This window comes from Hemitrygon akajei, chromosome 11, assembly GCF_048418815.1.
Source record: "Hemitrygon akajei chromosome 11, sHemAka1.3, whole genome shotgun sequence".
Lineage (NCBI taxonomy): Eukaryota > Metazoa > Chordata > Chondrichthyes > Myliobatiformes > Dasyatidae > Hemitrygon > Hemitrygon akajei.
In genome coordinates, this window is record NC_133134.1 from 18,194,033 (window position 1) to 18,331,290 (window position 137,258).

The 137,258-nt window shown below is 40.4% G+C and overlaps 4 protein-coding genes and 1 long non-coding RNA gene across 12 annotated transcripts; 3 read left to right on the forward strand and 2 right to left on the reverse strand.

Annotated features, from left to right (window-relative positions):
- The first annotated feature begins 29,316 nt into the window (after positions 1 to 29,316).
- igfals (insulin-like growth factor binding protein, acid labile subunit) lies at positions 29,317 to 34,441 on the forward strand. Its single transcript, XM_073060299.1, has 2 exons — positions 29,317 to 29,462; positions 31,995 to 34,441. The coding sequence occupies exons 1-2, from the start codon at positions 29,447 to 29,449 to the stop codon at positions 33,806 to 33,808; spliced, it is 1,830 nt and encodes a 609-aa protein (XP_072916400.1). The 5' UTR covers positions 29,317 to 29,446; the 3' UTR covers positions 33,809 to 34,441.
- A 1,838-nt stretch (positions 34,442 to 36,279) lies between these two features.
- Positions 36,280 to 66,015, reverse strand: nubp2 (nucleotide binding protein 2 (MinD homolog, E. coli)). 2 transcript variants are annotated; one of them, XM_073060310.1, is made up of 7 exons: positions 65,915 to 66,015; positions 52,773 to 52,885; positions 47,969 to 48,167; positions 44,908 to 45,062; positions 42,763 to 42,873; positions 41,930 to 41,999; positions 36,280 to 38,840 (listed from the first exon to the last, which is right to left on the reverse strand). In XM_073060310.1, exons 3-7 carry the CDS (start codon positions 48,120 to 48,122, stop codon positions 38,686 to 38,688), a joined length of 645 nt encoding a protein of 214 aa, XP_072916411.1. In that variant the 5' UTR covers positions 48,123 to 48,167; positions 52,773 to 52,885; positions 65,915 to 66,015; the 3' UTR covers positions 36,280 to 38,685. The 2 variants fall into 2 exon arrangements, with proteins under 2 accessions (XP_072916411.1, XP_072916409.1); XM_073060308.1 differs by lacking the exon at positions 65,915 to 66,015 and adding an exon at positions 65,371 to 65,483.
- Positions 65,657 to 81,411, forward strand: LOC140735353 (SPRY domain-containing SOCS box protein 3-like). Of its 4 annotated transcripts, XM_073060307.1 has the most exons (8): positions 65,694 to 65,771; positions 67,101 to 67,237; positions 73,185 to 73,332; positions 74,413 to 74,587; positions 76,439 to 76,626; positions 78,265 to 78,367; positions 79,900 to 80,025; positions 80,787 to 81,411. In XM_073060307.1, the coding sequence occupies exons 3-8, from the start codon at positions 73,207 to 73,209 to the stop codon at positions 81,134 to 81,136; spliced, it is 1,068 nt and encodes a 355-aa protein (XP_072916408.1). In that variant the 5' UTR covers positions 65,694 to 65,771; positions 67,101 to 67,237; positions 73,185 to 73,206; the 3' UTR covers positions 81,137 to 81,411. The 4 variants fall into 4 exon arrangements, with proteins under 4 accessions (XP_072916406.1, XP_072916407.1, XP_072916408.1 ...); XM_073060305.1 differs by lacking the exon at positions 67,101 to 67,237 and having other exon boundaries at positions 65,657 to 65,771; XM_073060306.1 differs by lacking the exon at positions 67,101 to 67,237 and having other exon boundaries at positions 65,672 to 65,813.
- Positions 81,412 to 85,190: 3,779 nt separating this feature from the next.
- Positions 85,191 to 101,101, reverse strand: LOC140735352 (probable crossover junction endonuclease EME2). 4 transcript variants are annotated; one of them, XM_073060300.1, is made up of 8 exons: positions 100,523 to 101,101; positions 98,291 to 98,439; positions 96,224 to 96,316; positions 94,090 to 94,214; positions 92,590 to 92,707; positions 91,978 to 92,093; positions 91,053 to 91,242; positions 85,191 to 87,665 (listed from the first exon to the last, which is right to left on the reverse strand). In XM_073060300.1, exons 1-8 carry the CDS (start codon positions 100,899 to 100,901, stop codon positions 87,495 to 87,497), a joined length of 1,341 nt encoding a protein of 446 aa, XP_072916401.1. In that variant the 5' UTR covers positions 100,902 to 101,101; the 3' UTR covers positions 85,191 to 87,494. The 4 variants fall into 4 exon arrangements, with proteins under 4 accessions (XP_072916401.1, XP_072916403.1, XP_072916402.1 ...); XM_073060301.1 differs by lacking the exon at positions 85,191 to 87,665 and adding an exon at positions 90,059 to 90,892; XM_073060302.1 differs by lacking the exon at positions 91,053 to 91,242.
- A 14,003-nt stretch (positions 101,102 to 115,104) lies between these two features.
- Positions 115,105 to 116,990, forward strand: LOC140735074 (uncharacterized). Its single transcript, XR_012100679.1, has 2 exons — positions 115,105 to 115,259; positions 116,661 to 116,990. It is a non-coding gene; the product is annotated as an uncharacterized lncRNA (long non-coding RNA).
- Positions 116,991 to 137,258: the final 20,268 nt, after the last annotated feature.

Sequence of the window (137,258 nt, forward strand, 5' to 3'; positions counted from 1 at the left end):
ATTGAGCCTGTAGAGAAATTAGCATTTCCATGGAGCATTGTGATTTTTAGTTTCACTTCAATTTCTGACAAAGCATCAAGGAACTGAAGGAATTTTATTTGTTTCCTTTCACAATCAAGGAACATAAACATCAGGTCCTGAGCTTCAACAATCCACATTCTCAGACTGTGACCAAATGTAATTTTGCAAAGTTTGGAATTGTCATTTCAACAGAATCTTAAAAATTGAGATGCTTAACCACAACATTTTGAGTTCTATAAATAAAGAGCTTGCTAACTTCTGTCTGTTGTTCGCAGGGATCTCTAGACCCCAAAAGTAGATGTCACCAGAATGGGATTTAATGGTCTCTACCAAGTATCCACAGCAGAGGGCTCCATCGGGACTTTTACAACAAGTATGAATGGAAAGGAAGCACAGATGTCAAGCTGAAATATGGACATGCCAGTGGTGACTCCAATGCTTTAGGATAACTAATAAAGGTCTGAACATTCTTGGATGTCTTTACATGATTGCTAATTCTTCTGAACTGTTCAGTAAATGTACACACATGTAAATGCTGGTAAGCAATACATGCTTGTGCAGCAAATCTGTCCCGTGCAGTTATGTGTTGTTCCTCAGTCCAATCACTACGCCCCCAAAGGAGAAAGAATAATGGACTGAAGTTTGCCAACTCAAGCAAAGTGAAATTTCTCTCTGATCCCTGAAGCTGGTCAAGGCAAGTTCTAGAAGATCACTTGAGTTACATCGTCAAATACTCCAACATTCTCTTACACACTGATCACTTAGCCAATGCCAGGATTGTATTCTCTGACATTTGCGTGTTTGAAGTATCTCACATCACTGTCGTTCTCCTTTTCTGCACCTTGTGGCACATCGGGGGGGGGGGGGGGGGGGATGGAGGTGGCGTCTAACACACAGAACTGAAAAAAGCTACAGAAAGTTGTAAATTTAGTCAGCTCCATCATGGGTGCCTGCCTCCGTAGTATCCAAGACATCTTCAAGGAGCGGTGTCTCAGAAAGGTGAAGTCAATTAGCAAGGACACACATCACCCAGGACATGGTCTCTTCTCATTGTTACCATCAGGAATGAGGTACAGATGCCCAAACACACACACTCAGTGATTCAGGAACAGCTTCTTCCCCTCTGCCATCCGATTCCTAAATGGACATTGAAACCATGAACACTACCTCATAGTTGCACTTCTTAGTTGCTGTTGTAATGTGGAGTTTTCTTTCACCTTCCTGTCAGCTTGAACCAGTCTGGCCATTCTCCTCTAACCCCTCTCATTCACAAAGCATTTTCACCCACAGAACTGACACTCACTGGATTTTTGTTTTTGTTTTTCTCACCATTCTCTGTAAACTCTAGAGACTGCTGTGCACGAAAACATCAGGAGATTAGCAGTTTCTAAGATACTCAAACCACCCCATCTGGCACCAACGGTCAAAGTCACTTAGATCACATTTCTTCCCCATTCTGACACGTTGAACTTTGAGGTGGATGGGCTACAGCAGCAGAAGACCACAAGCATACACTCAGTGGCAACTTTATCAGGTTCAGGAGGTAGCTAATAATGTGGCCACTGTGTGTATGTGGATGTAATGGGAGCAAAATTACTGCAGATGCAGGAAATTCTAATCTGATACCAGAAATTATTTAGAGAGGGAGATAGAGTGTGAAATAGGCCCTTCTGGCCCAACGAGCCGCACTGCCCAACAACCCACCAATTTAACCCCAGCCTAATCACAGGACAATTTACTATGACCACTACATATTTGGTTTGTGGGAGGAAAGCGGAGCACCTGGTGGAAACCCACGCGGTCAAGGGGATGACCTACAAACCCCTTACAGACAGTGACGGGAATCGAACCCAGGTTACTGGTGCTGTAAAGCACTACCCTGACCGCTATGCTACCGTGCCTAATGATGGAAGCACTGAGCAGGATGAACAGCAAATCTATATTTTGGTCCCAGAACTGAACTATCAGAGCTTAAAATAAATGGGAATGTTGCCGACAGGAAAGAAGACCTATGATAGGATGCAGGCCGAGGTTGTCAAGGTAACAATTAGTTTACAGCTAATTACAAATTGGAGAAAGAAAAGGGACAAATTAAAGCTTAAAGGTGCAGCCGCATCTCTGAAGAGAGCTCAAGGGAATTGATGCCTGAAATTCTTAAATCAATATTAAGTCCAGTATTATGGCACCATGGTAACATAGTGGTTAGCGCAATGCTATTATAGCTCAGTGCATTGGAGTTCAGAGTTCGATTCAGACGCCGTTCGTCAGAAGCTTGTACAACCTTCCCGTGAGCGCAGGACTCCCCTTGGTGCTCCGGTTTCCACCCACATTTCAAAGTTGTACTAATTAGTAAGTTAATTGGTCATTGTAAATTGTCCGCTGATTAGGCTAGAGGTGCTGTGCGTTCATAGTTGCACTTCTTAGTTGCTGTTGTAATGTGCGATTTTCTTTCTCCTTCCTGTCAGCTTGAACCAGTCTGGCCGTTCTCCTTTGACCTCTCTCATTCACAAGGCCTTTTCACCCACAGAACTGACACTCACTGAATCAGAATCAGAATCCTTTATTATCTCCAAGTATGAGGACACATACAGGGAATTTGATGCCGGTTTCCCTGAGCTCTCTCTGTACAGAATTAAAAGCAAACAAAAACAATAGTGCAAATAATCATAAATTATATACAATGAGGTCCCCCTCATTGAATGTACAGGTGGACTTGATTTATAATAGACTAAAATTCAAGTGTTCATAAGACTGATGGCATACGGAAAGAAACTGTTCTTGTACCTATTTGTCCTGGCATACAGTGATCTAAAGCGCCTACCAGAAGGAAGGAGTTGGAACAGGTGATGTCCAGGGTGTGATGGGTCTACAATAATGCTGCTTGCTCGCTTCCTGACTCTAGATGCATATACGTCCTGGATCGAGGGCAGCTTCACACCAATAATCCTTTCCGCAGCCCTGACGGTTCTTTGGAGTCTATTCTTGTCTTGTTTGGTAGCTGATCCAAACCAGAGAGTGATGGATGAACAGAGAACAGACTGGATTATTCCTGAATAGAATTGAATCAGCAGCTCCTGAGGCAGGTTGTACTTCCTGAGTTGACGTAGGAAATACAACCTCTGCTGAGCCTTTTTGATAAGAGTGTCCGTGTTGGGTGTCCACTTCAGGTCCTGGGAGATAGTGACACCCAGAAATCTGAAGGTCTCCACAGCAGACACAATACTGTTGAGTATAGTGAGTGGGGGGAGTATTGGGGGGCTCCTCCCGAAGTCCACTGTCATCTCCACAGTCTTGAGCGTATTTAGCTCCAGATTGTTCTGACCACACCAGAGGGCCAGCCGTTCCACCTCCTGTCTGTATGCAGACTCATCACCGTCTCGGATAAGGCCAATGACAGTTGTGTCATCTGCAAACTTCAGGAGTTTAACGGATGGATCCTGTGAGGTGCAGTCATTAGTGTAAAGGGAGAAGAGCAGTGGGGAGAGCACACATCCCTGGGGGGCACTGGTACTGATTGTCCGGGTGCTAGAGATGATGCTCCCCAGCCTCATTTGCTGCACCCTGTCAGTCAGGAAGCTTGTGATCCACTGACAGATGGCGGGGGAGACAGTAAGCTGGGTGAGTTTGGAGTGGAGGATTTCTGGGACGATGGTATTAAACGCCGAGCTGAAGTCAACAAACAGGACCCTCACAGAAGTTCCTTTTTGTTTTTTTTTTGTTTTCCTCACCATTCTCTGTAAACTCTAGGGACTGCTGTGCACAGAAACATCAAGAGATCAACAGTTTCTGAGATACCCAAACCACCCCATCTGGCACCAACAATCATTCCACGGTCAAAGTCACTTAGATAACATTTCTTCCGCATTTTGATGTTGGGTCTGAACAGCAACTGAATCTCTTGACCATGTCAGCATGCTTTTATATATAATGAAATGCTCCCACATGGTTGGCTGATTAAATATTTGCATTAACAAGCAGGTGTATAGGGGTACTTAATAAAGTGGCCACTGAGTGCATTCTTTCCGTGCGGCAACATGCCCATTGTCTCATTTATTTTAAGTTCTGATAGTTCAGTCCTTGGCCCAGACTGTTGTCTATGTTTCTCTCCTCACCACGGATGCTGTCCAGCCTGCGAGGTGCTTCCAGCATTTCTGGTATTTGTTTGGAATTTCCTGCATCTGCTGTTTTTCAGCCCATTTTATCTACTTAAGATGATAGCTATTTTAATCAACCCAACATTCGCACAGGTCAGGAACCTATGAACAGTGCACCAACACCTTGTCCCAAGTCATTAAAGATTGTGTGGACTACTGCCAAGATTCACCAGTGATGGTGTTCATGTAGGATCTGATTCACTATCAGATTTAGAGGACTGTCTTTACAGGCATTAACTCTGCTGGACACCTACCATAGCAATCAGTATTCGGACTACCAACCTTCACAGCATTTGATAATGATTTCTGTAAATAAGTTGGGATAACCAGAGTTGTATTAATTCTCTGGAATTCAGAAAGTTAAGAGTGATTACATCAACATTAACAAAAAAAATGAAACAGCAGATGAGCGAAATTCTCACCATGGGTCGAGGGGCTTGAGATTCAATAGAATTTCAAAATGAGGTGAGGAATTCATTCAACAACACACACAAAATGCTGGTAGAACACAGCAGGCCAGGCAGCATCTATAGGGAGAAGCGCTGTCGACATTTCGGGCCGAGACCCTTCATCAGGACTAACCGAAAGGAAAGATAGTAAGAGATTTGAAAGTAGTGGGGGGAGGGGGAAATGAGAAATGATAGGAGAACACCGGAGGAGGTGGGATGAAGCTAAGAGCTGGAAAGGTGATTGGCGAAAGTGATAAGATTTAAACTTCTTCAGTGTAGGCATCACTGGCAGAGGCTTCGCAGTAGTGAATTTAAAGAGCAAACACAAGGAAATCTGCAGATGCTGGAAATTCAAACAACAACACACACAAAATGCTGGTGGAACACAGCAGGCCAGGCAGCATCTATAGGGAGAAGCGCTGTCGACGTTTTGGGCCGAGACCCTTCGTCAGGACTAACCGAAAGGAAAGATAGTAAGAGATTTGAAAGTAGTGGGGGGAGGGGGAAATGAATTTATTATACACTTGTGGGTTACGGTAAGCTTGAAACATTTCAACAAATGGCTTTTGATATGGGCCAGCTGTAAATCTTAAATCTGCAGTTGACAGCTTATTGTCAACTGAAGTAAGCAGAGTTAGGACACAGTTCAGGCATTATATCAATTAAGGGCATAATGTGCAATTCCTAATAATAATCAAATGCTTGCAATGAATTATATGGATGTCATATACATGCTTGATAAGACTATAAGACACAGGAGCAGAATTAGACTATTTGGCCCATCAAGTCTGCAACACCATTTGATAATGGCTAATTTGTTATCCCTCTCAGCCCCATTCTCCTGCCTTCTTCCATAACCTTTGATGTCCTTACTAACCACAAATCTATCAACCTACTCAATATTTCCAATGACTTGGCCTCCACAACTGTCTGTGTCAATGGATTTCACAGTTTCACCTTCCTTTAGTTAAAGAAATTCCTCTACATCTCTACTCTAAAGGGTCATCCTTCTATTCTAAGGCTGGTCCTAGACTCTGTCACTACTGGAAACATTCTCACCACATCCACTCTATCAGAGACTTTCAATATTTGATAGGTTTCAATGAGATCTCCCCCCTACCCCCATTTCCTCTAAATTCCAGAATAAAATATGGAATTGGATAAAAGAGCAACAATCGCAAAAATCCCACCACTGGTGGATGTCAGTATTCACACGTTAACTAACATTTGAAAGCCCCTGGGAAGTTTAAAAGTTCTAGACACTCCTGTGTCTAGTGTCACTTTATGACAATCAATCTCTGTACCCTATGTAATCTAGCTTATGTATTTATATTTATAGCTTTTTTATTGTTGTGTTCATTGTCTTATTGTGCAGCACTGGATCTGAAGTAACAATTACTCTGTTCTCCTTTACACTTGTGTACCGGAAATGACATCAAAAAATCTTGAATCTTGAATCTAGATAGGGAAGAAGGAAAACTTTTACCCTCTCAGTCAAGAAAGGATTTAAGCCAAGGTCCTTGAGGTGAACTAATGTGCTAGCTCTTGGAAACAACCAATACCTAGGGCACAGTTCATCAAAAGTAAGTTAATAAATTAAACAAAGTAAAATCAGGTCAATTAATTACCTCTCCTATTTAAAATAAATCACTTGTCGGTTCCAAAGTTTTAAAACAGTGCAAATCTTGCCCTGTTATTTCTGGACCTTGCAAAATGGTGCCAGTGAACCACGCTGACATTCTGCAGACTACATACAATACTTCTAAATATACCTCTTTTGAATTACTCTCACTGCAATCTGCAGCAGGTAATTTCCCTTTAAGCGATGCACTTTTTAATGATACAAGTCTCATTTGTACACATTAAATAAATCAGGACATCAAACAATGGCAAACAGAGGGAACAGCAAATAGAGCAAACATGAAGAAATCTGCAGATGCTGGAAATTCAAACAACAACACACACAAAATGCTGGTGGAACACAGCAGGCCAGGCAGCATCTATAGGGAGAAGCGCTGTCAACGTTTCGGGCCAAGACCCTTCGTCAGGACTAACCGAAAGGAAAGATAGTAAGAGATTTGAAATAAAGAAAGAAGTTACTCCGCCACCTCCAACGGGATCCCACTACCAAACACATTTTTCCCTCCCCCCCCTCTTTCTGCTTTTCGCAGGGATCGCTCCCTACGCGACTCCCTTGTCCACTTGTCCCCCCCATCCCTTCCCACCAATCTCCCTCCTGGCACTTATCCTTGTAAACGGAACAAGTGCTACACCTGCCCTTACACTTCCTCCCTCACCACCATTCAGGGCCCCAGACAGTCCTTCCAGGTGAGGCGACACTTCACCCGTGAGTCAGCTGGTGTGGTATACTGCGTCCGGTGCTCCCGGTGTGGCCTTTTATATATTGGTGAGACCCGACGCAGACTGGGAGACCGTTTCGCTGAACACCTACGCTCGGTCCGCCAGAGAAAGCAGGATCTCCCAGTGGCCACACATTTTAATTCCACGTCCCATTCCCATTCTGATATGTCTATCCATGGCCTCCTCTATTGTCAAAATGAATCCAAAGTCAGGTTGGAAAAACAACACCTTATATACCGGCTGGGTAGCCTCCAACCTGATGGCATGAACATTGACTTCTCTAACTTCTGTTAATGCCCCTCCTCCCCTTCTTACCCCATCCCTGACATATTTAGTTGTTTGCCTGTTCTCCATCTCCCTCTGGTGCTCCCCCCCTTTCTTTCTCCCGAGGCCTCCCGTCCCATGATCCTTTCCCTTCTCCAGCTCTGTATCACTTTCGCCAATCACCTTTCCAGCTCTTAGCTTCATCCCACCCCCTCCGGTCTTCTCCTATCATTTCGCATTTCCCCCTCCCCCCACTACTTTCAAATCTCTTACTATCTTTCCTTTCGGTTAGTCCTGACGAAGGGTCTCGGCCCAAAACGTTGACAGCACTTCTCCCTATCGATGCTGCCTGGACTGCTGTGTTCCACCAGCATTTTGTGTGTGTTGTTGAACAGCAAATAGAGTTTATATTATCAGTTCCAGGAAAATAGATTTCATCCATTACCCTTCAAGTTCCATATTCAAAAATAACGCAAAATTCTTGGAAGAACCTTCATTAACCCTTTGGTGCTGCAGACCGAAAGGGGTCAACAAATATGAGTGGAAAAAAAAGATAAGAACGATGGATCTGTGTGACTGGCTTGCCAAATGAGTCCCACACAAGCTCTGGTATTGCTTCACACAACCCAGGCAGACACTGGGTGGAATCCAATCTCAATCAAGACAAGGGTGGGATGTTTCCCTGTACTGAAAAGCAGCAAATGAGTACGGCTACTGGCTGCTGATGACTATAGAGTGATTGCTGCTAAAAAGCATTCAAAGTTGATAACAAATTTTGGAAAGTGCACAAGATGGGTAAAAGTCCTCCACTATTACACCAGCGTAGTATTCATCTTGGAACATTTCAATTGGGTAGGTTGCGTAATGGGCAATTGTCACTGTACCTACTTTATCAAAGTTCAGTTTCATCAATTACGCATGTTGACTTTGGAAAAGGACAGAATCAAGTCAACTTTCTTTGTAATTCAATCATGGGACTGCACAGCTAATATTTAGCATCCGTTTCCAATTACGCCCTGAACTAAGAGATTGCAAGGCCATTTTGGATAGCTATTAAGGGTCAACCATTGCTGCTTGCCTTTGGCACAGACGAACCTGAGAGGATAACTATGGATTCCTTGGATAATTAAGTCGGCCTACTATCAAAAAGATATCCTGTTTGGAATACACACAAAATGCTGGAGGAACTCACCAGATCAGGCAACATCTATGGAGAGGAATAAACAGTCAACTTCTTGGGCAGTGAGAATCTTACTGAGTTCCTCCTGCATTTTCTGTGTGCTTCTCCAGATTTCCAGCATCTCTTGTGTTTATGATTCCTTGCTTGGAAGATTGCTGCCATTTGAAATTCGTCTGGGTTACCAAATAGAAACAAGTAACTTTAGAAGCTGTAAACTCAAGTTTCATGGATCTCTACGTGTCAGCTTCCTCCAATGGCATAGGGGGTGCTGCCTTGCTACATTCCTGGAAACTATGGGATGGAGAAAGAGACTGTACAGGTTCCCAGATATAGCACAGAATGTGTCTGACCTGGTCCAGATAAATTTGGACCAGGCCTGCCACAAATTGGAAGAGGTCCACCTTACCTCCAGCCCCAATCTCTAGCAGCTGGTGCTGATTTGCCTAAACCTCAACTGCAGTCATACTTCCTGTACTCTAGAGACCCCCAGCAAGAAGCAAAAGATTCTATGACTATTTGAAGGGGACTCTCTTTGTGCTCTGTTAGCAGAGTGCTCCTGTGTGTTTGTGGAAAATGATTTGTCTTGCGGTGTCGCTCAGTTGTGCCTCGATGATTTGTTGGCATACCTATCTCTAACCTCTTGTTTTCTTCACTTCATGGGGAGTCTGCCACTCCTCTGCTTCTGCATCATGTTATTGCCAGCACTTACCATGGCTGAGTCTACCGTCCGCCGCGCCAGGGTTGTGTCGTTGCCGAAGCCCACTATGACAGAGTCTGCCTTCCTCCGCACCTGCATACAGTGCTGCAAGCACGCACCATTGACATTAATCCTTGTTATAGCTTTCAGGGAATTTCCTGATTAAATGTTGTTCGAGTGTTGAAGCCTGTGTGTGTGCCAGGTAAAGTTTCCCAATATCTTTCACCATTCCAGCAGCAATGATTCAAGAGTCAAAGGTAAACAGCACAGAAATGGACCCTTCAGTCCAACTCATCCAGGACAACGAAGTTGCCAACCTTAGCTAGTTCCATTTGCCTGCATTTGACCATCTCCCTCTAAACATTTTCTAGCAATGTATGTCTAAAAGTGTTTTAAGAGTTGTAATTGTACCTGCCTCTACCACTTCCTTATTTCACATGCCTACCATCCTCTCAGCTTACCCCTCAGGTCCCTTTTAAATCTGTCCCCTCTCACCGCTAGTTATAGATTTTTCTACCCTGGGAAGATGGCTATGTTCCACCTTATCTCTGGCTGTCATAATTTTATAAAGCTCTATAAGGTCACCCCTCAGCCACCTTCGCTCCAGAGAAAAAAGTCCCAGCCTACATAACAATGTTCCCTCTAAGGTGAGTGCATGTGTCCGCACACATCTTTTGCTACTAGCACACAAAGGAATTTAAACTGCCACAAAAGGTCATCATCCTCTACCTTGTCTGGACGTTAAGTATATTTCATCATCATACACAATCACATTTTCTTTTCCAGTTTCTGATGCGGATGGTGTTGACAACATGGAGTTTGTGATAATTTATCTGCAGATTTTAGAATTGGCTTACCGATACTGTTTTTATTATAAAGGTTATTGATTCTCTGTGTTGAACTCCAAAGAAACAAAAGGTGTGACGCACAAAAGAACTGCTTAATTAAACAGCAGAAATGGCTACACTGAAAGCTCATGAGGTCAGGAATGTGCAGCTACGAGAAATATTTATGTACAATACAGAAATTGGTGTTACCTGCATGTATCGTTGCGATGCAAAAGATGCAAGTGGGAAGAAGTGGAATGAAATTTGGAAACATGATTTTTTAAAGTGTCATTTAGCAAGCAAATCACATCCGGACGGTGTGCAAATGCTCTGGTGAGAAAATTCTTCATTACCCACTATAGGCCTATTTTGTGAGAGTGCAGATGAAAAAGAGCAAAAATGATTAATCCCAGAGGAGGTCAAAGTTCTCATTAAGAGTGTTTTGCCAGCTTTTAAAATGTATATATATATAAAATTCAGTGCACGCATGTTGTTGTCACTGGGCAAAAAATTGCACAGCACAAGATTTTTGTGCACACTGGTCATTACTAATTCGAGGGAACTTTGCTGCACAGTCCCTCTTTTCAACTCAAACTCTCCAGTCCCAGTAAAGTCTTGTGAATCTTTATTACACCCTCTCTAGCTTAGTCATATCCTTCCTCTAGTATGGTGACCAGAACTGCACACAATTGTACAGGTGCTATCTCACCAGTATCTTGTACAACTGTAACTCTTGTACTCAGTCCCCTACTCAATGTATGTAATCATGCCATAGGCCTTCTTCACCACCATGTCTACGTGTGTCAATACTTTCAAGGAATGATGTACTTGTGCCCAAGATATCTGTCATGCAACATTTCCTAAGGCCCTGTCATTCACTACATATACCCAGTTTTGCTGTAACTTCCCAAAATGCATCTCATTCAACTTGTACATCTGCCATTGCTTTGGTCATGTTCCAGTTAAGCTGGAGCCTTCTTCACTACCCAATTTTGATGTCACTCACAAATTTACTTATGCTATCTATGTTCTCATCCAAATATTTAATGTATATAACAAACTGTAGGTGACTCAGAACTGATCTCTGCAGCACAACATTGGTCACAGACCTTCAATCATCCAAGTAACCATCCATGACCATCCTTGGACTTCTCCCACAAAGTCAACCTTGTATCCAGTTGGCTAGCTCGCCTAAATCTCATGTGATCTGACCTTCTGGATCAGTCTACAATGCAAGACCTTGTCAAAGCCCTTGCTAAAGTCTACACACACCCTCCTGCCATCATGGATCTTCTTGGTCATCTCTTCAAAGCTCTCAATCAAACTTTTGGGACACCATTTCCCACACAGACTGCATCTAATCAGTCCTTGCCTTTCCCTCTAGTAACTTTCCCACCAGTGGTTTTTAGCTCACCAATAGTCCTCTGGCTCTTTGTTGCAGTCCTTATAATAACGACTACCCTCCAGTCTTCTAATAGCTCATCTGTGGTTAAGGAAGATACAAAAATCACTGCCAAGGCCCAGCTCTTAGCCGAATCCACCTCCGGCGGTGCTTTGTCTCCGTTGTTTACATTCCCCTTCTCTCATCTTGCCCCAACTATTATTTATTTTTCTGTTTCCTATCCCTCTTTGCCAGCCTCTATCTATCATTCACCTGCCAGTATTCCAACTCCACCCAGCTCACTTCCCCTATCCCGCACTACCTGCCTGTCATTTTACACCCCTCCTCAATCCACAAATCACCTCAGTTTCCTTTCTTGACAGTTCTCTTCTCCTCTCTGTGCTAGCTATCCTGTTTCTCCACTGTGACTCCTGTACAGCTCAGAACATCGACAATACCTTCATCCCAACAATACATACATAAAAACATAAGAAATAGGAGCAGGAGTAGGCCATCAAGCCTGCCCTGCTATTCAATAAGATCATGACTGATCTGTCTGTAAACTCAGCTCCATCTACATGCCTTTTCCCCATAACCCTTAATTCCCTTACTATGTAAAAACCTATCTAACTGTATCTTAAATATATTTAGAGAAGAAGCCTCAACTGCTTCCCTGGGCAGAGAATTCCACAGATTCATCACTCTCTGGGAAAAACAGTTTCTCTTCATCTCAGTCCTAAATCTTGTCCCCTGAATCTTGAGGCAATGTCCCTTAGTTCTAGTCTCACCTACCAATGGAAACAACTTTCCTACTTCTGTCTTATCAATCCCTTTCAAAATGTTGTATGTTTCTATAAGATCTATAGTCCCAGGTGACTCAACCTCTCCTCATAGGTTAACCCCTTCTTCCCTGGAATCAACCTGGTGAACCTCCTCTGCACTGCCTCCAAAGCCAGTATATCCTTCCTCAAGTACGGAGATCAGAACTGCACACAGTGCGCCAACATTCCATCTGCCTTCTTTATAACCTGTTGTACTTGCAAGCCAACTTTTTGTGATTCATGCATAAGCACTCCCAAGTCCCTCTGCACAACAGCATGCTGCAATCTTTCACCATTTAAATAATAATCTGCTCTTCTATTATTCCTTCTAAAGTGGATGATCTCGCATTTACCAACATCGTATTCCATCTGCCAGACCTTGGCCCACTCACTTAACCTATCTAGATCCCTCTGCAGACTCTCCACATCCTCTGTACAATTTGCTTTTCCACTCAGTTTAGTGTCATCAGCAAATTTTGATACACTACACTCCGTCCTCTCTTCTAAATCATCAATGTAAATGGTAAACAGCTGCGGGCCCAGCACCAACCCCTGCGGCACCCCACTCACCACTGACTGCCAACCGGAGAAACACCCATTTATACCAACTCACTGCCTCCTATTGGTTAACCAATCCACTATCCATGCCAATACACTTCCTCCGACTCCATACATCCCTATCTTATTTATAAGTCTCTTGTGCGGCATCTTATCGAACGCCTTCTGGAAATCCAAGTATACGACATCCACCTGTTCCCCTCTATCCACTGCACTCATTATGTCCTCAAAGAACTCCAGTAAGTTTGTCAAACAGGACCTGCCCTTTCTGCTGACTCACTGTGTATGTTTTATGTTCTATGTTCTTCCAACAGTTTGTTTGTTGCTCTGGATCCAACTTCCGCAATCTCTTGAGACCACCCACCCGCCGCCCCACCTAGCAATTTCTTTCCTTGTGTTCCATGACATCCTAGGACAGACTTGGCCAGGACCTTGTTCATAATGAAATGATAAATACCCATCTTATGTATCTTTTTTCAGGAGAACTTGGAGACACAAGAGGCTGCAGATGCCTCCAGCATATTGTTGCTAGGAATTCATAGTGCTCCCAAACAAGAGGCTCCTGTTAGAAGAGAGTTCACTTAAACTCTTCATGCCAATGCATTATGCAGACACGTAGGGGCTCTGTGGCTTGGCTGGTCAAAGGACCAGTCTTATAAATAGGAGATCCTGAGCTCAATTCCCAGCTGAATATTTCTGCCGGCACTGCAGTGTAGCAGTTGGTATAATGCTATTGCAGCACCAGCAACCTGGTATTCCAGTTTCATCGCACATTCCAAAGACGTACAGGTTAGTAGCTTAATTGGTCACATGGGTTCATTGGGCCAGAAGGGCCTGTTGCCGTGCTGCATCTCTAAATAAAATAATAAGCACTAGTAAGTGTTTTAAGGAGCAACTAGTGGTTTAGCAATTAGCTGGGCAGCCATTCATACTGCAGGCGTGACCTCTTTAACAAAGATAAAGGTCAACCAGCATATTCCAGCTCAAGAGTCCAGTTTGACCACTATTTCAGTGCCCAAATAACCAATATAAAATAGCTCCTAAAATTATCAAGAATATTAAACAGTAGAGGAAACACCTGCAAGAACAAGCCAAGGGCATCCTTGTAGTGTGAACTGAGCAGACCCTTTGCTCCACTCTCTTTACCCCCATGACTGCATGGCTAGGCACAGCTCCAACACCATCTATAAATTCACCAGTGACAACATGATTGTTGGCAGAATCTCAGATGGTGACAAGGAGGTGTACAGTGATGAGATAGAGCGGCTGGTTGAATGGTGTCACAATCACAACTTGCGCACTCAACATCAGCAAGACCAAAGAATTGATTGCGGGCCTCAGGAAGGGGAAGTCAAGAGAACACACGCCAATCCTCAATGAGGAGACAGCAGTGGAAAGGGTGAGCAGCTTCAAGTTCCAGGGCATCAACATCTCAGAGGATTTATCCTGAGTCCAATGCAATCATGAAGAAGGCTTGCCAATGGGTATATTTAATTAGGAGTTTGAGGAGATTTGGTATGTTACAAAAACTCTAACAAATTTCTACAGATTTACCATGACTGGCTGCATCATCACCTGGTGTGAAGGCTACTATCAGGGGGCAGGTACAGGATAATGAAGACCTACACTCAATGTTTTAGGCACAGCTTCACCCCTCCACACTCAGCTATTCCACTTTTACACAGTATATTTATTTTGTTTTCCTATTCTGCCAGAAAACAACAAATTTCACATCATATGTCAGTGATGATGAAGGCAATTCTAATTCTGAGGCATAACCTTCTGCAACATTGGGTCACTAGACCCAATTTCTTCTTTGTTGCTAATGATAACCTGGCACAATTTTGGCCACCACTTACACTCCTTCCCAATATTTAGGGATCAAAATTGAAAATGTTGGGCCCAGCCCCCACCCCCTCATCCGGAAACATTAACTTTTTCTTTTTCCATAGATGCAGGCTGACCGGCTCAGTGTTTCCTGCACTTCCCATTTTTGTTTTAGATTTACATCAGCTGCAGTCTTTTTGTTTCAGAATTTCAGGGGAGAGGCTGATAATATAACTCAAACTCTTCCCAACCTCCATAATTATTTTCACATCTGTTACTCAGGGTAAAGTGCTTATGTTTACAGAGGTAAATGCCATTACAGTTCAGTATGTCCTGATGTACAGAAACTTTATGGGGCATTTCACTAAACAATTCACAAGACTTTACAGAAGAATTTCTAGCCTATAATTCAGCCCCAGACCAACATAGAGAAGAAGGTTATGGGTGTCAAGTTTAAAACTTTCTCATAAGTCTGTTGAACATTTTATAAAACATAACATAACATATTTTTATTATACATGGTAAATTCTTCAATTTCCTAGTCCATCTTCCCTCATGCAGATTTAATTTAAATCTACTTTTTCTAGTTTCCCGAACCACTCGAGATGGGGTCAACTGGTTATTCATTTACAGAAATAACAACAGCACAGATCTTCAGCAACACACATAAAATGAGAGAGAAACTCAGATGGTCAGGCAGCATATTCTCATTGCATTGCAGCACAAGCTTAAGAGGATCAGTAATCTGTTCCTATTCCTGAAGTTAAGCAATCATCTTCAACTTGAACTGCTGCCAAATCTCTGAATGTACCCTGGCTGACGTGCTCTATATTGACTTTGTAGTTGCTTAATCAACCCTCAGTCAAAATTGCTGACTCTCCCCTGGTGCATTTAAATCATTTGTGCCGATGTTTTATTCTTAGTATGTTAATGTGTGCATCTGCATTGAATTTGGATAATGAATATTTATACGAAGTGGGATGAAATAAATACAAACTTCAATATATTTAAAGCATATTTAAAGTAAAGTGTGTAGGCACTTCAACCCTCTTTCAATCTTCCTGCCACTGCCTGTAAGGAGTTTGTATGTACTCCCTGTGACCATGTGTGTTCCCTCTGGGTGCACTGGTTTCTTCCCACAGTCCAAAGATGTACCATTTAGTAGTTTAATTAGTCATTGTAATTTGTCCTGTGATGAGGCTAGAAATAAATTAAATGTTGCTGGGCAGACAGCTCAAAGAGCTGGAAGGGCCTATTCCACACTGTAACTCCATAAATAAATAAATATCTTCTTTTTTACAATTAGAAAAATGCCTTTTATTTTTATTTCAAATTTTTGTGTTTCCTTTGCTTTCAACTAGCTTTATGAAAGTAATAAAATAACTGTATTTTTAAAGGCACAATAATCACAGCACACTTGTAGACCCCAGTCAGTTCGGATAGGAAACAACATCCCCTCCAGGATCTCCATCTGCACAGGTGCACCACAAAGCTGTCTGCTTAGCTCCCTGCTCTATTTCCTTTACTCTTATGGCTGTGTGGCTAAGCACAGCGTCAATGCCATGTTCAAGGTTGCTGGTGGCATCACCGTCATAGGCCGGATCAAAGGTGGTGACAAATCAGCATGCAGGAGGGAGAATGAAAATCTGGCTGAGTGGTGCCATAACAACAACCTCTTACTCAATGTCAACAACACCAAGGAGCTGATTATTGACTTCAGGAGGAAGAAAACAGAGGTGCTTGAGCCAATTCTCATTGGAGGATCAAAGGCAGAGAGGGTCAACAACTTTAAATTCATCTGTGTTATTATTTCAGAGGACTTGTCCTGGGCCCAGTACATAAGTGCAATTATGAAGAAATTCAACAGTGCCTCTTCTTCCTTAGAAGTTTACAAACATTCGGCATGACATCTAAAACTTAGACAAGCTTCTATAGATGTGTAATGGAGAGCATATTGACTGGCTGCATCACAGCCTGATATGAAAACACCCATGCCTTTTTATGGAAAATCTGATCAAAAGTAGTAGATAGGGCCCAGTCCATCCCAGATAAAGCCTTCCCCATCATTGAGCACATCTACAGGAAGCATTGTCACAGGAAAGCAGCATCCATCATCAGGGAACCCCACCACCCAGGACATGATCTCTTCTCACTGCTGCCATCAGGAAGAAGGTACAGGAGTCTCAGGACCCTCACCACCAGGTTTTACTCCTCAACCATCAGGCTCTTGACCCAAAGGGAATAACTTCACTCAACTTCACTTGCCCTATCATTGAAATGTTCCCACAAAATGTGGACTTGCTTTCAAGGACTCTTCATCTCATGCTCTCAATATTTATTGTTTATTTATTTATTATTATTATTTCTTTCTTTTTGTATTTGCAGTTTGTCTTTTGCTCCCTGGTTGAACACCTAAGTTGGTGCAGTCTTTCATTGATTCTATTATTGTTATTATTCTATTATGGCTTTATTGAGAATGCCCGCAAGAAAATGAATCTCGGCATTGTACATAGTGACATTATTGTACTTTGATATTCAGAATGTATTTCTACCAATGACATAGGTAGAAAAAGGGTGCCTCATTTTCTTGTCTACCTCCATCAAGTCACCCCTCACGTCCAGGGAACTTTTGTTGCATTCCTGTACAGGCAAGTATAAAATTTGTGAGGCAAGAGATAAGATCTCTGAAAATAAAAGGATGACTGGGAGCCTCGGAGATGTTTTACTTGATTAAAGTCCATTAGCAATAGATTTAAATATTATTTTTGAGGTAAAGCAGTGTAGGCATGTGATGAATGAACACAGAATAGAGAGGGTGTTGTGATGATGTCGCCAACTTATGTCTATTTAGTCCATGATTAATCTAACTTCTCCTTCCTACACAGCCTATAATCCTCCACTTGTCCTTTATGCATGTGCCTACCTAAGAGTCTGTTAAATGTCCCTAATGTATTTGCCTCTGCCAACACCCCTAGGCAGTGTGTTCCAGGCACTACCACTCTCTGTGTTAAAAAAGTTACCTCCACTAAAGTTCCCTTCACTCACTTTAAGTGGATGTCCTCGTGTAATAGTCATTGCTGCCCTGGGTAAGAAGCATTGGCTGTCTACCCTATTTATGCCTCTTATAATCTTATACTCTATCAAGTCACCTCCCAACCTATCAAGACACCATCCATCACTCTAAGGAGAAATGCCTTAGCTCACTCAGCCTCTCCTCATAAGATGTGTTCTCTAATCCAGACAGCATGCTCATATATCCTCAGCTCTAAAGTTTCCACATCCTATACTGAGGCAACCAGAACTGAACACAATACTCCCAAGTGTGGCCTGAGCAGAGATTTATAGAACTGTAACATTACCTCATAGATCTTGAACTCAATCCCCCAGCTAATATAGGCTAACGTGTCATATGTCTTCTTAACCACTCTATCAATTTGCGTGGCAATTTTGAGGGATCTATAGATTGGTGCCCCAATACCTCTCAGGAACCCTATACTCTGTATTCGAGCTCAATCTCCCATACTGTATCATTTCACACTTTTATGGACTGAATGTCTTCTGCCACTTTTTAACCCAGCTCCTATTGTAACTGCGTCTTTCTTAACTTCAACATGCTCCAGCACGTTAGCCTGTTCTACATTAACCTCACGTCACTGTTGAGTACTGAAGCAAAGTATTCATGAAGGATCTCCTCTACCTCCTCTAACTCCAGGCACACATTTTCCCCTTAATCCCTGAGCAGTTTTATCTTCACTTTAATTATCCTCCTATTCTTCACATACGTGTGAAATGCCTTGGGATTTTCCTTAATCCTATTCGCCAAGGCCTTCTCTTGTCCCCTTCTAGCTCACCTGAGTGCACTCTTAAGCTCCTTCCTGGCTGCCTTATAACTCTCAAAAGCCCCATTTGACCTTTGCTTCCAAAACCTTAAATAAGCTTCCTTCTTCCTCTTAACAAAATGTCGCACATCTTTTGTCAACCATGGTTTCTTCACCCAATCGTCCTTTCCCTGACTCAATGGGACAAATCTATCCAGAACCCCATGCATGTGCTCCCTAAACAGCCTCAGATGTTGTTGCAAGAATAAATAAAGGGTTATGTTAAGGTCTCCTGGATGTTTGAAAACTGTTAGAATCTGCAATGCGGAAAGAAATTTTAAATATTTACTCTTGCTGCCCATTGGAGTCAAAGTCTAAACTGTAGTGATACTTTAAATAGCTACCTGCCATTGTCAGCACATTTATGTTCAGTAGTTTAATCCATAAACAAAAAAGACATAATTTTTTCGATACGTGACCTTAGTTGGGGATACCCTTCCCTATTCTGGCATCGGAGATCAAATGTGCAAACCGATGATACACAGAGAGAGTGACCGAGACATGGATGAACAACGTAAGCAATTGTGTCTGCCTATAATTCATCTGACTGAAGTATTGTGAAGTTAACATAAATTCAAATTACAGTGGGTAGATTCAAAATGCCACATTCAAAACTGTATATATGTACTTATTTTTTTATTTAAACAATCAGCACAGTAACAAGCCATTTTGGCTCACGAACTCATGCCACCCAATTATACCCAAGTGACCAACTAACCTGAATGTCTTTGGAATGTGGGAGGAATCCAGATTATCCAGAAGAAACCCATGCAGCCACAAGGAGAGCATGCAAGCTCCTTACGGACAGCTGAAAGAAATAAATCAAGGTTTCTAGCATTATAAACTATTAGACTAACCATGAAGGTATTGTGTGGCCTGCCACTCGACTTCCACATGTACCTGCCCTCAGCAAATGCAGCTTTTATGCAGTACTGTTCAAAAATGTTAGGCACGTACGGCGTATATAGTTAGAGTACCTCAGACTTCTTCACAGCACTGCATTTGTCAACATGGAGCAGAGAGCGAGTTTGTAAATCTGGAAGGCGGAAAGGCTGTTGGGAATGGAGAGGGTGGAGTGCCACGGGAGGGGTGGGGGATAGGTGGCAGAGAAGGAGTGCCAGGGTCAGGGGGTGGAGTGTGTGCAGACACACCCAACCTTGAGACACCAGGTGAAGTAATTTGATTCTAAACATTTTGTTTATTGATCATTACAGAATGTCTTTCTGGTGCTTCCCGCTCCCTCCCCTCTCCTTTCCCCTTTTCCCAACCATGATTCCCCTCTCCCTGCCCCTTCCCACTCTCATTCAACAATACAGACCCATATCAGAATCAGTTTTATCATCACTCACATATGTCATGAAATTAGTTTTTTTTTATGTGTGACAGCAGTACCATGCAATAGATAAAGTTACAACAGTCAAGTGAAAATCTGCAGATGCTGGAGATCCAAGTAACACACACAACATTCTGGAGGAACTCAGCAGGCCCAGGCAGCATCTATGGAAAACAGTACAGTCGACATTTTGGGCCAAGACTCTTCATCAGTCCTTGGCCCAAAACGTTGACTATACTCGCTTTCATAGATGCTGCCTGGCCTGCTGAGTTCCTCCAGCATTTTGTGGAAGTTACTACAGTACTGTGCAAAAGTCTTAGGCACCCTAGCTATATATTATATCTATGCTCAAGACTTATTAGCACACTCCAGGCTGCAGGAGTACGTGCTGAGGGATTCACTGAATTTTGGCACAGCCACAGCAAGGGCTAGGTGGGAAAGAACCACAGTGTAGGGTTCTTCTGCTACTGAGTTGGGGGAGGAAAACCCTCAATTATTGTAATAGGATACCAGCCCAGAGGGCCATATGAGTGGCAACAGTGATATTGATGGATATGTAGGAATGTAATAGAACAGTACTGAAAGCATCGACCTTGAATGTAAGAATGAAAAAGCATTGCATGATTTATTATTGTAAATAACATTTGTTATGAATAACCAGATACCCACAGATTCCCTGAACTTTCAAGAGTTTATTCATCTCCACTTCAATTTCTTCAAATATTCCAGCCTCCAAAATGCTCCAAAGCGGAAGGTTCCAGAGATTAACTACCCTCTAGGAGAAGAAATTTCTACATACTCTAGTTTAGACGACCAAAGTCTTATTCTGAAACTATTTCCCTACATTCCCATTTATGAAAATATCTCAACATCTACACAAAGCATGACATCTTGGGATCCTCTCATGTTTCAATTAGGTCGCTGTTCTTTCTTCTAAATAACAAAGAATACAGACAGACTCTCTCAGCTGGATAATAATTCTCTCATTCCTGGAAGTATCCTGGTGAATCTCCTTTGGACTGGATGGAGTAGGGGGCCAAAAGTATGGCATCACCAACACTCTGTTCAATACATCCCTGTTTCCAAACTCCAGCTCCTATGCAATAAAAGCCAACATGTCTTTTGTCTTTTTTTAATACTTACTTCACAAGCCTGCTAACATTTTATGATTCAAGCATAAGATCCCTCCATTATTACCCTCATTTCAAATTCTCTTTCGATTTAGACAATAATCTGTTTTTGAATTCTTGGATGACTTCACATTTTCCCCACATTAAACACCACTTAGCAACTTTTCAACGACTTAAACAACTTTTCAACAGTACTGTGCAAATGTCTTAGGCATTTTGTTGCATGGATTCGGTGTGGATAATTTGGAATCCATACAATAATGAACAACAAAAGGCGGTTAAGGAGAAGATTGCTCAGGTGGAGTCTCAGTCGATGCCTAGGTGGGGAAAAGGCAGGACAACCAAAGACATATTTCACTGTGTGGCAAAAGAGATAGTAAATTAAAGTATAGAGAAAAAAAATCAGCATTTGTGAGGTGAGTGCTAAGCTACGTATGGGATGTTTGGAGGGCAAGGCAAAAAATTTCTAGGAGGAGCAGAGAGAGATATCTAAGGGCTGCTGCAAATATAAAACAGATTCAAAAATAGTTCAAAGTGAATTTATTATCAAAGTACATATACGTCATCATACACAAACCTGAGATTCATTTTCTTGCGGGCATACTCAATGAATCCATAATCGAATAATAACCATAATAGAATCAATGAAAAACCATACCCAACCTGGGCGTTCAACCAGTGTACAAATGACAACAAACTGTACAATTACAAAAACAGAAATAATAATAATAAATAAATTAGCAATAAATATCGAGAGCATGAGATGAAGAGTCCTTGAAGGTGAGTCCTTAGTTTGAGGGCACTTACCAGATCTGTTTGTGGAGGTACAGAACACGGCCAAGGTGCACTCAGTGGCCACTTTATTAGGTACACCTGTATACCTGCTTGTTAATACAAATATCCAATCAGCCAATCATGTGGCAGCAACTCAATGCATAAAATGATGCAGACATGGTCAAGAGGTTCTGTTGTTGTATGGACCAAACAGCAGAATGGAGAAGAAGTGTGATCTAAGTGACATTGACCATGGAATTTAATGTGGTTTGAGTATCTCGGAAACTGCTGATCTCCAGGGATTTTCACAATAGCCTCTAAAGTTTACAGAGAATGGGGTGATAAAACCAAAAAAAAACCATCCAGTGATCAGAACATCTGTGGAGGAAAATGCCTCGAGGTCAGAGGAGAGTGACCAGACCGGTTCAAGCTGACAGTAAGGTGATAGTAATAAAATAACCCCACGTTACAAGCGTGTACAGAAAAGCATAATTGAATGCAAAACAGGTTGAACCTTGAAAAGCATGAGCTACAGCAGCAGAAGACCATAAACATACAGGAGGAACCCAATAAGAGGTCTCTCAGTGTAGAAATGAACACTTTACATCAGCCTTTACTGAGAAAGAGCATGCTACTTGGATCTGAACAAAGGAAGTTGTACGTGATATATTCCTGGTTAAAAATTGATATTGATACTAAAGGATCAGCTCATTTAAATGGATAAATTATGTAGTCTATATGAGATACAGTTTAGGTTACTGAGAGAAGTAATAATTGAAATTGTGAAGTATTAACCATAATCTTCCAAACATCAATGGATGCAAGGCTGATGTTCAAGGGTGAAGTGCAAATACTTTTTTTTGAAAGAATGTAAGAATAAAGCCAACAACAAGCCAATCAGATTAACATTGGTGGCAGGGAATCTTCGACCCTTGATTAGGACTGGAAAGGAAGGGGGAAGAAGCCAAAAAGCCTTTTCCATTGATGCTACCTGAACTGCTGAGTTCCTTTAGCATTTTGTATGAGTTACTCCACGAGGAAGTTACGGTTGATGTAGTCTAGTAGTAGTGTGATCACTCAAGTCACGTATGATGTTCTCCTAAGGGGTTGTCAATTGGCTGGTCCTCTACCAGGGGTCTGGAAGCTTGAGGGTTCGGTCCAGTAACTTTGCTGTTCCTAGTAGTGAGCTGTTCTGGACCAAGATCTCAGTTGTTGTTCTCAGAATATTTTGGAGCCACTCTCCCAGTCCAGGTGTCACAGCTCCAAGTGCTCCTATCACCATTATTCTGGATTATTCTGGCTTTAATCTTCCCCATCCTTTCTATCTGCTCCTTCAAGCCCTGGTATTTCTCCAGCTTCTCATACTCTTTCTTCCTGATGGGATTGCCGCATCTATTACTATTGCTTTCTCCTTTCTCCTGTTTCTCCAGTACTACTATATCCGGTTGGTTGGCCAGTACCTGCTTATCAGTCTGTATTTGGAAGTCCCACCGGATCTTAGCTCTGTCATTCTTTTGTCAGTGCTCAGAGGGAGAGAACCAGGAACCTCCACTCTCTGGCCTGATGGACTTGGTCAGTTGGTGCTCAGAGGGAAAAGGACCAGCAGCCGGACAGAGTTTAGCAGGAACTTCGGAGGCCGACACCAGGAGCCATCTGGGCTCCACAGCACACAGATTCAGAGTTCAGGTCTCAGTGGTGATGGCCCAGTAGGATCTTGGGCTGAACCCCTTGCACTTATGCTACATCTGCCCACAAAAAAGTCCAGATGAGAGTGACTAATAAAGTGGCCACTGAGTGTATGTTTGTGGTCTTTTGCTACTGTAACCCATCCACCTCAGGGTTTGTCATGTTGTGCATTCAGAGGTGCTCTTCTGCAGACCACTGTTCTAACACGTGGCCATTTGAGTTACTGTCACCTTGAACCAGTCTGGCCATTCTCCTCTGATCTCTCGAATTAACAAGGCATTTCCACCCACAGAACTGCTGCTCACTGGGTGGTTTTTGTTTACCGCACTGTTCTCTGTAAACTCTGGAGACTGTTATGCATGAAAATCCCAGGAGTTCAGCAGCTTCTGAGATACTCAAACCACCCCATCTGGCACCAACAATCATTCCATGGTCAAAGTCACTGCGATCACATTTCTTCCCCATTCTGATATTTGGTCAGAACAACAACTGAACCTCTTGACCACATCTAGGAATAATGGTGCATAGTTCCCTGAAGGTGGAATCTCATGTGGATAGGGTGATGAAGAAAGCTTTTGGTATGCTGGCCTTTATAAATCAGAGCATTGAGTATAGGAGGTGGGATGTAATGTTAAAATTTGGAGTATTGTGTACAGTTCTGGTCACCGAATTATAGGAAAGATGTCAACGAAATAGAGAGAGTACAGAGAAGATTTATTAGAATGTTACCAGGGTTTCAGCACCTAAGTTACAGGGAAAGGTTGAACAAGTTAGGTCTTCAGTCTTTGGAGTGTAGAAGGTTGAGGGGGGACTTGATAGAGGTACTTAAAATTATGAGGGGGATAGATAGAGTTGACGTGGATAGGCTTTTTCCATTGAGAGTAGGGGAGATTCAAACAAGAGGACATGAGTTGAGAGTTAGGGGGCAAAACTTTAAGGGTAACACGAGAGGGAATTTCTTTACTCAGAGAGTGGTAGCTGTGTGGAACGAACTTCCAGTAGAAGTGGTAGAGGCAGGTTCGGTATTGTCATTTAAATTAAAATTGGATAGGTATATGGACAGGAAAGGAATGGAGGGTTATGGGCTGAGTGCGGGCCAGTGGGACTAGGTGAAAGTAAGCGTTCGGCATGGACTAGAAGGGCCAAGATGGGCTGTTTCCGTGCTGTAATTGTTATATGGTTATATCTGCATGCTTTCATGCGTTGAGTTGCTGCCTCTTGATTAACTGATTAGATATTTGCATTAATGAGCAGGTGCATGGGCATACCTAATAAAGTGGCCAGTGAGTGTATAGTCCAATCGCAGGCATTGTTCACACAGCTTTCATTCGAACATTAAAGAAAAGACACAAGCAATGTTTCATCTTCAATCAAGAGGTGACACAAGAACCAGTTATAAAATTATAGGAAAAACATTTAAATTTAAGAATAATTGTGCAAATGGTACCGTCATGTACCACGTTATCTCAATGATCTATCCAGCATTTTTTTCACATTTGCAGCCTTGACCATTATAGCAAGGTGTTTTCCTAACATTGATTGAACTTTATCACGCTATCACCAGAATATTATCAGGGCAGGAGTTCTTGCTAACGTCAGATGGTTAACCCAATCACAAATGCAAGCTTGAAAGAACTTGGCCTGAATCAGTAAAATGTTTTTGATTGAACAGATGTTACATAATTGTATTGAAGCAAAATCAAACTCACAACTATACAGCATGTTTCACCATGTCCAATTTAAAGCCATGAAGACTTTCTGTGCAAGGGTCAGTTTGTGTAACTGGTTCCACAGATTGGGGTGGCATGATAGCGTAGTGGTTAGCACAACACTTTACAGCACAGGTGACCCGGGATCAATTCCCACCGCTGCCTGCAAGGAGTTTGTACATTCTCCCCGTGACCGTGTGGGTTTCCTCCAGGTGCTCCTGTTTCCTCCCACGGTCCAAAGACAAACTGGTTAGTAGGTTAATTAGTTATTATAAATTGTCCCGTGATTAGGCTAGGATCAAATCAGAGGATTTCTGGGCTATGTGGCTCAAAGGGCTGGAAGGACCTATTCTGCACTGTATCTCAATAAATCTCAGTATAATAAAGAACAGCTGATTGATTTAAATTACAACATCTGAGGGTTAAATAATGGACTGGCACTTGTGCTTCTGTCCTTCTTTGTGTCTGTTATGTCCAGAAGTGACTTTGGTGTAACATTTCATCCAATGACCAAACCTCGGACAATGAAGTAGTCAGCCTATATTTGCCTTCAGTGGAATGGATTGAACTCACAATCTTCTGACAGACCGCAACTGACTTTGCCTTGACACTTGTACAAACTCTGAATCAAAATCAGAATCAAGTTTCTAATTACCAACGTGTCACAAAATTTCAAAGAGGAGAACAATCCACTCTTCAACATTATTGTCTGTGCAACAGATGGGGCACCATGGGTGACAGACCATTGGGGTTATTAATTTCTTTCATACTTTGTGGAATACGGTTTCAGTACAGTCACCCAACTTCTTCCGAAGCAACAAAATAGGCCACAAATTACTGAATGTGGGATTTGAGACTCCTTCTGAGTGACACTGAGCCTGATGTTGAGAAGCTGATAGCACTGCACCAAGCCCACCCATCTCATTGAAAGGTGAAAAGGCAACCAAGTAGTGAATACAAACAAGAGAAAATCTGCAGATGCTGGAATCCTAAGGAAAACAGACAAAATGCTGGAGGAACTTTTTTTTCCCCCCTTTATTTTGTTCCTATTGCTCTGAAGTTTATCAAAATGAAAGCAGTGATATAGAACTTTATTTCAAGACAAAGCCTTTTGTTCTGTTTTTCTTTTCAATCTTGAATAAGCATGAAATGGAAAATCATGCCAGTGCTTTACACATCATGCCTGTACAGATAGGTAATGAGGGCACCATATTACTTGCATTTAAAAACATACAGCAGGAATAATCTTATTAGATTATCCATTTTGTGGACAGTGAAGTAAAATATAAAACCCATAAATGTTTTACCTTCACTGGCTGGATAAAACTTAATTATGAAACTGTGTATGAACTTAATTGTGTTGTCCTTCCTTGGCATAGTTATTCTGTTATTTAACATGTTGGAAAGTTATTCTTCCAGTAGAAATGATTCCAATTAAATAAATGAAAGTTATTCAAAACTAAAGATGCCAAAATTACTTTTGAAGGTATTCACCGATTAACATTTCACTATAAATAAATCCAATAAACAACCTGTCTGAAACAGAAGGGTACAAATCAATTTTATATAAATGTAATCTAATTAAGATTAACTGTACTTCAGTCCTCCATGACCTGGATCAACACATTGACGTCATTTGGAGGCGTGTGCTTCAAGCACTCCATCAGGCAATGCCAGCACAGAGCCACCCACGTTGGAATGGCTGTGGACGAGGTGCCAGATGAAGATTGATCCAACCCTGGCTCCCAAATGGGCAGACTCATGTCTGCCCCTCCTGGGCCACATATCATGCCATACGATATAACAAATTGTACTCCACAGAGATGTTTTCCAAGGGTATGCGAAAAGACTCCTCTACATATTGACACAGGGAACTTGCCTGGACACATATAACATAGAACAGTACAACACTGGAACAGGCCTTTCGACCCACAATGATGTGCCAAACCAATTAAATTAGTAATCAAATGGCCATCTAATCCCCTCTGCCAACACAATGTCCATTTTGTTCTGTTTCCCTCACAATTCATGTGCCTATTAAACATTTCTTAGAAGTCCCTAATGCATCTACTATCTCACTGTTATAAGATTATTGAACAGCTCCCAGTATGAGAAAAGGGACTCTTGACCTCACAATCTACCTTGCTATGACTTGGCATCTTGCTGTCTTTTTACAAATTCCACCCTCTCCAAGCCCTTAATACTCTAGATGGTCTAGACAATATGAAGGAAATTAAAATCTCACACTAATACAACCCCATTATTCTTATAACTTTGAACAATTACTCTAAACACATACTCATCAAATTCCCTCAATCGTTGGGTGTACACTACAGCCCACAAGAGAGACCCATCGCTTCTTGCTTTTAAGTTCTATCCATATGCTCACTGAACGATCCCCCAAGAATGTCATCTCCAGGTACTGCTGTTACATCCTTTTTGTTATCAAAAAGGCTACACCCCTTCCTTGCTTACCTGTACCTCTGTAATTTGTGTAGCATCTGTATCCCTTATTCTGGAATACTGAGCTGTCAGTTCTGTCCTTCCATCAGCCATGTTTCTGTTATGGCTGTAACATCAAAGACCTGAAAGCCAATCCACTCCCTGAGTTCGTATCCCTTACCTGTTGAAATAAATACAGTTTAAAAGAGAATTCCTTTCCTTGCCTTTATGGTGTCCCCAGCTATTCTGATTACGAGACTTCCTCTCGCTAGGTATTGCTTTTTTTCATGACTTGCTTTGCGTGTGGAAAATCTTGCTTAATAAACCTTTTAGAGTTTTTTGTTGAAGAGGTAACCAAAAAGGGAGACGAGGGTAGGGCAGTTAATGTTGTCTACTTGGACTTCAACTCTGCTCTAAATCACATACAACCATGACTTGGGACTGTGTAAAAGTCTTAGGTGCATACAGGATATATATATATATCGGGTGCTGAAGACTTTTGCACAGTAATGTAGTAATTTTATGTATTGCACCGCACCGCGGCCGCAAAAATCGCAAATTTCATAACATATGTGAGTGATGGTAAACCCGATTCTGATACGGGTCTCTGTTGTGGACTGAGAGTGGAAAGGGGGCAGGGAGAAGGGAATCACAGTTGGGAAAAGGGGAAGAGAGAGGGGAGGGAGTGGGGAACACCAGAGGGACATTCTGTGATGATCAATAAACCAATTGCTTGGAATCAAATCACCTTGCCTGGTGTCTCGGGGTTGGGTGTGTCTGCACCTGTGCCATTCCATGCCCCGGCACTCTTTCTGCCACCTGTCTCACACCCCTCATGCAGCATTCCCAACATTCTTTGCTCCTGCCAGATTTACAAACTTGCTCTCCGCTCCATGTTGATAAATACAGTACAGTGCAAAATTCTCATGCACCCTAGCTATATATACGTGTCTAAGACTTTTGCACAGTACTGTATCATCATTTCTTCTTGGTCTGGTTAACTCTGAACTTCCATACCCAACAACACTTTGAGAGTATCTTCACCACCATTCCAAGGAGACAACTCACGATTACTTTCTCAAAAGCAATCAGGGATTGGTAATAATGCTGGCCTTCCCAATGACATCCAAAACACAAAAAAAAAATTTTAAATACTGCCAAAACTCAACCAGGTAGTGTCACATTTACCATTATTACAAATACCATTCAATATCAAAAGCCTGAAAGCACCTATCACCAGACTCCAATACAAATTTTATCCTGCAGTTGTAAGACCATTGAATGGTTCCCCCTGTATGATAAAATGGATTCATGAACTCATAATTTACCTCATCATGGCCTTGCATGTTATTGTCTGCCTGTGCGGCATGTTCGCTGTAAATATACTATTTGATGGCTCATACCACCTCAAAACACTGTTGTACGGATGGCATGTAAAATAGATTTTCATTGTTCTCAGCCCATAACAATAATAAGCCAGTTTTCCCAATTTTATCATTCAAGGGACACAAAATTGAAAGGTTGCATGATTAATTATTGAGAGCTGGCCAGACAGAGGTCTTATCAGATTTTTATTAACTGAATGTATCTGGCCTCAAGAAGAACATTGCTTTGGCAGCAGCATGTTTTATGGCAGCAAAGTAGCTAAATATTGCTACATGTGGATGCTTTAAGTAAATACTATTGATTCTTTCTTTACTGTGAACCAGATGTTTATTTTTCTGCTGACCTTATTTTGGCTCATTGCCATTCGGTCACTAACACAGTCCACTGATCAGTGACGGAGTTAAAATAATTATGTATTAAGAATGAGACATGTGGAACGTCATGCTGAATCAGCCTGTGGTCTGAAGTTATCTCATGAAAACTGAAGTTGTGCAGAGTAATCCTATTTTCCACCTACATTATCCAGTCTGGACACAAGACGATTCAGAAAACATACAGTAGGAACAAAATGAGCAAATCTGTGGGTAAGATGCTTATTGTGGTTTTGGGGAACTGGTGGGGAAGGTGGCTGGAGTTGAAAGTAGGGAGGGGTTTAGTCAATAGCATAGATTTCGGCATTGTGCACAAATTTTTCAGGACTATTTCTTCCCTGCTATGCACTGTTTCACAGTATTTGTCAAAGATAAAAATCCCACAGTTAGCAAGGCCTTGTGAACTATTGAAATGGCGAAGGAACAGTTAGAAAAATACTGTACTGATCACGGCTAAGAGAGACATTTCAGAGATATTTAGATTTTAGAAACTAGAAATCAACTTGAGTAAATGCAACATTTCTTTTCAAGGTGATGCCTTGGCATTTATCTGACACAAGTCCTCCTCCATAGTAAGTGCAATTAGATTAAAATTTAGAGACCACAGAGCAATGTTTTTGAAGTAATTTGGAGTATTTCATGCACATTTGCTTCTGTGGGGATTCTGCCAAGGTGTAATTAGAGACACTGCATCCCGACATTTGAAATCATTAAACACATCACTGGTGTGTTTAAGGCTACCAGTTGGTTCCTAACACATAAAATGTCACACGTTGCACTCACTGCTTCACTAACACGTAAATGCATTGATCATTCTACACCATCACCATTGCACAAGACAGCAATGAGATGAACGGCCTGTTAATGTTTTTCACTTCTAATAACTGTGTTTGATGCTGATGCCCAACACCCTGACTATAGAACAAAATCTTTAATAGACCATAAGGCATAGGAGAGAATTAGATCATTTGGCCTATCGAGTCAACGCTGGCATTCCATCTTGACTATTTTATTATCCCTCTCAAGCCCATTCTCCTGTCTTCTCCCTATAACCTTTGATGCCCTAATTACCTATCAATCACCTTAAATATATCCCATGACTTCCCCTCCCCAACCATCTGACAATGAATTCTATGAATTCACCACCCTCTGACTGAAAAAAATTCCTCATTTTTGTTCTAGAGGTGTCCTTCTATTCTGAGGCTGTCCCTCTAGTCCTAGAATCTCGCACTATTAAAAACATCCTCCGCACATCCACTGCATCTATGCCTTTCATTATTCAGTAAATTTCAATGTAATACTCCTTCATTCTTCTAAACTGTAGCAAGTACAGGCCCAGAGCCATTAAATGCTCCTCTTACATTAACCTTTTCATCCCTGCAATCATTCTTGCAAATTTCCTGTAGACCCTCTCCAATGCCAGCAGATCCTTTCTTAGATATGGGGCACAAAACTGATCATAATACTCTAAAGTGGTCTGACCACTGGCTTAAAAAGTCTCAGCATTACATCCTTGCTATTATATTGTAATCCCATGAAATGAATGCTATTATTGCATTTGCTTTTATTACCACTGACTCAACCTGCAAGTTAATTTTCAGGGAATTCTGCACTGGTACTCTCTAGTTCCTCTGCACTTCTGGTTACTAAGTGCTCCACGTTTAGAAAACATTCTATTCCTTTATTCCTCTGCCAATGTGCATAACCATTCACTTTCCTACTGTATTCCATCTGCCACTTTTTGCCCAGTCTCGTAAACTGACTAGGTCCTTCCGCAGATTCCCAGCTTAGTGTTCACCTAAACTGTTGTAGAAGGACCTCAGAGATTAAATTGGTATGTGTGGTGTGCCATTTATTTTTATTCCAATTGTTAAGGATGATCAAAACTGGCAAAGTTGATCACAATGATTCTGATAGGATAATTTCAGATTATTAATCTTAAATTAAGTTTGATTTTTTTCATATCAAAAGAATTATTCAGGATCTTTTAATAGGAAATGAACAAAACCAATGTGGCCTGAAATAAAAGTACCGTGATTTCCAACAGTGGAATAGAATCCACTCAAATCTTCCACTTCCACAAAAAAAACAGAACTGCTACTACAATCGCATAATAAAAGTTCATAGATTTTCATTTACACTGGGTGACCACTGTATTAGGTATAGAAGTAGAAACCTGGTGTGGTCTTCTGCTGCTGTACCCCATCCACTTCAAGGTTTGACATGATGTGCCCTTCTGCACACCAGTGTTGTATTGCAGAGTCACTTGGAACATATTTCTTCCCCATTCTGCTGTTTGGTTTGAACCTCTTGACCATGTCTGCATGTTTTTATGCATTGAGTTGCTGCCACACAATTGGCTGATTTTATCCTTGCATTGATAAGCAGGTGTACAGGTGTACCTAATAAAATGGCCACTGAGCATACTGCACATTCATGCATAAAAAACACATTTTTTTAAGGAATAAGCATCTTCGGTAGGAGAATCATCGCAAACCTATGAATTCATTTTATTGCCCAAAGGATAGGTCCCCGGAACATGTTGTCAAAAGGACAGGGCAAGTTGCAATCTGTTGTACCTTAGCTATAGAATAATACGCCGGTCTCCAGTAAATTTATTCTGCCCTGCTCCAAGCATTGCCATGATGATTATTATTTGTCTTATTTCAACCAAAGGAGCAGGAATATAGTATTACCCAAAATCAAATATTTTATGTTTTCTTACTGCATTTTGTTTTCTTTTAGAAACTTGCTTTGTTTTGCTTACTGTTTATCTGAGGTTCATTTCGCTGATGGGAACAAGCTCACAGCTACGACCAGATGGACAGACAGATAACAAAAATTTCACATGCCCTCACGTGTGCACATGCATTTTCGATGACTACACTGAAGAACTGAATGTCTACTGCAGCTCTCACAATCTTACCAGCATTCCTAACGATGTACCAACTAACGCCAAAACAGTTTGGTTTGACAGTAACAACTTCACAGTTCTTCCATCCTATGCTTTCAGAAATCTGTCAAATCTGGACTTCCTGAACCTTGAGAAAGGACAGATAGTTAGCATAGATCAACATGCTTTCTATGGTTTGAAGCAACTGGTCCACCTCCACTTGGAAAGGAACAATCTGAAACACCTGACACCAAATGTATTCCAGCACACTCCAGTTCTTGGCTCACTTAGTCTAAACAACAACAACTTCGGCAAAATTGAGGAAACATTATTTTCCAGCCTTTCCCATCTTTGGTACCTGAATCTGGGTTGGAATAATCTTGCAGTTTTGCCTACTGCAAGTTTTCACAATTTGTCTAAGTTAAGGGAGCTTATTTTAGCGGGAAATAGACTTATTTACCTGCAGCCACAACTATTTACCAGCTTGACAGAGCTGAAGGAACTTGATCTGTCTAGAAACCTGTTGAGAATTATTAAGAGGAACATCTTTGTGAATCTGCAAAAACTTCAGAAGCTCTATTTGAGTCATAATCAAATCAGCACCATCATGCCTGGAGCTTTCATGGGAATGAAGTCTCTCAGATGGTTAGACCTGTCTCACAATCGTATTACCATATTACATGAGGAGACATTTGCTGGACTCCTAAACCTCCATGTACTTCGAGTGCTCAACAATTCCATCACAGTATTAAAGCACAAGACCTTCAGAGAACTTCAGTTTCTAGAAGAGCTCCAATTTGGGTACAACAAAATCAGAAGTCTTCCTGAGAACATTTTTGAGGGCTTAGTCCAACTAGAAGTCCTCACTCTGAATAATAATCAAATACAGGAGATCAGACCCGGGGCATTTGCTGGTCTTTGTGATCTAGCCGTCCTTAATCTATCTAGCAACTTTTTAAAGGACTTATCAGAATACACCTTTAAGGGTCTTCCTAATCTTCACAGCTTGCATTTAGAAAATAATGTAGTCACAAGAATTCCACCCAACACATTTTCTGGACTGATTGGCCTTCGGCGACTTTTCTTGCAAAATAATCACATTTCAATCATCGAAAATCATAGCCTCAGTGACTTACGAGGGCTTTTGGAATTAGATTTCAGGTACAACAAACTCACAGAGCTATCTCCTCATGCCTTCACAGGAATATCAAATCTGGAATATCTTCTGTTAAAGTGCAATAAACTTGCAAAAATTCCTGACATCGCCTTTCAGCCTCTTCAGCAGCTCTCTTGGCTTGATTTATCAGAGAATTTTATTGAGTTTTTCTACAATCATACTTTTAAGCCACTGACCAGGTTAAAATATTTGAACCTCAAGAGCAATTCTTTACGGAATTTCCCAGATCAACTTTTAAAACAGTCATCAGAACTTGAACAATTATTGTTGAATGGTAATAGATGGCATTGCGACTGCTTGTTGAAGTCCCTCAGAGACTACTGTCTGGAGAACCCCCATGTTGTGCCACGTTACTTTGAATCAACAGTAGAAAGGGATGAAATTCATACAGTTGTGTATACATACAATAACATCACATGTGCAAGCCCACAAGCCATAGCTAGTACAGATCTGAGAGACATCAGCGAGGACCATTTTGTTAACTGCTAACATCAAGCGCAACATGAGATGTTGCCTACAATTATCACAGTCAAATTATTCAAATGGCTATATTGTGATTACTTCATCTTTTACAAGCACATATTATCTGCATTTGCAGTTATAACAATACATTAATCAGTTAATGGGGGCCTGACATTTCTGGCTAGTATAATCTGTTATTGATATAATATTTCCTTCAGGCTCAGAAAACATATGACTAAGCTTATTATAAACACAAGAGATTATGCACATTCTGGAATCCAGAGCAACATTCCCAAAATGCTGAAGGAACTCAGCAGATCAAGCAGCATCTATGGAAAGGAATAAACAGTCGATGTTTCAGGCCTAGACCCTTCATCAGGACTTAAGCTTATTATAGTTATGCAAATAATGCCCAGATGATTGAGCAGAAATAACAATAACTGCACTAACTTGAACATTAAGCAGCATAAAAGGTAGTAAAGTGTTTCAGTGTTCGGGGAAATTATTTTACTGGTTTGGTGAACCAGAAACAAATTGAAACTGATGGATGTCAGTAGGAATGCAATAAGAAAAATTAGCCACTTGGCAAATTATATATTTTACGAACAAAATGTTCTACCAAACCAAAATACTGAAAAATGTTGTAAATCTGAAATAAAAAGAGAGAAATTTACAAGTGCTAAGTGGGTCAAAGAGCATTTATGAAGATAAGGATGCAGTATTTCATGTTTGTGTCTTTCATCAGAATGGGTAAAGATTAAGAACTAGATTTGTTTTAAGATGTCAAGAAATGGGAAAAGAACAATAAAGTAGATCTGTGGTAGGGTGGGAAATTTAAACAAAAAAGCAACGATCAAAGAAACAAAAGATTGATCTAATGGAGACATAAATCTAAGTGTCAAAATTAGTGATATTTAAATGTTATTCAAAATTAAGCACACATCCCAGCGACACCCAGGACAAATTTTGGATTACGGTAGATTATTTCATAAAATTCAGAACAGTTTTAAGTCTACTCTTTCATTCGGACTTAAAAGTAAATTTTGACCTCATTACAAATTTAGACAACCTGTATCTTCTAACCTATCTATCCATGTACATCCCTAAATGTCTTTTAAACATGGTAATTGTTCCTAACTCTAGTTTCCACTGGCAGCTCATTCCAGATAACCATCACACTCGGAGTGTAAAACTTTCCCTTTGATCATTTTTTAAATGGTACCCCCCATCTTAAATCCATGTTCTTTTGTTTTGCACTTTCCTACCCTACAAAAGACAAACTTCATTGTAACGAATATATACCATTCTTAAACTCTCCCAGACTTTTTTTAAAGGCAAACCTTTACCTGCAATAGCCTATCCCAATCCACTCTTGTCTTACCTCAATTTAGGATTTTAATTTGTGGATAGTCCCATCTTTTTCCATAACTATTTTCAAACTAATAGAGAATTATGGTCACTGCTCTTTAGTTCTGCTTCAATAAAAAATTCTATTCTGCATATTCCTGACTTCCAACCCATCCCATTCCTCTTTTACCTGATCTTAAACAATTATTTGGCCTTTCTGATGAAAGTCATTAACTTGACTCCCATTCTTAGCTGATCTGATAGATTCAGACCTACATTATCTACATATACTCCCTAATCTAAGCATTTCTATCACTTCCTCTTTTTGAAAGTTGAGGTCTTAGAAATGTAGACATTTCAGTATATTTCTATAGCAATTTCAAAATTGTTTGAATACAGTTTTTCAATTTTCATCATTTTTATTCAATGAAACATGAGGTTAGTGATTTTTAATGCTAAATTAATGTTCTCTTCAATCCCACCACAGGCTTTAAAGGTATCTTTATTTCCTTCACTTGCAAGTACAACAGAGCAGATGCTGAAAATATTCCTTCAGATGAAACCTCAATTGTAGAAATCAAGCTTCACAATTCTAATCAGTTACTCAGGGAATACAATACCACAGCAATTACATCTTCACTTCAAATCCACCACTGATGGAGGAGTGAATGTAAAAGCTTGTATAACCACAAAATCACCGGATTATCATTGCAACCAATTTTGTTCATGAACAATCTTTAAGGAAAGTCGATTCCCATTCTTGGCCGATCTGACTGATATGTGGAGCCAGACTTGCACATCTGGAAGAACTGACATTATACACAATGTCAGTCCATATGTCTCAAATGAACAGCAGGCAAAATAATGTCTCTAATATCTTTATGTTATAGCACTGATGATACTGCATGCTTCATTTCAACAACTCATGATGCTGCTTCTTGTGAATTTAAAACACTTCAGAAATGATCAATGGTTTTTGTTTCCCCAATTATAGTACAGGTCGACCTTCACTAACCTGGCACCATTGGGACTGAGGAGTGCCCAATTAGTGAAAATGCAGAATTACATAAGGATCACATTAGGCAATAGTTAACCGCCTCATCATACCTTTAAAATATGAGTACAAGTTAGATAATAATGAAACAGAAACATTAAAGGAGTAGCAAGTGAAATTTTAATAAAGTAATATACTGTACAGGCACAGATAAAGGGTACAGGTAAATATACAGGAATTAACTTATACAGAAAAGTTGAGCACTTCCGCTTCTAAAGTGAGACGTTTAATATACCTTCAGGCAAAGTTACACGTCTGCAAGTGTGGGGTTGTCAGGATCATCAACATCTTCATCTTGAAAAATGAGTGAAGCATCAGGAACTGGTGCTGAAACTGGCACATTATACATCTGCTCGGGGCTTAATTTTTCCATCGGAGACTAACTTGGCGTCAACAAACTTTACTGCTGCTTCCTTGTCTGCTGAACGTTTTTCACCACACACTGCATGAAACTGTAAGCTGCTTGAACCGATAAAGCCAGCCTTCACTATAGTCACACTCATAATCTAGTCCTAGTTCTTCATTATACACTTTTGCTTGTTCCTTCACCATATCTCCAGATAGTTCAACACCTTCACTTACACAAAGATTAAACCACGTGATCAGCACTTTATCTAGTTCCAAAATTCTTCCGTCTTTCGTTGTTTTTCTTACGCACATCTGTTTCTTGGAGCCACTATCAGCAAAAAAAATGTAGCCGTTTTTCTTTCTGTTTCTTTATATCGTACACTGTGGAAGAGCCAATGTTGTAACACTCGCACAAGCTTTTCACTGTTACACCACTGTCCAGTTTTTTCAAGAGTTCAACCTTTAATGGATAGTGTGTGGTGTTTTCGCTTCACAGCATGAGGTGCATTTCCTTTGCACACTGAGGCCATTATAAATGCAGGAAAACAAGCAGGAATCGCCTGTCTGTGCTTACAAGAGCGCGCCAACACGTGAACAGATATAGCGCAACCAAAACAATGCACAGCAGATTGGTATGGTGGCCCAGGAAATTTGAAATTGCAGTTGCACGGAAAATTTGAAATCAGTGCCAGATTATCAAAGGAACCAGATTACAGGTAGTTGGATTAGTGAAGGTCAACTTAAATTCTTAAATTCAACTTAAATACAAATTAAATTCTATTTTCAAAACATGCCTTGTGAAAGTGAATTCCTCAGTAACATGTGGCATTCTTAATCGGATATATGCATATGGCAGTCTATAATATAACATACTACTTTTACATGCACTTCATTCAGATACAGGTCTTGAGTATGGAAAATATTAATTGCAACATTAGATTTGAGTTGAAAACTTATTGATTAGGAATCAACTAGAATATGTCTTTAATTCCTAAAGTTTATACTTAAACTCACCATATTGAAATAACTCAAGTTGCTGTGTGAACTAATGTCCTACAGGGTAAATTGGCTGTTAAAAAAATATTAGGCTAGTTCTGTTCAAGCAGATAAACCTCCTGAATCAAGCACACTTTGGGCAACACAGCTATACATAGCTCCTTAAGATAGCACTCAGAGCACAATGTCCGCCATTGCAGACACTCTTTACTAAAGGGCATCAGGTTACAGATCTTCAAGCACATTCACAAAATTAACAGGGTACAAAGAATTTATTTATTTTTTTTTACACATTTCAATAAGCACAAAGACAATACTGTTCCATATTTATAAAACATATTTCTGGAATAAATATTGACATCTTGTCACCATATCTCAGGAATGGGTATATTTAAAGCTTCTGTTCCCCAATCTCCTATTTCTGCTGTCCAAGATAAATATACAAAGAACAATCTTCTGCCCTTATTTTATTTTAGCTATGATTATGTTCCCTGGAAGTTAAGGATTGTGAGAAAATTTGATTTGAGCTTTTCAAGATATTAGAGGGCAATTGACACTGCCTACAGGGAAAAACTATCTCGTCACTTAGAAGTTGAGACGGCATCTAAAAATTAGAGGCAGCTCTTGCAAATGTTAGTATATACTTTACTTGTTTGTTTGTTTATTTATTGAGATACAGCACAAATAAGCCCTTCCAGCTCTCCGAGCCACACCGCCCAGCAATCCCCCAATTTAATCCTGGCCTAATCATGAGACAATTTACAAAGACCAATTAACCTACCGCCTGGTACGTCTTGGACTACACGAGGAAACCAGAATACCCAAAGGAAACCCATGTGGTCACAGGGAGAATGTACAAACTCCTTACAGGGAGCGGCAGGAATTGAACCCAGGTCACTGGTACTACATTGCATTGTGCTAACCACTACACTACTGTGCCATTCAAATGTTGTATAGTATAGAGGTATAAAACCCTCCTCCACAAATATTAGCTGCTTCTGGGTCAATCTGTAATTTTAAATGCAGTATTGATAGATTTTGGTGCATCTTTAATGATCAAGAGCTATTAAGTAAAAGAGTTAGCTCATGAGTCAGTGATAATTACACTTAATGGAGAAATAGGCTTGAGAGCCTAAATAACCCATTCCTCTTTCTATGGTCATGTATCATGTCCAGAGAATTCATTATCATTGCTTAAAATCTTCTCCACTATTTTATTAATGGCATCGAAGGTTGCACTCTTTGGAAAGGCTTGGATGAAATCTCTACCTTCTTCCAGACTTTGTGCCAGTTGAGGATCTAGAGGAACACATCCTGAGTAGAAGAAAATATATGCAATGATATTTCAAAATCGAAAATATAAAACTTACATATCAATGAATTCTATCCCTCAACAGAGTTTTAACTAAAGCAATCTTAACAGATATTTATAGTGACCACAAACATTACTGTTGTAAGTAAGAGGAGACAAAACCCCTTTAGGTTCAAAATTAAACTGAAAAATCATCTGCTGGAGGAACTCAACAGATTGAGCAGAATTTGCTGGGGGAGGGGGATTATTTTCCTTGTTAATCCACTGAGCTCCTTCAGCAAATTGTTTGTGGCTCCAGATTCCAGCATCTACAGTCTCGTGTCTCTTACAATTAGTGGATTTGAACTTGTGCATATCTGAATTTCTCCCTTTCCATACAAAATGCAGCCAGTCTTGGCACAAGTTGAGAGTAAATCTTTTATCAAAGTACATACAAGTTATCATAAACTACTCTGAGATTCTTCTTCTTGCAGGGATTCACAGAAAAAAGAATTCAATAGAATATTACAAAAAATAAACTGCATAAACAGACTGACAAACAACCAATGTGCAAAAGAAGACAAACTGCAAACTATAATAATATTGAGAACATGAGTTGTAAAGAACTCTTGAAAGTGAGTCTATGGGTCACAGAATCAGTTCACATTAGTGTTGAATTAGTGGTGAAGTTATCCACACCAGTTCAGGAGCCTGATGGTTGTAGGGTAATAATTGTTACCAAATCCAGTGGTGTAAGGCATCTGTACCTCCTGCCTGATGGTAGTAATGAGAATAGGGCTGGATGGTGTTTCCTTGGGACAACATATCCAAATATTTTTATACAGAATATTGTAAGGATAATACAGTACATTAAAAAATATTAGTTCACATAAATATAAAATGGGCATTACCCAGCTTTTCATTTCACTTCACTGGGCAGGAATGTTTCAGGTAGCTTTGTACCCTAACCTCCTACTCTTATGTTCTAAGCCCTTAAAATTTTTTAAATCAATATTACAAAATTTGGCACATCAAAAGGCAATCAACAATCAGAATGTATATTAATAATCTACTGAAACTTCCCCAGGGCATTACATGTACCTTCAAAAATATGGAAAAACTTCTAGCCTTGATTTTACTTGGATCCACTGACATTCACTACAAAAGCAAGCTGTGAACGCAGCGACACACCTCGCATAAAAGTCTGGTTAAAAGTTCAGACTATGCTCACAAGATGCAGAGCTCTTGCAACCCTGGTTAGATCCCGACCAGGGTTCTGACTGTGCAGCTTCGACACTCTCCCTGCCCCATGTCTGGGCAGCAGGGATTCAATTGCTGACCATATAGGAGAGAACAGGTTATAGGGGAATAAGCAGGTGAACTCAGACTGGTTGGTTTCCTTTGAGAGCCAACTAAGACTTAATCAGCCAAGAGGAAAAGTACTCAATTACAAAACTTACTCTCAAAGCCACGCCTTTAATCTCACTAAATCACAATCATACAGCACTACTGCACAGAAACAGGCCATTTGGCCCATCTAGTCCATGCCAAACTATTGATCCGCTCTGGCCCATTGATCTGCACCCAGACCAAAACCCTCCATATCCCTCCCATCCACGTACTATCCAAATTTCTCTTAAATATTGAAATCAAATCTGCATCCACCACTTTCGCTGGCACACTTTCACCATCCTGAGTGAAGACATTCACCATCATGTTCCCCTTAAACATTTCACTTTTCACCTTTAATCCATTATCTCTAGTTTTAGTTCTCACCCAACCACAGTGGAAAAAGCATGCTCGTATTCACCCTATCTATATCCCTCATATTTTTGTATACATCTATCAAACCTCCCCTTATTCATTAGTGAATAAAGTCCTATCCCAGCCAGCCATTTTACAGTATGAGAGTCCCAGTTGTTATGCCTGCAGCCCCCTCCTTTGTGAGAATCGCAAGATCACTATTGGGTTGGGTCAGGGGACCCAGGAAATGAGAAAGAGACGTGCAGAATGCCTCGTTCCCCGGCGATGTAAAACTACGGGACATGGCCATTGTCTCTTGGAGACACATTTGTGGATTGAAATACTATACTACGTGGACGCCCTCAGGCAAAGTGGGCTGGGTGAGAAAGAGATTGCATCACCCCAACCTGATTGACATCTTCGACCCTGTGAGTCAGGATAAAAGAGGGTCTGTAGGAACAGCCCCTTCAGATGCACCAGAAGAAACGCTAGCGATCCCGTAATAGCGGGAAGCCATTTGAAGGAGGCCACGTGCATTCAGTTCCGTTGCCTGGGACTGGTGGCTGGTACCACGGAAAACGGCTTTTAACTAACAACGGGGAAACCAACTCCCCCGACTCAACAGATTGGCATCATAAAAGACCTGGGCAATTTTAAACCGTCTCTCTTAAACCCAAAACGCTGCAGCTTGAACAAACTAATAGTGACTGTTATATTTTCATCGGACAATACATTATCCCCTAGACAACAATAGAGCTATTTCTTATTTATTATTATACCCGCACTTTTAGATTTAGTATTGACGACGTATATTATCTGTATGTTTGCATTAATCTTATTTTTGTGTCCCTTTATCAATAAATACTTTTAAAAAATAGTACCATCAGACTTCAACGGACCTCTCTATCTTTGCTGGTAAGTGACCCAGTTACGGGGTACGTAACAATGTCAATATGTGGAAAGGCAGTGACCTGCTAGCACAACCTTATGTTTCTTGAAACAGTCTGCAATCTCTCCACAAATTTGCTCCTCTAAGTCCTGTGGCTGTTAGAATCTGTAACGCAAGAGGTTCTGCAAACACTAGAAATCCAGTGTAACACACACAAAATGCTGGAGGAACTCAGTACGTCAGGCAGCATCTATGGAGAGGAATAAAGAGCTGACGTTTCGGACCAAGAAATCTCTCCATAGATGTTGTCTGACCTGCTGAGTTCCTTCAGCAGTTTCCTTGAATCTATCATTCATTAATTAATTATAAAATTATTAAAAAGCTTTTACTTGAACAATAATCAAGATAATTGGCTGATACTAATCAAATTCCAAAACTGACAGGTGATTTATGTCTCTAAAGTTCATTTCCAGATCTCACCTAGAAATGGAACTCCAGACTGCTCAGCAAGTGCTTCTCCACCTCCTCTGGAAAATACATTAGTGCATTCCTGAAAAATAATAATTTATCCAAGTCAAGAACCTGAACCAGATAAACAACGTACCTTCACAAGCCGTTAAACATGAATGAAATTATCAGCATGAGCCACCCCTGCATTGTGAAGTAAACAAACAATTTTGGTGTTTTCATAACATGAAAATCGAGAGGGTGACTTTCCAGTTTTCCAAGAAATATACTGTTTTGCTTCCTTCCATAAAACAATAGAAGGAAATCAACTGAATAGAGGAAATTTTCCACTTTTCTTGATGAAAGGTATCTTCAAACTATAATAAATGGTTACGAGCTTTAACTGAGCTTTTAAAATGTTGATCTTGGCCATAATTACCAAGCCGCAAACTCAGACCCTTAAAACAGATGATATATGTTAATTGCAATTCCTTCATGAATATATTAGAATGCAGTAATTTTAATTCCAAAAATGAGCTTCCACTTTAACTTAATATTCCAAGGCTTTATTTTGCACTCTGTAAAATGCTTAAAATACTACAGCTGCAAAAAAAATACTTTCTGTCTGGGAGAATTCTTACTGCACTATTAGTGGTTCAACCAACTTAATGGAAGTTCTGCTGCGGAGTACCAAAGATCTCTCTAAAGCAATGTCTGGCAGTAACCAATATCAGCAAAGAGAAGACCATGTGTGGCCATCTTTGTTTGTACCTTGCTGCTGACTGCAAAGTCCAGGGCATCATTATTCAACGAACACATCCACTGTAGCTTAATGAACCCACAGTTCAAAAAAAAGTCATACTCACCGAACAATTTGGGCAGACAAAGCCACTCATGTTCTCAATTATTCCAATGACAGGTAATCCAGTTTTCTTACAGAACGTCAATTCTCTTCTTACATCTCCTATAGATACTGCCTATTAATTGAAAAGAAACACTTAGATGGTGCATCCCGCCCAGTATTTAGGTAATATGTACTTGTTTTCAGATAAAATAAAACATCCCTTTTGATCAATATTTGTTATCAATGATCATAAATGAATGGACCACTTGCTAATATGGATTCGTCACTGTTCATTGAAAAAGACTTTTTTCATCCAATTAAATGAGCTAGAAGTTAAAGAAAAGACAGGAAATGATTATTTGGCACCAAGCTTTACATCTCCAAGTCTTCAACTTCCATGAGAGGGGACAAGGGTTTCACTGTTTTGAGATTCAGTCAAGACATGAACTCTAGAATGAAACATGTTAACATGAGTCTAATAGTAGGAGTTAAGAGTAGGGCACAACAGTTGCATAGCAGTTAGCACAAGACTATTACAATTCAGGGGATCGAAGTTCAGATATTCAATTTCAATGCTGTCTGCAAGGAGTTTGTATGTCTTCCCCGTAGGTTTCTTCAGGGTATTCTGGTTTCCTCCCATATTCCAAAGACGTACTAGTTAGTAGGTTAATTGGTCATTGTAAATTGCCCCGTGATTAGGTAAATAGGTGAGTTGCTGGGTGGTGTGGCTTACTGGGCCGGAAGGGCCTGTTCCACACTGTATCTCCAAATAAAATAAAATATGTCTTATTTAAAGCAGACAGGAAACTCCGGAGGAATACTAGTTAAATTGGAATTAGTGAAATATGGAAATAACGGGAAATACAGATAGGAAATAAAGAATCATCCAATCAATACCTTGTGCATTAGTTCTAAAGCAAATAAAAATATAAATTAACTTTTTAGAAGCATTTAGCAGTGCCAGTTCTGAATTCATTAACATTAAGAATAGAAATAAATTTGAATTGGAAAGCCCAGCCTCAATGTCAAGAGTAACAACTTTTAATGAAGGAGATCAGTCATAACTGAATATGCTCCAGACCAGGTCTTAGGGAAACTGAAAGGAATGAATCTCTCAATACTTGGTAGAATAACTTCACTTTCCACAGCTACTGGTGGGAAAAGCAAAACAGAAAATAAATGCTTTCTCTCAAATTACAATACCAGACAGGGGTGAAGCTGATTTTTGAAATGAAAGGTAGTTGTTAATCTAATACTTTTTATTTTATCAATTTGAAGTAACATCAGCCCTGTGGTCCTGTTGCAGTTACCACTAGTGGCACTAGAGGGCAGTGCCAACAAAATCTAAGACCAAGATCATACGGAGCACCATTGTGAATCCTATTTAATAAAAAAAACTTTACAACAATATCCAATAAATTCTTGACTTCTTTAACATCACATTCACTAATAAAGATTAAACATCAGTTGCATTATTCTACTTCCGTATACATTACAGGTTTCATTGCATGAAATAGAGGAAAACAAAACATAAAATCCCAGGAATAAAGGTATTTCTGAACCAAAAAAAACTTAAAACAAATAAGATATTTCATTACCATGGTTTTTTACCCCCCTGACAACAGTGGAAAAATAAATTGGATCCAGGGACTACAAATTTTTACTGTATCTGGAACATTGATTTTGGGCAGACACAAGTATCTCAGCTCCCAAAACTTACTCTGACCAATATATCAGCTGTATAATCTATCAATTCACAAATAGGCAAGATATCCAGAAATAAGACAATTGGTACAAAATGACCACAGAATCTGTGTCCATTACAGAGCACATTATGATCTGCACCATGAATTTAACTGCAAAGTTTTTCCTCAAGAAACATAATCCAAACATACATTCTACATTTTCAGAAGAATCCAAGGAACAGAATAGGGTCATTCAATAAGATCATGACTGATTACTTCCATTTTCTAGCCCAACCCTAGGAAGATTATGGCTCTCTTTGGGACAAAATACATAGTTCACAAGGACAGAATATATTTCTAGCTCTAGAGTAAAGAATGCAAGTACCTGATGCATGTAATAATTATTCTTCTGTTTTTAATTATCAGCATTAATTAGCCTGGCTTAATGGGGGAAACACCTTTAAATTCTTTAGAAAATGTACCTGAGGTGTCGTAACCAACAGAGCTCCATCAGGTTTATGTTGGCGAAGGGCCTCCACCACTGAGATGTGTTCATCAGAAGTTCCTGGAGGTGTGTCTACAATGAGATAGTCAAGCTCTCCCCATGCCACATCAGAGAGAAATTGCTTGATAAGAGCTAAAAGGAATAAACACATATAGTTAGTTTGTAAACGTGGAGAATGCTTAAAGCTTCAGTTTCATTTGAGTCTTATGTTCTATTCAGCATTAGTCTATAGAGTTGGTCATTTGAATGCACCCATCTCAATTTCATGTGATCTTGTTAATACAGCCTTACTAAAAAAAAACATAATTTCCGGTCTTTTGTGGGACTAAATTGAATCTACCCTTGAATGGGATTGTTTTATTGAGCACTTTCACTCCGTCTACAAAACACAGGATTTCCTGGTGATATAAACCTTGATTATTCCAATCCCCGTGCCCAATACAATATATATGTATGTGTGTATATATATGTATGTATATGTATGTGTGGCATCCTCTACTGCCATGATCAAGTCAATCTGGAGGAGAAGCACCTCTAACCTCCAACCTGATGGTATATTCATTGATTTCTCTAACTTCAGCTAATTTCTCTCCATCCCCTCTTTTTCATTCCCTATTCTGGTTCCGTCCTTACCTCGTCTCTTCTCTTCTCCTCACCTGCCTATCATCTCCCTCTGGTGCCTCACATCCTTCCCTTTCTCCTGCTGTCCACTCTCCTCTCACTTCAACCCCCCCCCCCCACCCCACTGTCTTATTCTGACTACTTTCTCCTTCCTGCCCAGTCCTGAAAAGGGGTCTCAGACCAAAACATCAACTCTTTATTCTTTTCCATAGACGCTGCCTGACCTGCTGAGTTCTTCCAGCACTTTGTGTGTGTTACTCTGGATTTCCAGCATCTGTAAAATGCTACAAAATTCTAGCTCAAGTGTATTCTCACACATGCTGCATGCTGGCATTCAAGGCCAAACATACCTCAAGGTTAATTGAAGGGGCAGGGGGCTTTATCTCTCTCCAAGAATAGTACATTGCTTCTGAAAGAGCCAGAATTAGCCTGTCACATTACTCTCAATACCTTGAGTATGGGGTCAAGTTTGGTGAATCAGTTAGGTTTTTTCGTATGTATTTGGCAGGATTCCACAAACAGAACTTGGTCAGGATTTATCAGTTAACTTCCCTTATTTTACATTTCTAAGCTGTTAGCTTTACAACTTTTTGTCCACACTGATAAGGGAAGCTGTCACTGTAAACCTATATTCAAGTGTAGTTAACTCCTTTTGCAAATAAACCATGTTAACAGGGAGTGCATGGAAGCACGTAACCAGAAGTTTTATGTGGATTTTACTCTTGCAAGACAATGAAGGATGCTTCTGCAGTTACTGCATCATTTTTTTGGTCTTCCACTCGTATTTCACATTTTCTTCCAACACTGGAGTCCATTTGCCCATTGGCTCTATATGAAATGAATCAGTAGGTGGGAGAGGGGGATGAAGTGAGGAGTTGTGTGGTGACAAGTGGAAAAGGTAAAGGGCTGAAGGAGGAGGAATCTGACAGGAAAGGAGAAGGGACCATGGGAAAAAGGGAAAAAGGGAAGGACATATACCAGAGGGAGGTGATAGGCAGGTGAGAAAAGGATTAAGAGGGGAGTATAAATGGAGAATGGAAAAAGAAAAAGTGGAAGGGAGGAGAAATTTATGTTCATGGCCTCAGTAATCCAATCAATCCCATTCCTCACTTACTTCCCTGCAATCTATTTCCACACATGCCCACTAACACCTCCCAATTCTCCTACGATCAGAAAGAAGATACAGAAGCTTGTAAGCATGTACCACCAGGCTTAAGGTCAGCTTCCATCCCAGTTATCAGACTACTGAACAAACCTCTTGATGTGACAGTCTACCTCGTAAAGATCTTGCACTTTATCATTTACCTGTACTACAATTTTTTGGGTAGCTTTTACACTTTATTCTGCTTTTTTTTTTACCTTATTCTAGCTCAATGATTTGATCAAAATAAACAGAATGCAAGACAAGATTTTCACTGCATCTTGGTAAACTAATAATAAACCAATATCATTCATATACATTAGGAGCAATTTACACAAGACAATTAATCATGAAATTCCGTCAGATGCTCTGAAATCACAAAGAAAACATGTAAATTGCACGCAGTCAGCACCAGAGGTCACAATCAAATTCAGGTCACAGGAGCTGCGAGACAGTTGCACATCACCTGCAGCCTCCCTGTGACACACAAGTTATATCAATGACATCGATAAAATACTTGCAAAATTTCATTGCAATGATTGGCTCTTCTCTGTATTTTTCATATTACAAGATGAAGAAATTTCTAAGGCCATAATAGCAAGCTGTTCACAATGTATGCTGTTACCAAATTGCAGCTGTTTTAAATTTGGCCAACACATTTATGTCTGTACAGAACACAAGAAGTACAAAGCGCTCTTCAACAAAATTTGTGGGCTGGCACACTTTTGTAAACTTTTGGCTCTCAGTCAGAGCACTAAAACATTATGAATGAATTCTCTATTTATTAATACAGACTGGATGCTCAAATGCTATGCTTGAAGTACAACTGGCTGAACATTCGTTTTAGCAGCCAACTTTGCTGAAAGGGAAATGTCAGTTTAAAAGGAAGCCTTTCAAGCTTCAAAGAAACTATTATAGCAAGTATCCCCCGCTTGAATTTTATTCCAGTCATTTCCTAATATCACTACATGGCATGACCAAAAGACAATTTCTCATCAAGAATGGCACTTTGCACTGATCGAAAAGGCGACCAAAATGCTGAAGGAAAGTTTGAACTAATAATAAATCACTTCTAAATTGGTTTCCTCCTACATTTCAAAGTCATGTGGGTTAGTAGGTTAATTGGTCACATGAGTGTTCTAGAGCAGCGCGAGCTTAGATGGACCAGAAGAGCTTGTTACTATGCGGTATATCTAAATAAATAGATAGATAGATCACTAATTACTGGGCCACAGAGCAGATTGTTCCAGTGTGCTGTGAAGTAATATGACATCACCTGTTTTCTTTGGCCCTCTCCATATCACAGCATCATCTGGACTCTCCAAGAGAAAGCCTATTGACATCAAGCACATTGTTTTATTGGTGTCTACGTAAACTGGAACCCATCCAGCATCACACTGGTGCACAGCGCTATTGAGAACATTCAGCATCCGGGGGATACTAGGACCACAAAGATCAATGTCCAGAACTCCAACCTAAAATAAAACAAAATCAACGAAAGTTAAATGAGCAGTTCAGAGAGCTTGGCGGTAGAGATTCATTAGACTAGAGGTTTCAGTCATAAATGAATACAAGCTTTTATCATTTGCATATAATAAAAGTAAAAGATCATATAGAGGTTTGCAAGATTTCAGATAAACCACTGGTTATCGATTAAGATCAGGCTCAGAATTATCACAAAAACAGTAAGTAACCTCTCTCTAACCACCCCTCTCCTCTCTTCCACCCCCAGAGAGCTTTAATGTAACATGTAATGTTTTAAAACACTGCAACTGAAAGAAAAGGAAGTCAATTGGTTAAGTCTTATATGAAAAATTAAAAGGTTCCAGTGCCATCCATCACTCTTTTACATTTCATTCTACTTTTCTTTGAATGTTTTAAACCATTATATTTTATGCTTCACTTTCAACCTCTGAAACAAACTCAACAAAAATAATTGTATCCAATCAGCCAATATAAATATAAATGATTTGGCATCAGTCATCTGATAGTATTTCATGTTAGCAAACTCTAGCATCCAGTTGGAATCCAGGAGCAGTAACTTGCCTTAAATGCCCGAATTCCCAACAGTGAGTTCCTTGTTTCAATAATATTGGTCATCGAATATCAGGTTTGCCTATGCCCTGGAAGACTGTTCAAGTACATTGGAAAGATAGTTTTGTGAATCAGCTGCCTTCCAAGTGGATACAGGTTAAAGCCAAAAAAAGAGCTGGAGTGGACCATTCTGACTATTTGAGAACATCCATCATTCAATGATAGTGGTTGGTCTTCTACCTCAAGTTAACCTTCTCAAATATGCCTATATTCCATACATATATCAGGAACAAGAGGATAACTAGAGAAAGTTGGAACCACTCAAGGATAACGGGGGAACATTTGCTTGGATGCAGAGCATGTGGGTGAGGTCATTAATGAATACAGACAGTCCCTGGGTTACTAACGAGTTCCGTTCCTGAGTCTGTCTTTAAGTCGGACCAAATACATCCGGTATTATTTAGCGTCAGTTAGTCAAACGTTTGTCTTAGTATATAGTATATATTTTACCTTTCTATGCATATAAAACACTCAAGAAATGTATGTATGCCAATAATTAAACCACTGTGTTGCTTAGTAATAACTGCAGCTTTCATCAGGGCAGGGCCTTTCACATGTTCCATTATTCTCACTTTATCCTTTAAAATTGTTCCGATCGTTGACCGACTGTAGCCTAACGCTTTTCCAATGACCGATGACATTTCACCTCTTTCCAAATGCTTTATTATTTCCACTTTATTTTCAATCGTGATCGTTTCCCGTCAATGGAACAGAAATACTGCGGGCAGCGGGTCTCGAGCTCCGCCGGGTCCTAAGGACCACCGCACTGAATTCCCCAGGTCCTAAAGTCCACCGCACTGAGACAGGTTAAATGGGACAAGTGGGGGCTGTGCTGGATTTGGTTATTTGATCCTCCACAATATTCCTCGTGGGAATTTAAACTGGAGGTGGCAGTGTTTTTTTTTTACGAGGTCGAGTTGCGAGCTCGACATCAACCCGGCATGGATGGAGAGCGCACTTGGGAGCGGTCTGTCACTGGATCGAACTTGGGAACCTCCGTTCTCAAGCCTGGCGCTGATCTCACTGCACCACCAGCTGACCAGAAAAGGGGGGGGGGGGGTTAGGATGAATCTTGCTGAGAAAAATTTAAGTCAAATACAAAGTTACACACTCAACACAGTGTCAACGGCAACGACTTAAAATGGCGGACGGCGTCGCGATCTAACTTAAAATGGCGGACGGCATTCTCCTTCCTCGGTTCGTAAATCGGACATTCGTAACTCAGGGACTACCTGTACTTTACATCAATATTTACCAAGGAGGAGGGAATGGTGGATAGGGAAATCTGTGCTAAATGTATTAATATGCTTGGGCATTTTGAAGTAAAGGAGGAGGTAGTATTGGGTCTCTTAAAGAGGTAGTAAAGGTAGTAAAGGGTCTCTTAAAGAGTTTCCAGGGCTAGATGGGATATACCCTAGATTCTCCCAAGCTACAGGTGAAGTCCTAGAGGACTGGCGAGCAGCTTACGTTGGTCAATCATTGAGAAAGGGAACCAGAGATGATCTTGAAAACTCACATCAGTGGTAGGGAAGTTACTGGAGAGAAGTTTTAGAGATAGAGTTTATGAGTACTTGGAAAATCAAGGCCTAATTAGGGAGAGCAAGAAGGGCTTTGTGCAGGTCAAATTGTATCTTATTAACTTGATTGAGCTTTTTGATGAGGTGACGCAGGTGATTGATGAAGGTAGAGTTGCGGATGCTGTCCACGTAAATTTTAGTAATGCGCTTGACAAGGTTCCTCATGGGAGGGTCATCCAGAAAATTAAGATGATGGGATCCATGGTGAATTGATCATTTGGATTCAGAACTGACGCCCATAGAAGACAGAGGGTAAAGATTGAAGGGACTTAATCTATTTGGAGGTCTATGATTGTGATGTTCCATAGGGATTTGTACTGGGACCTCTGCTGTTTGTGATCCATATCAATGATCTGAATGAAGATGTATAGTACATAGGTGGGTTAGTTAATTTGCAGGTGATACAAAGATTGGTGGTGTGTGGATAGCATAAATGACTGGCAAGGAATACTGATCAGTTACAGATACGTGTAGAGAAATAGTAGATGGAGTTTAACCTATTTGAAGGTTAATGTGAAGTGTTGCACCTTAATAGGCAGAATATAAAAAAACAGTAAACACAAAGTACACTGCAGATGCTATGGTCAAATCAACAAGTACAAAAGCTGGATGAACTCAGCAGGTCAGGCAGCATCCGTTGAAATGAGCAGTCAATGTTTCGGGCCGAGACCCTTCGTTAGGACTGAAGAAGGAGGGGGCATATCCATTCAGATATGTCCATACATGGCCTCCTCTACTGCCATGATAAGTCCAAACTCAGGTTGGAGGAGCAACACCTCATATACCGTCTGGGTAGTCTCCAGCCCCTTGGTATGAACACTGAATTCTCCAACTTCCGGTAATTCCCTCCCACTCCCTTCCACCATCCCACTTTCACTCTGCCTCCTCTTCTAGCTACCTATCACCTCTCTCATGATTCTGCCTTCTTCTACTACCCATAGTGCTTTCCCCTTACATTCCTTCTTCACCTCTCTGGCCTATCCCCTCCCCCACCCCTTGATCTTTCCTCTGATTGGTTTTCCACCCTCCCCCCACCTTCTTTATAGGGCCCCTGCCCTCTCCTTCTTCAGTCTTGACGAAGGTTCTCAGCCCGAAACATTGACTGCTCATTTCAACGGATGCTCTCAATCAGCTGAGTTCATCCAGCTTTTGTACGTGTTGATATAAAGAAACAGTGCTGATCAGTAGAGGGATCTTGAGATCCAAGTTTGTAGCTCCCCAAAAGTGGCTACACAGGTTGATGAGGTGGTTAAGAAGACATACGACATGCTTGTCTTTATTAGTTGAGGCATTACAAGTCAGGAAGCTATGTTGCAGTTTTATAAAACTCTGGTTATGCTATATCTGGAGTATTGCATACAGTTTTAGTCACTTCAGTGTAGGAAGAATGTCGAGGCTTTTTGAGAGGGTGCAGAAGAGGCTTACCAGGATGCTGTCTGGATTACAGGCCATGTTTTATAACAAGAAGTTGGACGGTTTCTCTGGAACTGCAGAGGCTGAGGGGAGATTGGATAGAGGTCCATATGATTATGAGAAGCACAGATTGAGCAGGCAGACAGTATCTTTTTTTCCCAGGATTGAAATGTCTAATATCAGAGAGCAATAAGGTGAGAGTAGGTAATTTCAAAGGAGATGAGAAGGACAAGTTTTTATTTTATATAGAGAGTGGTGGCTCCTTGGAATGCACTGCCTGGAGTGGTGGTAGAGGCCAATAGATTAAGGACTTTTAAGAGACTTTTAGATAGGCACATGAATTGTGTAGGCATAAGGGATTAGTTAAATTGGCTATTTGGATATTAACTTATTTGGTTCAGAACGACATTGTGGGCCAAATGGCCTCCTCCTGTGCTGTACTGTTCTGCAATCCAAAACTCTAATGAACATAGAGACTGGTGGATTGAAAAGTTAAGCAAGTGGAGTGTGTTACTGGCTCATTTTCTTCTCTCCACAAGAATGCCCTGATCTACTGGGCATTTCCCTCCAGCTCTACAATTCCCAGCTGTATGTCTAATTCTGGTGTTGCCACTCTCCATCCGCCCTCTTCTACCAATTCTTCGGTTCCTTTATGTTCTCTTTATCTAACAGCTCCTATAAGCATATGATCCAAGTTAATTTAAAACGTCTTATCTCAAGGAAACATTGGCTTTGCACCCTTTATCTTATCAATCCCTCTTCTACTCTGCACTTTAAAACCGACTTATTTTCTCTCCTTCCTGATTCTGGTCCGTGAACTGAAACTTCAACTGTTTCTCTTTCACCTACCAAGCATTTCCACCATTTTCTGTTTCAAATTTCCAGTATTTGCCATTTTATATTCCAATTTTCAGACAAGATTATGATTGTCCAGCATGGCTGAGTTTTCAGTAGAACATCATTACATTGCTTTTATTTTAATTTAAATCTCCTTACCTTTTTCCCTGCATTCCTCAGTGCCAGTGCTAACTCCGTTGTTATGGTACTTTTTCCTACTCCTCCTTTGCCAGACAGAACCAGCAGAATGTGATTAACAGATCCCAGGTTATCTTTGCGAAAAATTAAAGCACTTGATTAAATAAAGAATCAGGTCAAGACTTAGCCTAGTGCAAGATAAATGTGTGTACAGTAATTCCAGTAGTTTAGTAACATTTAGCCCCATTTGTAGTTCACCATTACGACACTAGAAGTATGTACAGTGCAATATTTAAGTAAGTAATCTCCCTCTCCTGGTGAGAACTTAAACAGGTTTACAGCCTAATAAATCAATTCAAATATTTTATGCAGAATCAAATATTTTATCTTTGCTGGATTGATATTCAATCTAGAATTTTGAGAAGCAAAATATAGTATGGGATTAGTGTAAGTATGTTGGTGTGTACCTGTTTCGATGCTGTATACCTCTACTTTTGAAAAATCTCAGGGCAGATCTGCCCATGCCCAGGCAATATTGTAGGTTTTTGTAAATAAAAAGGCAGAGGTGTTTTAAGTTTAAGGGAAAGAGTAATAACACCTTTATTGTCAAAACACATAACATAAAGCACAACAAAATCTTCACATAATTACGTCATCACATCAGACCAACCTCTTAAAGTGAACCCCAAATCAATGTTGATAGTTCTGAATTATGCATATGTTTTCACCCATTACATTACCCTACAATACACCCTATCCTCATAAGATGCGTCTTCAGACAATGCGGATTCACAGTTATGTGAGGAACCTATTTCTACCAACATCTCCTTATATGCATCCAAAGCCCAATTACGCGAGGAGCACTGCTTTCCCACCAATACAAGTCATGTGCGCACGCCTCACAGTCTCACTGTTGGGACGAGTAGCACCGCTTTCCCGCCAATACAAGTCAGGTGCGCACACCTCACAGTCTCACTCCCGCCAGTCTCTCATTGGTTTTGGCAAGGTGTGGATGTGCAATCTTGTCCTGACGAAGGGTCTCGGCCCGAAACGTCGACATCGCTTCTCCTTATAGATGCAGCTAGCCTGCTGTGTTCTACCAGCATTTTGTGTGTGTTGCTGTTTGAATTTCCAGCATCTGCAGATTTCCTCGTGTTTGCTCTTAAACTTTTGTTGGTTTTACCTATGGTGCAGTGATTTTGTGCTTGAAATATTTAATTATGCCTCCTAAGTGTCTGTTGTCATGTCCTGGGCCATCAGCTGAATGGCACAGAACCGCTTCAACACTTGAAAAAAAGTTGGAAATTATAAACAGCATGTCATCAGCTCTGGGACGCTACTGCTGGGAACAGAATCTTGCCTTTAAAGTTCTTTTGTTGCTTGACAATGCGCCAGCCCATCCTAAACATTTGGACAGCATTCATCCTAACAATGCGTTTCCTGCTGCCTAACACAACATCACTGATTCAACAACTCGACCAAGGTGTGATCCACATTCAAGGCTTTTTTTTACGGTGAACTATCTCTCAGATGAATCCCAGGAGTTCACCAACGGTGAGGGAATGGTGGAAGTCGGAACACTTGGCACAAATGGCAATGGACATGGACCCAAGTTTAGAACGGAGTCAGCACTTCAGTCGCTCCCGTCCGTCAACCCTTCTTCCCTACAAGCAAATTTATGCTGAAAAACAAAATGTTGCCAAGCAAACAACTTTCTTCAAACCGGTGTCATCTCCTGCTACCAGCAGTTCTAAGAGTTCTGTGAGTCTTCCTTCACACCTTGCTGTGCTTGATATGATCCACAACAACCACTCATCACCCGGAGTGAACACACCTCCCACTGTTGGTGAGTACTGTACACCATAGTATGTTAACTTTCTATGATTTATTACATTGAATATTACCTTAAATTGATGAAATATAATACGAATCTTGTCTTGTGGTACTGCTTTTGTGTCGTATTGGTATGAAAACGTGAATAAATTACAGATAAAACATATTTAGGAAGCCCTCCGGAACGTATCCCTGTTTTCCCCATTTAAATAATTATTCACATTATGTGTCGACTACAAGGAACGTATCCCCCACATATAACCAGGATAGGGTGTACCATGTATTAGAGGCAGCACATTTAAGCTGAAAGATTAAGAGAGATAGGTGGGGCATGTTAGGTTTACTATTTAGAGATACACCATAGTAATGGGTTATTCTGGCCCAATGAGCCTGCACCACCTAATTACACCCATGTGACCAATTAATGTACTAACCTGTACGTCTTTGGAATGTGGGAGAAAACCGGAATACCCAGAGGAAACCCATGTGGGCACAGGGGAACATACAAACTCCTTACAGACAACAGTGGAATTGAACTCGGGTCGTGGTAAGTGTTACACTACTGTGTCACCCAACAGAGATCCAGCCAGATTCCTAACCTAGGGCAGCAAGAGTAGCTGAAATGGTATTTGCCCAAAAGACTGTACAGTTCAGTGTGCATTGATCTGAAATAATGAAAGTAGAAAACGTTGGAAATATCAATCAGCATTTGCAAAGAAAGATAGTGTTTGTTTGTTATGTGCCGTGCTGCATGGGTGATCGTGGGCTTGACTGCGACTGTTCTTGGTAAATTTTTTCTACAGAAGTGGTTTGCCATTGCCTTCTTCTGAGGCAGTGTCTTTACAAGATGGGTGACCCCAGCCATTATCAACACTCCTCAGAGATTGTCTGCCTGGTTTCAGGGGTCACATAACCAGGACATGCGCCATTATGTGTACACCTCTTTAAAATTTAAAATATACAGTTGAAAACACCCTACATCAGGAACAGAAATAGACAGGATAGGAGAGTGAAAACAAAACTAGCACTGAAAGCCCAAAGCAAAGTTAATGGGCAACATTTTGCTGACATATTGTAAGTCCGAAGTCTTGCAGAGTATGAAATAACCTAGACTGAACAAGCCAGATCCACTTGTAAACTCCACCCCCAATGCAATCCAACCAGTATTGTAAATACAGCAACCTCTAAATTGCAGCTAATCTGACCAAGGATGAACCATAAAGAAATCATGTGGTAATATTAAGCATATAAAACTATCCCTGAGGTGATAATCAAGCTGGTAGCCTAAATGGCACCAATTTTAATTGATAAGTAGGAACAGCTTTCACTGTTCAGCTTGCTAACAGACTTCTAAGGCAGATTCTTAATCAGCAAAATTGACTAACATGTCACCCACTTTATTGGACTGTATCATCTATGAACAGGTAATATCATAGCAAAACAAAGCAATGAGAAATAGCTTAAAGTTATTAAATTAAGCTTTCAGAGCATCCAAGAGAAGAAATGTAAATACTCTTGAAAGGTGAAGCCAGCCTGTTTGGAGCAGCCATAAATAAAATCGGAACTGGAGTTGGAGGAGACAAGGCAAACGTTTTGCACATCTGACCTGAATTACATTCAATTTCATGATTGGAGTATGGCAATTCCATGCATGAACAGGCTTAACCTGGTCAAAAATTCTAAGCTACAGCGTAGGCTTCTCATTTCCCCTAGCCTACTTTTGTCGTGGTTTCTCGTGCCCCACAAACGACCAGGAGACGCAGAAGATTCTTCAAGAAGTATTTTAAACTTTAATTTGCAAATCAAAGCTGAAACAGTCATTGAGCTAGTCGCTGATTGCCCACCAATCCTTGTACATAGCATTTTTTATAGCAATCTCCTGGTTTAGTTGTATTAGCATATCCAATCGGATACAGTTGCGTATCACAAGTACATCCGCCACTATTGTTTCTATCCATTGACTTAATCATGTTCTAATCTACATCTCTTAGCAACTTATACATTGCCTTACTGAACGATCCTTCTGGACTAGTGTTATTTGGTATAAAAGTACAGCACTTCTCTCCAAACATCACACAAACTCCTCCTTTTTCTGCCAACAGCCAGTCCAATGCTTTCAGGGTTCCATTAATTCTCTCTACCATGCCCTGCGACTGAGGGTGGTATACACATCCAAAACTTTGCTTTATCCTCAGCGCCTGTAGTACCAATTTGACCACTTTCTGGATAAAAGCTGAACCATTGTCTGAGCTAACTTCTGTAGGTATTCCAAACCTTGGGATCACTTCGTTTGTCAGAAATTTTACCACTGTCTTTGCCCCTTGATCTCTTGAAAGTACCACCTCCACCCATCTGCTAAATCGATCAATTACTACCAGCATGTATCTTTTCCCTTTCACTGTCTTTATCATGTCTACGTAATCGATCACCAGATGTTTAAATGGTCCTTCAGGTACAGGAATGTGACCTATCGGGGTTGTAATTCCCTTCCGAACATTATTCTGTGCGCATACCTCGCACTGTGACAAGACAAAAGTCCACTGAAGCCTGTAAATAAGGTGACCAAAAACCATCCTTCTTTATTTTCTTTATCACTTCCCCCTTTGCACAATGGTCAATCCCATGCGCTTCTGAAATCAGAATCGTCAGTAGAGGGGTGGGCGCTACCAACAAACCGTCTTCCATGCTCCACAAGCCTTCCGGGTTCTGCTTGGCCCCCCCTTCGTCTCCACATTTGTCTGTTCTGCTAAAGTTGCCTTACCTTGTATTTCAATTAGGTCCTCTATCACAGATTCTGGAGCTAGGCTTACCTGGGGGGCAATGACAGCTGATGTACATCCAGACGCTTTTCTGGCTGCCTCATCCGCAGCTTGATTTCCCTTTGTTATTACATCATTTCCCTTTTTATGTGCCTGGCATTTTACTATAGCCAATGCTTTAGGTTTCATTATGGCTTTTATTAAGTCTAGAATTTGCTGACAATGTTGTATGGGATCTCCACTGCTTTTTTTAAAACCTCTCTGTTTCCACACTGCCCCGAACAAATGGCATACTCCATGAGCATATGCTGAATCAGTATAGATGTCTACTTTCTCACCTTCCATCATTTCACACGCAGCTGTCAGGGCTTTAATTTCCGCTAGTTGGGCAGAACACGGTTGGGGACAGGACTCCATCCTAATAATCTTATAGCTCGACTGATCCTGCTGCACTACTGAGAACCCTGCGTGATTTCCATCATAATCCCTATAACAAGAGCCATCTACAAATAGAACCTTTTTATTTGCATCCTCTAGTGGTTCTGACCGTAAATCTGCTCTCAATTTGGCAAATGTCATCATCTTCCCTACACAATCATGGGGTTCTCCTTCATAGCCCAAAGGGGCAAAATCGGCTATATTACTGGTAGTGCATCTCTGTATAGTTATGTCAGGAAATGTCAATAGCATCTGATACACTGCTATCCTGGCTGGCGTCAGCACAAATTTCCCTCCTTCCAGCAATTCTGCTACTTTGTGGTGTGTGTACAGTCACAGGATAGCCCAGAGTTACAGATTATGCCTGTTCATATGCACAGTACAGCGCCGCCAATCCCTGATAACAGGGTGGATACCTCTGAGCCACCTCATCTAGTCTCGTACTGTAGTATGCTATCGGCTACTTTGCTTTTCCTGTGCCTGTCTCTTGGGTTAGAACTGCTGTGACATAACCCTCCTGTCGGTTGGATACATACAAATGAAAAACCTTCTTGTAGTCAGGCAAAGCTAATGCTGGTGCTGATTGCAATTCCTGCTTAATAGTATTGAAAGCTATCTCCGCCTCTCCCTTCCACTGTAAGCCGTTCTTCAAATTTGTATGTCCCGCTTCTTTCATTATCTCTCTCAAAGGTGCCACAATCTCAGCTTATTCTCCTATCCAATCTGAGCTGTACCCTGCCATTCCCAAAAACGTCATCATCTGCCCTACAGTCTGGGGTTTTGGGGCCTTAGTTATTGCCTCAATCTGATCTGGTGCTATTGCCTTCACTCCCTTGGATATTACCCTGCCTAAGTATTCCACTTGCTGTGTGCAAAATTGCAGTTTCTTTTTGGATACTTTATGTCCTCCGTGCGCCAGCTTCTCTAACAGAGTTATAGTGTCCTGCTCACACTGTTCCTTACTGTGGGAGCAAATCAACAGGTCATCCACATACTGTAACAATGTACTTTCCAATGGTATGCCCTCTAGGTCTGCCTTCAACACCTGATTAAAAACATGTGGTGAATGTTTAAACCCTTGCGGCATTCTGGTATAGGTATACTGAGCACCTCTGTAAGTAAATGCAAACAGATACTGACACTGGTCGGCTAGAGGAATGCTGAAGAAAGCCGAACACAAATCAATCACTGAAAAGTAACTTGCTTCTGGTGGAACATTAGTCAAAAGCGTATGTGGGTTGGGGACTACCGCTGGCCAGTCCTCTACCACATTGTTTACCGCTCGCAAATCATGCACCAATCTCCACTTAGATTTATCTACTTTTAAGACCAGCAGCAACGGGGTATTGCATGGACTGTTCGTTCTTTTAAGCACTCCTATTTCAAGCAACCCCTGCACTGTCAATGCTATTTCCTCTTCTGCTTCTGGTCTTAGAGGGTATTGTGGTCTCCTGGGTGGAACTGTTCCCCTTTTCTGCCTTATTTCCACCGGACTAGCTGTTTTTATTTTCCCTACGTCCGTGTCATGTTGTGACCACAGAATAGATGGCAACTCATCTAACCTTCTATCTTTCTGCTGGCCTCTTTCCTTTCCCAGCAATGGTATGTGTGGTTGGGGAGTTATTTCGACCTCTCTCACTGTCCCTACCATATCTACACTTACCATTATTTTAATGCAATTGTTGTCTTTTGATATCCACACCTCTGGCGTGATTTTCCTCCACACTGTTACGGTTTCAGCACTCTTAACTAAGGGTCCTAAGTCTTTAGACTGATATCCCTTGTTTACCAACAACGTTACGTGGGGCGCAGCCTCCGGTATCCTGTACCATTTTTCTAAAAAGGTGTTCCACTTAACTTGTAAAGCTGCCCCTTGCTTTCCAATTATCACAGCCTCCCCTTCCAGGTGCTGTTGGGTACATGCCTCCAGGTGCCATCTCTCCTCTAACTCCCTGTTCTGAGTCTCGTCTAAAATCACTGTACAATGTAACTCAGATTTGGGCATTACAGCCCTGGGTAATATAGCCTGCACGCCCTTTTTCCATTTTTCCCCAGGTTTCCTGAATCTGATCTGTGATGTCTCCTATCCAAAAGACATTAGCCTTCTTGTCTTCTCGCACTATCAATTGAGCCCCTGCTCTTCCCACACTCAGCCCATTTCTGGTGCATTCTAATTTTAATTCCAGTTTCAATAAGGCATCTCTGCCGAACAAATTAATCGGAGTTCCTTTAGATACTAGCACCAGCAAAACAATTCCTTTATTTCCCATTCTCAACTGCACTGGAGCCGTGCACTGTGTCAACTGTGTTTTCCCCGAGAACCCTACCGTCTTAAACTTTCCTGACATGGGAAGGTGAAGGGCATACTGTGGCTGTACGCAAGTGTACGTGGCTCCAGTATCTATCATCATTGGTGTCAGTTGCCCTTCTAACATAACCTGAACAATGGGTTCCTCGTCTGCCTCCCTTGTTATCATTGGGTAATGTCCTTTCCCACTCGAGTTCTCGGGGCACCCTTAATACCTTGCATAGGGGTTCACAGGTCCGCTTGGGCCTGTGGGGGCTGGTCCTTGGCTAAACTTTAGTTCCCTTCTTATCGGTTCCTGCTGGTGTGTGACAGGCCATGGTGTAAACGGACAATCTCTTCTCATGTGACCTGGCTGATTACATCCCCAGCACAGTCTCTCTACCTCTCTTTCCCCATTTCCTCACTGGTCCCCTCTGCCCATAGCTCCTCTGTCCCCCTCCTTGGGACTTCCAGTCCTATCTGGGCTGTTTGAATTTAGTCTGTTCCTGATAGGGCATTTGTGGGAATGCTTCTCCAAAGACGTTGATTATTGGCATGGGGTTTTCCAGCCCTTGTCTTACAGTATGATCGGTTCCTCCATATAGCGGTGCTTCATCCAGTTCGATGGCTGTACTCGGACCGGTGGTTGCTGGCAGCATCGTTTTGCTTTTCTCTTTTTCCTTCTTTTTGAGTTCTTTGAGCTGCATTTGTATTAACTTTCTTTGCACCTCTTCCTGCTGCTCAGCCAACCTTCGTTTGTCTTTCCGGTATTTCTCAACCGCATGGACTACGTGGTCTCTAAATTTTTGTGGGATCATTGACGTCAGTCCAACCACTTCCTCCAGTTTGGATTTTACTTGCGGAGGCATTGCATCCAAAATGCTATGTCGGAACAGTGTGGTGATAAATAAGCTATTTTCCACCTCTTGCTCAGTCTCCAGTCTCCACCTTTTCAACTGGTTTTCTACGTAGGCTGCTGGGTTTTCAGCGTCTCCCAGTGGATCCCCCTTTAAGGCTTTGGGGTCCACTTTGGGTGGATAAAGCTTCCTGAAGGCCTACCATACCCTCTGCCTCACTCTGTCAAACCCGTCTCCATCAGATCTCGGGTCGTTCGAGTTTACTATGCCAGCCATTTCCATTAGTTCGTTAAATTTGGAGGTTCCCATCAACCTTATCAATAGTGCCTTCAAATCTCCCATAGCCAATAATCGTCCCGCCGTTTCTTCTTCAAAGGCTCTAATCCATTTCCCTGCTCCTTCATGTAGATTGGGCAGAGTGTTTTTCAGCCCTTCTAGGTCCTGGGATCCCCAAGGGATGTACTGCACTTGTCCTGATCCTTTAACAACAGCATCATTCTTCCTCCTTCTTCCCACCTGCCCTGGTTTTCCTCCTCGCCTGACTCCCCATCTGTCTCAGGGTATGTCTTTACTGACTCCCACACAAATTTCTCCGGGGTCCTCTTCTTCCCTCAGTCTCCCTGTGGAGTCCTTCCTTTCTGTCTTGATTCAATAACTTGCTTGGCCCCTGGAGTATTTTTCGCATCTCCTCTGGCAATCCCCTCTCAGTAACTTATCTAGCTCTCTCTCTACTTCTGCAAGTCGCTCCCCTACCGCCTCCTTCTGCTCTTCTAGGCTTCTGCCTCCTACCTCTTCCCCACAAATTCTCGCATCCTCTCTCTCTCAACTCTTGTTCCTCCTATGAGTCACCTTCTCTTTCTTCCTGTCCGTGTCTGTACACCTGTGGCAGGGACTCCTCATGATCCTTACTCGTGCTTGATTCCCTTCTCTCTTGTGTTTCTCCAAGACTCTCATCTCCTATCTTTTTTCCACTTCCTCTTGAATGCCTCATCTCTTCCTGCCCTGATGAGCCACTTTCTTTTCTAGTCTGTTTATTTCTATGGTATAACCAATACTCCTCATACTCCCTTTCCTCTCTCAAGTATTTCATCCGTTCAATCTCTTCTTTCATTTCTCTCTTTGCCTGTTCCACCTTTATCCTTTCTGCCTGTATCTCCTTCCATATCGCCGCTTTTTCCTTCTCGTATTGTCTTTTTTCCTCCTCATTATCCCAAACTTGTACTTCTCCCTGCATGTTTACTGTTCTCATCAGCGGGGGCACTGCTTAGGGGTTCCTTCCTCATTATAGGGAGGGGGCTTTTCTGTTTCTTTCGCATCCGGGTACGGAGCTGAAGCCAGCTTCTCACTGTACCTCCCTCTAACAGGCTGTTTCTTCCTCGCTTGTAATCAATATTCTACCTGTCCTCCTCAGCCTTTCTCCCTCCGTTCTGAAGAGTTTTAGCACTTCCATTTCTCGTTCTCTTCTTTGCCCTCTTTTCTTAGATTTATCTTTTGGTTTGTAATTTTTAATTAGTGCCTCCATTTCTTCGCACAAGCTTACATCAAACGTTCCTTCTCTTGGCCATTTTGTGACCAGGTTTTTGGTTCTCTTTTCCCATTTTTCTGAAGTTTTTGTGATCTCATATTTATTTACCAGGATTTTTTTGCTCAGAATCTCTACTGCCGTTCCTTTACCTGTCATGTTGTTCTCTCTTTTTAAGGTATTTCAGAGATTCACAGTTCATTTACTGGATAATATTATTTACTCTAATTCTATGCCTAGTCTATTGTCTATCTACCAGCGCTTTAAACTATATATTGGACTGTCCTTGTTTCCTATTCTGTTCTGCCCGTACAGACCTCTACTCAGAGCGGTATGCACAGAACTTTCTCTTTGCACCTCGTCTATTCAGACCCTTATCTCTTAAGGCCGTATCCACGAGGATTTTCTCTATTTTCCTTTCCCTGCCCGTTCAGACCTTCGTTTCATATGAAGCGGTATCCACAGGGACTTACCAACACCACGTGGAATTTTTCTTCACTTAACTTCTTATTAGCTTATTTGTACTTACCCTCACTGCAGTGTTCTTGATCAATCCTCTGAGCCTCCTGTTAACCCCCAATTCTGCCAGATTCTTTGGACCGGAGAGACCCTTCGGCAGTGGTTCCACACCTCTGAGACTCCAAGACCTCCCCAAAACCAACAGAATTCTTAGTCCAAATTGTCGCAAAAAGCGCTTGGGTGCACCCTTAATTCTGTTAGCCTTGTGGGGGTCCCTAGAGGACTGGGAAGCGTCCCCAATCTGCCGTTTCCTTTCCGCGGGTCTCTTTCCGGTCCTGCCGTGGTCGCCAATTTTGTCGTGGCTTCTCGTGCCCCACAAACGACCAGGAGACGCAGAAGATTCTTCAGGAAGTATTAAACTTTAATTTGCAAATCAAAGCTGAGACAGTCATTGAGCTAGTCGTTGATTGCCCACCGATCCTTGTACATAGCATTTTTTATAGCAATCTCCGATCCTTGTACATAGCATTTTTTATAGCAATCTCCTGGTTTAGTTGCATTAGCATATCCAATCGGTCTACAGTTGCGTATCACAAGTACATCCGCCACTATTGTTTCTACCCATTGACTTAATCATGTTCTAATCTACATCTCTTAGCTACCTCTCATTAACACACCATTATAATCTACATCTCTTAGCTAGCTTCTCATTAACACCCCATTATCTTCTACATTCTTAACATTTCATTCTCCTACTAAATTGGATACATGCATAGCAAATAGCAAGCTCAAAGCTGACTACATAGTTTTGGTTACACAGCAAACAATGCAACTTTTATACTCCAATACTTTCACATTCAGGTGTACTTAGTGACACACACAAAACGCTGGAGGAATTCAGCAGGTCAGGCAGCATCTTTGGAAATTAATATGCAGTTAATGTTTTGGGCTGAGACTTCTTCAAGACTGAAAAAGAAGGGGGAAGATGCCCAAATAAAAAGGCAGAGGGGAGAAAGAAAGGAGTATAGCTAGAAGGCGATAGGTGAAGCTAGTGGATGGAGAAGGTTTTGGTCTGGAGAGGAAGGAATCTGATAGGAAGAACAGATCATGGTACAATGAGATGGTACCTCAGGTAGACACCGGGGAAGAGTGGGGAATAGAACAAGTGAGGAGGGGGAAGGGGAAAAAATTATAGACAGAAGAAAAGGATGTTCTTGCCATCAGTTTGGAGGCTACCCAGACGGAATATGAGGTGTTGTTCTTCAACCCCGACTGATCTCATCGTGGCACAACAAGAAGCCATGGTCCGACGTGTCAGAACGGGAGTGGGAATAGAAATTAAAATGGCTGGCCACCAGGGAAATTACACTTTTTGCAGATAGTGTGGAGGTGCTCAAGAAAGCTGTACCCCAATTTACAAGCAACACACACAAAATGCTGGTGGAACGCAGCAGGCCAGGCAGCATCTATGGGAAGAAGCACTGTTGACGTTTCGGGCCGAGACCCTTCATCAGGACTAACTGAAAGGAAAGATAGTAAGAGATTTGAAAGCAGAAGTGGGAGAAGGAAATGCGAAATGATAGAAGACCGGAAGGGGTGGGATGAAGCTGAGAGCCGGAAAGATGATTGGCAAAAGGGATACAGAGCTGGAGAAGGGAAAGGATCATGGGACAGGAGGCCTAGGGAGAAAGAAAGAGAAGGGGGGCACCAGAGGGAGATGGAGAACAGGCAGAGTGATGGGCAGAGACAGAGAAAAACAGGGGAACTAAATATATCAGGAGGCTGCATTGGGAGCATGGGATACAATAGAAGTGTTGCTTCATCTGGAAGGAATGTTTGGGGCCCTGAATGTAGGTGAGGAACATGTATGGGCAGGTGTAGCACTTTGTGGAAAGTGGACAGTGGAAAGGAGTTAAAGATGTGCTTGGTGGTAGGATCCCTTTGGAGAAGATGGAATTTGCAGAGGATGATAAGGTGGAAAGTGAGAACAAGAGGAACTCTTTCTGTTTAGGTGTTCGGATGATAGGGTGAGCACATTTGTTTGGAAAAATATAGGAGATGCAGATGAGGGCAGAATCAGCTTTATACAAACATGTGAAAGTGGTTTTGACTAATATCGCTACTGAAGTTTATAAAGTACCAAAGTACAAGTACATTCCATTGCATCTGTGAGATGCTTTCACTCAACCAATGATTTTCAATTTAAAAGTATGAACTCTCGTGTCTGGATATGACAAATGTTCAAACATAAAACCGTGCAGCAGCTACAGTGACATAATGCAAATCATCATGGTGCCGGTCAGTGTGTGGCACATGGGCCTTAAAACTCCCAATTAAACTCGGGAAGGATCGCGGGGAAGCAGCCTACTAAAAGTCGGCAAGCAGCCACGATTAATCGTTCCTGTCTATGGCAGTCTCTGCCCCAAAGGAAACCTCATATTTCACGTTGTGGATAAGTTTTTACCTTCCGCCGCCTCCATCTTCCCGTTTCTCGACCCAGCACCCGCCGCCGCGTACGTGCGCGTACCCCTACGAGCGCGTGAGTACCTTCCCGTCCCCCGCCGTGTGATGTCACGTCACGGCGGCGGGCACGCACACTGCCACCTCAGATCGAGCTGTTCCGGCATCAAACCTTGACGGGCTGTCAATGCGGCACGATTGACGCGCATCCTGTCCACTCACCGAGTAGATTGCGGAGACGACTGTCCGCGTGGACGTATAGGAAAGAGTTCTCGATGTGACGGGGCGGGGACTCGTGTGGTTGAAAGGGCGGGGAGGGGGCTGCTCCATGCACAATAAAAACAGTGAGTGGGGGTGGCCGACCCTTGGCTGGAAGCTGTGCGGAGTGTCGGGTTATTAACCCAGGTGGGTGACTGTCGGGCACGGGCAGTGACCGGAACATACGAGGTTGGTAGGGAACAGTGGTCCTTTCAGCCTGAGGCCTGCGGGTCTGGAGCTGGCTTGTCCCACCCCGGCTGTTTGCCCCTACTTGCTACCCAGTGCCTCACCTCATCAGCCCCGCTCACCCTAGGTTTCGACTTCGCCCTCTAACGACCTCAATTTCCTCCATTCCCTTCCTCGAGGCCGCACCTCATTTCTTCCCCAGTCCTTGCCCAACCCTCGGGACGGTGATGCCTTTCAGCGAAGCGCTCGTTTCCCTTTCCAAGGGCTAGTGTACTGCTGTCACAACAGTATCACCCCACCCCCCAAAAAAAAACTACCAGTTTGGTAGAAACAACAGTGACTGGGTTCGCCCTCCTGATCTACCCCACCCGCCGTTTGATATGCTGTAGGGAGGGATGTGGCTGGCTGGGGCTGAGTTTTTATTGCAACGCAAAGTCATCAGCAAACAAATGCATAACAAACTGCGCAACGCAATTGCAATAATAGACGCTTTCCCTTTCCAATCTTGTGCTTTTAAGAAAGAAATGTCCCAATTTATGTGAGCGTGATAGATATCTAGTCAAGTAATCGCTTAGTTTTATATTAAAATAACTGTCCATTTACTGAGTAACTTGTCCTTGTAACGCAATGAAGTACGTGACCCTACTGTTTTCGGTAACGAGGGCACGTTGATGCCTGGCCAGGATGGCCCGTGACGTTGAATTTTTGGTTTGTTTGCTCAGGCAATGTTTGTGAAATTAAAGGTGATTCCAATAAAACACGGGTCTATTGCTTACCAAATTGAGAATGTACTTCAGAATTTGCTAATTGTATACCGCTGTGGGTAAGTCAGTACTGTACTGGTAACATTATTTTCTTATTTAAGATTTCGAACTTTATCATACCTTTTAAAATGAAATAATGTAGCATGAAACATTGCCAAATCTCCAAAGCAAGTAGTATCACGTGTAAGAAAAAATTAACTGGCTTTGAATCGGCCTCTACTTCTGGCTCACCTGTGCATTACCATTTGTAGTGGATTTTTGTTTTAAATCCTATTTTGGTTCTTTTGCTGATCACTCAGTTCTACATGATCTCATTATGAAAGTATTTCGGTATAGGTGAAAGGTATCTTGCAGCAATTGTAGAGAGCCTTGTTACAATGACAGCTGGAGTACGGAGAGCATTATTTTGACCTCCAGACACTTTTTGAATTAAAAAAAAATGGTTTTGTTATGAAGGGAGTGAAAATTCGCACGGAGAGAAGGTTCTCTTCATAATTGAGTAAGCTGAGCTTATTTTTTTTTCTAGACTAAGAATAATGACAGGAAATGTCATCGAAACTTGTAAAATTGTTACTTGGCTGGATATAAAGAGGATGTTACTCTTGGCTGTCTAGAACCATTGATCTTGCTCTCGCAATAATTGAAGACCATTTTAAAACAAAGGTGGGAAGAAATTTCTTCACATGTTGACGGGTGGGAGGCTCAGTCATTGAGCTCATTCAAAGTAAATGTATTCCTTGATATTAAAGGAATAAATGTATTTGAGATTTACTGTAGAAAATATACTGTGAGATGTGATTCTATGACTTACGGACTCTCTTTAAAGGACTTTACAGCTTGTGTTCTTAGAATTTGTTTATTTGCACATTGGTCGGTTGTAAGCTTTTGTGTGACTCTGTTGTACGTTGTTCTACTGTGAGTGCCGAAGAGAAAAAATCCCCAGGTAGTATAGGGTGACATTAACTCAATGGCCACTTTATTAGTTGCCTCTTTCCTGTACCTAATGAAGTGGCCACTGAATGTATACAGTTTGATTTACCTTAAATTTTGCAGTTGTATTGAAATATAATATCATCTATGATTTTTAAGAAATGGCATAATAGTCTTAGAGCCAAATGGCATTTTCCTGCTCTGATATATTTGTGTTAGCCTGCTGGGATCTATTAAACAAGTTGTAAGAAGATCCTTAATAATTGATTGGATGAGTTAATAGTAGCTGGATTTTCAGTAAGCACTCAGTTGTTATAGATAACAGGTTAGATTGTGCTTCATTGGAGTAATCTGTCAAGCATTAATTGAGGATTGGCTAAAGGACATTTAAGATTAATATTAGCTTTTTTGCCATGTGTACTTTAAAACATTGAAACGTATAGTGAAATGGTTTGTTTGCATCAGTGACTAATACAGCCTGAAGATGTGCTGAAGGATGCAGAGAGGCTTCAAGGGATATAGACAGGTTAAGTGAATCAGCAAGGCCATGGTAGATCATGATTTGGGCAAAATAAGACCATCCACGTTGGATGGATGAAATGGTAATGCAGTGTATCTTTAAATGGTGAGGAATTGGAGGGTAGCAATCAGTACATTGCTGTTGTCTTGGATTTCAGTACAAGAGTAGAGCTTGCTCATACTTTAAGTGATCTGGTAGTATCACATGGAATATTGTGTACATCAGTTTATCTGTCTAAGGAAGTGTATGCTTGTAACTGAAGAACTATAGTGAAGGTATACTTCAACTGAGAATGGGGGGTGGGGTTGAGATTTCTTACATGTTGAGAGATGAAGTGGACCAGGCTCCTTAAGAATGAGAGGTTATTTCATTGAAAGCTTCAAAATTTGCATTGATTTTGCAGGGTTGTTTCAGGGGTGATGCTTTCCTTGGGCGGGGTCTCTAGAACCAGTAGTCTTTCTCAAAATAAGGACAGGTGAAATCTTTAGTGGAGATGATAGTATTGTTTAGCAGAAGACAGTTTCACTCTTAAAGACTGTTTTGCCATTCAAGATCATAAGGTGATATTATAACAGAGGATTTTGTATCCTGGTAGGCAGTAGAGGTTCAGTTGCTGAGTATTTTCAAAAGTGAAAGCAAATGTTCAGATATTTTTGAATCGAGGAACAGATGGTTAAGGAAGTGGTTATGAGGTAAAAATCAGCCTTGACTTTTTTGAATGTAAGAGCAGGCATGAAAAGCTGAATGGCTTACTCCTTTTTCTTTTGTTTGGAGTACCAGTTTCATGGTAATTACACTTCACACCTCCCCAGTGTGAAGAAACAACCTTTTATTACCTCAAATCCTAGTAATTTAGTCCTTTTTATCCTTGCCACTCCACCCTTTTTTATTCCAAAGCATTAGGTCTTGAAATCTTATCTACACATTACTTATCACAATGCTTTTGGAAGTCCATGTGTGTCATTGACTTTTCTCTAATTAACCCTCTGTCTCTTCATTTAAAAAATAAAGTATAACAGAATTTAGAGACTCCCAGATTACAGATGATTTGACTTGGGGAAAATCCAACTTTTACTCAAATTGCCCCTTGCATTTTTAAAGTACTTATCAAGCTAGCAATAATAAAATGTTCCAGGGTATTAATTAAAGGCTAGATGCAGTACATGTTCCAATAGTTTAATTACAGGTGTCAGAATGATTACTAAATAAAATAATTGTAACAAGAGTATGCTGAGTGAAATAGTATGGGTAGTTACAGAAAATAGACATTTCTTTAGGAGAAATCTGCTTACAGACAGCTTCAGGAATGGAACCCCATATGATTAATTGTGCCCGTGTTTCACCAGCATGTTTATTATATTGCTAATGTTTACATTGTGTATTCATGCAAGCTCACTTTTGATTTTCTGGACCTATCTGTCTTATCCAGGTTTAAAAACTATTTCTTATTCTGATGTTGTTTATTTCTCCCAATCATTTTGAAAATATTCTTTATTCTCCCCATTTAATTATACTTTCCAGTATATACCACCTATCAAATTGATTTAAATGTCGCCCTTCTCCAGTACTAGAGAATTTTCCAGTGTCTCCAGCTCCATACAAGTACAGATTTAAAGTCCTCCCTGCTGCCCAGCTGTACATTTGTCTGTTATCCTGCCATTTCTACACTCACTAGCACCTACTGAGGTAATACCACCCGATCTCAGTTCCAACTGCCTTAAATTTCCTCCACTGTACTTCCCTTTTTCTGCCTATTGTTCCTCCTTCCTCCCAATAAGACTTCCCTGACTCTGGCTGCATTTCATAACAGTATTCCTCCTAACAATACTCAGAGCTTCTATTAGATCTGTAATGTTTTACTGGGTCCTTAATTCTGTGGTAACTTTAATTATTATCCTGATCATAGTAAGAATGTATGTAGTTTTAGTACATCAGTGACCTGAATACTTGAGTTGTCAACTTTAATACACTTAATTCCCACTTTAGGTACAGGAGTGTACCTAATAAATTGGCCACAGGAATGGAATCTGGTGTGATCTTGTGCTGCTGTCTCCCAACCACTTCAAGTTGTGATTATATTGTGCATTCAAAGATATTCCTCTGCACGCCACTGTTGTAATACGTGGTTACTTATCAGTCTGGCCATTCTCCTCTGACCTTTTTACAAAGTGTTTATGCCCACAGAACTGACTCTTTTTGTTTTTCACATCATTCTCTGTAAACTCTAGAATGTAAAATCCCAGGTAGGTGATCAGCAGTTTGAGATCCTGAAACCATCCTGCCTAGCACCTGTAATCGTTCTGCAGTCAAAGACACCTGGATCACATTTCTTCCCCATTCTGATGTTTGCCCTTTTGACAACGTCTGCATGCTTTTATGCATTGAGTTGCTGCCACCTGACTGGCTAGTTGGATATTTCATTAAACAATTGTACTGGTGTACCTACTAAAGTGGCCACCGAGTGTAGTTGGTAGGTAGTTGTTAAGCAAAAACATTTGATACACTGATCTTTTATGGAGTTTTATGTATTGAAGTGGCATGAAATGAATGTTGAAACACAATCTGAGTCATGAATCAGTTAAGCAAGCTTAAACAATGTAAGTATGTTTTTACATGGAATGCTAGTGCCTTGTCATAATAAAAGTACAATCGTGTTACATATTTTAGAACTGGTTTTAAATTTTATCCTTAACTGACCTAAATAAAGTTGATTTTTATTAAACATCTGAACAATTTGCAGTTGCTGCTTGGTCTTTCGCATTAACTTTGGGAATGTATACATTTTGGTATATTTCATTGATGTGTTTGCACATTAAGAATAGAATTTGCAATCATAAATTTCTAGACATTGTTTCCATGCTTTGAGGTGGAATTAGTGCTCCAATACCATGGCCTCAAGGCTTCCATGTGCAACTGGATCCTCTTGTTTCCTCACTTGTAGATCCCAGTCAGTTCAGGTTGGCAACAATATTCCCTCCACAATCTCCATCAGCACAGGTGCTGTGCAAGGCTGTGTGCGTAGCCCCTGCTCTACTTGCTTTACACTTATGATTGTGTCTAAGCACATCCCCAATGCCATATTGCTGATGACACCACTGTCATAGGACAAATCAAAGGATGTGACTAGTCAGCATATAGGAGGGAGATTGAAAATCTGGCTGAGTGGTGCTATGACATCAACCTCTTGCTCAATGTCAGCATTGATTATTGTCTTCAGGAGAATGAAGCCAGATGTCCATGAGCAAGTCTTCAATGGAGGATCAGAGGTGGAGAGGCAACTTTAAATTCCTTAGTGTTATTATTTCAGAGGACCTGTCCTGGGCTCACCATGTAAGTGCAATTACGAAATTAGCACGGCAGCAACTACTTTTGTAGGAGTTTGTGGACATTCGGCATGGCATCTAAACTTTGACAAATCTATAGATTTGTGGTGGAGTGTATATTAAGTGGCTGAATCACAGCCTAGTATGGAAACACCAATGCCTTTGAACAGAAAATCCTACGAAAATTAGTAGATAGAGCCCAGTCCATCACAGATAAAGCACATCTACATGAAACACTATCACAGGAAAGCAACATCCATCATCAGGGACCTCCACCACCCAGGACAAGCTGTATTCTTGCTGCTGCCATCGGGAGGAAGGTACAGGAGCCTTGGGATCCACACCACTGGGTTCAGGAACAGTTATTATCCCTCAACAGCAGGCTGCTGAACCAGAGGGGATAACTTCACTTGCCCCATCATTGAAATGTTCCAACTTTCAATGACTCCACCCAGTGATGTCCCAAATTACTTGGTCAATGAAGTACTTTTTAATGTTACCATACGAGGTAAGAAATGCAGCAGCCAATTTTTTGCACTGTATGCACCCACCAATAACGAAGCTCAAATGTTGGTTATGGGATGTGGATTTTTTTTTGTTGCACAGCTCTAATTCCCTTGAAGGTGGCAATCAGAATCACTTCAGTCTTTCTGATGCACCCTCCACAGTCGCATCACCAGATGAGGAGTTCCAGACATTAGACCAGTGACAATGTATTTCCAAGTCAGCATTAGAAATATCTCCCATCATTTTTCAACATACTCTTTTACATTCACCTATGAAGGTTTAACATCTGATCCAATCAGTAAAGCTTTCTATTGGCATGATACTGTACTGAATTGTTCACCTAGTTGTATTTTTTTGGTTTTTGGGAGTGATGTTTGAGCCCTCAACTTTCTTTCCCAAGTCTGTCAGCACAGCATTTTTCTTTGACCTCCTAAACTGGAAAGGAACAAATCATGTCAATAGCAGTGAATAGTGTATGACTTGTAATTTGGGAAAGGTATTTTAGTAAGCTATCAAAAGGAGAATGCTGTCTTGGTCATAAAAATGTACCATTACTTCCAGGGACAAGAAATAATAATCCTGCAAATAGTGTATATTTGTTTGCTGAACAAAAGATGCTTTTTCATTGCTGACTAAACACTATTGTGTGCTGCTAAGATCGATCTTGAAACAGATTCTTGTGGAAAATAAACTTGGTTCTTAGACAATTGAGCCTAGATGTTAACCCTCACTCTATCATTACTATCATTGCACTTTGGGTCAAGTGGGAAAGGGATGTGACTGAAAATAGAAAAGCCAATCTCAGTGTCTGTGTGAAAAAGACTGCAGATGCTGGAAATCTGCAACAAAACACAAAGCTGGAGAAAAACAGATACCGTAGTTCCTCAAGCTTTGTGTGTGTAGGTTCAGTGGCACAGAGATCCACAGTATACAGCTAAGTAGATACTTAATTTAACAATTGATACCTTGATTTGTAAGTTTAAAGTTCTGCATGTACAACAGCCACTAAAATCAGTGGCCCTGTTGGATAATTACTTTGACATTAAAAAATAACTAACAATTTTTCTTTGAAATTGTGCAACACTATTACAGTTCGGTTCATCGGAGTTGTCTATAAGGAGTTTTTACATTCCCTCCATGACCACATGGATTTCCTCCCACAGTCCAAAGGCACACTGTTAGTTAATTGGTCATTTAAAATAGTCCTCTGATTAGGCTGGGGTTAAATAGGCGAGTTGCTGGGCCAGAAGGGCCTGTTCTGTGCTGTATCTCTAAATAAAATAAAAACAATCTAGTTTTTGACTAACCTATTGTATAAATATCATTACAGGACAGATTTTGGGGAAAAAAACATGTCTCGGAGTAACAGAAATAATCGTGCATGGCGATATGTTTACAGTGGCATTCGAGAAACAGATGCTATGGCTGTAGTATTGCCTGATGGTTCTGCAGGTGCTGTCTATGATTCAGATGGTCAGGTAGGTAACAAAATATTTTATTGCTTATAGTTTCAATATGCAAATGTGTAAGGTCTTTTATTCCATAAAGTTATGTCTGCACATGTTAGAAATCTGAAATAGGGACATGCTCAACAGGTCAGAAAATGAATACTTCTGGTTCAGTTAAAAATGGAGTGACAGACTTGAATTTCTGTATTTTGATGAGAAATAAACTGATGCTAAACTTCATTCTTATCACAAAAGCAGTTTTGCTTTTGTGGTACCAAAGTTGGTTTGAATATTTAAATTTGGAACTTCTGCGAAGCGTGAGATATTGTGACATCCTTAGTAGAATATAATTGTTACCCTTAATAAAGTTTAGAAGTTCCATTCTAATTTTCTGTAAAGCATACTTCAGAGAATTGTTATGTTATCAATTGTTGCACTGGAAGTAGAGTTAAAGTTCAAAGTAACTTTATAATCAAAGTACCTTTCTACCCATATAGTTTCTATCCTGAAATTAATTTTCTTGCAAGCATTCACAGTGGAACAGAAAACAATAGAATCAGTAAAAAATTACAAACATAGACTGACAAACAATGTGCAAATGACAAACTGTTCAAATTGAAATATAATAATACGGAGTACATGAGTTGTAGGTCCTGAAACTAAGTTAATTTAAGAATATATTTTTAATGCTACTTTTACCATGTCCATCGATTATTTTGACAAGTATAGATTAATCTGCAATGAATTCATGAGAACTGATCAATATAGTAATGTTGAAGCTGTTCATTTTAGTATTGGGGAAAAAAGCTGAGGCTTTGGCTGTTGCATGTTTCAAAATACATACTAGTCAAAAATTGTTTTTCAGTAATTCTCAGTTTACAAAATCAGCAGGTGAGTATTTCTCATTCAAATATGTATTTCACTTGGTATCAATTTTTTAGGGAGATTTTTAAAAAACAGTAAACTCTTTCTATTTGCTGTAAGTTCTTCCAAAGTAATTCTTCAAAAAGCTGCTTTCAGTTCTACAAATTAACTTGTATAGAACAAATGGTGTCTAAAAGACTGTACAATTATAATGTTTAAGACTTTTCTTTTCCCATCTCTTTAAAGCACAGTGACTCTGATTCTGAGCCAGAATTCCATTTGCCGCCATCAATACCAACTGCATTACCTGTGACAGGAGAATCGTATTGTGACTGTGTAAACCAAAATGATACTCGATGCTGTGGTAGTATGCGCAGTTTTCATCGTATGAAGGACTGCCACTGTGGAGAGGAAGATGAATGTGAGTTTCAGTAACCATTGTCTCTTCTGGTGATGGATTGGGAATTACTTAAGGCTGTACAGTAAAACTCCTGTAATCCAGTCCTTCAGGATTCTGGTGCCATTAGCATGTCTTCCGGAATATTCGATACAAGTCCGATTAAGTGTGTGGAGTATTAATAATGTTTTCCAATGTTTCATAAATGTTGCAGTTGAACCCAGAGTTTAAATGGGGAATGAGAGCTCAGGTAGGTTAAGGAGCCACATGCAGAATCGTCAAGGTTTCTGAACGGTAGGATAGTGAATTATTGGATGCTTTTTGTACATGGTAATAGGCTGTGGAGAGTTGTATAAACCAGTCATCTGGAATACTTAATCCTGTTGCTTTACCTCTGAAGATCAAAATTGCAACATCTATTACTTCTAGTTCAGGGTTTTGATAATTGATAAATGGGAAATTAGCATATTTTCTCATCCTATCGATGCTGAAAATATTTAGTAAAATGAGATGTTGACAGATACTGAAGTGTTGGAATGGACTTTTTTTTGGATGGACTTTAGATTGTGGTCTCTGGGGGCTTTGCTATTGCTGGCATGGTGGGGGAGGAGGGTCTGGTGCTATTGCTGGAGCAAGTAGTGGGAGGGTTGATTCTTTTTGCTATTAGCATGTGCAGGGGAGGGGGGTTGCTTTGGGGTTCTGAAGCTTCTGTAATTTGGGATTTTTTTTCTGTTTGATGTCTGAAGAGTAAGAATTTCAGGTTGTATACTGTATACATCTGATATCAAATGGAACCATTGGTGCTGGGCATACTCGGATTCTAATGGCTGTTCATCTGAAATATTAACACTTTTTCTGTTTCCACAAATGTCTGATTATGTAGCATGGTTTTGTTCCTTTAATTAGATTTTTGTAGTTTTTGTATAAGACCTTGATCAGACCCCACTTGGAGTTCTGTGTTCCTCACTACAGGAAGGATATGGATACTATAGAGAGTGTAGAGGAGACTTTACAAGGTTGTTGCCTGGATTGGGGGGGCATACCATGAGAACAGGTTGAGTGTATTTGGCCTTTTGTCCTTGGAGTGACAGAGGATGAGAGGTGACTTGATAGAGGTGTATAAGATGAGGGGCATTGAGCATGTGGATAACTAAAGGCTTTTTCCCAGGGCAGAAATGGCTAACATGAGAGGGCACAGTTTTAAGGTGCTTGGAATTGGAAGTAGGTACAGAGGGGATGTCGGGTAAGTTTTTCCACACAGTGGTGTGTGTGTGGAATGCACTGCTGGCGGTGGCAGAAGCAGATACAGTAGGATCTTTTAAGGGCCTCTTAGATGGGTTACATGGAGCTTTAAAAAAACGGCTATGTGCTAGGGAAATTCTAGGCAGACACTAGAGAGGTTACATGGTCAGCACAACATTGTGGGCCGAAGGGCCTGTAATGTGCTACAAATTTCTATGTTCTAGCCACGGATAAGAACACTCTGAATGATCCAAGTACATCTTGATTATGATCAAACTGAAGAAACTACAATATTTGGGATATTTTTCATATTTATAATTCAAAAGTAAATGGTAAATTGAAAGTTAAAATGTTCTTTCATTTCCTCCACCATAAAATGACTTGTGTTCTTTAAGTGTTATGAAAAAATGTGCATGCATCACATCAGTTTTGGCCTTCAACAGGTTTTTAGCATGAATGCTATCACATTGTTAATAGATTTCTCTGAGCCTCTTTGTGTGGGTCTAATAAAGACAACTGTCTATGCGCCTTTTAATATGAACATGTTGAGCTTTGGTGGAAACAACGTCAACTCCAGTTAAAGGTTAAATATGAATATTACCAGTTAAATTCAAAGACAAACCCGCTTTGCAGATTTCGAATGGATGTGGGATGATTCAACCAAATCTTCTGCTACACTGCTAAGCTGTGAGAACAGAGAGGTGAATTTCCATATGGACTATAGTTGCGGAACAGCAGCGGTTCGTGGCGACAAAGAAATGAGCGAGGGACAACACTTCTGGGAAATAAAAATGACCTCTCCGGTATATGGTACAGATATGGTAGGTATAGTAAAACATGGTTTTATACTTTATGGAAAAGTATATTTCTTTATGAAAGAGTGTTAAAACCTCTGATAGAGATTTATAAGATTATGGGAGGCACAGATAGAGCAGGCAGATAGTATCTTTTTCCCAGGGTTGAGATGTCTAATACCAGAGAGCATGCATTTGAAGTGAGAGGGGTGCGTCCATAGGAGATAGGAGGGGCAAGTTGTTTTTTTTTAAAACAATGGTGAGTGTCTTGAATGCACTGAATGATGTGATGGTGGAGATAAATATGTTATAGACTTGTAACAGACACTTGGGCACATGAATGTGAGGGAAATGGAAGGATATGGACATTGTCTTGACCAAAGGGATTAGTTTAGTTGGCCATTTGATTTCTAATTTAATTGGTTCAGCACAGCATTGTGGGCTAAAGGGCTTGTTCCTGTGCTGTACTCTTCTGTAAGACTGGGTAACCAGTTTTGTATCCTTAGTGATTTTCACAAACTTGTGTGCTAACATTGTCATCAGCTTTATATTGACTTTTCGTTATGCTGTACCTTGACATTGTTTTCAACTGATTGTACTTATTTTAAGTATTTCCATCAAATCATTAGCTATCACATCTGACTAATTCTGCATTTATCCTGTTTCGCCTCAAATATTTCCCACATTAATTTATTGATTTCTGTCTTAATTGCATGTGCAGTTCTGCAATATTTCATTGTTAAAATGATGGGTTGATATATAAATCTTGTTTTTCAAGTTGTAACAAGCTGTCAATTAATACTATCTGTGTCAGTTTTGTTACTGGCATTTGTTTGCAGTTAAAATAAATGCCCAATTTAAATACAGCTGCTTTTCAATACTGGAGTCTTGCATATTCCATTTTCAGTCCAAAAGATATCACAACTTGAACTTGACACTGAATTCTTTGAATGGAGTTCAAAAATCTTTGGCTGCCCAGTAATGAACATTTGGTCAAATAAAACAATCCAATAATTTGAACATGAACAATACAGATCATTTAATACCATTCTAAGCAGTGAGTCAAGTTGTAAACTGTCCCCCATTTAAATTTGAGCTCCATTTAAATATAGTTTTGTAGGAAACTCATCAAGGTCAGTTGGTACTGAGTGACTCAACTTGGATCTTTGAATTCAATAAAATGTTCATGAATAATGTTGTTACAGTTGATGTCTTCTGTTATCTAAGGTTTTTCTTTGTATATCCAGTTTTAAAATGGGTCCCAGATAATCAGCTCTACAGAGAATTTCTTGCTGTGCACCAGTGGCCTTGCTCATCATTTGTCTGAACTTCTACCTTGACTGTAGTTGCATTTAGCTTCTCCACCTCTTTCCTGTTCAAAGCACTGAAGTGACCACCTTTGATCAACCTTTTGTCAAATCTTTGTTAAGCACTGCAACATAGGAGCTATATTGTTATATTTGGTTACAATAGATCAATATCCATTGTTTCATAGAAATAATATCTGTTAAGCTAATGTGCAGGAGTAAAATTTTGTGGTTGCTTGTAACAGCAGTGTTTCCCATTGCATTCTTTGAATATAATCGTGCTTCTCTAACCATTTCAACTAGAGTATTTGCTAGCTTACCTAACCCGCCCACTCTTGTATTTTTGTGCATCATTCAGATGGTAGGAATAGGAACAACTGATGTCAAACTGGACAAATTTCGTCACACCTTTTGCAGTTTACTGGGAAAGGATGAAAATAGTTGGGGTCTCTCCTACACAGGTACTACTCTTAATTATTTGTCACTTTCCAAGTGAGGAATAACAAATCCCCCCATTTAAATTTAAACACTGTTTCTCTTCAAGAAATTATAGCACACGCTGTGGATTCGGTGGCCTGTTCACATTTACCTATGCCTATCTTTTCTCCCAGATGAAGGCAGCTATATTAGTGATTGATCTTCAAGTGCTCTTGCAGACGTGATTAAAATATGATGACCCTTCCAGGCAAAATATTCCAGATCCCAGTACTATACTGATTGTGAATCAATATCTTAGTTATTGACTATATATCTCTGGTATATTATTATTTACCTGTGACCTCTCATAATACGAAACAGCTTGATTATAATATATACTGTAAATAAAATCCAACTTAGTTTTTATTTCAACTTGGTAACATTCATCTATCCTGTAATTACCCTCCCCCCTTCTCTTTATAATGTGATAATCAAAACTACACAGTAATTAAGCTCTAGGAAAGAATTGATTTAGACGGTCCCAGTATGATTTATTTCTGAATCCCTTTTGATAGAGCCTCCTGTTTGTTACCTTTAGCCACATTCCTTATCAAACTGTCCTGCTGTCTGCCTACATTTCCATCTGTAGAATCCATTCCTCAAATACTTATTATCAAACCACTTGCCATGTATTCCTTCAATTTGTTCTTGCCAAATTCAGTGTCTCAACTCTTGGGCTGAATTCCATTTGCCTGTTTCCCACTCACCTGACCAGTCTATAATTTTTTTTATTTACTTCCTCCTTGTCAACAGCACTCAGTGAAAGAGCAAGTATAAAAGGAATTGCCTCTCCCACTTTGCTTAACACTGATAAAAGTTTATTACAAGAATGCTTTGCATAATTAACACATCCATTTACATTGACAATCACCTAGAAAAAATAACTGATGGAAGAATAGAATTTTGAGACAAGTCAAATAGTTTTTTGACCAAGTTTGTATTTGAGATTATAGTGATCAAGTTGGAATCTTGTGTGCAAAATATGTATGTAGCCATTCTCCTGTTGCCCTCTTTTTAAGTATCTTTAAGAAAATGATCATTTTCACGTTCTGATCCCACACTAAAGGAGATCTTGAACCTCTGGACACTTTGAACACAGCTACGAATTTAACTATTCCTAAATTTTAAAGTCTTAAGTACCATTAGAATGTATTCAGTGTAAAATTTAAATAGCTTGGGTTTGTTAATGTTTATAAATCATGGAAATTAGATAGTTTGTCACTACAGTAGAGTGACGGTTAGCGCGACACTATTACAGCTCAGGGTGTTTTGGAGTTCAATTCCATCACTGTAAGGAGTTTAAGTTCTCCCTATGAACTGTGTAGGTTTCCTCCCCAATCCAAAGATGTACTGGCTACTAGATTAATTGGATATTGTAAATTGTCCTTTGATTAGGCTAGTTTTAAATAGGCTGGTTGGTGGGTGATGCAGCTCATTGGTCCAGAAGGGGCTGTTCCACACTATCTCAAATAAATGCTGCTGCTGCTTTTCTGAAAACGTATGCAATGTTTTGTAGGTGTACTCCATCACAAAGGTGCCAAGAGTCACTTCTCAACAAGATTCGGCCAGGGCTCTATCATAGGTGTTCATCTGGATACATGGCATGGTGTCTTGACATTCTTCAAAAACAGGAAATGCATAGGTATGATCTAGTGTTATAGATTAAATTTTACATTGCTTGCTTCATCAAAAATTTAAGGTTATTTTCTGATACCTTGATGCTGAGCCATAAACTGTGGCTATTTCAACATCACCAGTTTTGGTTATAAATCAGACTTATTAATATTTTTAATAAGACATTTGGCATTTATGGGGTTTAAATTTTTAAACTGTGATCACCAAAGGTAACAGGAGTGAGTAGGGATTTTAGTTTTTTATATTATACAAACCAAGTGATCTGGATAACTCCAATGATCTGGAGTTCATCTGTAAAGTTATGTTCATCTGGAACTTTTTTTTTTACATTGCCAATAGCCTGAAAACTACCAGCTGAAGAGCTTTGAAATTTGAGTCTCAAAATACCATTTAAGATGCTTCCAAAATTGCAGCTTGGCTTATTTTCATGAAGTTCAGTTTTCTGAATGTACACATTATGCAAAGAACAATAAGGTTTTAGACTCTAGGAATAAATGTTTGGCTTTGCTTTAAGTTGTGTTTCTTAAAAGCTTTGAGAAATTGTTTCAAGAAAAGTACAATTTCTCTGTATTCTGAAAATCTTTAGATGTGTACATTCAAAAGTCCATATTACATGCCTTGCTGGCCAGAAATCGATAGTTTATGGAGACTATAAAATTTTTAATTGTCTGCCTTTTAACTTGAGACTTGGCAGGTAGCTGATTTGTTTAAAATCTAATAATGAAGTTGTGCATAGCTGGCATTAATAAGTGTTTTTCCTTTATAAAGGAGTTGCAGCTACCAAACTGCAAAACAAGAAGTTTTTTCCAATGGTGTGTTCCACTGCAGCAAGAAGCAGTATGAAAGTGATTCGCTCGTGTTTCTCTCCAACCTCTCTCCAGTATCTTTGCTGTCTGCGGCTTCAGCAGTTATTGCCTGATCACATCGACAAATTGGAGGTTCTTCCACTGCCCCCGGGTCTGAAGCGTGTGCTACGCAATCGATTGGGTTGGGTCCTCACTATGAGTCAAGAAAGTAGCAGCAGTGAGGCTGCTTGCAGCTCATCAGGCAGTGATTCTGACAGTTCCTCCACAATAGATTCTGAAACTTGTCAACGGAAAAGATGTCGATGGACTTAACACCTCTGGTTTGATTTCCATTTAAATCATGACTTTTGCAACTAATGGCAGTTAAAACATTTATTTAGTATGGACATGGAGCATTACTGCTATACAATGAGATGAGTGCAAGATGACTGATGCTCTGTACTTCATTTTGAGTAGTTCCTGCTCCGTGCAGCAATCTTACAAGAACTGTTATCTGTAAGCACAGATTGGCAGAAGTGCAAATAGGGGTTTAAGATGGTGTCATTCTCAATAAAGTTACCTGTGTTCTAAGGGTGTTTTCCTCAGTCTACACAGTTTTTGTAGGTTATTTAGCACTTTCACCTAATATATTAAATAAGCCGCTTGTCTAAAATGTTTATAGCATGCATATCTTATTTCTCAAGAAAACTTCAGTAATCTCTACCTCTGGTTGAGTCTTTCTGGTTAAGCCAGGGAAATCACTTGAGTTTTTCCTGAGCTTTAGTTCTTAGTTGGGATAAAGCTAGGTCTGATCAGTCAATGTTGAGTTGGAGGGGGAATAATGTTCTGATTCCTATTCCCGATAACTGTGTGCTACTGGAGACGTGCAAGTGAACATCTGATGAGGATCGAATTAATTTTTGTCAGAAAATTTTGACAACAGCAGTTTTGGCTTGCACTTGCATTTTACTGAGGTAATTATTAAAACCTTCTGAAATTAACTTATTTCAGGAGAGGGAAGAATCAGGTGGAAGAGTAGATGCTGTTGTAAAATTTATGTTGTGTGACTGAAGAAAATATTTGTCAATCTCAACTTTAAATTTGATGTAAGCCTAATTTCTGTGTTGTAAAAACATTTAAATATTTCAGTTGCTGGTACACTGCAAAAGAAGTGTCTACTATCCAAGCAATCTAAAATGAATTGAGTAAACAGCATATTAATGATTTTCATTGGATATTTAACAGTTGTAATCGCCAAACGACTTTCCTATTGCAGGCAATGGAGCACATTTGCAAAGCTGCTTGAAATCTCATTTTGTTCAATTTGTATATGGAATGCTTATCAACTGTATGATATTTGATAATGGAAATTGGTTACTATTGTTACTATAATCAAGTAATTATTATCAACCTCCAGCTCAAAGGATAGTTGGTCTCACATTCTGAAGTACTGCTTTGAATCGGTCATATTTAGCTTCAGTGGGTTATTCCCTAAATTGGTTCCAAGAATTGTACTTTGCCTAGTATGGAAGTGAGTACACCTATTTCAAAATTGGCCCTATTTATGCCAAATGAAATGAGACCATTAGTACATAGCGGAATGTAAAGAGATGTGATTTGTTTCCTGTTTTTATTCCAATAGTGCTTTCTGTGTATACTAAGAATGACAGTATATAATATTTCCCAACCATTGACCATCCATTCTTTCCTAGAAGATAGTTTGAGTGGAAATTGCTTGTGTTTGTAATGATGGAATCTACCAGTAAGGTTTGATTTATGTGAATGTCTGGAAACATAATTAATGTGCAATGCTAATTCTAATGTTCAGCACTTCAAATGGAATATTTGAGTGTAACTTGAATTCTGGTTTTGGCATTCTGGTTCCAGATCTGTTGTAAAGTTTAAATGCAATTTTGGGCCTTCTGTTGTAATGTAGTCACCATTGTATCCTTTTTGCCCCTCTTGGATTTGTACTTTTGAAAATCTTAGAAGTTGTAAAAGAAACAGCAACTTGACAAATATTAAGTGCTACAAAGATGGAAAAGATGTCTGGGTGCAAAAAAAAAATCCAAAGGTAGGAATTGAGGTTTTTTTAAAAAAAAAGTGAAACTTCATTCCTTAGAGCTGTGCCACATTTGTTCAGAAAGAAATTGAAAATATCTTCTATATTCAGCTTTATAATCTCCCTATGCCTCCTACAGGTTAACAAACATATTGTCTTTGCTTTAGAGTAATAGTCTGATTAATGGTTAAAATTGAGATCTTAAAAGAAACATACTGCAGAATTTCTATCAAATTTCAGGCCATAAAAGCTCTGAAATTCTCCTTGCGTAGAAGCATGCAAATATGGCATCGTACCAATTCAAACCTTGTTTTATATTTGATCCCTTTATAATTCAATTGATGCAACACATTGCACATCACAAGTTACTATTTATTTGATCACATCTATTAATACAAAGATATTACATTCTGTCAAACTCACAAATCTAGTCTCACTTTTTCAGGGTTACAATAAACAATCTACGAACTTGGCACTCAGTACAGAGAAAAAAACATTTTGTGCTCTCGGGTTTTAGGTGTAGCATTCTGTGTGAGGCCTTAGACTCTTATTTGTGCTCTTCAAGCTTGTTTGTAATGTTTTTATCATTTCTGTTTGCAAATACTGTTGTTTGACACTCAATTTTTCCTTGTGCTTAATCTAAAAACTAGTACTTTAACTTGCAGTCTGGTGTGTAATACTATATCACAGCTGAATATTTAATGTGAAGTCTTAATCAAAATTAGAATAGCAATGCTATATTTTTTTCCAAGCCTGAAAGAAAATATATTTTATTCTCCTGGATTTATTAGTTAACAATCATCATTGAACTTACATTAACTGTTCCTGGTGTTAATATCAAGCCAAATATTTTAAGCATAAGATTTCTACAATTTCTATAATCCCCTTTTTTCAATAGGGATAGTTCTTGTCCATCTCTTTCTAACTAGAGTACATTATGCCATAACTATTCTAAACAGGATTGCATCAACTCATAACACATACACGATTGTTATGCATACAAATACTACTAATTAAGTGCTAAGTAACCATACATTTCGTAATAGTATCACACAGTATTGCAAATATGTCAATAAATGTTTATGTATTATAAACACCAGTCAAAATTTCCTATAATCTTGACAAATTGTATTTTATGTGCCACATCTTGTTGTATGGTAGGTATGTGATAATTCTACCATCAGACAATTAATGTATATTTTGAATGTTGTTTAAGTAACTCAGTTACTTATTGAATGGAGACACAGAATTTCAGAGGCTGTCGGCCACATTAAAGAAATTTAGGAAACTTGAACATTACACTCCCCTTAATGGAAAAAATCTGGTGCTTTTCTTAATATACAAGAGAAGGTTTTCTCATCATTTTTGTTTTCTTTAATCATCCACTACTTATTGTAAAAATTGCTCCAAACATTTTCTTTGCAGATAGAATTCAAAGAAGTTTATTGTCTCATTAAGCTGCCCCTTTGTCTTCCTTTAACTCTCAAGTTCCTATTTTAGATCACATTGAAATGGCTTCCTCACTTAAATTTTATCAATAACTTTGTTATTACTGATTTGGAAACCTAGGGTTCATAAATCAAAACAGAAATTGAAGCTGGTTACTTGACCTGTACCTGACTACTGATTAATTTTCAATTTGTGCTCAGTTGTTAACATAAAACATAATTTGGGTTCAGACTGATGATGGCAATGTTTCATTTGGGACAGGTTTAATTTTATACCTGACCAGATCTGAACTAAAACAATTTTAAGGTTAATCTTATTCTTTGCTTCCTTAATTTCTGTAAGCTAATTTCTTAGTTAGAACCTTCACATGATTCATTTTTCTCTTGTAGCATTGCCTAAATATAAACCTTGTCCTAATCAAATCACAAACTTTGGCACTCCAGAGTAGGTGGACCATTTGTAAAACCAAAGCTTGTTTGCTCATCATTGTATGTAATGTGGACAAGCTTTAAGCAGCTCCCAATGAAAACAAGTCATTCCTACTGGAATCTGAATTGCTTCTGACTTGTTGAAATGAAAGAGACTAACATCACTGATTGTCACGGTAACTTGAATTTCATCCCTATAAATAATTCCCAGGGCTATTCGCTTCCATTGTATTTAATCCTGCTTTTTCTTTTCAAATTCTTTTTTCAAAGTTCATCTTAAATATTTGTTCATAGAAATTTAATGGAGTTTCCTTCAATATTTCTTACTGATGTGCTTACAACAGTTCTCCAGCAAAACTTATTCTTGCCTTTAGGGTAATTAACTACATTTTATTCCTAAAATGTATTTAATGCCAATCTTTTGATTGGGTCCCTTTTTTAATTCATAGTTGTGATTTTATTTGTTTCATTTTCATTAGTTTGGTTTGTAAATTTGGCAGCAATGAAGGACATGGCAGTATTTAGGAGTGTAAAACTACCTTCAGTTTTGAACATTTATTTTATCCACTTCCTGTATTAACGAGGCCTCAACTCCAGTGGTGGTGATCCTGCAGTGGAAAGCAGTTAAAAGATCTTCTGTCCCTAATTGGAGCAGAGAACTGGGAGCTGAGGTATCAGCAGTTTACTGTTCTCGTGCTAGATAGTGACCAAATGGAAGGGATTACATTTATAAACCATTTAAATACCAAAACAATATACTAGTATTTTAGTATGTATGCACTTGTATTTTAAGCAGCCTATCACCCTTTTTCATAAATCATTATTTTGAATTGGAAAATCTCAATGCTCAATGACATTTAAAATTGAATTACCTAGATAAAGCTCATGTGGCCAGTTAATCGCTTCCTTTAATCTAGCATTTCATGCTATCTAAAGTCTGAAATTTTGGAACATTGCACTATTTCATTGGTGAAGTAGATTTTCATATGGTCTAAACAATTAGTCTTCATCATTAAAACTCAAATTATAGCACATATTTTGTTCAATTTATTTGTGGATTTGCCACAAGTGCCAAGCTTTTAAAACATGGTCTTGCAGTTTCCATGCAAGATTAAGTGCCTTTTTCTTAAACTGAAAAGTATTTTCCCTGTACAACATGTCAAAGCTGATGGTGGGTATGACCCAATACAGTTGATGGCTTATTGGGTTTTCCACTGATTATTTGCTGTGCCAGGTGGTAACAGAAAATTCTGAGAGGTTTATGACTTACAACAAACTCAATGAAGATGCTACCCAATGATTCTGAATTCTTTGGGAAGCATAGGTCCCATCGGTTGGTAATATGCCACTGATTTGCTTTGATTTAGTAAGAAGGTGAACCTGGCCATGTCTCCTCTTTGAGCTACTGAGTGGTTATCTTGAGCTGCTGCAATTCTGGTGATGGTGCTTTCACAGCACCGTAGGGAGTGGGTTCTAGATTTAGATCTGGCATCAGTAAAGGAGGTGATATTTCCACATCAGGATCTTTAAGGACTTTTCCATACATCTGGAACACTTGTCTGTCTTAGTGGTACAGGTTTTGCATTTGGGAGCAGTTCAGTTGGGTGTTTAGAGTGAATTTTAAAGTTGGAAGCAATAAATATTCAAGGAGGTGGAATAGACATCCAATCAAGTAGATTGCTTCATTCCACACCGTGTATCAGTGTTGCTGTTGCACCCTTCCAGATAGGTGGAGAGAATTCTATCACACTCCTGACTTGTGCTCTGAGGTCTCGGAAGGTGATTTGCTTGCTGCAAATGCCCAGCCTTTTGAAGCCACAGTATTTATACCCACATTATTTTTACTTTTAATCTTTCTAACTCTTTCTCACCAGCTTCTGACCTCTTGCAGCCAATGCATACACATTCAGCTGGCCCAATTATCTTCTGTTCTATAGTGCCACCCACCATGTTAGATATTTGGAAACTTGATGGTGTTGAAAGTCAAGCGTAAGTGAGTAGGTGCCTGGAGTTATTGCCTAATGTGAATGGTACTTATCATTTATCATCCCATGCCTGAATGTTGCACCATTTAAGTTGGGTGCAATCTAGAACTGTCATTTACTGTAGAGTGGCAAATGGAATTAACTGAGTGGAATCCCCACTTGATAGAAAAACTGCAGTTGATGAGCCTTTGGTGGTTGGGCCTATGACACTGCTCTGTGGAATTTCTGCAGAGATCCTGTGGCTGGAACAATGGTCTTCAACAATGGGCACCCTCCTTCAAAGTGTATCAATTCTTTGATGTGCCTAAAGTCAGACGTGTGAATTCTCTCTCCACTGCTCCCTATCTGCTGAAGACTTGTATATCAGTCAACAGGGTTTGTGTTAATCTATGTAACTACAATGTTTAGATTTTTATTTAATTGGCAGCCCCTTTCCATAAATGTTCCTGCTGGACCCACATGTCAATGTTGTGAAAACATTATTCTAGAATTTTGACTTGCATTAACAGCTTTTGTTACCATCATACAACATTTCTGTGTGAGCAGCTACGTATTGTATATTGAATTAGAAACTGGTCTGTGACACTGTTTGTTAATCCAGTACAAGAAATTGAAAGTAACTGTTTTAATAAAATCAGCTTAGAGTTCACAAATAAAGCTTCAATAACATACTGCTAATGCTAAACTGTTTTTAAATAGAGAACCCTGCTAATGTATTTTATATAAAAAGTTCATAAAATGCACCATTTTGTTTTCATCTGATCTATTTAACCACTTTTATCCAAGACTATATCAGAATTTTCTGAGGTCATGAAAATGTACAACCTGCGGGATATATCTGGTCCAACACGTCGATCCACACGTTTTCCTCCAGCTTCCACTTTAACCTCTGATAACAGATTCTGCTTCTCCCATTCTGTAGTGCATTGTCTATAAGCCTTTAAATGCATAATGTTAAGGCACAACTGTGAATTTTATCTGTCAGGCAGTAAACATTTTACAGCACTAACATGTTAACATTGAAAATGATAGGCCACAGAAATACTAAATTTATTTTTTTAGGATGAGGCATAAAAGGACTGCTATTCCATTGCACAGAGGGAAAGGATGCAAGAGGCAAGCAAATTGGAGTGAAGAGAAATGTTAAACAACAGGACTGAAATAATGGATGACTGTTTATCCAGTGAAAACTGAATTTAAGGATAATGGAAATGGCTAAATGTGATGGAATGCTACAACGATCAGCAACAATGCTGCTTTATATATAACACTGACACATCTGAAACTATTTAATTGGTCCTGTTTAAAAAGGAAATGGTAAGAGCAGCAGCAGTCAAAGTATAAGACCATATGTACTAGAATCGCCTGTCTAAACAAATTAGGAAATTTTAATTATTGTGTGCACAAACAATGTTCTTCAAAAGAGCTAAACAGCTGGAGTTACTGCTAATACAATGAGGATTAAAATGTAATGAGTGGAAAAATCAGGATCCAAATTAAAAGTTAAGACATGAATAAAAACTAGTAGCAAAAGGTTTAAAAATAGTTTGCCTATGCTTTATTATCAAAAGAATAATGGAAATGATAAAAAAAAGTTACAGAAAAGGGGCTGAATAAATTACTTCCCTGCAAAAAGTGCAAAGTATTTATTAATTATTTATCGAGATGCAGAGTGGAACAGGCCTTTCTGGCCCCGTTGAGCGTATCGCCCAGCAACTCCCAATGTAACCCTAGCCAAATCACAATTTACAATGACTGATCAGCCTACTAACCAGTACATCCTTGGATTGTGGGAGGAAACGAACACATGGAGGAAACACCTGCATTCACAGGGAGAACATGGAAGCTGCTTGTAGACAGCAGTAGGAATTGAACCTGTTCACTGGTATTGTAAAACTGTTATAATGGCCAAATATAAACACGATAATTCTGGGGGAATTGTAACCTTTGAGTGGGGGAAAAACAGCAGTCCCTGAATGCATGCTGGGAGAATTTGAAGAGGAAATCTTAAATCTTTAAATGTGTTCTAGAGAAATGTTGGGAGGCCAATTTAACATTGATCACTTTAAATGAGAAGCAGCAAGTTTCTTGGGGACACAGTTTGGGATAAAATCTCATTGCAAATTTGTTCAAAATAAAACCATGTATGGCAATATAATTTTTTTTTAAGTTTTGATGTGTAGAAAACATGTACTTGTAAAGTATTTAGAGATGGTGCTGTAGAGGCTCAACTTCTGTGTTTAAAATCAAGGTGAATGCTTAATAGTGCAGTAGAATGGATAGTTGGTTAAAAGCTGGGGTTGGTACTGGTACTAAATGTTTTCCAGAGCACAGTAATGCATGTACTATTGTCTTGGGTGTTTGCAGTAGAAAGGTTGTTTATATTGCAAATGTTTAGAATTCTTTGGGAGAACCATATCAAAATACAACATGAGCAAGAGGGAATAATTTTTCAGGAATCTGCTCAGTCTTAATGAGGATTCTGCAGCAAGGGAAAACAATCTCCCCAATTATATGAAGCATTCAATCAGCAAATTATCAAATAAATTAATCATTAATTTTAGGTTGCTCTAGAAAGAATCAGTGCAAACATTATGCTTAACATCCACTTTGTAAACTTATTCTATAAAACTATTTCCAACCATTTTAAATCTACAAAGCAAATAGAATCAAAAAGTAGCAAATGAGTTCCAAATGAGCAAGGGTAGTGTTTAGACAACTTTTTTCAATTATAAGTTTAAAATGAATAAAAGAACAAAGGTGATTAATCTGAAACATTTAACTGTTTCTGTCCTTTTTTTAAAAAAAGGAACAGACACATTAAGTTGGTTAGATCAGTTTTGGATAGGAATAAGTCTGAACAAAGTAAAATTACCTAACTCTATAAATGGAAGATAGAAGCTGACTCAATGCATGCAAATCACTGATGTTGAAGAAATGAACTGAAAGAGGGAACCTCCATCAGTTGGGCATTGCACAAGTGCATCAGCATAAAAATAAAGGGCAAAATTAGGATATTTTGTTAATGCAGTAAATTGTTATAAACTACCCCTCAAGAAGATTTAAAAAAGGGAATTTTGCTCAGACAAGGTCAATAGGTTATGTGGCAATGAAGTTCAATATTCTTCCACATGTCACTGCAGTAAAGTGACTCTTTTAATGCCTTTTCTGCTTACATTACATCTCATGCATTGACATTAAAAATAGCCATCAAACTGAATAACTAATTTCATTTACCGGTACATAATGACTTTATTACAAAACATCCTAAAACATTTGACAATAGCATAAAATATAAAAGTGAGCTACTTAAGGAAATATTTTTTGGAGATGTTCACACAGTAAAACTGTCAGGAGAAAGTGAGAAGATAGAAGAGAATGCCAGATCATAAGGCTAAGGCAGCTGAAGACGTGGCTACTGAGGAAGTGATTAAATTCTCAGCTGTTGGAATCTAGAGGTAAAGCAGCACTGACATCTGAGAGTTATGGGTTAGAGGAAAATTGAGCTACAGGAAGGTAATTGAAAATAAATATGTGTTTTAAAACATTTCTCAACTGAAAGTTAATAAAGTCAATAGTCCATACTAGGGAAATTAGGCAAATGGTATTGGTGTGTGTTAGAATATGGGCAGCAAGAGATTTGGATGACCACAGTTATTTTGAAGCATGGTTATTAGTAGTCTACAGTAGAACCTCGATTATCCCTCACAAAGGGAAATTTTCAGAGGAACATGTGAACATCGACATGGAAAGATGCCAAGGCCTATCTACTTCCTTTTCTATCGTCCTATTAGATATGTTGCAATAATCATCGAACTGTTAATAAATCCTGAAAAATAATTAACATTGAAATATATACAGGTACCTCTATCCCTTGCTTGGTTTCTAGTTTATGATTCAAGCTCTTTTTTTCTATTTAATCCAGTATCTGGTATGGATTTTTTGGGAAACTGCTTGCTTCTGATCTCCTGCTTTATTTTTTTTAGCCTGAAGTTAAACACTAATGAAGCACAGAAAATCAAGTATGTGACTATCGACATCCAAATAACAACTACTTACCTACAGTAGTTGGAACAAGAACCCAGATGGTTAAGGAGCAGCCAGCTTTAAAAAAAAAAATACATTTGCTCCATCTCTTGATGGTAACCTAATTCCGTGGTAACTTCTGTGGATAATAAAGACTATGGATAATCAAGGTTTCACTGTATATTAATAACTTGGCAAGATGAATAGTGGAAACTATTAAGATGGATGGACAGAGTGGAAACTATTAGCAGAGATGTGAATGAGAAAAATGGCAGATATTTATATATAGCTGCCATTACCCGTACGAGCAGCTGTGGTGTAGGGTAGGCTTGTGCTATTGCCATTGCCACTGGTTGGGTGATCCTGTTGAGCTGCTGCAGCTGTTTTTTCCACAATTTCAGGAGGCCCTTTCCATCCTTGTCCACTTTCACACCAGTGGACCACGTTCCATCAGGGCAGAAGGAGAAGGTCATTTTCTCAGTCTGCTTTCTAAACAAAATTATTTTCACAAGAATGTCTTGTCAAAAGTAGTTTTATTTTTGAAAATACATTCCTTTAACCATTGTATTAAGACACTTAAGTTCAGCTAATTTCAAATGCAGAGCAATATGGATAAACCTTAAACTATATTTCTTTTAAGTAACTTATTTGTAGGATTGAAAGAATCATCAGCCATTGGAACTGTGCAATAGGAGGTCAATAACTCAACCTGGTGCACACAAAGGTAAAACTCCAGCATCTCTGATTAGATGTAGGAAAACTGAAACCAGTTGTCGTTGCATTGACATTTTTTTTGGAGAAATATTTTCAATAACTAAAGTATGTTGTAAAAATGAATAGGACTTTTTTTCAAGGATCACGAAAACAATGGTTTTGTGTGTAAAAAATCTTGCGCACATTTCCTCTACAGTATTGTTATCAGACAAAAGATACCTCTAAAACACGTGCTGTAGTTGTAAAGGCAGCTTAGAAAATGCATGACAGTCAGCTCCTTAGGACTGCCTCAATGCTCTGCTCTACTCACAGCCACCCAGACAATCTACGCCTTACCAGAGAAACCATATAGCAGATTCAACATAAGAATCCTCAAAAACAAAAAATGAGCTCTAAAATAAAAACATTTGTTTTTAATTTGTACCCAACGGAGAAAAAAAGATACTCCTCCAAACTAGTTTTTAAACATTAGTTTCTTTGATGCATGGGTATTCACTGTGGCTTACTTACTTGAAAGGAGATCGGGCTATAGCCTTTGTAAGTGTTGCAACATGATCAGCAAATTGTTGCCAGTTCTCTAAGAACCAGACTGTTGTGTGTGTTTGCAGTTGTAATGCCACCTGTACCTGAACACAAAACAGGAAAAAGGTGAGCTTGATCCAGAGTAAGACTGAGGAATCTTCTGCCATTTCTTATTCCTAAAGTAATATGCGCATAGGAATTCTATATGCTCTGCAAATTTAAGCACTAATATATATTCTTGCATCCTTGCTATTTCTATAGATTAAATAATTCTACTTTTTATTCAACAAAAGGCTTGGTCATCTAATTGTAGATTAGTTAAGACAGAGAATGATGACCATTCAACCCATAGGTCTGGCCTGCTTTTAGCAGAATGATCCCAACAGACCCATCCCCATGCTCATTTGCCATGGATTTATCCAATACCATTTGTAGGGCATTGATTTTGCTCCCACACAGTCATGATTAGTGAAGTCCAGAACAGAACTACTAGGTGCATTGAAAAAAAAATTTCCTCATTTTCCCACTTGTGCCATTGGCACTGGATTCAGTCAGTTTGGAGAAATGAGAAACTAACTAATGTACAAAAACAACACAGACCTCATCCAAATCTGCACAGGTCAACCCAAGCTCCTTGCTAACCCAAGACTCTGAATCTTCATCAGTGTTGTTTTCTGAATTCTGTTGCCTTTTCACTGGGCTGTAAAGCCCCTTTTCCCTAAATAATTTAAGAAAACTAAGTTAAGTAACAAATCAGTGATTATAGAACATAGAACAGTACAGGACCTTCAGCCCACAATGTCGTGCCAATCTTTTAACCTAGTTTAAGGTCAATCTAACCCTTTCCTCCCACAGAACCCTCCACCTTTCTATCATATGTGCCTATCTAAGTTTCTTAAATGCCCCTAATGTATTTACCTCTACCACCACCCCTGGTGGGGTGTTCTGTACACCATCACACTGTCTTTTTTTTTAAAAACTTACATCAATGTGCTTGATATCTTTAAAGTAAAATCAGTCTATAAATTATGGTAAAAGGACATTTTCCATGGAAGGGGATTTGCTGAGAAGTTCTAAGTTAAAGGCAGTTACCTGTTCTAATTGGAGATCTGAAGCAACAGACTATCTGATGAAAGAACTCATGGGTCTAGCGGCATCTGTGGAGGGAAAGGAATGGTCAACGTTTTGGAACAAAACCTCAACAGTTCCTTTCCTCCCACAGACGTTGCTCAACCTGCTGAGTTCGTCCAGCTGGTTTTGTTTATTGGTCAGTTCTAATTGATATTTCTGCCATTGAACTCTCACTTTAAATCAGATTTATGAAATTAATTAATTTTTTTAAAAATCCCTCCTTGTCCCATTATTGTCATGGTACAAGAAAGACCAGAAGCCTCCAACGTATCAACATAGATACATGAATGGAGCAATGGCTTATGGGAATGTTCTTTGCTACTTAAGGGTAAAAGTGATTACATCAACCTTTAGCTCAGTAATTTATGCAAGAAAATTATTTTAAAGGTAATGCAGAGGAGCAGAATTAGGCTATTCAGCCCATCAAGTCGGCTTTGCTGTTTGATCACAGCTGGTTTATTTTTCTTAACCCATTCTCCTGCCTTCTTGATAGCCTTACTAATCAAGAACCTATCAACCTCTGCTTTAAATACACCCCATGACCTGGCCTCGCATCTGTCTGTGGCAATGAATCCCACAGATATGCCACTCTCTGCCCAAAGAAATTCCTCCTCATCTCTGTTCAAAAGGAGCGTACTTTCCTGAGTGTGCCCTCTTTGGTCCTTGACTCTTCTACTATTGAAAATGTCTTCTCCATGTCCACTTTTTCCAGGCCTTTTTATATTCACAGGTTTCAATGAAATTTCTCCCCTCATTCTTCTAAATTCCACAAGTACAGGTCCAGAGCCAACAAATGTTTCCTGTACATTAATCCTTTCATTCCAAGGATCATTCTTGTAAACCACCTTTGAACTCTTTCCAATGCCAGCTTATCCTTCCATTTATAACAGATTACACAGAAATTATTAAATCTGTTGCAAGGCTGAAAAGAAAACAGATCTCTGGGAAATATTGTGAACTCACATTTACCTTGTGTAGGTATCCAAGCCAATGACAGCCAATGTGGCTTTTCTATGAAACCGCTTGTCCAGAACTCTGATTATGAAGCTGTCAAATGTTTCACAGATGTTTTCCATGAAAATGCCTTTCATTTTCTGTCAAGCAAAAAAAAAGTTAAACTGATCCCATTGAATGATTAATATGAGAATTAGTCATGTAGCGCAGTTACTGGCCATTCGGCCCACTACATCCATGCTAGCCATCAATTATCAGTCTACATTAATCCCATTTACCAACACCAGGTCCCCAGATTTCTATGCCTTAGCAATTAATTTAGTTGACTTTATTACTTACATCCTTCATATACATGAGGAGTAAAAATCTTTACGTTACGTCTCCATCTAAATGTGCAATGTGCAATTTATAATAAATAGTATATACAACAGAATAGTCAATATAACATGGAAATTCAGTTGTGTCAGCATGAGTTAAGTAGTCTGGTGGCCTGGTGGAAGAAGCTGTCCCGGAGCCTGTTGGTCCTGGCTTTTAAGCTGCGGTACCGTTTCCCAAATGGTAGCAGCTGAAACAGTTTGTGGTTGGGGTAACTCGGGTCCCCAATGATGCTTCAGGCCTTTTTTTTTATAAACACACCTGTCTTTGTAAATGTCCTGAATAGTACAGATCCACTGGGCTGTCTGCACCACTCTCTGCAGTCTTGTGATTGAGGGAATTACAGTTCCCATACCCGGCAGTAATGCAGCCAGTCAGGATGCTCTCAATTGTGCCCCTATAGAAAGTTCTTAGGATTTGGGGGCCCACACCAAACTTCTTCAACCATCTGAGGTGAAAGAAGTTCTGTATGCAACACAAGTCATCTCAGATAATAGGAGGCAAGAGGGAATTAAAGAAGACCAAAAGAAAAAAAAACTTTTAAAGGAAAGCTTAACTTTATTTATTGTCACACGGACATTGAAACATACGGTGAAATGCATTGCTTTTGTCAAATCAACAAGAATTGTGCTGGGCAGCCCACAAGTGTTACCATACTTCCAGCGCAAATGTAGCATGCTCACAAGACACTAACCCTTACTGTATATCTGTATTCATGGGGCGAATGCATAAATTCCTTACAGTCAGTGGCAGGAATTGGACCTGATCAGTGAAAGCTGATGCTGTAAAGCGATGCACTAATCGTTAACACTACCCTACTACTCTACATCCTAAACAAACATTGGTCTACTTCCAATTTATTTTGTTTGAGGCTCTTTGCAATAAACCATCAAGAAGTTGAGAAGGAACTGGAGGAGAGGGGAAAATCCCTGGGTGAGGTTAACGGGGGTTGTAATGATTGGGCAGAAGTGAGAATGGGATTGAGGTTTAAGCATAACACGAGTGTTGTCAGAGCCAACAGGACTGAATCAGCAACTACTTCATGATAAAAGGTAAAAAGCTAACAGTAATGTGTCACAAAAATTTATGGACAATAGGAAAGTACAGAAGTATGTAGTTAAAGTGACCCACCCTTGTTCCAAATACAGAACCTGCAACCAATCCATCAGAAATGTGTCCATCAGAATGAAAACCAGAGGGAGAAGTAGAAAGCCAAGCAAGAAGCAGAGGGAGAGGCAAGACAATAGAATGAAGGCAAACAATCTGCCATGAACTTTGTTAAATAAAAATGTCTTGCGTCTGTGGCAATATTGTGCTACTGTTTTGATAGAAAAGTAGTTGGTGGAAAAGATCAGCAGGAAGTGAAGATTTAAGATGGCAATAAATTACAAATCAATCCACTGTGATGTTGGAGGATAAAGACTTAAGTATTTGCATTGCCGTAGTTCCACTTTCCTGCACTAACCTTTATATCTAAGGAATATGTTGATTAAATTTTTTTATATTTGAATATTGCTTCCTATATTTTCATGTTATTTTCTTAAACAAAAATCCTTCCCCCCCACTTCCTCCACCATACTTTCTCTCTCTGTACACACACACACACACACACACACACACACACACACACACACACACACACACACACACACACACACACACACACACACACACACACACACACACACACACACACACACACATATATATATATATATATATATATATATAAACAAAATGTCTCACTGCACAGAGACATCAATTTGATCCTTACCTGTTTATGTGACCACACCATGTTAAGGAAGTAATTTGGTGAAAGCAGCACCAGAATTTGATTTTCCTCCTTAGACTTGTACACATATTTGGCCTGAAAGCACAAACAATATCACCAAGTAAACAACAATGCAAAGATAAATTGATCATCTAATTATTTACTTTTTTTTTTCAAGTGGTTGTCTCAGAGGAAAGATTCTGTGAGTGGTCCCCATGTCCTTCTCACAGCGCAGTTCTTTTTTACAAGACTGAGTTGCGAGCTCGACGCTCAACCCGGCACAGATGGAAAGCATGCCCAGGAGCGGCCTGACTGGATTCGAACTCAGGAATCTTTGCTCCGGAGTCCGGCGCTGATATTACTGTGCCACCAGCTGGACTCCTTAAGATATATGTGTTTACTTTTGTTCAAATGACCATTATCTTCCTGTGTCCTCTAAACACAGAATTATCCTCCTTAGATGTAGAGATCTGTCTAAGTAGATGCAGTAGTCAACATAGAACGTATGTTACTTTATTTAGAAATACAGCATGGAACAGGTCTGTGCAGCCCAACAAGCTACACTGTATCTATTTAACCCTAGCCTAATCACAGAACAATTTACAATGATCAGTTAATCTACTAACTGGTACATCTTTGAAATATGGGAAGGAACCCATGCGCTCACAAGAAGGACATATAAACTTCTTACAGAGGACATCAGAATTGAACTCTGAAGTCCCCAATCTGTACAGCCCTGTGCTAACCACTACATACAGTGGCACCCCAATAATATGCAGAAGAGAATTTCCTAAGCTATCTTGGATGAGTTACGAGGATATGTTACTTACAACATGAGTTTTAGCTTGCAATGTCATCGCTCTCACAAACACAGAAGATTTGCTCTTCATAACAATAGTTCAGTTTAAGACTGAGGTCATGGCACATTTTTTCTGAGATCAATAACTAGTGAATGAAGAAATCAATTCAGAATGCTTAAATTCACATCACTGTCTCTGCACACTGCTAGTGCCTACCTGCACGCTTACACAGGGGTCTCCTGCTGGCTATTAAATGTTTTCAAACACAAAATGCTGGAGGTACTCATCAGGCAGCATCTATGAAAAGGAATGAAGAATCAGTGGTTTGGTCCGAGATGCTGACTCTTTATTCCTTTCCATAGATGCTGCCTGACCTGCTGAGTTCTTCCAGCATTGTGTGTGTGTGTGTGTGTGTGTGTGTGTGTGTGTGTGTGTGTGTGTGTGTGTGTGTGTGTGTGTGTGTGTGTGTGTGTGTGTGTGTATTATTTTGTATTTCCAGCATCTACAAAACCTCGTGATTATAAATGTTTTCAGAGCTGGTGTGACATCACTTGATTTTCTTGTTCTTAAAAGAAACCTCTTCAATCTAGTTAGTGAGTAGAATATAAAGCATTTGTAAAGCATAATCTGATATCATAGACTTCTCAACCAAAATCACTAGTAAACATTGCTGTTTGTGGGAGTTCACTTTGGGAAAACTGGCTGCAATATCTTCTGTGATAGAACAGTTGTCCTCTTTCAAAATGTATGACAATGGAAATAACATGATTTGGGAAGGTGTGAAAGGCATCACACTAAAATACTTTATCTTACAAAGGCAAGTATAAGCTGAGTGAGACTGCCCTCCTATAATATAGAGTTTGAGCTGGTGATGAATCCAGAGTTACACTGTGATCATTCTGTGTTCCAAGGCATATAAGGAAAGAGAGAAGACAGGCCCAAGACAAGGAGGGTCTTGGGTTAAAGGACCATGTACTGTATGTGCGTGGGTGGGCAGAAGGGAGGGAGGAACAGGGATTGTTTTGCTGTTGTTGCTTTGTTGTTTGGAAGGTTCTGTTTTATAGTCTTCTATGTTGTTCTTCTGGACATTGTAGGCAAACTATGTTGGCACTGTAATGTGTGGTGAGACTTGTGGGCTGCCCCCAGCACATCCTTGGGTGTGTTGGTTGTTAATGCAAATGATACATTTCACTGTATGTTTCAGCGTATATGTAACAAAATAAATGAATCAGAAATCCGAGTTGTCCTTTTAAGCATCCTATCTGCTTACCTCATCAGACAGCTCATCCAATATGTCTTGAGGTAATTCTCTTCTCCATGTTATGGTGGAAGGCACAGACTGATGCTCAATGCTATACTCTGATTCCAGCGAGTTCAAAACATCCAGCAACACGTAGCCACCAGCCTCCTGCAGAATAGCTAAGTGAGGAGCAACACATGTTCAGTTCAAGTGCAGAATTCACCCCTCTAGAACTGAAAGAAAAAAAACACTTGAACTATTTCAGGAAGGTCCCACCAAATGAATAGTCAGTCACAAACAGTCCTAACTTTTTTGTTTTATATGTAAATTGATTGCTTTCTGTATAATATGATCAAGATAAACTTATAATCGCTCAATCTGTCATGGCCTTTACAATTAATTATTTACTTTCCTCTGTAATTTTAACACTACATCCTGAATCCTGATAAAGGGTCTCAGCCTGAAACATCAACACGTTATTCCTCTTCATAAATGCTGTCTTAACCTGCTGAGTTTTTCTAGCACTTTGTGTGTGCTATCCTGCATTCTATTTTTTTTCTTGCTTTACTCGTCAGCCGTGGTTGGCAGCTCATCTAGAAGGAAAACTTAGATCTCAAACCTCCACTGCTTTGCAGCTATACACACTCATGGGGAAGGCTTAGGGAGTAAACTTTAAGGAAAAGTCTGGAGCTGAAATCCTAAGGCAGTCCAACGTTGAGTACAACGCTGACTGGCAACTCCTGTGATGTCGCTGGTGCCAAACTGTATCAGTATCTGCCATTTCCTTTGGATTCATCAGCTATGTGGAGAGGGGAAGCCTACTACATGGGCAACAGCTTGCTCTCCATGTCGCACTGCCTTGCCTTACATATCACGTAGATAGCTGGGATGCAACATCCATGATCAACCCCGACCAACAGAGGGCATCAACTCAACTACCTTGACGTACTTGTGTGTGGAATGATCTGTCTGAATGATATGCAAAGATTTTCCACTGTATCTTATTGTGTGTGACAATAATAAGCAAATTAGCAATTAAACTGTTACCTCCTGAACCTTCCGATATTGGACTCCTCGAAATACCCTTACAAAGACGGCAAGAAGTTGTAGAGTTGCAAACACAGTCCAGTCTATCACGAATGCTAGTCTCCCCTTCCAATGACCCTGCCTACATTTCCCATAGCCTTGAGAAACCAGCCAACATAATCAAAGACCTCTCCCACTCTGGTCACTCCACCCTTCCATTGTTCAGAAAATGCCAAAGCTTAAAAACACCTTCTGCTAGGCTCAGGGACAGCTTCTAGCCTGCTGATATGAGCCTCTTGAACAGACCACTTACACTTGATGAATACGGATGAAAACTTGATCTCTCAGTCTACCTCATCCTGGCCCTTGCACTTTATTTGTCAGTCTACACTGTACTTTCTCTCTAACTATATTCTACATTATGCTACTGTGTTACTGTCCCCCTTAATAATCTGTCTGGATGGCACACAAGGCTTGTTACTTTATCTCAACAGGTGTAACAAAAACATTTTACCAAACACTCATTTACAGTACCTGAATTAAGTACCAATTAAAATCCTCTCATAAACCTGCCTGTATTAGAACCCCTCCGTTCCTACTTCACACGCACACCCTTGTATAAAGAATCAGAATCTGGTTTAGTATCACTGGCATATGTTGAAAAATTATAAATTACAATAAATATACAGCACTGTGTATGGTGTGTGTGTGTGTGTGTGTGTGTGTGTGTGTGTGTGTGTGTGTGTGTGTGTGTGTGTATATATAAATATAAGACGGGTAAAAAGAGAAATAGAGATAGAGAGAAACTTGCACAGTACTGTATATTAGTTAAAATAGGAAGGTGGAAGGAAAACAAAAATAAAAGTACTTAGCTTTGTGTTAGCTCAGTAATAACAGGAAAATGCTGTAATGTGTAATAATATATTCGTAATTTATAGTTTTTTTTAAGTTAAATCAAATCAAAAATCAAAACAAACGCCAGAACTCTGAAACGGTAACACAGCAAAACCTTGAACCGATGTTGACCTGAAGCCTGTTTCTCTCTCTCTCTCTCTCTCTCTCCACTCAGGCACAAGAGACGGTAGAAACTGGAAGAAGGGGCAACATCTGCGGGAGGAATTCGAGCATCTCCGTCGAAAGACGCTGCCTGACGTGTTGAGTGTTCGCTGCCTTTGTTAGAGTCACGGGTTAATAATTTGCGGGGAACAAAACAAAAAGATGTAAAGGCTCACTCACCAGGGTCCACACACACCCTGATGCACTTCAAACATTGGTCCGGACGGATATACTTCAGGGTGATGTCCGTCGCCTGCCGCTCATCCCTCTCTTGCCTCTCCACCTCCCTGGCAACCTCCCTCTCCCGCTGGAGTATCTCCGACCCCCACTCGGCCAAGTGGATCTCCTCGGGGCTGCAGCCCTTCCTCTGCCCGGAGCTAGGGCTCGCCGTGCGTCCTACCCCACTGCCCGCTGTGGCCGAGCTACCCTCTCCCGCTCCCCCTTCCAAGGGTGTCTGGACGCCAGCCGTAAACGGCCTGCCGCCGGCCTCCGGACAGCACAGCTCCCAGCCCGTCACGGCCACAGGCGCCCAGTAGAAGGAGCTCAGAGCCGGGTACATGTTCGCCGCTCCCTCCCCCTTGCAACGGGGGCCGTATCCAATCGATCAAGGCGCTCCCAGATCCAGATCGCCGGGCGTCAGAACAATAAACATCCCGGGACGGGGGCAGTCAAACGCCAGCTCCCAGCACAAAGCTTTGCCACTGAGACCCCCGGATCTGGCACTGCCCCATCGCCGACCCACCAGCCGCAGCCAGACAAAGGAACCGAGGCTCAAGGTATCCCCCCCCCCCACCCCCACCACACGCACACACAAACACACACAGCCCTGGGCTGATCCCACCGAGTCCAGCTCCCTCTGCAATCCGACCAGGTAACCAAGCTGCCGCCGAACAATTCCCCCACCAACACTGAGACTCTCCCACTCTCGCCATCCCATCCCTCTTCATCGATTCACCGTAACCTGATCATAAACCAACATGCAATAGAAATGTTTGCAGCAGTTTCAGTTTGCAGGCAGCATAATAAATCTCTTTCCCCTCTCTCTTGCAGAATTTCACTGCTTCTCCTTCTTAGAGTTCAGAATCTTATTGATCCGTTATATGACTCGTTATAATTCCCTCGCCACCAAATTGTGTGTTTTATTTATCAGAAGCAATTATATTCCTTAGGCAGTGACACGAGATGGAGGATGAATGAAGGATAAATAATATTAATGGTAATTACAATTCATAAATTTTAGTCAAGTCGCTTTTATTGTCATTTCAACCATAACTGCTGGTACAGTACACAGTAAAAACGAAACGTTCCTCCAGGACCATGGTGCTACATTAAACAACACAAAACTACACTAGGCTACATGAGACAAGACAAAACTACACTAGACTACGTGAAACAGCACAAAACTACACTGGACTACGTGAAACATGACAAAACTACACTAGACTACGTGAAACAGCACAAAACTACATTAGACTACGTGAAACAGCACAAAACTACACTAGACTACGTGAAACATCACAAAACTACACTGGACTACATGAAACAACACAAAACTACACTAGACTACGTGAAACATCACAAAACTACATTAGACTTCAGACTTACACGGGACTGCATAAAGAGCACAAAACAGTGCAAGACAGTATAATAATTAATTATCAAGATAATAGGCACAGCAAAGGGCAAATTACAATATAATAATAAATTATGCAAATGTAACAATGTTTTAGCAGGAATTGAGAAAAAAATGAGCAAAAAATGCAAAGGGAGTGGAGTGGTGTTCAGTTGAGTGAGTTCTGATGGCCTGAGGGAAGAAACTGTTACACAGTCTGGTCGTGATAGCCTGAATGCTTCGGTACCTTTTGCCAGATGGTAGGAGGGAGAAGAGTTTGTATGAGAGCTGCGTGGGGTCCGTCACAATGCTGTTAGCTTTGCGGATGCAGCATGTGGTGTAAACGTCTGTAATGGCGGGAGGAGAGACCCTGATGATCCCTTCAGCTGACCTCACCAGGCAATTTCCGAACCAGGCAGTAATGCAGCTGCTCAGGATGCTCTCGGTACATCCTCTGTAGAACGTGGCGAGGATGGGGGGTGGGAGATGGACTTTTCTCAGCCTTCGCAGAAAGTAGAGACGCTGCTGGGCTTTCTTGGCTATGGAACTGGTGTTGAGGGATCAAGTGAGATTCTCCGCCAGGTGAACACCAAGAAATTTGGTGCTCTCAACGACCTCTACAGAGGAGCCGTCGATGTTCAGCGGAGAGTGGTCGCTCTGTGTTCTCCTGAAGTCAACAACCATGTTTGTTTTGTTCACATTCAGAGACAGTTTGTTGGCTCTGCACCAGTCCGTTAGCCACTGCACCTCCTCTCTGTAAGCTGACTCGTCGTTCTTGCTGCTGAGACCAACCACGGTCGTGTCATCGGCGAACCTGATGATGTAATTCGAACTTTGTATTGCTGCACAGTCGTGGGTCAGCAGAGTGAACAGCAGACTGAGCACACAGCCTGGGTGGGGTACTCAGTCTGGTGGTGTTGGAGTTGCTGCTCCCGATCCGGACTGCCTGAGGTCTCCCAGTCAGGAAGTCTAGGATCCAGTTGCAGAGGGAGGTGTTCAGGCCCAGCAGGCTCAGCTTTTCAGTCAGGTGCTGAGGAATGATTGTGTTGAATGCTGAACTGAAATATATGAACAGCATTTGAACGTACCTGTCTTTTTTGTCCAGGTGGGTGAGGGCCAGGTGGAAGTTGGTGGCGATGGCGTTGTCTGTTGAGCGGTTGTGATGATAGCGAACTGCCATGGGGTCCAATGAGGGGGGCAGCAGGGTCTTGATATGCCTCATGACGAGCCTCTCGAAACACTTCATGATGATGGATGTGAGTGCAACGGGACGGTAGTCGTTGAGGCAGGACACTGAGGACTTCTTCAGCACGGGGACAATGGTGGTGGCCTTGAAGCACGTTAGAACGACGGCGCTGCTCAGGGAGATGCTGAAGATGTCGGTGAGAACATCTGTCTGCACATTCTCTGAGCACTCTGCCAGGAATATTGTCTGGTCCAGCAGCCTTCCGTGGGTTGACCCTACATAGAGTTTTCCTCACATCAGCCACGGTAAGACACAGCACCTGGTCATTGGGAGGAGGGGTGGTCTTCCTCGCTACCACATCATTTTCCGCCTCAAAACGAGCGTAGAAGTTGTGCAGCGCATCTGGGAGGGAGGCATCACCAGCACAGGCAGGTGATGTTGTCCTGTAGTTGGTGATGTCCTGAATGCCCTTACACATGCGCCGTGTCGCTGCTGTCCTGGAAATGGCTGTGGATTCGCTGGGTGTGTGAACGCTTTGCCTCTCTAACAGCTCGGGACAGTTTGGCCCTCCCTGTTGTTAGGGCTGCCTTATCACCTGCTCTGAAGGCGGAGTCCCGGGTCCTCAGCAGCGCACGCACCTCCGCGGTCATCCATAGCTTCTGGTTGGAGCGTGTAGTGATGGTCTTGGACACAGTGACGTCATCAATGCACTTGCTGATGTAGCTAGTCACTGTTTCTGTGTACTCTTCTAAGTTGGTGGAGTCGCCATCGGCTGCAGCCTCCCTGAACATGTGCCAGTCAGTGTGCTCAAAGCAGTTCTGATGAACAGAGGTGGCTCCTGCTGGCCAGGTTTTCACCTGCTTCAAAACTGGTCCGGTGCGTCTGACGAGCGGTCTGTTTGCTGGAATTAGCATAATAGAGATGTGGTCATCATGGGTAAAGTTTTACCCATGAAAAATAATTGAGCTACAATCTTTGTATAAAATGTAGCGCCTGCTCCCGCGGTGTAGTTGTGGGAACTGGCACTGATGTATTTAAAGCGACACTGGAAGGAGAAAGCAACATAACTGAGGACTGGTATGAACGTTGTGGGTTGAAGACTCTGGTTCTGTGCTTAAAAGGTGGATGAAGTGAAGGCATAGTTTTGCTAAATCTAAATACCACAGATGCTTGAAATGTGAAATAAAAAGAGAAAGTGCAGGTCAGGAGGCACCTGTGCAGAGGGAAACAGAACTTCATGAAGGAGAGTGTGGTGCACATGCTCCCGACTTCATAAACCATGCTGAGGTTGGAAAGGTTGACAGCTTCAGGTTCCTAGGAGTGAATGTCACCAATAGCCTCTCCTGGTCCAACCACCTGGACACCACTTAAGCTCACCAACTTCCTCAGGGGCTAAAGAAATTTGGCATGTCCTCATCGACCTTTACCAATTGTTAAAAATGCACCATGGAAAGCATCATGCCTTAGTATGGTAACTGCTCTGCCAGTGACAATAAACTGTGGATGCAGCTCAGCATATCACAGAAGCCAGCCTCCCTTCCATGGACTCTTATGTACTCTTCCTGCTGCTTCATTAGAGAAGCTAGCATAATCAAAGACCCTACCCACTCCAGACATTCTCTTTTCTCCCCTTCCATCAGACAGAAGATACCCCAATGTCATGTGATTATTGAATGGTCTATTAGTAAAATATGTTCCCTTGATGTCGCAATCTACCTCATTATTATCTTGCACCGGATTGTCTGCTTACACCACACTTTCTCTATAGCTGTTGCACTTCATTTTGCATTGTGTTGTAATTTTTCTTTGTACTGCCTCAGTCTGGGTGGCAGGATGAAGATACAACTCTACCAAAGGAGGTGTCAGGCGCTCCTTCCCTCCGCTAGCCTGTAGATCACCGTTGGGCAAGGTTTAGCATCTGCTTAGCCCCTCGATCAGGATCACGTGAAGCCATGGTCGTATGAGCAGCTGGTGCATATCGCAAGTCCTGGTTATGCGAACACTGATGCCAGGCAATCAATCCCTGAAGAGTGCTGATAATGGCTGGGGTCACCCATCTTGTAAAGACACTGCCCAGACGAAGGCAATGGCAAGCCACTTCTGTAGAAAATATTGCCAAGAACAATCATGATCGTAGAAAGAATGATCACCTACAACATATGACACGGCACATAACGTATGAACCAATTCCCTCAATGCACTGTGTAATGGTTTGATCTGTATGAACAGTATGCAAAGCAAGCTTTTCACTGTATCTTGATGCATGTGGCAACAATAAACCAATTCTAATTCCAATTAACTTAAAGGTAACCGTTAAGAAGCAAAAATAGAGGAGGTGTCAGAGAGAGCAAAAGGGTCTGTGTCTGGCTGGAATGAGGTTGATATTCCTGTTTCTTCTGGCCTCAGCTTCTCCTTAAAATTTACTTACCCTTCTAATTTTCCTGTTCAAATGACCAGAGGCACTGGTCTGCATTTTTCTGGAAATCGTGGCATTTCCCAGGTACGTTGTGTTTCAGAGCTACTGCACAATTTCCTGGCCAAACTCACGGCCATTTTCTGGTTCAACTCCACTGCTAGACACCCTGTGGAGTCCAGAGGTGGCAATAGGCCCTGCTGAGAATCTCCAATATTCAGACTGAGAAATCTGCTCCCAGATCTTGTGGCCTTCCACAGGCCAAATGATGTTGATAAGGGTTGTGTGACTTCCAAGAAGAAAGATAAGGCAAAGCAAAGTTTTTTTCTTCAAAAAAATTACTCATGTTTTATTTAATGTCAGACTAATCCCTCCTGCCTCCACAGTGTCCATATTCTTCTATTTTGTGCTCATTCCTGTGCCTGTCCAAGAGCCTCTTGAATTCCTGTTGTATTTGTCTCCACCATCATCCAAAGCAGCACCTTACATTAAAGCATTAAAAACATTTTTAGTTAATTAATGTTTCTGTTTGACAGGGGTTTGAAACACTTCCAGACACCTAGAGCTTTGACACTTGACAGGGTGGTGATGGAGAGGATGACAGACAAGTTCAGTGGGTGAGTCCTGTTGTGGCTCTATTTCATCTCTTCATGTCTTGGCTGCCACAGAGGACCTGTCACTCAACTCTGCAGATGAAAAGTCCAAAGGGTTGCTAAAATGGGCAGGAAGGCTGAACAGTTGGATTAATTCAGTAAATCAGTATTTGAGTCAAGTGTTACCAAGAAGTTACTATATTTTGCAGGATGATTTTTGAGTTTCATAGTCACACAGCATGAAAACAGACCTTTCAGCCAAATCATAAACTTAAGAGATTCTGCAAATGCTGGAAATCCAAAGCAACACATACAAATGCTAGAGGAACTCAGAAGGTCAGGCAGCGTCTATGGAAATGAATAAACAGCCAACGCTTCAGGCTGAGACCCTTCATGAGGACTGGAGAGAAGGGGAACGATTCCAGAATAACAAAGTGGGGAGAGGGAAAGGAGTAGACACTAGAAGGTGATAAGTGAAGCCCATCACCTCCCTGTGGTGCCCCTCCTCCTAAGGTCAACTCTCCTCTATCAGATTCCTTCTTCTCCAGCCCTTTACCTTTCCACCTATCACCTCCCAACTTCTTACTTATTCCCCTCCCCCACCCACCTGGCTTTACCTATCATCCTCTAGAGTGTACTTCTTCCCCTCCCTTACATTCTTATTCTTGCAGTTTCCCACTTCCATTCCAGTCCTTTGAAGAGTCTTGGCCTGAGTCTAATAGAAGGTGGGGGGGGTGGGGGAAGGAGTACAAGCTATCCTCCCCTATTAGATACCTTCTTCAGCCCTTTAACTCTTATCTATCCCCTCCCAAATTATTTCATCCACTCACCTTCCCCATCTCATTAGATCTCAATTATCATCTGCCAGCTTGTACTCCTTCTCTCACCTCTGCTCCACCATCTTATTCTGGCTTCTACCCCCTTCCTTTCCACTTCTGATGAAGGTCTTGGCCTGAAAAGACAACGGTTTATTCTCCACCATAGAGGAAAACTGACCTGCTGAGTCCCTCCAGCATTTTGTGAGTGTTGCTCAAGATTCCAGCATCTACAGAATCTCTTGTGTTTAAGACAAACTGGAGACTAGTTAATCTTTCTAATTTCCTGGCAGCTGGGAGACAATATCAGACTGTTTCCTGACTTTCAAAACAATGAATATGAGTATCAAAAATGACAAGAAAATTAAGCAGATAATGGAAACAACCTGTTTGGCAAATAAGAACAAATTACACAGGAGGAACTGTTGAGTCATTAGTTGAATTATGATTAATTTATATTGTTAGCATGGTTGGTTTATGTTAATATCATCATTAACATGTGGAGGTTTGTTCAATTTTGCTCTGATTTACTACAACAAGGAAATATCGATGCAGTATTTGAGCATAGAAGTAGAAAAATTTGGGGTAATGGAATCAAATCTGGATTCACAATTTCTTCATGAGTCCAAGCTTCATCTAATGGCTAATAATTAAAGTGTGGGTACAATGTATTGTTGTGGGTCTTATACTTCAAATAAGACTATAAGACCACAGATATAGGAGCAGAATTAAGTCATTCAGTCCATCAAGTCTACTCTGCCATTCTATTACAGTTGATTTATCATCCCTTCAACGCATTCACCTGCCTTCTGCCCTGTAACCTTTGACGCCTTTACTAATCAGGAACCTATCAACCTCTGCTTTAAATGTATCCAATGACTTAGCCTCCACAGCTGTCAGTGGGAATAAATTCTACAGCTTCATCACTCTCTGGCTAAAGAAATTTCTCCTCTACTCTGTTCTAAAGGAATGTGCTTGTATTCCGAGGCTGTGCTCTCTGGTCCTGGACTCCTTCACTGTAGGAAATACTCTTTCCAAGTCCACTCTATCTAGGACTTTCAATATTCTCTAGGTTTCAATGAGATCTTCCCCCCCACCATTCCTCTAAACACCTCTGAGTTTTGGCTCAGATCCATCAAATGCTCCTCACACATTAACTCTTCCACTCATTATAAAAATAAATCTTAATTCTCCCATCTCATTACCATGATCAATATTTGAAAACAACTAATAATTCATAAAAATAATAGGAAATATCTCCTAATATATTAAAACTTAGAGACTGAAATAGCTAACTATATATTGTTTGTAGTCATAAGAGAAAGTGACAAGGCTGGGGTTTTTAAATTTGGAACAAGTGAGAACAAAGGATTTAATTAAGGTGCAAAAAATTATTGGAAGTCTAGCTAGAGTGAACAGTTCCCATAGTAAATTGATAAATGTGTCAGAGGGAGTTGAGAATTTTGGTTAAATACCCAGAATCACTGTCAACAGGAGTGGTAGAAGCAGAGACCTTAGGCACATTTAACCAAGGCTTGGAGCTATAATCTCCAAAACTATGGATCAAATTTTGGTATATGGCTGTAACTTACAAGTCCATTTTTGTCTAGTATAATTATAATAAGTCAAATGGCTCCCTTCTGTGCCTTAAAATTCTATGATTGCATTAGATAGTGCTCCCTCTTATCCTAATCTCAACAGAAAAATGAAAACATACAGTAATTACCTTCTTAATTCTAACACCTTGTTCTCCTAACTTGTCCTAGTCTATTTGGATGTGCAATTTGTTTTCTAGAACTATCTTGGCATCATCAGAAATCAGTAATTCTTTAATTGATCTGTCAATACTTTATTTTTCATTATATATTTACTGTCTTTCTCTGAAAGGGGCCCATATTTGCTCTTAGTTGTCATTTTGGTAGACATGCCCTTGCAGTGTGACATTTACTTGCCAACAATCCACACAACATGAGCAATAATCAGGATTCCAGGAGTCCATTTCACATTTTAAACTCAGTGACATTGAGACACTCTAGGGTCTGACATGCAGTGACAGAGTTGAGCCTGAGTAAAGATTCCCTCAGGCTGGAGAGCAGTGAATTAAGAGCCATTGTCATAAGAGGTAAGCCACTTAGACAGAGAGAAAAAAATGAGAATTTCTTTATGCTGAAGATTGTAAATATTTGGAATTCTCCTTCCAGAAGCCAGTTGATGCTCTGTTGTCATGTACATTCAAGGTTAAATTGTGAATAAAGGGAATTCAATTTCCAATGTACTGGGAACAATAAAATGCCAGGTAAATTAGTACCCTTAATAATAAATAGTTTGAGGTATTGCATAATACCTCAGCTGATATATCCTTGCCATTCACTGCATTAATTCCTTTTGTAGTAGCTTGCATTAGTAACTTAATTTTAAACACATGATTTTGTTTCACACTAAATCCCTTCCCTGTCCCATATCAACTGTGAGAGTATATCCCAACACGTGACTGTAGTGTATTCAATATTTCATTAATATTTGAGTAATATTGTAAATATATTATTTGATTAAGCATTCTTTGGTTATTTACACAAGTCATTATGGACTATATGTAAAAAGTACATGAATGGCATACGTCATTATGCCAACGCACCTCACTAATGAAAAAGGAAAGAGAAACTTTCCTGTGTTTTTCTTTTAATTCGTTTTTGAAGTTACAAAACGTAACAATGACTGATAGCTAACCTGCTGCAAAATGTGCACAATTATTGTACCGTATCTGGAACATTCCATATTTCTGAACCTGCACCCGGCTGCCGATATTCCTGGTGTTCACCAAAGCAATTTATAATTGCTATCACTTTTCTCCAAGAGTTATTTACATCATAATTTCTCCAAAAGTTGCAGAGTTCATCAACAACAGTGTAATTCACCTGAAAGGTAGAATACCAAGCTACTTAGTACAATAATGGGTAGTTAGCAGCAACAGAACTCGGGAGTTCAGTGAGTCCATCTCTTACACCTCCACCTCTGTGATTTCTGCTGCTCTGTGATTCTTTACCTATCACCTTCTAGCTTGTGCTCCTTTCCCTCCAACCCCAACCTTCTTCTGGGTTCTTCCCCCTTCCTTCCCAGTCCTGATGAAGGCTCCTGGCCCAGAATTTCAACTGTTTATTCCTTTCCATAGATTCTGCCTGACCTGTTGAGTTCTTCCAGTATTTTGTGTTACTCTGGATTTCCAGCACCTGCTTAATCTCTTATGTTTTTCTACTTATCTAGAGGCTTTAATGTCATAAGACATTGGAGAGAAAAAAAAGTGTCGTTTTGAGCAAAAAAATCCAGTGGTTAAGGCCAACTCAACCTTCATTATGGAGTGAGAAATGTTGGAGAGACACAAGGGGCTGAATTCAAAGAATGCAGAGTATTGTTAAAATTATAGGAACTGGGAAGCTATGGAGGAACTTCACAAATCAAGGATCAACTTTATTCATCATACACATTTACATGTATTAAGAATTTGCTGTGGTGAATTGGTGCAACATACAACAATAAAATTCTCACTATTATCATTTCATAGGACCTGTCCTCAGCTCCGTATGTATGTGCAATTATGAAGAAAACATGATTGCACCTCTACTTCCTTAGAAGTTTGCGAAGTTTTGAAATGACACCTAGAACTTTGACAAAATTCTATAGATGTGTAGTGGAGAGTATATTGACTGGCTGCATCACTGCCTGGTATAGAAACAACAATGCCCTTGAACAGAAAGTCCTACAAAAAGTAGTGGATACGGTCCAGTCCATCACGAATGAAGCCCTCTCCACCATTGAGCACATTTAAACGGAGCGTCGCAGGAAAGCAGCATCTATCATCAGGGATACCCAGGTCATACTCTCTTCTCCCTGCTACCAACAGGAAGAAGGTACAGGAGCCTCAAGACTCACACCACCAGGTTCAGAAGCAGTTATTACCCCTCAACCATCAGGCTCCTGAACTAGAGGAGGATAACTTCAATCAACTTCAATTGCCCCATCACTGAACTGTTCTCACGACCCGTGACTTTCAAGGACTCTTCAACTCATGTTCTTGATATTTACTGCTTACTTAATTATTATTTTTTTCTTTATTACTTTTTCTTTCTTTTCGTACTTGCTCAGTTTATTGTCTGCCCTGTTGGTGCAGTCTTTCATTGATTCTATTATTACTATTAGATTTATTGAGTATGCCCCCAAGAAAAAGAACCTCAAGGTTGTATACAGTGATATATACAATATGTACTTTGATAATAAATTTACTTCGAACTTTGAAAAATAAAGAATTATAAATAAAGTTAGAGTACCGATGTGGAAAAAAGTGCATAAATATGTAAATATCAGCATGTACTTACAAAGTAAACATCATTATAAATAGTGGTTTAAAGTGTTTATAGTCCAATGACTGGTGTAATAGATAGAGGAGGATGGGGGCTAACTAGAATAGTTGATTAGATTAACTACCTGGAGTAAGAAATTTTAAAGCAGAGGTTGATACATTCTTGATTAGTAAGCGTGTCAAAGGGTATAAGGAGAAGACAAAAGATTGGGGTTGAGAGGGATAAAAAAGTCAGCCATAATGCAATATCAGAGCAGACTTGATGGGCTGAATCGTCTAATTCTGCTCCTACATCTCATGGTCTTAAGATGGCATTAACTTTTTTAGTTAGTAACCATATAGTGCTTTCCAGAAGGAAACTTTTGGAAAAGGCAGTTTGCTGGGTGGGCAGTGTCCACAATAGTTAAAAGCATTACTAGAGCAGCAGCTAATGCAGTTTAGTAATCACTAAGTACGGATGAATGAGGTTGGGTATAAATTAAGACATGAATTGCAATTAACTCATGTGACAGGCAGCTTTGATTTTCTATCATGTGGACTTGCCTCTGGAATTAGGGGACATTAAGTACAGCACAATAACCCTTCACAGAAAAAAAAACTGCCAAGAATTTCACCCTCAGCCTGTATAATTGAAGTGTTACATGCTACCATATAATTCTCATTGTGCTCTAATCCTTCCAATGATTTCAATCGGAATAAATATTACAGGCCACACACAATACACTGTTGCTCCTAGGCAATAGAGAATGCAGCTCTGGGCAACTAATCCTAATGAAAGGCCACACACTAATTTATTGAGAATATCTAAAATGGAACACTTAGAAGCCAGGAAGCTGAGATGCCAGAAAGATAAATCATTTTGGAGATATTAGAGAAAGAGGCAGAGGCAAGAAAATAAATATTGACAGCTTTGACTGCTAAAGCTTCCAGCTGCTCTGGTTGAGAAACTGGGAGTTTCTTAACTTGACTTCACAACATCCTAGGTAGTTTAGTGATAGTGGCTCAACCTCTGTAACATTCACCCATATCTGTTCATCTGAAAATGCTAGTCGTTGATGTGAAGGTGGTATATGACCAACTGGAGTATTTTTGTTTTACAAAACATTTGTAACTTTTCCTCTTTTATATAAAAAAATTCTTTCAAGCACAAAATAAAAGAAATAATCTGTTGACAAAATGAACAGAAACCACCTGATGACACTAAGTCAAATGGATTCTTGGTTCTGAAGAAGGGTCTTAGTCTAAAACATCAACTGTTTACTCTTTTCCAAAGATGCTGTCTGACTTGCTGAGTTCCTCCAGCATTTGTAAGTGTTGCAAATGAGTACTACATCACATTCATTGTGGGAAAAATACGTTGAGGCAGTGTTTTAAAATGTTAAGAGAAGAAATTAACAGAGTTCTTTTTCTAACCTTTGGTGGCAAACCATCTTCATAAGCTGACCAGCTACAAGGATACACAATTCGTCTTCTTGTAGCAGTGAGAGCATGGTTCATCTTTGGATAACCTGGGGAACTGTATACCGACATTAGCTTAGATGAACAAGAAATAACAACAATCTTAATGCCAATTATACTCTTTGCTGATAATTTACAATTTAATCACTACTTAAACTCAGTGGCTATTTTATTAAATACCTCTTGCACCTAATAAAGTGGCCACTGAATATATACCCGCTTCAAAGTTTGTAGTGTTGTGCGTTCAGAGATGCACATCACTTTGCAACACGTAGTTATGAGTTACTAGTCACATTCCTGGCAGCTTGAACCAATCTGGCTATTCTCTGACCTCTCTCATTAACAAGGTGTTTCTTCCTTATAGGAAGGATGTGGAAGCATTGGAAAGGGTATAGAGGAGATTTACCAGGATGCTGCCTGATTTAGAGAGTATGGATTATGATCAGAAGTTAAGGGAGCTAGGGCTTTACTCTTTGGAAAGAAGGAGGATGAGAGGAGACATGATAGAGGTGTACAAGATATTAAGAGGAATAGACAGAATGGACAGCCAGTGCCTCTTCCCCAGGGCACCACTGCTCGGTACAAGAGGACATGGCTTTAAGGTAAGGGGAGGGAAGTTCAAGGGGGATATTAGAGGAAGGTTTTTCACTCAGAGAGTGGTTGGTGCGTGGAATGCACTGCCTGAGTCAGCGGTGGAGGCAGATTCACTAGTGAAATTTAAGAGACTACTAGTCAGGTATATGGAGGAATTTAAGGTGGGGGGTTATATGGGAGGCAGGGTTTGAGGGTCAGCACAACCTTGTGGGCTGAAGGGCCTGTAATGTGCAGTACTATTCTATGTTCTATGTTCCCACAGAACCACCGCTCACTAGATTTTTTTTTGTTTTTCACGCTATTCTCTATAAAAACTTTTGTGTGTGAAAATCCAGGGGATCAGCAGTTTCTGAGATACTCAAACAACTCCGTATGGCACCAACAATCATTCCCCAGTTAAAGTCACATTTCTTCTCTATCCTGATGTTTGGACTGAACCATGTCTCCATGTTTTTATGCATTGCATTGCTGTCACATGATTAGCTGATTAGATATTTTGATTACCAAGGTGTACAGGTGCACCTAATAGCCACTAAGTATATGTCACCATTAACTTCTATAGTTGTCAGAAGATACATAATTGATTTGCCACTTCAATAGAGAAGATCACCAACACAATTCATGTCACTGTAGTCAATAGTGTTTATACTTTTTTAAGTGACTCCTTATTTTTAAAACATTTTTCTCAATAACCAAGACTTGATATATGAGTCCTGGTATAAAATGTCCCATAGGATAATTGGATGAGTCTAGATGCACTGACAAGGACTAGTGGTTATTAATTACAGTTGAACCTTTTCATCATCCTTAGCTGAATCCAAAGTTGATGCAACCACAATGAAATGCATTAAAACAAGATCAATTCTGGGCATTTAAAAGTGTGGTTCAAACGCTTTTTCCAAACATATCTATTCAAAAGCAAAAAATTATAAATAATTCCAATTGTCTTAAATAATTATGCAAAGGATGTCCATTACAGATTATTAGAAACCTTTCTATTTTAAGTTGTTTCAACAATCTTTTCCCCCTAATATGGTAATATTAGCAAAATTTATAAGAAGCAAAGCACCTATACATGAATGAAAGCAAAAATGATTTCACTGAGATGAAAGTCAGGTGTACTTTATAGCAAGTTATCAATCCTCTTTATGGGGCAGTTAAGTTGATAAACTCTCCCTACTCTTTTCTCGATTCGTGTGCAATGGAAGGTCCCAGTGGATTTAAAGAGCAAACACGAGGAAATCTGCAGATGCTGGAAATTCAAACAACACACACAAAATGCTGGTGGAACACAGCAGGCCAGGCAGCATCTATAGGGAGAAGCGCTGTTGACGTTTCGGGCCGAGACCCTTCATCAGGATTACATGCTGCCTGGCCTGCTGTGTTCCACCAGCATTTTGTGTGTGTGGTCCCAGTGGATGGCCATTTTATCTCCTTTTTTTCACTCATCAAAGTATGGCTAAGTTGATCTACTAGGTATTGGTCGGGTTATTCCTATCCTGGCAATTGAAATACAATTCAAGCGCTTGATGCAAATAACCAGGACATTAAAGTTGTTGCTATTTGATGCCCTTCTTTCTACGTAGGCGCGGAGCAAGAACTAAAGGGAGTAGTGCATTTAGATATTTTAAAGAATCACGTTAAGTATGGAGAACGTCGAGCAACATCCAAAGCGGGAGCAACGAACCGGACCCGCCGAGACGAAGACGCATGCGCACCCGAAAGCCCGCGCGAAAGAAGAGAGGAGCCCTCCGCGCGTAGGAGGCCCAATCGATTGGCCGCGCGATCGATCGGCCGCATGCGCACTTACCAATTCTCGCAATCAATCCCGATCGGTTCATTCCTCTCTCCCATAGCCGGGAACCTCAGAGGAGTGGAAGGGAATGTTTGAGGTAAACTGAGAAAAAGATGATGAAATGTCTATCCTGCTTGGTACGGCCCGACTGCCGCAGGGGCCTGGGGGTATATACGGCTCACTGCTCCTTTGGGTCATATTTCAGATCTGTGCTGAGGATCAAAGATAAAGCACTGTGATATCAGCTTCCTCACCACATTCGTTAGAAGAGAAAGTTACTCACAGAATCAGCCAGTCATTTAATATCACTTGTGAATCGTTCTAGCCTGGTTGAAGTTTTCCGTTGACATCTCTCGCCTTTGCTGACCAGCAATCGTCAATGTTTAAATATTTATATCCCAGGTTTTTTTCAGCTCTCTTCTACGAACTGGTCTGCCTTCAGGTTAAGCAGTCCTTCACTGTTGGGGAAGAAAAGGCAAAAGGATATGAATTGATTTCTTTATAGCTATGAACATTGTTTCAATATGTTTGCATGTGAGGCTGGCAGAGCCATCCTTAACTGACCTTGAGAAGGTGGTTGTGAGCCACACTGTACTGTTGCATAGACAGTTCCAGGAATTAGATCCAGTAGAGAAGAACAAACAGATTCCAGAGCAGGGTAGCATGCAAATTGAAGGGAAATCTAGAGATGGCTGCATGTGCATGCACTTGATGCCCTTGTCCTCCTTGATGGTAGATGTTGCCTGTGATTTTGGGAGATTGCTGTCAAAATAGTCTAGACAAGTAAATACAGTGCAATTTTTTGATGGTACACTACAATTATTGTATACTAGCAATGAAAGAAACAGACAGACAGTGCACATTGATGGATTGCTTTGTCCTTCATTGACCTCCTTGACTATTTTTGGAATTGCACTTCTCAGGGCAGGTAGGCAATATTCCATCACATCCTTGGCTTGTACCTGTGCCTGAAGATGTACCTTAAACTATCTCCCCATGAGCTAGAAAGACTTTCTAAAATTAAAAGAAACATTGGAGATACCATCAATGTATTCATTTTGGTGTGCTGTGTCTGGAAAAAAAATGTAAGGAATTTCCTAGCATTCCCCCCAATCCTGTATCATGAGGAATTCATGTAAATGATATATGTTTCTTCTTGGAATATCTAGAGTTAACCTTTTTTTTTATTCTTTCCAAAATGTAAAATACAGATGATTCTGAAATCACGTGTCACGGTTTCCAGAAGCTAGCCCATTTGCTTTTCTTGACTCACTTATCAATGTGTGGACAGCAGTGTTTCATTGTGACATCTCTTGCACAGATAGTGAGCACTGTTCTTATCCTTTACTGTGATGATTTTGGTAGTAAACTTTGCACCATCTTCTATTTTGCAGTGATAATATTTCATCTTAATGTCTTGTATTCAAAGTTAAAGTCCATTTATTATTTATCAAAGTATGTATGCTGTTTACAATCCCAAAATTCGTCTTCCCCACAGACAGTCATGAAACAACAACCATGGAACCAACCCGTTCAAAGAAAAACATCAAACCCCCTTCTCCCACGCGCAGACAGCAACAAAAAGAGTGGAAAAACGCAATATAAAACACAAAATCAAAACAGAACTAGAACACATCATTAAAAACGGAATCAGAGAACAAATCTACAGTCTGTCGATTAAACTGTGCTGTGGCACCGTTCACCAACAGCATCGAGAGAAAGAGAGATCACTCAAATGCAGGGATCTTCCCTCGGGAGCAGTAAGCACACAAGACAGAGGAATATACATGTCTGCCATTGAACTGACCCTTGGCAGACCAAACTAAAATAAATTGATACTGTTAGATTGGGCTGTAGAATTGTTATTTTTATTATAGTTTGACTTTCTTATGTTTGTTTGTATATGATCACCTATATACATGGAATTATTCAGTGAGTTTTCCAGTGGTTACTCTGTATCTATTTTTTTCTGGAAAATTAATTGTTTCAGTGGTAGGTGTCACATTTCTTGAACATGGCTATCTTATTGGTTTACTGTTATCAGTGGAATTTCTGTTAACCATAGTCTGGTGTGAGAAGACCACAGTACTTTAGTCTTCTCTTTCCTTTGTCTCCTGGCATGTTTCTTCTGCTGTGGCTTCTTCTTTGCTCTTGTAACACTTAATAAAACAATTTAAAGCAACAAAGTTTTATGTCTCATTATTGATTTCTGAAGAACCTTTGGATTGCAAAAGCATCAGGATCCAACAGCACTACATCTCCATTTAATTATTCAATTGCTCAAACTGCCCTTACAGACCCACTCCCACTCCTACCAGTCCACTATGGCAGAACTGTGTACTATCTACAAAATACAACAATCAGCCAGGTCTTCATTGATGGCATCTCCTAAACCCAGAGCCTCTGTCATCCAGAAGCACGAGCACAGTGAGTGCATGACAGTACCTTCAAGTTTCTTCTCATGTCGTGCACCATCCTGACTTGGAAATATGACCGCCATTCCTTCACAGTTGCTGGGACTAAGTCTCTACCCCCTACTTGAACGCATTGTGGGCATCGCTGCTTCAGTCTGCAGCAATTTGGGAAGGCAGCTCTTCACCACCTGCTCAAGATCAATAAGGATTGGCAATAAATGCTGGTCATGTCAGGGAGATGCACAACATATAATTCAATTGAAATGAAAATAGATTACAATCCATATTAGAAACATGTAACTTGAAATTTGAAGAAATGATCTCCATCATTGCTCTTGGAAAAGCTACGAGGCTAAAGTCATCATAAATTTTGTTTTTATTCTGATATATATATATATTTATGAATTTGCATATTTCTCAAGTTATTTCCTCTACTACAGCCATGACTACTCCAGTAAAGCTGCTTATTGACCCCAAACTACTTTAGAGTGATCCAACACACACAAAATGCTGGTGGAATGCAGCAGGCCGGGCAGCATCTATAAGGAGAAGTACAGTCGACGTTTCAGGCTGAGACCCTTCATCAGAACTAACTAAAAGAAGGGCTAGTAAGAGATTTAAAAGGGGGAGGGGAGATCTGAAATGATAGGAGACGACAGGAGGGGGTGGGGTGAAGCTAAGAGCTGGAAAGTTGATTGGCAAAAGGGATACAGAGCTGGAGAGGGGAGAGGATCATGGGATGGGAGGCCTAAGGAGAAAGAAAGGGGGAGGGGAGCACCAGAGGAAGATGGAGAGCAGGCAAGGAGTAATTGTGAGAGGGACAGAGAAACAAAAAGGGAAAAATAATAAGGGATGGGGTAAGAAGGGGAGGAGGGGCATTAACGGAAGTTAGAGAAATCAATGTTCATGCCATCAGGTTGGAGGCTACCCAGACGGAATATAAAGTGTTGTTCCCCCAACCTGAGTGTGGCTTCATCTTGACAGTAGAGGAGGCCATGGATTGACATATCAGAATGGGAATGGGACGTGGAATTAAAATATGGGCCACTGGGAGATCCTGCTTCCGCTGGTGGATAGAGCGTAGGTATTTAGCGAAATGGTCTCCCAGTCTGCATCGGGTCTCACCGATATATAGAAGGCCGCACCGGAAGCACCGCACGCAGTATACCACACCAGCCGACTCACAGGTGAAGTGTTGCCTCACCTGGAAGGACTGTCTGGGGCCCTGAATGGTGATGAGGGAGGAAGTGTAAGGGCAGGTGTAGCACTTGTTCCACTTTCAAGGATAAGTTGTGGGAAGGGATGGGGGGAGAGGAATGGACAAGGGAGTTGCATAGGGAGCAATCCCTGTGGAAAGCAGAAAGCGGAGGAGGGAAAACTGTGCTTGGTGGTGGGATCCTGTTGGAGGTGGCGGAAGTTACGGAGAATTATATGTTGGACCTGGAGGCTGGTGGGGTAGTAATTCCATGTCCCATTACCATTCTGATATGTCAATCCATGGCCTCCTCTACTGTCAAGATGAAGCCACACTCAGGTTGGAGGAACGACACCTTAAATTCCATCTGGGTAGCCTCCAACCTGATGACATGAACATTGATTTCTCTAACTTCCATTAATGTCCCTCCTCCACTTCTTACCCCACCCCTTATTTATTTATTATCATTTTTCCCCTTTTTTCTTTCTCTTTTTTTTCTCTCTGTCCCTCTCACAATCACTCCTTGCCTGCTTTCCATCTTCCTCTGGTGCTCCCCTCCCCTTTCTTTCTCCCTAGGCCTCCCGTCCTATGATCCTCTCCCTTCTCCAGTTCTGTATCTCTTTCGCCAATCAACTTTCCAGCTCTTAGCTTCATCCCTCCCCCTCCTGTCTTCTCCTATCATTTTGGATCTCCCCCTCCCACTTTCAAATCTCTTACTGTCTCTTCTTTCAGTTAGTCCTGACGAAGGGTCTCGGCCCAAAACGTCAACTGTACTTCTTCCTATAGATGCTGCCTGGCCTGCTGCGTTCCACTAGTATTTTGTGTGTGTTGCTTGAATTTCCAGCATCTGCAGATTTCCTGGAGTTAGAGTGATCCAAATAGTGATCATTCGTTCATTATGTGCTGTGTCATATGACGTGGGTGATCATGGTCTTTCCATGACCATGATTGTTCTTGGCAAATTTTCTACAGAAATCTTCTGGGCAGTGTCTTTACAAGACAGGTGACTGGTGACCATAGCCATTATCAAAAGGCATTGTGCTCATCTGGGACTGAAGTATCGCTACCATTCATGATGTTAGATTTCACTTTGTATGGTGTAATGACCTACAAACCCTGCCAGAGCTGACATGCATCCAATTCCATCTCCAACCTCAATCGGAACTGTCAACAGTGGCTGAATGGGAGATGCCAGAGAGTAGTGGTGGATAACTGTTTGTCAGGTTGGAGGCCGGTGACTAGTGGTGTGCCTCAGAGATCTGTACTGGGTCCAATGTTGTTTGTCATATACATTAATGATCTGGATGATAGGGTGGTAAATTGGATTAGTAAGTATGCAGATTATACTAAGGTAGGTGGTGTTGTGGCTAATGAAGTAGGTTTTCGAAGCTTGCAGAGAGATTTAGGCCTGTTAGAAGAGTGGGCTGAATGATGGCAGATGGAGTTTAATGCTGGTAAGTGTGAGGTGCTACATTTTGGTAGGAATAATCCAAATAGGACATACGTGGTAAATGGTAGGGCATTGAAGAATGCAGTAGAACAGAGTGATCTAGGAATAATGGTGCATAGTTCCCTGGAGGTGGAATCTCATGTGGATAGGGTGATGAAGAAAGCTTTTGGTATGCTGGCCTTTATAAATCAGAGCATTTAGTATAGGAGCTGGGATGTAATGTTAAAATTGTACAAGGCATTGGTAAGACCGAATTTGGAGTATTGTGCACAGTACACCGAATTATAGGAAAGATGTCAACAAAATAGAGAGAGTACAGAGAAGATTTACTAGAATGTTACCTGGGTTTCAGCACCTAAGTTACAGGGAAAGGTTGAACAAGTTAGGTCTTTATTCTTTGGAGCGTAGAAGGTTGAGGGGGGGACTTGATAGAGGTATTTAAAATTATGAGGGGGATAGATAGAGTTGACGTGGATAGGTTTTTTCCATTGAGATTAGGGGAGATTCAAACAAGAGGACATGAGTTGAGAGTTAGGGGGCAAAAGTTTAAGGGTAACACGAGGGGGAATTTCTTTACTCAGAGAGTGGTAGCTGTGTGGAACGAGCTTCCAGTAGAAGTGGTAGAGACAGGTTCGGTATTGTCATTTAAAGTAAAATTGGATAGGTATATGGACAGGAAAGGAATGGAGGGTTATGGGCTGAGTGCGGGTCAGTAGGACTAGGTTCGGCACGGACTAGAAGGGCCGAGATGGCCTGTTTCCGTGCTGTAATTGTTATATGGTTATATGGTTTTTTTTTGCTCAGCAGATCGAACAGCATCAATAGGGACTGAAACAGAGTTGAAGCTTCAAATTAAAGTCTCTTTTCTGGAACTAAAAAATTAGTTTGTTAAGCTGCAGATAGTTGTGAAAACCATCTAACCATGTGAAAACCATGTGTTGGAGAAGAGTTAAACCATTTGGCCCATTGAGTCTGCTCCACCATTCAACCCTGCCTGATTTACTTTCCCTCTCAACTCTATTCTCCTGCCTTCTCCTCATAATCTTTGATGCACTTACTAATTAAGTACCTATCAATATCAACTTTGAGCAGCCTCCTCGACCATCTGTGATAATGAATTCCATAGATCCACCACCCGCTACTTATAGAAATTTCTCCTCATCTCTGTTCTAAAGGGACATCCTTCTATACTGAGGCAGTACCCTCTGGTCCTAGACTCACCTTCCAATATTGGAAACCATCTCCATTTCAGCTCTAGCTATTCCTTTCAAAATTTGATAGGCACTCTGAAGATATCACTTCTGCTGACTCTGTACTATACTATTTGTGTCCTCAGAAACTTCTTAATTTCTGAAAGAATTAAAAAAATCTTTAAAGCCATGCTGCAGGTGAAATAATTCTAATTAGTCAGGATGGAATTTTTTTTTAGTTGTCAAGCTACTTAAAACCTATAAAACTGTGTTTCTTACTTCTTCTCTCTGGAAATAATTTTGCTATATAAAAGTACTCCTTCCACCTTCGCATACATGTTACTGGTGAGTTATTCTCATAAAAAGCAGTCAATGACCTTATATGTATATTTTCTTGTTGATATCCGTGTCAAATATATCACTGGTAACATCTTAACGATGGCAAAGGCCCTCATAGACCCCAACTATGAGCAACAAATAGCAAATTACTCTGGTATTTTCAACAAAAAAACTACCTTTTGTTCTAATATGACTTTTAGTTCCCTTATCCTCTTTCCATCGTAGGTCAAACAATGCTGACTTCAAAAATGCAAAATCATCCGCTGATTTTAAAAGATATTAGTGATTATATTAAAAATTAATCTCAACATGTGCTATGGATTTCCAGCCAGTTTTTTCAATGTTCTCTGTCTGAATTCCCAATATAGTTTGACCAAGGGCCTTTAAAATTATAGATAAATTATTACCGGTACTTCGGCATTAAATGATTAAGTAAATTAAAGACCAAAACGTTTGTACATTCTGTTCATTGTGCTTTGTGTGGTCACAGCTTACTGTCAGCTCAGTTAGTAATTGGGACTAATGGACATTAAATTGTAGTTAAATTATGAAAAACAGTTGCGTAGAAATTTGTGGAGGAATTGCTATCCAGATGTCCCACTTCAGGCAAAATAATCTATTATTCTGATTGCAATATATTCACCCCTTTCCCAACTGTCCCTGTGTTAAACTGTGCTTTGTGGCTCACATCAGCTGGTTTAGTTTACCTGCTGCAGTAACTTTTATCCAGGCCTTTGTACCTCCTGACTTGATCATTCCCATCCCAACCTTCAGTCTCTGTAAATGTAGAATTGCTATATTACTGCAATTAATCTAAATTAACTCAAGGCTCTTGAACCCTCACCGGCACCTGGTTGTGCAGGACAAACACTGCAGAATTCTTATTCTTGTTTTCAAACTTGTTTGTGGCCTCACCTCCCCTAATGATACTGGTATTGCTTTATTATTGTCACATGTACAAAAATATAGTGAAAAACTTGTATACTGTTGCATACTATTCATACAGATCAATTTATTAAATGGTGTATTGAGGTGGAAAAAGGTAGAATAGCGATGCAGAATGAAGTGTAAAGAACATACAGTGCAGGTAAATAATAAAATGCAAGTACATAACAAGGTAGATTGTGAGGCCAAGAGTCCATCTTATTGTACAAGAGATCCATTCAAGAGTCTGAGAGCAGCGGGATAGAGCCTGGTGGTACACACTTTCATGCTATTGGGAGAGGGGAAAAGAGAGAATGTCTATAGTGGATGGTGTCTTTGATTATGCTGGCTGTTTTATCGAGTCAGTAAGAAGTAAAGATAGAGAAGGGAGATTTTTCTGTGATGGGCTGAGTGTGTCCGCAACTCTCTGCAGTACTTTATTAACATGTACAGAGCAGATGCTATACCAAGCAGTTATGCATTCAGACAGAATGCTTTCTGTGGTGCAATGGAAAAAATAGGTCAGAGAGTCAATGCAGACATGCCAAATTTCTTTAGCCTCCTGAGGAAGTAGAAGCATTGGTGAGTTTTCTTGGTATGACATCAACATGGCACTTAATGGCGGCTCTTTTGAGCTTTTCTGTGAAAGAAGTTTAACTTCTACCTTTAACGTCTTTCTTTTTTCTTTTCAGGGCGGAACGGGTTCTGTCAGAGACCTTGACCTGGAATTACACTCAGACTTCAGTGCTTTGCGGTGGTAGGACCCACTCCCAGAGGCTCACAACCAGCTGCTTTTTGAAATCCTAAAGACGTGGCATAGAAGGAAAGCGTGCCTTTGGGGTTCTGAGGTTTCACACACTATGGAAGAGCTGATTCCATGCCGGTGCTGCCAACTGAAGCGTCAGGAGAATATGGAATATTGGGAACAGCGGATCAACTGTCAGAAGCTCTGTACTCGGTGAGTCGCTCTCTCTTTCTTGGTGGTGGGAGGAGTTTGTTGCCGATTCTCGGGTTGGAAAACAGGGAAAAAGGCTCCGTGATAGACTTTTAACACCATAAATCAGTGAGGTGTTTTGTTATGTTTCCCCTCTCGCTGTGAAAGGGGGAGCACCTCTTTTTCTCTTTATTAGGGAGAGAGCGAGCCTGTGGTATGTTGAATTGTTGGGTGAAGGATCAGTTTTTGTTGTACTGCAGATCATGGTCTTTCTTGGGGGCTTTGCTATTGCTTGCTTGGGTAGAGAGTGCTGATGCTTTTTATTGCTGAAGTAAGTGCGGGAGGGAGAGGATTGTTGCTTTGCTGCTGTCTGTGCAGAGGAGAGGGGAGTAGAGCAGGGTTTTGGGGTTCCAATGTTTTTATTGTCACTCGTTCTTTGGGGCACTCTTCTGTTTTCATGGATGTCTGCGAAGAACAAGAATTTCAGGATGTATATTGTACACATTACTCTGATGTTAAATGAAACTATTGAGCTAATGAACATGGCCAGATTAGGATGAATGCTTTCTTCTCAAGTCCTGTAAAACTCAGATATCTGCATTCTTTCAGTTGTGTGTCACAAGCTGAAATTGCTGCCTCACTGGCAGCTCAAGCCCTGAGCTCTTCCTTATACAGTATATTTCCACCTTGTTTTCTTCTTTTTAAGACAATCCTTAAAATCTGCCTCTTTGACCTAGTGTTTGGGTGAGCCCAAATATTTCTATAAGTGGCTCAGTCAAGTTCATTGGCTAATACTCTTATGAAGCAGCTTTGAAGTTTCAATAGAGTTAAATTAGTTTAAACAGAGTGGTGGTAATTAAATATAAACTGTTATTATTATTTTACTGGCATTACCCTCTGCTTTGCTGAAAATTAAATTTCATTACTCTTTATTTTTAAACTCCATCTTTTGTATTTAAGGTATAGTTTATTTTCACCTGAAGTATACAAGACGACTCAAGGAGTATCACAAGCATTTCATATCATGAAACATTTTTAAAGCACAATCAGAGAAGCCTGAGTCCCTGGGACATATCTAGGAACCTGCTCTAGCTGAATCTTTATCCTGATCTTCCCTCTCTGAAGATGCAGCAGGTGGAGCACAACCAGCTCGGTGTGATGAGAGACCTAGAAGAGGATGGTAAGGACCCAAATACTGGAGTACCGAGACTAGAATCAAGACACAATTTGAGAGTGAGATGAGGACGGGGTTCTAAACTAGATGCTAGATGAAAATCCAAAGTAGATCTGATGATTGAACACCCGAACTTCAGTTCAGATGCTCTTTAAATATTAAAATCCCGGTGCCAAAACATGGCTGCCAATTAGCAGGGCAGGCTCGAGTCTTTAAAGGGGTTGTGTCAGCTATCCATATTCCAGAGTCGTAGCACCTAAACCCTGGAAGCTGATACAGTCAAGTGGCTAACCCGGGGCTACCTGGGTAGAAGTTACAAAAGCCTGAAAGCATGTACTACCAGGCTCAAGGACGACTTCTACACAGCTGTAATAATATTATTAAATAGCTCCCCAGTATGATAAAGTTGGACTCTTGACCTCACAGTCGACCTCATTATGATCTTGAACTTTATTGTTTACCTGCACTGCATTTTCTCTGTTGTTGTCTCACTTCATTGTTATTGTTTTACTTTATTTTACCACACTGTACTGTGCAAAGGTTTGATCTGTATGAACAGTGTGCGAGACATGCTTTTCACTGCATCTTGGTAGAAGTGACAATAATAAACAAATACTAGTATTCTAATCCAGAGTGTGTGTGTTTACCAAGCAGGCTTGTTTAGCCTGCTTGGCGAATACACACACACACTCTGGGATAAATTTGCAAACTGCTGCCAAAATCACTGGGATTTCAAAGATGATCTGGTGCACTTGGATTAAACCTAGATATCAGGGCAGGGGAAGAGTGGTTGAATTGGATGTCTGATTACTGACTCTGCATTTAAACCTCTCCTACTCTCAGGAGGTAAAATCGTCTCCTGCTTCTACAACCCTAGACAGGAAAAGAAACATCAACGCATGATATGGGTTGGGATCATTGCAGGCATTGGTGCTACAAATGGGAGAAGATGCAGCATCTGGTATCTCCACTGATAAATAATTTGTACCTCTTCAAAAAACTCAGCTTTGATGTGGAAGAAGGAAAAAAATAATCAGAAGCTGGATTGTGATGTCACGTTGTCATTTGTGCCTTGGGATATGTATCAAACCTGAACCATGGTCCATTCCTTTGTTTGGCACACTCCCATAATACAAAAAAAATGAGTGGATTTCACAGTTTATGCCCATCAGTTTGGGTGAAAAGAGTCAAGCTTACAGGTTCTTAAAAATTAATTCCAACATAAATGATAAATATATTTCAAGGAATGTCAGTGAAACCACATTTAATGTGCATTAATTGAGCCCATTCACTGTATTCATTACTTGCCTGACTCCGTGCAAATTCCAGCTCCTACCTAACATCCAGCTTAATGGTTTGTGCCTAACTTTGCTTTCACAATCTTAATCCTTGGTAGGATCATACTCACAGCCTACAAGCAAAACCAACACAATTAGCCAGACCCAACTGAAGTGAACTCTATAATTAAGGGTTAACAACTACTGTAACTATTTTCATTTCCCATTCTTTTGTGTGGAGCAATAACACAAACAGGCTTCCAGGAATAAAGCAGCCCCTTGTTCAATTGCCACTTCATTAAATGAGTGGCCTGCTCTGGTCACTGAAGTGGTAGCAGTCCTTATTGACTGGTGACCCCCTCCTGAGGTCACATGGGTATTTGTCATCACACATACAGGCACCAACTTGGTATGCCCACAACATTTTCCCTTAAGTGGCGAAACAATGCAGAAGCTACTTTTGAAATAGAAGGGAAAAATAAGCTTGTTAAAATGCTCCAGATTCTGATGAGGACATAATGAGTGCAGTGTATGAAGGGGAACAGTGAATAGTGGATGTTTTATACTTGGATTTCCAGAAGGCTTTCGATAAGGTGCCGCACAAGAGACATAAATAAGATTTGGATGCATGGAGTCGGAGGAAGTGTATTGGCATGGATAGTGGATTGGTTAACCGATAGAAAGCAGAGAGTTGGTATAAATGCGTGTTTCTCCAGTTGGCAGTCAGCGGTGAGTGGAGTGCCGCAGGGGTCGGTGCTGGGCCCGCAACTGTTTACCATTTACATTGATGATTTGGAAGAGGGAACCGGGTGTAGCATAGCAAAATTTGCAGATGGCACTAAACTGAGTGGAAAAGCAAATTGTGCGGAGGATGTGGAGAGTCTGCAGAGGGATCTAGATAGGTTAAGTGAGTGGGCCAAGGTCTGGCAGATGGAATACAATGTTGGTAAATGCGAGATCATCCACTTTAGAAGGAATAATAGAAGAGCAGATTATTATCTAAATGGTGAAAGATTGCAGCATGCTGTTGTGCAGAGGGACTTGGGAGTGCTTGTGCATGAATCACAAAAAGTTGGCTTGCAGATACAACAGGTTATTAAGAAGGCAAACAGAATGTTGGCCTTCATTGCTAGAGGGATTGAATTCAAGAGCAGGGAGGTCATGCTGCAACCATACAGGGTACTGGTGAGGCCACACCTGGAGTACTGTGTGCAGTTCTGATCTCCGTACTTGAGGAAGGATATACTGGCTTTGGAGGCAGTGCAGAGGAAGTTCACCAGGTTGATTCCAGGGATAAAGAGGTTAACCTATGAGGAGAGATTGAATTGCCTGGGACTATACTCTCTGGAGTTCAGAAGAATGAGAAGGAATCTTATAGAAACATACAAAATTTTGAAAGGGATAGATAAGATAGAAGTACGAAAGTTGTTTCCATTTGTAGGTGAACCTAGAACTAGGGGACATTGCGTCAAGATTCAGGGGAGAAGATTTAGGATGGAGATGAGGAGAAATCGTTTTTCCCAGAGAGTGGCGAATCTGTGGAATTCTCTGCCCAGGGAAGCAGTTGAGGCTTCTTCACTAAATATATTTAAGAAACAGTTAGATAGGTTTTTACATAGTAAGGGAATTAAGGGTTATGGGGAAAAGGCAGGTAGATGGAGCTGAGTTTACGGACAGATCAGCCATGATCTTATTGAATGGCGGGGCAGGCTCGATGGGCCGGATGGCCTACTCCTGCTCCTATTTCTTATGTTTGTCTGGGGAAATTGTCAAATCTTACTCAGACTAATAATTGAAGTTGCATTTAGGAGATTGCAATCCACAAGTCTGGACAGGTATTGGAAAGTGGATAGAGAATAAAACTGGGGGAGTTTTGTTGCAGCTATACAGGTTGACACAAAGAGTATACCTGTAATAATGGATATAGACAGTTTTAGTCTTATTTATGGAGGGTGCAACCACCACAACTTAGGAGCAGTGCAAGGATAGCATTGGCAGAAGCAGTTTCAGAGTATGGGGCACTAAATTTTCAATAGCCTAGTTCTTAGTAAAATGGAACTGGAGATTTTCAGTGTCTCACAGATTGTCACCTTCTGCTCTATGTGTACATGACTAACATTGTTGGTTCATCCATTCTCCCTTGCCACAACCCAGCAAAGACAGCATTAAGAAGTTTATTCCCCTCCATAGATCTGCCTGATTTGCTGAGTTCTTCCACCATTTTTATATATATTGTTCAAGATTTCCAGCATCAGCAGACTGTCTTGTGTTTGTAATTTGCTGTTCCACTGCTGTCTCTTTGACATTTGCCTACAATTAAAAAGTTTATTCCTTTCCATAGATGTTGCTGAATTTCTCCAGCACTGTGTGTGTCCTGCTGAAGATATATTCAGTGGCCACTTAATTAGGTACACCTGCTCATTAATGCAAATATTTAATCAGGTAATCATGTGGCAGTAACTCAATGCATAAAAGCATGTAGACAGGGTCAAGGGCAGGCTTGATTGTTGTTCAAATCAAATGTGGAAGAAATATAATCTCAGTGACTTTGACTGTGGAGTGATTGTTGGTGCCAGATGGGACGTTTACGCATCTCAGAAACTGCTGATCTCCTTGGATTTTAACACACAACAGTTTACAAAAAAAATCTGGTCTGGTAAGTGGCAGTTCTATAGGAAAAAAAACACCTTGTTAAAGAGAGCTCAGAGAAGAATGGCCAGAATGGTTCAAGCTGACAGGAAAACAACAATAACACATATTATCGTGTTACAACAGTGGTGTGCAGAAGAGCATCTCTGAATGCACAACACATTGAACCTTGAAGTGGGTGGGCTACAGCATCAGAAGACCACAAACATACACTCAGTGGCCACTTTATTAGGTACAGGAGTGGCCACTGAGTGTACATCTAGGAGATGTTTGCAATATGCATGCTAAATCTGCAAAGACTGGAGGCTTCTCCAAGCACAGAGAGCCAATGACTATGATTTATTCTTTTAAAAGTAGCATATGGAAAGGAGTTGGAAATAAGAGATTCATCTTATGCCATTTTATTTTTCTAATCAGAAAAGAATATAGATTAAAACAGGGTCTATGTATGAGAATACAGTCAGCCTGAAGCCCAGCAATAGTTCAGATTCATTCATCTATCACATGTACATAAAAATATACACTGAAGTGCTCTGTTTGTGTTAACAACCAACACAGCCTAACAATATGATGGGGCAGCCCACAAGTGTTGCCACACATTCCACTGCCAACATAGTATGCCCACAATGCTCGGCAGGAAAACACAACTAAATATAACAAACAACAAAACAATCTCCATTCCTCTCTGAATGCACATACACAGGACAGGCTGCCTTTGGCCTCCAGCAGACTAGTGGAGTCAGACACTAGGCTTTGACTTCCCCACTCGACTCGCGGAGACTCACAAACCCAGGCATCTGCAGATTCAGGACTTCTGATCAAGTTTCGTACTTTGATCCTTGGCATGCTATAATGTTTCTATAATGGCCAATGTGTCCTTTGTATTGGTCAGTATAGCACAATCCTCCAGCTTGCTGCTGCTACCAATGGTTCTGTGCCACCTTGCAATAGAAGAGATTGTGGTGGTTCACTGGGTGGTGTGCAGGACAGTTGGGTGCTGTCGTCAAGTTTAACCAGCTGACAGTGCATGTAAACTGTAAGGTATGGATGTAATGCTTGCAATAGCACCAGTAGTGTGAGAATGAGGTGGAACAGATAATCTGGAGCCTGACTGATAGAGAGTGGGAGATGAGCTGTGGAGGTGGGGGCTGAATTGAGCCATTTCTGAGGTTAATACTGAAGTTTGTAGGCTTCAGCATTTGTAGGTACATTGGCTGAAATCTCAATATGACTTCAGTTAACTTCTGAAACTGTATACAGATTCACTAAGACAATCATCCATTCCCTTTGGGTGATGTCTCTACTCCCTTGTTATCAGACTATTGAATACAACAAAATGGATGCTTGACCTTATGATCTATCTCGTTATGATCATGCACCTCATTGTGTACCTGCACTCCACTTTCTTTTTAGCTGTTACATTTTCAAAGATTCAAAGCACGTTTATAATCAAAGAATGTATAAATTTAAACCTTGATATTTGTCTGCTTACAGGCAGCCACAAAGCAAGAAACCTGAATAACCCAATAAAAAAGACCAAACACCACTGCGCAGAGAAAGGGAGGAAAAAACACACATCGTGCAAATAATAGAAGCAAGCCAACAGCATCTCAAACCAAACTGAGTCCCAGATCTGCCCCTGGAGTAGCCGGTGTAGACCTAAGCCAAGCTTTGGTCCCCAATTCATCACACTAGCAGAGCAGAAACACACAGCAACCAGATCAGTTCACAGCCTCTGTGCCGCAGAGAAAGGAATAAAAATTCTCAGGAGAGTGAGTAAAACGCACCTCTGTACCTGACCCTGGCGCCCAAATCCAGGTGCCCTGATATACTTGGGCTGCCCAGCCTGAAGCCATTCTCGATCCCACCAAACTGGCTCGGTGCTTGGAGAGAACCTCACACCTGGGTTAGGTGAATAAGCATTGAAACTCTTCCACATTGACTCCTCTCCAATTTACTCACTCCATCTCCAGCAGCGATATGAACTCCATCTCTCTCTGCAGTTCAAATACATTGTACCTCCCAATGCCTTAGCATGGCTCATACCCCATATAACTTATAACAATTACAGCACGGAAACAGGCCATCTCGGCCCTTCTAGTCCATGCCGAATGCTTATTCTTACCTAATCCCACTGACCAGCACTCAGCCCATAACCCTCCATTCCTTTCCTGTCCATATACCTATCCAATTTTGCTTTAACTGACAATACCGAACCTGCCTCACCTCTGCCTGCCTGCTATCTGCAGTGATAGTTCCGTATTCTATTTTATTATAAATTCTGTTACTGTTTTATCTTGTACTACCCCAATACACAGTGTAATAATCTGATCTGTATGAACTATATGCAAGAATGCAAGACAATCTTTTTACTGTACCTCAGTACCTGTGGCAAAAATAAACCAATTCTAATCCAATTTCCCTGCTTGTATCAACATTACTTCTACATTATCTCTCCCACATAGATCTCAAGTGAAGAAAGCAAGCATTATTGTAGCCCTTTCTCTTTTATGTTCTACTATTTTCTACCCTAAGCAACACTCAGCTCCTATTCCATCTTTAGTGCATCGCCCCTGTAAGAGGTAGACTAGCTATAACTAGAGTTATTGCCCTCTGTTAATGTTCAGCTGTGAACAGAATGTTAAGATTGACTGGTTGTATGAAGTTGATGTTTTACCCACATTACAGTCAAAGGCACAGGTTAATTACACCATGTAGCATGATTATTTTTAAGTAAATATCCATGTTAGGTCCCAACGTCTCTGCTAATACATAGTTAAACCCAATGAGGAGAAATCCAGCTGGTGTTAAACATTTTGAACCCACAAAGCTGAAAGGAACAGAAGAATTTGGTGGTAGGTGAGATGTTCAAAGTTCAAAATTCAAAGTAAACATTATCAAACTACATATATGTCATCATAAACAACACTGAGATTCATTTTCTTGCAAGCATACTCAATAAATCCATAATAAAATAATAACTAATAGAATCAATGAAAGACTGAATCAACTTGGACATTCAACCAATGTGCAAAAGACATCAAACTGCAAATTCAAAGAAAAATAATAATAATAATTAAGCAATAGATATCAAGAACATGAGATGAAGAGTCCTTGAAAGCGAGTCCATAGTGAGCCTGATGGTTGAGGGGTAATAATTGTTCCTGAACCTGGTGGTGTGAATCCTGAGGCTCCTGTACCTTCTGAGTGGTAGGTGTTCCTGACGATGGATGCTGCTTTCCTGCAACAGTGCTCCATTTAGATGTACTCAATGGTGGGCTTTACCCATGATGGACTGGGCCGTATCCACTACTTTTTGTAGGATTGTGTTTCCACACCAACACAAGATGAATTATTAGGAGTTATTGTGCAGTAAATGCTGAAGTACCTGCCTTTTTCCCAGGTAACCACCAGAGGACATCCTTTAAGGTGAGTAGAGGAAAGATGAGGGAAGATGTCAGAGCTAAGATTTTTACATAGAGAGTAGTGGGTGTCTTGGATAGTGGTAGAGATTGATACAATAGAGACCTTTAAAAAATGCTTAGAAAGGCACATGGATATAAGAAAAGTGGAAGGTTATCACCTGTGTAGCAGGGAAGGGTTAGATTGATCACATGTAGGTTTATATTGGTTGGCACAATATCATGGGCTGAGGCTATAGTATGTCATACTGTTCTATGTTCTTAAGTACTTACAGGCTCAGACTAATAATTGAAGTTGCATTTAGGAGATTGCAATCCACAAGTCTGGACAGGTATTGGAAAGTGGAAACTGGAAAGTACTTTCTTAAGTACTTTGTAATGTTAGTTACAAGTCCGCTAGATTTCAACTTTCATCTTTGTTGATATTTCATCATGCTGTCTTCAGGATGACACTCAGGAAGATCAGGCAAAGCAACATTTTTTTGAGATGTGTCATGGTTATATATCAGCACGAAATAATCCCATTTGCCTCTTCTGAGTCTTACATAACATGCTTATGATTTTTTTCTTCTTTATGAAAGGTCTAATATTTGCATTATGGTATTTTAATTGATATGTTCTCAGCATTTTAGATATTCTCAAAATATGTATGGTACTTTGCTCTAAAATACAACGACAGTTTAGTATACAAATATTTCATTTGGTTGTTGGGGTGGGGCTCTGTTTAATGTGGGCTCTCCATTTAAAATTACCTAATTTACATGCTAAAAAATGTTGGCTTTCAAGTCTCTGGTGTCAAACAGTTATTGTTTCAAGAATTCTAGAATGTCAGCAATATACAGTAGATTTGTCTTCAATGAGAAATAATTTAGTTTTTAAATCTGTCTCTTTGCATATTTTTGTTCGTATATGGTTGATTTCTTTCAATGGCTTGCTTAATTAATATTTATTCTCAACCAATGACAAATACTTAGTGGTCACTTTACTAGATACCTTCTGTATTTAATAAAGTGACCACTCAGTTTATTTCAATATGTTCATAGTCTTCTGCTGCTGTAGCTAATCCACTTCAAGGTACAACATGTTGTGTGTTCAGAGATGCTCTTGGGCACACAACTGTCATAATGTGTTTTTATTTGAGTTACTGCCGCCTTCCTGTCAATTTGAATCAGTCTGGCCATTCTACTTTGACCTTTCTCATCGACAAGGCATTTTTGCTTACAGGACAGCCACTCAGTGGATTTTTTTGTTTGTTTTTTGCACCATTCTCTGTAAACTCTAGAGTCTTGTGTGTATAAATCTCAGGAGATCAGCAGTTTTGGAGAGACTCAAACTTGTTGGTCGGGCACCAACAATCATTCCATGGTCAAAGTCACTTAGATCACATTTCTTCCCCATTCTGATGTTTGGTCTGAACAACAACTGGACCTCTTGACCATGTCTGCGTTTATGCATCTTATGCATTTAGTTGCTGCTACATGATTGGTTGATTAGATATTTGCATTAATGAGCAGGTGTATCGGTGTACCTAAGAAAGTGAGCAGTGAATGTAACTAGCTGGTTAATGCAATGAAAGAGAACTTGTAGGGTAAACATTTGAGACTGTACTTGCCTACATAACAATGGTGTCAAACATCAAATGCATTTAAAGCAGTGTGAGATAGTTTGTTGACATGAATCAGAATGAGAATCAGGTTTGATGTCACCCACATAGATGTGAAACTTGTATTTACGGCTGTAGTACAATGAGATACATAATAATAGAAAAAACATGAAGCACAGTAAATAGATATATGTAAATAGTTACATTAAATCACAGAAATAATACAAAACTAGAAAAAAATGTAGAGGTAGTGTTCATGAGTTCAATGCCAATTCAGAAATTAGATGGCAGAGGGGAAGAAGCTGTTCATGAATCCTTCACGTTTCTGTACATCCTTCCTGATGGTAGCAATGAGAACAAGGGATTATGGGGTTCCTCACTGACAAAATATATTAAAAATTTAATTAAACAAGTAGTTCAAAAAGAGAGTAAAATAGTGAGGTAGTATTCATGGGTTGGTTCATATCTGTTAAGAGATCTGACGACAGAGGGAAGAACTGTTCTTAAAACCTGAGTGTATGTCTTTAGGCCCCTATACATACCTCCTCTCTGATGGTAGTAAGGAGAAGAGCACATGTCCTGGGTGATGGGGGTCCTTAATGATGGATGACAACTTTTTGAGGCATCACCTTTTGAAGATGTCCTTGATGCTGGGGTGGCGAGTGTTCATGATGACTCTGGCTGAGTTGCAACCCTCTGCACCTTCTTCCAATTTTAAGATGTGGCCCCTCCTTATCAGATGCTGATGCAACCAGTCAGAATGCTCTCCAAGGTACATCTATTGTCCTTGGTGACATGCAAATCTCCTCAAACTACTAATGAAATATGGTTGCTGATGTACCTTCTCCATAATTTCATCAATGTGCTGGGCTCAGGATAGATATTCAGAAATGTTGACACCAATGAACTTGAAACTACTCACTCTTTCCACTGAGGACTCTTTGATGATGACTGGTGTGTGTTCCCTCAACTTTCCTTTCCTGAAGTGCACAATTGATTCCTTAGTCTTACAGACGTTGAGTGCAAGGTTGTTGTTGCGACACCAACTTTCTCCAGCCAATCTATCTCACTCCTCTAAGCTTCCTCATCACCGTCTGAGATGCCAACAACAGTTGTTTAATTGGCAAATTTATAGATGGCGTATGAGCTATGTCTAGCCACCCAGTCATGGGTTTAGAGAGATTAGAGCAGCAGGCTGGGCACACATTCTTGAGGTGCACACAAGTATATTGTCAGTGAGGAGGAGAAGAAATGTGTTGTATGAGTTTTAATTATTTCTGAACTGAAAGACAATTTGAGAATAATCCAAATTATATTGTTGCCAAAATACATTGCAGTTTGGAAGATCATCAGAAGTGGATTGCATCCAGTAATTCAATATTGCTTTGTACCTAAGAGAAGTTGCCAGAGTATATGGTTTTATTGCTTTAGAAATTGATACGTGAGATAGATACCACAAGGGGACAGAGACTTTATTTTGGATATTGCTCTTTGTAAGAGATCCTCTTAATGGTCTGTCAGTAGAACATAACTTGCATTCAATAAGCCAATTCCCAGTGAAAATCAGATTTCATTGATAGATTTTTCTGCAAAGGGACAAATATTTTTTTTCTTTTTCTGTGTGTTGCAGATTAAAGGAAGGTGGGAAATACCATTTGGGCCAAAGTAATAGATGGCTAGTTACATACTTGTCTTACTTCTGTGTGAAGTCTGTTATGTTGTTTAAGGTTTCAAAGGTACATTTAATGTCAGACAAATGTATACAATATACATCCTGAAATGCTTTTTCTTCACAACCATCCATGAAAACAGAGGATTGCCCCCCAAAGAATGAATGATAGTGAAATGTTACAACCCCAAAGTCCCCCAGCTCCCCTCCCTCCCGCGTGTAAATGGCAGCAAACAATGATCCCCCTCCCCCCACCAGCTAAAGCAAGCACTTCAGCCCTACCACCGAGCAGTCAAGTGTGGGCAAAGCAATAGCAAAGACACAGACGCAGTACCCCAAAGACTACTCGTTCACCCGGTATTCGATATACCACAGTGTTTCCCTCTCTTTCTCTCTCTCTCTCTCTCTCTCTCTCTCTCTCTCTTTCTCTCTCTCTGTAATAAGGGAGAAAGAGCTGTCTCCATTTCACAGCAAGAGGGGAGACATAACAAACAACTCGCTGGTTTACGATGTTAAAAGTCCATTGCATCACTTTTTTCAAGCTCTGTGTCCAAAGATCTCAGGTCTCTGGGCACACAGCCATAAAACTTCCAACTCCCCCAACACAATGACCTCCTTCCGGGACACCGACCTTCAATCCGCCTGTCTCCAGAGCCACAAAATCTCGGGCCTCCGAAAGCAAGCGAAGCTCTTAGCCCTTGGCATATCGAATAACAGCCAGTCGTGAAACCCTGAGAGCAGGTCCCATTCCCACAAGGGCTTCAATTGTCTTTATTCAGAAATTTAATAAAATCAATATGGCATTCCTCTGTCTTATTGCCCACTAGCTTCAGAATTCACATTAATTTCCAGTGTACAACAGGAATGTTTAATTCCAGCATGTCACACATTTAGCATATTGTGCACAAGGTAAAATATCTAAACATGGGGAGCAATGCTAAGCTTAGGGTGAAAGTGACTTTTCTACAAATAGCTGGTTTATTATAAACAGTCATTTTCACCCTAAATTCAATTCATATTAGAAGGGTGCTCAGATACAATATGTAATTATACCTTATTTGAAATTGTGAACTGTTCCATAAAATTCTCTGTTGTGGTTCAATAAACTGCAAGTATATTTGTCTTGGAACCATCTGCAAGAAACTAAAATACTATTTCCATCAAAAAATTCAATAAAATGATAATTAGAAGTGAAATATCTATCACTAATCAAGCAGAAGCATTCTCATGTCTAGGTTCAGTTTTGTTGAATCGATCATTCCCTTAGTGTTAGTGGCCAATTATTACTCAATAAATTGTACTATACAAACACTCCATATGAACATGGATTGTTTGTTGTGTAAGTTTTGCAATTTAAAATTACAGTTCAAGTTCAACTTCAACTTTGTTTATTGTCATTTCAACTGTAAACAAGTATACTACCAAATGAAACAATGTTTCTCCAGACTGAGGTGCACAACACAGTATGGATAACACACACACACACACACACACACACACACACACACACACACACACACACAAATAAATAAACAAATAATAACGTGCAATTACATCACAAGCTAAAAAGTAAACAGTATGACGCTACTGGTGCTTAATACAGTATGTGGTGTGACCTAGGTGGTGGCAGGAAGTTCAGTAGCTCTCCCACACACAGTATAAATTGTGGAGCCTAACGAACAAAGTGGGTGACCAGCTGAGATATGATTATTGCTGCAGTCAATGGAAAAGATTTTAAAAGTCAATGGACAATTTTAAAGCAAATCAGAATAAGTTAAAGTGTTTTCAGAGTACTGAAGCCTATGTGAGTTAAGCGATTTTTTTTTTAACCATTGGAGCAAGAACTTTGCAGCATA

Excerpts from the sequence above, each read along its gene's own strand:
- nubp2 (XM_073060308.1), bottom strand. Across the intron at positions 42,874-44,907 it reads TGTTGGTTACGACACCTCAG|GCAGTATCTATAGGAGATGT; the intron begins GTACATTTTCTA and ends TTCAATTAATAG. Across the intron at positions 38,841-41,929 it reads GTCTGGAGTTCCATTTCTAG|GATGTGTTCCTCTAGATCCT; the intron begins GTGAGATCTGGA and ends TCTTCTACTCAG.
- LOC140735353 (XM_073060305.1), top strand. The coding sequence starts at position 73,207 with ATGTCTCGGAGTAACAGAAATAATCGTGCATGGCGATATGTTTACAGT. Across the intron at positions 78,368-79,899 it reads TTGGGGTCTCTCCTACACAG|GTGTACTCCATCACAAAGGT; the intron begins GTACTACTCTTA and ends AATGTTTTGTAG. Across the intron at positions 80,026-80,786 it reads CAAAAACAGGAAATGCATAG|GAGTTGCAGCTACCAAACTG; the intron begins GTATGATCTAGT and ends TCCTTTATAAAG.
- LOC140735352 (XM_073060300.1), bottom strand. The coding sequence starts at position 100,901 with ATGTACCCGGCTCTGAGCTCCTTCTACTGGGCGCCTGTGGCCGTGACG. Across the intron at positions 92,708-94,089 it reads GGCTTGGATACCTACACAAG|GGAAAAGGGGCTTTACAGCC; the intron begins GTAAATGTGAGT and ends TAAATTATTTAG. Across the intron at positions 87,666-91,052 it reads CACCACAGCTGCTCGTACGG|GCTTATAGACAATGCACTAC; the intron begins GTAATGGCAGCT and ends ATGCATTTAAAG.